Source organism: Typopeltis vanoorti, chromosome 16, assembly GCF_054136105.1.
Source record: "Typopeltis vanoorti isolate ZY-2024b chromosome 16, IOZ_Tvanoo_1.0, whole genome shotgun sequence".
Lineage (NCBI taxonomy): Eukaryota > Metazoa > Arthropoda > Arachnida > Uropygi > Thelyphonidae > Typopeltis > Typopeltis vanoorti.
The window spans coordinates 81,766,216-81,910,394 of NC_143564.1; the positions used below are offsets into that span (position 1 = coordinate 81,766,216).

The 144,179-nt window shown below is 34.8% G+C and overlaps 1 protein-coding gene and 1 non-coding gene across 2 annotated transcripts; both read right to left on the reverse strand.

Annotated features, from left to right (window-relative positions):
• Nucleotides 1-13,579: 13,579 nt before the first annotated feature.
• On the reverse strand, nucleotides 13,580-13,651 carry TRNAP-AGG (transfer RNA proline (anticodon AGG)). The gene has a single exon. It is a non-coding gene; the product is annotated as a tRNA-Pro (tRNA).
• Nucleotides 13,652-20,130: 6,479 nt separating this feature from the next.
• On the reverse strand, nucleotides 20,131-109,773 carry LOC150098164 (uncharacterized). The gene is made up of 3 exons (XM_090406562.1): nucleotides 109,591-109,773; nucleotides 45,076-45,243; nucleotides 20,131-20,631 (listed from the first exon to the last, which is right to left on the reverse strand). The coding sequence occupies exons 1-3, from the start codon at nucleotides 109,721-109,723 to the stop codon at nucleotides 20,501-20,503; spliced, it is 432 nt and encodes a 143-aa protein (XP_090262688.1). The 5' UTR covers nucleotides 109,724-109,773; the 3' UTR covers nucleotides 20,131-20,500.
• Between the last annotated feature and the right edge of the window lie 34,406 nt (nucleotides 109,774-144,179).

Sequence of the window (144,179 nt, forward strand, 5' to 3'; positions counted from 1 at the left end):
GGAAGAACAGTGTAATAACATAGATGAATTATTTAAAAAAGAAAACATAGAGAAAGCCTATAAAGAAATTAACAAACTAACTTTCAAATTTACTAAGAAGAGCAAAAACAATGCCATCAAAGATAAAAATGGAAAATTACTAATAGAATCTGACGGTATATTAATGGAATGGAAGATTTTCAAGATAATCAAATAATTATCTTGAAAATCTCTATAATGGCGACGAGCTTGATGCTGATATCAGCATAGAAAATCAAAATGAAGATAATCTAGGACCCCTAATAATGCGAGAAGAATTTGATAAAGCACTGTCCGCAATGAGTAAGGGAAAAAGTCCAGGTGTAGACAATATTCCTATAGAACTGCTACAAAATCTAGGTGATGAGACAAAAACCTTACTCTATCAATTAATAGCTCAAATCTATGATGGAGGAGAAATACCAACGGAGTTTATGAAATCAACCATAATACCAATACCAAAAAAGAATAATGCAAACAAATGCAGCCAATTTAGAACAATAGCTTTAATCCCACATATTAGCAAAATTCTGCTAAAACTTATTCAAAATAGAATTTATTCAAAAATAGATTGTCTATTGGATGAAGACCAATTTGGATTCAGAAAGAATAAAGGAACAAGAGAGGCAATACTCTGTTTAAGAACAATAATAGAGAGAAGATTAGACTTTAGTCAAAATACTTACATTTGCTTCCTTGATTTAGAGAAAGCGTTTGATAAAGTAAACCAGCAAATACTCCTAAGTTGTCTAACTAATATCGGCATAGATTTGAGGGGTAGGAAAATAATTTATCAAATTTACAAAAATCAAAATGGACGGATTAAAATCAGTGATAAGGAGAAAATAATAAATATAAGGAGTGGAGTAAGACAGGGATGTATACTTTCACCACTTTTATTTAATTTATATATTGAAAAGGCCATTCAGGAAACTAAAAATAAAATAAATAGTGGCATAAAGATAAATGGTGAGCCAGTCATGTGTATAAGATTTGCTGATGACATAGCCCTTGTAGCAGAAAACAGAAGAACGTTAAAAACAATGCTAGAATTACTAAATAATAACCTTGAAAAATATAAAATGAAACTCAACACAAATAAGACTAAAATCATTGTTACAGGCAAAATCCCTATTAATATAGAGCATATAAACATCAGCGGGAAACAAATAAAACAAGTGAAAAGCTTTAAATATTTAGGAAGCCTAATAACAGAAGATGGCAGAACAAGAGAAGACATAAGATCAAGCATAAACAACGCAAAAGCCCAATTCTCTAAGACGAAAAGCATTTTAACATTGAAAACTCAATCTACAATTGAAAAGAAAATTAGTAAAGACATTGATATGGAGCATTGCACTGTATGGATGTGAAACCTGGATTCTAGGCGGAGAAGATGTAAGAAGATTGGAGGCATTTGAAATGTGGTGCTAGCGCCGCATGAACAAAATAAAATGGACAGAAAAAAAAATCAAACCAAAAAGTCCTGAGAGAGATAAACGAAACAAGAAATCTAATTAAATCGATCAAAATTAGAAGATTTGGACATATACTTCGACATGATGGACTTGTGAAAAGAATAACTGAAGGCAAAATAGAAGGGAAAAGAAGAACAGGCAGACCAAGGAAAAGCTTCTTGACCAAGTCAAAGACAGCACGGGTTTGAGGAGTTACCAGGAGATTAAGAAGAAAGCCAATGACAGAGCGGAATGGAGGAAATTGCTGCTGAGCTACCAGTCCCAAGACTGATGCAACTGATGAATGAATCTTTAATATGTCTCTACTAGTTTGTATATTTACACCTGAAGAAAAGAAAAAATATTATATATATATGTGTGTGTGTGTAATTAATTTTTTAACTTGGGGATACTGTATATTAGGGTTACCAAGTAATTTTATAAGCTTGGTTATTTAACTCCTAATCCCAAGTATGCAAACAATTAAGTTTGTGCCTGAAACATAGTTCAAGTCTAAAGATGGTACATATATATATATATATATATATATATATATATATATATATATATATATATATATATATATATATATATATATATATATATATATATATATATATATATATATATATATATATATATGTATGCACTCTATGGCGCTTGACTGCACGAAGAAAGGATTTGGTGGTTCAAATCTAGTCGCCGATTAGAGGAAATTTTTCTAAGCCTTTTTTCGACCGGTTCCCGAGTTAGTCGGGCTAGCGGGTTTTTTCTCCCGGAAACTCGGGTTTTTCGTCCCGTAAACTCAAGAAAATCGACCGTCGAACCCACACTGTTTTCAGACATTAAAAATATTGTGTTAGGGTTAGGGACCACGAGATGGTAGCACTATCTTGCCGCCTTCTTCACTGCGTACCGATGAATCAGTGATAGCCTTGGGGAAGCTATCTCTCTGATTGTCTACCAGTGGAGATTGAAATGGCCACTCAGTCTCCAAACGTTAGATAGGGTAAACGGCCCCGCCTACTCCTTATGCGGGAACAAATAGGCGTTAGCTGATTTTTTTTATTCGTTTTTACTCGGTAGAAAAATATAAATTATTTTAAATGACTGATACCGAGAGATAAAGAGATGACATGGTTTATTTAAAAAGATACTACTAGTTTCGTTGAATGGATCAACTTCTTCAGGTATTACAATCAAAGACATATACAAAAAATAACAGAGACTTAAAAATTGCATTAACAGTACTAATCGAAAAAAACAGTAGTACATTTTGAAAATAGTAATGCGAGCTTGAGTTCCAAATAAAAGTTGACTACGTGCTGTCACGAGTACGCGAGTATTGAACAGAGGCAATATGTGCGTGAGATAGATTGAAACTTAGCGAGTTATTGATATGGGAAGTATCTAAGGCAATTTCTATGGTCTTGACAAATCTTTCTTTCAGGTTCATCATGGCACACATGGATATTATTAGAAGTTTGTGTCCAGTCCACAATGTGTTGGCGGCCTTCATCTGAGATAACGGAGAAAAGAACGTGACTAGAGGGAGCGCGCTCTAGTATCTAGTATCTTTATCTCTCGGTATCAGTCATTTAAAATAATTTATATATATATATATATATATATATATATATATATATATATATATATATATATATATATATATATATATATATATATATATATATATATATATATATATATATATATATATATATATAAGTAAAAAAAGAATTTAAATGAACTCTATACCGAGAAAGAAAAGTTTAATGTTAAGATACCACTAGTTTCGTTGAAAATTCAACTTCTTCAGGTATCACAGGCAAAGAATTAAATAAAAAATAACAGAGACATGATAAAATACATTAACAGATCTAGTATAAAACACACAAGTACATTTAAAAACAGGAATGCGTGCTTGAGTTCCAAATGAAGTTGATTACGTGCGTGAGCTGACACGAGTGCGCCAGTATTGGACAGTGGCAATGTGTGCATCAGAAATATTGTAGCTAAAGCTGTTATTAATATGAGATGAATCAAGCGATATTTCTCTAGATTCAACTATTCTTCTTTCAAGTTCATCATAGCACACATGGATATTAGAAGTTTGTGGCCAGTCTACGAGGTGTTGGCGTCCTTCATCCGAGTTGATAGAGAAGAGAACGTGACTAGAGAGAGAGAGAGCGCTGGCCCTGGTTCTGTTGTAGGAAATGTCTCTTTGGTGTTCTTCCATGCGTAAAAGGATAGATTTTGCTGTCTGGCCGTAGTATGGTTTGCCACAATCACACAAAATCTTATAGACTCCTGGATACCGAGTAGGAAGATGTTTCAAGCACGCATTCCTGTTTTTAAATGTACTTGTGTGTTTTATACTAGATCTGTTAATGTATTTTATCATGTCTCTGTTATTTTTTATTTAATTCTTTGCCTGTGATACCTGAAGAAGTTGAATTTTCAACGAAACTAGTCGTATCTTAACATTAAACTTTTCTTTCTGTATATATATATATATATATATATATATATATATATATATTATAATTCCTTCCCTTCTCTTTTATTACCTTGTTGTGTCGAGGATAAGGTGGTTACCCCCTATGCCTCCCGGTGTGTCATATGTCTGTAGATGCTTTTGTTCACGTGCCGGATTACCTGTTCTGGGGGACGAAAAACCTGAGTTTCCGGGTGAATCCCCCCCACTTCCGTATGAGACCGGCTAACTCACCTTTCGTCGAAAGAAACCAGATAAAGGTTCCTCACGTCATGCACGGGAATCGAACCCAGATCTTTCCCACCAAAAGGCTTTATATATAAATATGCTGACACCTATGATGCGGGTAACAGTTTTTCATTTAGCAGTGCGTTTGAAGCCATCTGGTGTGAGGTGGAATCTAATAAGATCAAATACATCGTGGGGTGTTGTGACAGACCTGGTGAATCAGTTACTGGCGATGAAGAAATGCATCACTAAACAGACGATGGGGGTGGGGAAGAGTAATCATCATGGAGACTTTAATTATCAAAACATTGATTGGGTAGCAGTAAAATAACATGAGAAGAATGAAACTGAATTTATTGAGCTGTTGCGATACAATATCCTCAAGCAATTGTTATAGAAGGAACTCGAGATCAAAGAGTGTTAGATTTTATTACAGTGTCAGAGGGTGTTTCTGTTTAAGACGCAACTATTCTGTCTCCTGTTGCTGACCGTGATTTTGCGGTACTCGCTTGGGAAGTGACTAAGTTTATGATTGTTCCATTCAGAAAAAGTTACACTCTGAACTAAAAAGCAGGAAATTGCGACCAACTGAGGAGTATACTTAGTTCAGCGCAATGATATTGGTTGCTGGATGGGAAGAATATTGACAGTGTATGGGAAGCATTTAAAAATATTTAAATGAAGCAATATCAGAATATGTCCCGCGAGTTCGAAGAATAAATAAGATAGGAATTAAATGGATGTGTAATCTTATTAAGCAAGAGATTTGTAAGAAAAAGATTATGTGGAAGGAATACCTTGTGCATAAGGATGACGTCCGTTATGAAAATTATAAGCAGCAGGCCAGAAGAGTCAAACTGTTGTACGGAAAGCTAAGTCTGAGTAAGAAATGAAATTGGCTCTGCAAGTTAAAGACAATCCACAAGAATTCTATCGATATGCTGCAAGTAAAATAAATAATGGATAAGAAAGAGTAACTCTTGCAGATGGCGTGAGGGTCTCAGATGCAGAAGAGGTTGTTCAACTGAGTGTCCAGTTTGATAAAAGCTATCAAACTGGTGTATGCAACATTGAGCTCACTGCTACCTCTTCACTGGTTGAAGAACCTCAGGTGTACGAGGAGGATGTATTCGAATTGTTGCACATACTGAATACGAATTCAGTAATAGGGACTGATGGGACATCAGCACAGGTGCTAAAAGAGTGTTCAGCTGAACTGGCTATTCCTTTAACCAGGCTATATAATTTGGGTCTCAGAACAGGGGAGGTAACGCAGGCGTGGAAAGAATGTATGGTAACCTCATTACAGAAGGGTAGTGCAAAGACCGATATATCCAACTATCTACCAATCAGTATCTCAGGAGTGGTGGTGAAGATTTTGGGAAAGTTGTTCAGGGCTCACATTCAGAAATGGGTTGACAGAACATCAGTACTATGCAATGAACAGCATGGGTTTACTAAGGGAAGGTCATGTTTTAGCAATTTGCTCACATTCTATAATAATGTTACCATTGAACTAGAAAAGGGAAATGAATACACCATGATATTTTTGAATTTTGCTAAAGCTTTTGACAGAATACAGCAAGGAAGACTGCTGCATTAATTAGAGAATATGGATTTAGATTACAAAATATTAACGTGAATAAGAGGATGGCTCACTGACAGATGCCAAAAAGTGGTATACTGGGGATATGTGTCTTCAATTTAAGATAAGCAGTGATACCACAAGGATCAGTCCTTGGTCCACTGTTATTCGATCTACATGAACTGACAAGATTTGAAAGGCGACATACAGCTATTTGCTGATGATGCAAAGATAGGTAGGGTAGTCAAGGAATGTGGCTGATGTGTAGTGCTTGCACAATGATTTGAATAGGCTGGAATTGTGGGCATAGGAAAATGAATCTCAGTTCAATGTCAGTAAATGTAAAGTCATTTACGAGTACTTCGGCGTGATTAGATCTCCAGTGTTGTATTATATTTGTAGAATTATGCTTGAAGAAACTGATGAGGCTAGGGATCTTGGAGTGTTAGTAGATAGGAAGTTGAAGTTCATGGGCCATATAGCAAAGATTGCAAATATAACTCAAAAGATAATTGCAATACTGAAACGAACGTTCACATTTAAAAATAAGGATGTCATTTTACCTCTTTACAAGGCCTTAATAATACCTCACTTGGACTGTTGTGCGCAGGTCTGGTCTCCTGGTTTCCGTTGTGATTCTGATATACTGAAGAGAGTGCAAACGAAAGTGTTAAAAATGATGTCAGGATTGTGGAATACTGATTATGAAGACAGATTGAGAATTTGTAGACTGCAGACACTAACAAACAGGATAAAGAGGGATGATATGATTGAGACTTAACAAACTTCTGAAAGGGTCATACAGGATTTCAGTTGATGGAATTTTCAATTTATGGAGGATGGGGAAAGGACAAGAGGGCATCCTTGGAAGCTGAGAATGAATGCTGTTAAGAAGGGATGAGATATAGATTTTTCTCTCATAAGATGGTGCATGATTGGAATGGATTGTCATTGGATGTCCTGTGTGCAAGCAGTGTGAATGAATTCAAGAACAAGTATGACAGCTGGTCTGTGTAGTATGCGGCCTCCCTCGACGAGTGGCTGACCCTTGAGATCTCTCAGTAATAATAATAATAATAATAATATAAAGAAATAAGCATGTTCAGGCCACACATAGCAGGTTTCTTACCGTTGATTCTTGATCCATTAGAAAGTTCTGAGGGAATTTCGATATAGATTTCGAAAAGATGTAGAAAGAAAACTGCTGAATATTAGGAGCATAAATATGATCATTTCTCATTGTTTACATTATTTATCAATTTTAATATATTTTCTTCTCTAAAGCAATGTTCATGGTGTCATGGGCTATTAAACAATAATCTTCAGAATTTTTTCCGGAGTAGATAATTCACGAGATTATGCGAGAATGTTTGTATGCATTAAAAATTAAAAAAAGAAAAAAAAGAAAAAAAAAAGATGAAGTAATGTCTGCAAACATCTAGTGGTGATCACTAGGTGTGCAATGCGATATATTGTAACTTATCATTTTAAATAGTTTATATCACCTTTAGCACATGTGCTGCCTAAGTTCTGAACAAGTGAAGTAATTGTAATTCAATCAGACAAAAAAATGTTCGCTTGAAGTTATTGTTGAGAAAGGAGTCCTTTTTTTCTGATAACTTTTAAATATATAAGTTTGCTTTCAAGAATTATCTTCATGACGTTTGTCTTATCCTCTTAATGAAAACTAACAATACGTTTAGAAGACAAACTAAAATTTCTCTATAAATTATATTTGTTTTGTGTCATTTAAAAGTATTCCGAAGAAAGCCTTACTTGAGTACTATGAGTTCTACTGCTATTTGGTATATCTCTCTCTCTCTCTCTCTCTCTGTATCTATCTATCTTTCTCTCTTTCTTTCTCTGTTCAATTATCTATATAATCAGTTCATTTATGTTGCTTTCTGGATACATGCCATTTTCGTTTTCATTTAAACCATTATTAGATTTGCACATCCCTGTGGGATGGTTCCGTGTTGTATAAATAAAAGAGGATAGGTATTAAAATAACCTCTTTTCACTCTTTCTGTACCACAACACGTTTTGAAGCTTGGTTTGTTGCGATTAACATTCCTAACTACTACTTTTACTGATACAACACCAGGGAGTTTAAATGATGGTGTCACTGTCGAGTGCCTGTGCAACATTGGCCATGCTAGCCTACACACACACACACACACACAGTGATGAGCTGAAAGCAAACAGGAAGAGAATCGGAGACCGAATCGGAGAAGGGAAAAAACAACAAGCCTTCAGAGTTGGAGAAAAAAAAAAGAGAAAGGTTGATGACATTGTCAGGAGGAAGGACGAGGTTTATGGCCTAAGGGTATTTGTTTTAGTGTTATGACTTTCTCGACTCCCCATATTAAAGGTCTGTAATAAAATAATATGACTTGTTGTTAACGTAATTACTAGTGAAATGTTGGCTTCTAATTTGAGACCTGTCATTAGACACACAGACATTTAATCCTACGCTTAATGAGATTTGTGTGATTCCGTTGGTGAGGATAATTTGCTGCTTTATTCTGTTTGCTCAGTTCTCTTGTTTGCAACACTGTGTGATGGTTAGCCTTGAAATGCTTTCCACTTTGTTTCGTGGTTTCAGGATGTAGCTATTAGATTTCCAGGAATAAGTGTACCAGGGTTAGTTTACATGTAGCAAGTATGTAAATTAATTCAATTTCCTTCCTAATAAACGTAGGTTGTAAATAAATTATACACCCTCTGTCCAAAAAGAAACCGAATTTCGAAAATAGAAGAAACTAGTGGTGCCGCCTGTTGTATCTTTTTGTTGTCGAAAGGGACAACCTTCATTAGTGTTGTGTCAACTGTTTATGATATTTGTTTCATTAGAAGCCGAGTTATAGTGCCAAGAGGGACAGTATATTTTGACGAACGGTTGGAAAATGAGTTTCAAACAGAGAGCTGCGATACTTTTGTGTTGGTAAAAGTTTTACCGAAACGAATCAAATGCTTCAAAAAGCATACGTTGATGAATGCTTATTCCGTACTCAAATTTATGAGTGATTTAAGCAATTTCAAAGTGGTCGTAAGACGCTCAAAGACGACGAAAAGCCTGGCCGTCCAAAAACTGGACCGAGCGAAGTTAACATCCAAAAAATGCCTGATTTCATCAAAGAAAACCCGAAATCGTCCGTGAGATTGCTTGAAGATGAATTGGTGATTCCAAAATCAACTGTGCACAACATTTTGACCGAGAGTTTGGGCCTTCGTAAATCGAATTCGCGATTTGTTCCCCACAAGTTGACCGACGACCAAAGAATGTGTCGAATTTAGTTCTACAAGAACCTCATTAAAACCGCTGGTAAGGATTCAAACTTCGTTGAAACGATCGTTACTGGTGTTTTGAGTATGAGCCCGAAACAAAGCGCCAGAGTACTGAGTGGAGACCACAAAAAGAGGGGCATCCGAAAAAAAAAAAATTGCTTGGAGAAGTCAAAAGTAAAGACAATGCTGATTTGTTTCTACGATTCCAAGGGTATTCATTATCCACAAAGAATTCGTTCCGCCTGGCCAATCGGTCAATGGCCAGTTTTATCTCGAAGATTTGAAGGGATTGATAGCGAGAATGCGTCGCGTACGGCATGAATATCGTGATGCAGGCAGCTGGTCACTTTTGCACAATAATGCACCATCTTATCGTTCAAACATTGTGAGACAGTTTTTGAGTAAAAACCAAGTTTGTGTGTTGGATCACTTGCCGTATTCACCTGATTTAGCACCCTGTGACTTCTTTCTCTTCCCCCCCCCCCTTCATTTGCCTATGAAAGGAAAGCAATACGACACAATTGAAACGTTCAAGCTGCTGTAACCACGACCCTCAACAGTATCCCAAAAACCGATATAAAAAACTCATTTAACGAATTAATTGACCGTGCCAAACGCTGCATCGAAGCTGAGGGAGAGTATATTGAGTGAAATAAATTATTTGAATAATTATAATTGGCCTGTTTTATTTGCTATCAAAAGTTCGGTTTTTGTTTTCAAAGTACCCAGGTTATATAATTTAAATTCTGCTAAGATAATATTTATTTACAGTTTTATCCCTGTTACAGGCTTCGTGCATGTAGGTATCGTGTCTTTGTTTTAAAATAATTTACACCATATGTAGAATAATAAATGATTTCACACCGTAAGTAGTTAATCTTGCTGAATGTAATAGCTATTTCAGATGATAACTTAAGAGAAGAAATTTAACCACATTCAGCGAGTGTCAGAAGAAAAGTAATGAAACATTAAATCACTACATGTAGTGAGTTTATGCCAAGATATGTTTGACATATTTTGACTTGTTTCAGAAATAGTTATGTTAATTGGATTAGCCTTCTGCTAGAAATTATTGTGAAATTATTTGCTGTATACCACATAATTATTTATTATTGTGAAGATGAGTGACCGTAATTTAGAACAAACAATTAGCGTTCATATAACCAGAAATAGAAAAGCCTGTCTTTCTCAGTGGAAGTGACACTTGCATCCTCTTCGCTAGGTAGCCCAAAGATTGACTTCCAGTGTTCAAGTCTAGTCACCAACGGAGGAACTTTTTCTAAGCCTTTTTTCTTCCGGTTCCCAAGTTAGTCGATCTCTGGCACGGGCAAGTGGGTTTTTTCTCCCGGAAACTCGGGTTTTTCGTTCCGTATTATTTCAGACAGTAACATATCCTGCTAGGGTTAGTACTAAGAGATGGCAGCACTTGTTTTTCGACCTTTTCATCGATGGCCAGCTATAATTAGTGATAGACATGAGCTAGCTATCTCTGATTGGCTACTGGTAGAGATTGAACTGCCCACGCAGTCTTCAAAAGCTAGATACGGTTTAAAGGCCTCACCTACTTCCTATAAGGGAATGAAAGGCGTTAGCTTATTATTATTATTATTATTATTATTATTATTATTATTATTATTATTATTATTATTATTATTATTATTATTATATCCTCCAATATTAAAATTAATATGATATGAGGATCAGGTAATGTAAAAATTATGGTTGTTTTTTCGGCTGGAAGAAAAATTTTAAATAATGACAAAAAATAGAATCATGCTATAAGAACTCTCCGCTAAATTTCGTGAAATCTCTCTCTGCTGAATCTACTGTATGTATATTGAATTCATATTACTTGACATGCGTTTAATAAATATAAATTGGTTCACCTACTTGTAATTTACTATAACGCAAATGTTAAAAAATAAATTATTCTTGTATGTATGAAATATTAACTTCCAAACAGCCGTTACCTGAGCGGTGGTACGCCGGTGTTACTAAAATTTTAAAGGGGATACGCAGGTCTGAAAGTTTGGGAAACACTGCGGTAGATAAACGATCTAACCGTATCTTCACAGATATCTCGTATAATCGAGGAGCAAACAGCACAATTTTGTTTTCCAATTGCATTTCAGAAAGGAAACCAAATGCTTCCTTTTTAACAAGAGAGAGAGAGAGAGAGAGAGAGAGAGAGAGAGTTAGGGAAAAAAGTGTCAGCGCGGTATGGCGAAATGTGTATAAATCAAAGAAAAGTGTAAAAATGAATGAAAAGGTTAATAAGAGGAATTGAGACTTTCTATAAGCAGTAAACACATGGAATTTTGTCAAGAGGTTTCTTTTTCATGGAAATTCCCTGCACTTCAACTGAAGTCATCTTGACCTCTCCTCAGGTGATTACACCATTTTTAATTCCCTAAGAAAAATGTTTTTGCCTGGTACCGAGGTCAAAGAAACAGTGCATAGTTGACTGCGGGAGTAACTGAAAACATTCTTTTCTAACAGTATTTAGAAGCTTGCAAACTGAATTTAAAGAAGCGCTCAGAAATGCAAGAGGACTGCTTTGAAAGATGGCCCTAAATTTTCATTACATCTTAGTTTATAAAAAATAGTATTTAATTATTTACTCTTGTAAAAAATATTGTATCGTCTACGCAAGAACGAAAATAACCGAATGTTATATCTAGAAATGAGGTATTCAATCACATCTGTTGGTAATAATTGCGAGGCGTAAGTGTGCTTATGAGAAGTGTTGTGTTTCCTTTAGGCTTTGATAGATTACTGCAAGGCAGCCAAAAAAGTAAACATCACAACCCCAATTGTAATGTTGTTTAGAGCAAAGTTTCTCAAACGTTTCTATTGTATGATTTACAGAGATGAAGCTATTATCAAGATTCATATTATCAAAATCCCGAAAACTTTTTTTGTTCGGGAACAAATACTCACTTATCTTTTTTTATGTTTTCATTTCATTTCGTATAGTGATTCAAGGGCCGTGAGTCCCTTTTACGGGAGGTAGAGCGCCACCTCAATTCCCCCATTTCTTAAGTATTCCTGACTGTATCCATGTGTGTGTGTTTACGGGACCGGTTTGCCTGCTTGCGGAATGAAAAACCCCAGATAAAGTGGGGAGAAAACCCTGTTGTCCACGCGCAAGACCGGCTAACTTGACTATGGCTGAGGAAGATCCTTAAGCATCTCGCCACAATTTTGTAAACAGCAGAGCTGACTGGTTTCTCAAAAGGCGAGATATCCCGGGTGTTTAATCAATGGTAAAATAACCCGCATTGCTTGTCTAAGAGGCGTAACTGTGGTCCTGAGACAGTCTGTCAGGAACGAGATCGTCATCGTCTCAGAAGGCTTGGATGGACAAATAGAACTTCCTGTGTGCAGCAATTCACCAAAGTATACAATGAAAGCTGTTCCCGATCCATATTTCACTAATTATGTGCAGGGAATTGAAGAGGATCGGCATTGGCAGTCGCTAAAGGAGGTCCAACACGGTATTAAATAAAAGTATCTAATTCAGTGGCCGGTATGTGTATCTTGAGAAAGGAAAGAGGATCTCTGCCATCTTCATATGAGATTGGCGAACTTTCATTTAACTGAAAAACCTTTATAAAGTTGCCTCAGTCCTCTCCCTCTTCTCAACGATCTTGAATGGATTATAAGGCAATCTTAGGGCATTTAACATTTAATTTTGCTGAAACAATATAAACATCAGGGATACTATATTAGTTCGAAGAGAAATAACTCAACAAACGATCAGAAAACCGATACAAAGAATTTTCATGTTCATGATCATAACTGATTTCAGTAAAAAAAAAAAAATACGAAAATAATAATGTTTTCTGAACTTAATATCTAGATATCCTAAGACTGTATTTTATAAAAATGCATAAATCGCACACATATAGAATTAGTTGGAATGGAATAAAATAGGAAACTTATGTTTCCTATTTTATTCCATTTTTACTGTTTATCATAAAAACACCGTGCGGTTAGCCTAGTGGCTATGCCCTTCGCAACCATATGCCTGAGAAAGGAGTGTCCTAGGTTCGATTCTCTTCGACGACGTGAGGAGCGTAAGGATTTTTCTCAGACATAGCCAAGTTAGCTGGTCTTGGGCGTGGACAGCAGGATTTTTCCCCAGTTTATCTGGGATTTTTCATCCCGCAAGCAAGCAAACCAGCCCCATGACTGGTTTGCCAGACATTACTATTACCATTCATTACTATTTTTACGTAACACCTCCAGGGAGTACAAAGACTGATCGAGGGAGGCCACCTACTCTGCAACTCTCTGTCTCCACCACTCAATCCACCAACTACAACGAACCGCAACTACTATCACCTACACCAACGCCATCTACCGCCCGTCATCACCACTAGTATTTTCCAGACAATCACAAACATCCATGCCCATGGCGGGATTCGAACCCGCAGCCTTTTGGCTGGAGAGCGGATACGCTGACCACTCGCTAACCAGGCCTTCAAAAATTGAAAATACATCGGGCTCGTCCGGGATTTGAACCCGGGACCTCTCGCATCCTAAGCGAGAATCATACCCCTAAACCACCGAGCCGTCATAGGATATATAGTACTTAATCCTTCATTAGGAGGGCTCAACCAGTCCTAAGGGGTGGTCGAGGAACGGGGGAATCCCACACGAATAAAATAAAAGTGTCACTATAGGGGAGCAAGGTAACGAGCACATATATTATGCCGGTTGTGTGTATTTTCTATTTTCCAGTTGTCTGTGTATTTTACAGAATTGGGAACCTTGTCATCTGCTTATGAGACCGATTAAGCCCTTTTAAGTTCAAAAGCCTTTATAAAGATGTCTTGTGTTTTAGCAGGGTTTCGAGCTGATCTCCATTCAAAGGGAAAGTGTCGTTCTGATTGCATCATAGATTAGTTGGATAATCGCAGTGTAGCAAATTGCTAACATAGCTGCAAACCAAACAATTACAGTGTACTTTAAAAACAGATTAGTCGTATTAGTTTTGCAGTACTTTTAAAATGTATGTTTTCTTTCCCGCCCTGAACACGCATTCAATACTACATTCCAATTTTTTGTTTGTTTCAGTTTCGTATTACATTTTAAATGACACAATAACTTTTTTTTTTCTGTGTGCACGTCCTTTTAAATGCGCTTTTCTAAAGACCGAGTTTACGTGTCATCTCACTTTATAGTAACTAATTTGTATTGTCTTCTTTCATCCGATCCGAATATCTATCTTCATATAATTTTCGGCTGAGTAACGTGATCTAAGTTTAAAACGAAGGATAATCCCTCATTTTCAAAACTTTCTTCTTTTTTTTTGTTGCGCTTTGACATTCAGGAAAGTGTTATTTTAAAACACATTTCAGCATTTGTGTTTATAATGGTGTCCGCAACTTAGACGTTCTTTTTAATCGGTTTATTCTCAATGTGTGCTATATATATATATATATATATATATATATATATATATATATATATTTTTTTTTTTTTTACTGATATTTTTTACTGATAAATGCCGTGATGTGATTCTATGTTGCTTGTTAACGTGGATTGGAATTCATGAATATATGTATTTTAGTTTGTGCTCGTTTCATCAAAACGTCACCATATATATATATATATATATATATATATATATATGTGTGTGTGTGTGTGTGTGTGTGTGTGTGTGTGTGTGTGTGTGTGTGTGTGTGTGTGTGTGTGTGTGCACCTGTTATTTCTCCATCCTGCGAAATTTTTTACTGATAAATGCCGTGATGTGATTCTATGTTGCTTGTTAACGTGGATTGGAATTCATGAATATATGTATTTTAGTTTGTGCTCGTTTCATCAAAACGTCACCATACATAGAAGAGGTTATATATATATATATATATATATATATAACCTCTTACTAGATGAAATCCAGATTACGTTCCCAACGAGCAGTGCTTCTCGCAAATACGATTATACTTGCAGATCAATTCTGACGATCAACGGTATATATTTCACTGTGATGTCAGCAGTGAAGAGTTTTGCGAACAAAAGTACTAGGTCATCGAATGCTTGTTAACTACACGTATTCATTCAGATCCTAAATCCTATCATTCACAGTAATAGAATTCCGAAATTCTAAAGTTGAAGAACCTGTTATTTCTCCATCCTGCGAAATTTTTAACTGATAAATGCCGTGATGTGATTCTATTTTGCTTGTTAACGTGGATTGGAATTCATGAATATATGTATTTTAGTTTGTGCTAGTTTCATCAAAACGTCACCATACATAGATAGTTTATCTAGCCACTGTGGATAATATTTTTTTTTTGTCTATTTGGCGTCGTTTTTCTTGTAAATGGTTTTACTAATTTTATTAATCCTACTACAAATAAAAAATTTCCTTTTTAATTTTGGGGAGGTTTAATTGCGTTTTTCGAAATGAAGAAAGTACATATTAAATTAATTTTGTCCTTCCGTAAGCAAGTTATTCCTGAACCGTGAGTAAACGGATTTTATTAAAATAAGAAAACAAATCATTGCGATTTATTTTCATGTTTTAAAATAAGAAAACATTTTTCTTATTTTAAAGAATTTTATTATCTTATTAAAGAAATTTGGATTAACCCGCAATTCAAAAATGGAATGTAGAACTACAGTCCGACCACAGAAGCGAGAGCCGTCGTTGGCAGGCTGCCAAGAATAGTCAATTCATGTTGAAGGGGAGAAAGAAATAAGGCGATGTACGAATTGGTCACCAACACGTGCTTTATACGTAAAATTTTCCAACTGTTATACAAGCAAAATAGTTACCACTTTAAAAACTACAATGATCATAAAAGACAAGTAATTTTCCGACGTGTAATAATAAACAACTAATACTTCAATACGGATTTATTACCCTGTAATCGGAGTGGATTCTCCTTCTTTTGACATGCACAGACGTGTCGAAGGGTCTCGCATCTGTGGGCATACTATATTTCAGTGACTAATACCAGCTATGGTTAAGAACATCAGATGGAGGCATTTATTTGCGTTAATCTCGTCATCCTTACGAATTGTTAAGTAGCTATCATGAACCGAACTACCGTTGATGACTAAGGGGTAGAGACAACTGCCTACTGATTTCTCGTCACACCTGCTTACGCTCGCCACCCTGTGTAAAATCATCGGCATCCCTGAACTGAAGTGAACTTTTGTTGATGACTAAAGGTGGAGACGGCTGCTTATGAATTTCCAAAGTTTCCAAAAAACTCCTCAAATCAGAAGCATTGGAGATGTTATTGATTTGACACACACACACACACACACACACACACACACACACACACACACACACACACACACACACACACACACACACACACACACACACACACACACACACACATACGGCACTGATTTGTTATAAGTTCTACAGCCTCTTGTGTGTGAGGTTGATATAAAAAGATAAAAGAAATTACAGGAGAACAAACAATGTTGAAATAATCCTCTAGATAGATGGAATTTAATAAAATCCACCATTTAGCATATATCCAAAATGATGTTCATCATAAGGTTCAATAAATACGATCATATTTATTGGTAAAATTTAACAACACCATTCGAAATGCCATTAATAATTTCAACTAGCCGGATGGACTTGAATAAAATTTGATATTAGAATCTGTATTATTTTTTTTTATTAATAAACGGCGTAGTAGATGCTTTTGTTTTCTTAGTATACCGTCTTACATCCTAGATTTTTCGAAGGTAGGTCTTTTACAATTCTGGGCAATAAGCATTTCAAGTGAAAGTGAGAAGCTCGCATGGATGGAGTTTCTCTTGGAAATTCTCTTTTTTTTTCCTAGCATAAAAACTGGGGATAATCAAGTAGATTTTGGTCTCATACGGAGCTGGCAGGGTTTTCCATCCCTCGAACACCAGACAAATCCATTTGAAGGATGAAAATCCCTCATACTCGTTTGAGACAATTAACTAACGTTATACTCTTGCTTCATATTCTTAGTTGCTTTGGCCAAACAACTAAAGACACAAAACAGTATTCCAAACAACTCAAGTAGCCCTTAACTTCGATGTAAGTGCTAAACTAACTTGCGGATACCTGTAGCAAATAACTAGAGCTAACACGCGATGTCAGTTTTAAAACATGAAAATAAATCACAATGATTTTGCATCTGAGCTTTCCATATGTAAAATATATGTAGAATCTAAGTCATAAGAAAATTTCGTCCTGCTTCAGGACTAAACTCATAAAACTGCTGTAATAATGACTGACACAACATGCATGATTCTACTAAATGTTCTATTGATTGAACCGTTGACCGGGTTAATCGGCTCTGAGCTTTTACGTCCAAGCGTATCAGTTAGCTATGACTCCAGTACCAAAGCTTGATAAGACATGAGACATTGTTGCAGTAGATGAAAGGAAAAAATCGTTAGTATTTTCATTAATGCCATTTACTTTGGAGCAATTATCATTTCAGCAGAGACAATAACAATTTTGCTGGTAATTATTTTTAATCGCATTTTTTTTTAATGTTGTGCACGGTAAAATTGTCGTTGTCCTTCAAGACTTGGCTCACACTGGCATTCATTGCTTGCTTAATTTGACGATAATTTTTGTTCCTTTAAGAGAATCAAATGGAAATTCTAAAAACAAAAAATCCTGGCAATTAGTATATTTTTTTTATCTCCATTGATTTATTAAGAGAATATTATATACATATTATTCTACTAAAAGTCATAAGATCTATCCGACTGCAAGAAAAGGGATGACTTAGCAATAGACAATTTTAACTGCTATAAAGGAGCTCAGTAGCTTTTTCGGAAAATCATTTCCGACGTTTATGCCGAATGATGGGTACATGGAAAGAGTTAACGGTGTTTCGGAGGATATTAAGCAAGCCCAGGTTGACAACGCTCTGAAGAAATACAAGAGGGTTAGAGCTGCGACTAAAGCAATAAGGCTATAAGGACTTCTTTCGTGTGCTCTGTCGCCGATTTATAGGCTTTTTTGGGGAGGAAAAGCAAGAGTCATGTCGTACCACTGAACAGGGAAAAAGGCTACACTAAGCGCATTGTGTTTGAAAGAAGCTTTTTTTCGTGAAGGAATAAAGTTGCAAACCTTGATGTCTTCTATCGTCTCAAAGACATCATCTAGATGATTTCACATGGGGGAAAAATTATTGGAAATCTTGAAGAAGGCCGCAGAAATACTGATATAGCCAGTGTTTCTGCGGCAATCTGTATTGCCAGAGAGTTTGGAATTTTACATAGCCTTGTATCCAGGCTCTGGGCAGCGTTTCAAACCAATGAAATATGTTCCATTGGTTTATTCATTATTTTATTCATTTTCTTCCAATTTTATTAATATTCTTTCAATTATTATTATTTTGTTATATTAATTTATTTTTTGAACAAAATTTAAATTTTTAATTAAGAAATCTGTATACATTTATTTACTTGAAATTAGTTAAAAATTGTTTGGCTGATTGCTAAATTTAAGTCTCTTGATTAAAGAACGTTCGCAACCCAACTTTGGGTCGCGAAGAAACATTGATCTGAGAGTATAATATTTAGGCTTACACTTCTAGCATCATTCCAGATTATACAATATATAATAGAAATTAAGTAGTTGATAATATGTCAAAATGTGATGTTCTAAATTAAATGAACAGCCAATGCCAGAGGAAGTGTAATGTAATTATGCATTTATTTGACGCATCGTCGAATTCCTGACTTCCTCTTAGGTGCAGTGCATTTGTGCTAATGCTTTCATACGTATTTCTCGTGTAAAAGAACCAATTATTTTTAATGAGCGTGCAATGCGCATCATAATGAAAAAATTCAATTCAGATTATTTTTCACGATAACACGCTATCAAAATAAGTCAACAAAATAAGTGTATATAAGCAATGCACATCTAATATTTTTTTTCTTTTTTTCCCAATTTGTAAAACTTGTGGCAGTATTTCTAATAAATTTAAAAATCTGTACGGTAGTATATTTCAGCATCAGATCCTAGCTTCGAAATATTTCAGCATCAACATCCTAGCTTCGAAAGAAGTAATTTAACTACGTCCTAACAGTCTTTTTCAATATTATTTTCGTTTATTTCAAAATATTCGTATTTCCTGCTTATATACTTCTCCTAAACTTTATTATTACTGTGACTGTTTTGGATTTTAAATAACAAAAATAATGTGATATATATATTTTTTCCCACTGATTCCAGTTTAGAGCTTCCAAAATAACGGTATTTCTAATGTTTGCATATTTAACAAGTACAGATTCAGACTGCGAGCTACTCTGTACCTTTTGAAACTTCCATCTAACCCACAGAGCAATTGAAAAAAACTCCCACAGAATGTCATTTTAAATAATATCTTTGTAGGTAGTAGATTAGATTAAGTAGATAATGTTACACTGTTAAATTGCATGAACATTTTAAGTATATCTGCTAGAAAAATATACTAAAAATGTTCATGTCTATTTAATGAAATAACGTTTCTAATCTCTCTATTCACCATAGTCAATCGCCTTACCTCGAATTCACAAATACAGGCAAAACTTTGATTTCAAATTTAATTTTATTTACTTTGTGTGATTTGCCTAAATTTCAATAAAATTTATTTGTTTCTTTTTTATTGTCTATCTTATATAAAAAGTAATTAGCTCGCAGATAAAATAGCTTTAAGAAGATGATCCCGAAAGAAACGCACATCTTTCCTCTGACCAGTCATATCTGATAACTGGTAAGAGGACAGACGACAGAATTTCGGATCTTCTAACAACAAAAAAAAAGGCTCGAATGCTTCATTTTTATTCCTCATTCACCGAATCGAGACAGTGAATGTTGTAAACTTAGGCAATTACAAGCAACAAAAAACCACTCAAATCTCTCTCTGGCTATCATTCCAGCTGCTGATATGAGAGAAAACAGCTGGAATACACAAGTAATCAGTCTTCTCATGTCTGATAGGTATCGAAACACAAGTTTTAATTATCTAAAACGAATTATTAATGTGCCATAAATAAACCAAATAGTGTCATTGCATATAGCAGTATAGAAAAGACATTTACAAGCATGGCCAGTACCAGTAGAAACATTAATACGTTTAATAACTGGTCGCGTGAATGACGTACATTTATTCTGGCACGGTTCAAAAGAAAAGAAATATCTATTCAGAAAAATTATGAGGCAAAATACGTAAGACAATCATGGTAAGGTCTGCTCACAACGAAGCAATACGAAAGATTAGCTATTGTTACAGCAAAGAGGATCCAGCAAACATATAAATCTTTGCTGCCGTAGGAGCACTTCCGATAGAGCAAACGCATGTCATCATTGCTATTGACTTGGCAATCGATTTTAGCCTTTTCCTTCCTTACAGAACCAAGTATCAGGAGCAGGCGGTTTTGACCACAGAGTCATTTCCGTATACAAGACGACTATTTCCGGCTGATTCCGAATCGTATTCCTTTATTAGCGATCCGAATTTGCCTATTACGTCTTGATTTGGCGAGTTGCTTCAGCATGCTCAACAGCTGACCAGCAGTGTACTCTCGTTTCCGAACACCATCTGTTGACAAAAAAGAAGAAAAGAAATTAGGGAAAAAATCCTAAATTCTATGTTATTCATTAAATTGATACTCAATTGTGTATATTAAAACATGTTTCTAATGCCTATTTTATTATGCGAAAAGATCTACGTTCTACGCATACATTATTTATTGGATTCACAAGGATAATTCCACTAACATATTTTGTGTCATTCTATCTACCTCTCTAATAACAAGCCTGGTTGAGCGAGTGGATAGCTTATCTGCTCTCCAACCAATAGGCTGTAGGTTCCAACTTCACCATGTGTAGAGGTGTTTAAATCTATCTTACTAACTTCTACTATCAAAGATTTTCCAAAATTTTACAAGGTACGATAGTAACCATACCGCATTCAATAAGAGAAAAATCAAATGTGAAAAAAATGTCTATAAGCGTCGATGTGGCATATTAAATGATTCAATGGTGAAATATTTTTACAATATACAAAGCTACATTATTGGCCCAAGCACAAAGCTTGTATCCTACTATTTGACTAATGGAAAGACTGCAAGTTAGCTGTGTTTGCACCCGAAATCCTTTCTTCATAGCAGTTTACCCATCACTAAATCTTCCCATTCTGTTCAATTTTTGGCTTATATCATGAAAACCAATTGTCGTACATCTACGAATGGTCATTCAAGAAACGACGTTATTGATACTGTTTCAGATAATAAAAAATTAGCAATAACATCGTTTCTTGAATGGAAAGAAAAAAAATCGGCTAAAGTCTTTTATTCTCTTATAGAGAGCAGGTGAGGCCGGTTTAGTCCTACCTAACTTTTGGAGAATGCGAGCGGTTCAATCTCGTCCGGTAGCCAATCACAGATAGCTGGCCGAAGACTTGTTAATTTTAGGCGGAATCTAGCGAAGAGACGGCACTCTAGAGCTGCCATCTCGTGCTCCCTAATGCTAACACAATATGTTAACATCTGGAATGACGTGAGTTCTACGGTCGATTTTCTTGATTTTTACCGGAGGGAAAATTCGAATTTCAGGGGAAAACACTGCTCGCCCGTGCTAAAGATAAACTAACTCGGAAAAGTTCGAAGGCTTAAAAAATTGTTGCAATCAGCTTCTAGAATTGAACTCCGTTCTTTCTTTGGGCAGTCAGTACTGTGGATGCAAACACTGCCTTTTACATTGAACTGCACAGTCCCTCTGAAGAGAGAATTATTTTCAAAATATTATTCTAAAAATACATATTTATCATTTTAGCTTATTTGAAAATCTAGGTAAAAAATCCGAAAACAGACCGAGATTGGCTGTCTGGAATGTTTTTTTCTGTTAAATTTTTTTGGTAATTTAGGTATGTTGTCTGTAATATGAAAAATAAAAAATAATTCTTCAATAATCTCAAACCACTGTGCATAAAATGTTAAGAAATTCATGATAACATGTGAATTATGTGCATTCTAATAATTAATAGTCGACTTTTACCAGATTAATTTTGCTTTCTTTAAAGGCATGTTTACACACCTCAATTGGTAACAAAGTGTGCGCGCCCTATCATTTGGAAAGATGTATTCAGTAATGAATGGGAGTAGTGTTTTTGTTTAGTATTTACTTTAAGTTAGTATTTTACTCCTTACTAAGTTTAGAAATCCAGTTCGAGTAGAAGTAGTGGGATTTTTCATAATTTTGTTTTCCAAAAAACATTTTAACTAGTCTTTAGAGTAAACAGTTAATGCGATTTTCTCTCTCTCTCTTTCTGTGTGTGTGTGTGTGTGTGTGTGTGTGTGTGTGTGTGTGTGTGTGTGTGTGTGTGTGTGTGTGTGTGTGTGTGTGTGTGTGTGTGTGTGTGTGTGTGTGTGTGTGTGTGTGTGTGTGTGTGTGTGTGTGTGTGTGTGTGTGTGTGTGTGTGTGTGTGTGTGTGTGTGTGTGTGTGTGTGTGTGTGTGTGTGTGTGTGTGTGTGTGTGTGTGTGTGTGTGTGTGTGTGTGTGTGTGTGTGTGTGTGTGTGTGTGTGTGTGTGTGTGTGTGTGTGTGTGTGTGTGTGTGTGTGTGTGTGTGTGTGTGTGTGTGTGTGTGTGTGTGTGTGTGTGTGTGTGTGTGTGTGTGTGTGTGTGTGTGTGTGTGTGTGTGTGTGTGTGTGTGTGTGTGTGTGTGTGTGTGTGTGTGTGTGTGTGTGTGTGTGTGTGTGTGTGTGTGTGTGTGTGTGTGTGTGTGTGTGTGTGTGTGTGTGTGTGTGTGTGTGTGTGTGTGTGTGTGTGTGTGTGTGTGTGTGTGTGTGTGTGTGTGTGTGTGTGTGTGTGTGTGTGTGTGTGTGTGTGTGTGTGTGTGTGTGTGTGTGTGTGTGTGTGTGTGTGTGTGTGTGTGTGTGTGTGTGTGTGTGTGTGTGTGTGTGTGTGTGTGTGTGTGTGTGTGTGTGTGTGTGTGTGTGTGTGTGTGTGTGTGTGTGTGTGTGTGTGTGTGTGTGTGTGTGTGTGTGTGTGTGTGTGTGTGTGTGTGTGTGTGTGTGTGTGTGTGTGTGTGTGTGTGTGTGTGTGTGTGTGTGTGTGTGTGTGTGTGTGTGTGTGTGTGTGTGTGTGTGTGTGTGTGTGTGTGTGTGTGTGTGTGTGTGTGTGTGTGTGTGTGTGTGTGTGTGTGTGTGTGTGTGTGTGTGTGTGTGTGTGTGTGTGTGTGTGTGTGTGTGTGTGTGTGTGTGTGTGTGTGTGTGTGTGTGTGTGTGTGTGTGTGTGTGTGTGTGTGTGTGTGTGTGTGTGTGTGTGTGTGTGTGTGTGTGTGTGTGTGTGTGTGTGTGTGTGTGTGTGTGTGTGTGTGTGTGTGTGTGTGTGTGTGTGTGTGTGTGTGTGTGTGTGTGTGTGTGTGTGTGTGTGTGTGTGTGTGTGTGTGTGTGTGTGTGTGTGTGTGTGTGTGTGTGTGTGTGTGTGTGTGTGTGTGTGTGTGTGTGTGTGTGTGTGTGTGTGTGTGTGTGTGTGTGTGTGTGTGTGTGTGTGTGTGTGTGTGTGTGTGTGTGTGTGTGTGTGTGTGTGTGTGTGTGTGTGTGTGTGTGTGTGTGTGTGTGTGTGTGTGTGTGTGTGTGTGTGTGTGTGTGTGTGTGTGTGTGTGTGTGTGTGTGTGTGTGTGTGTGTGTGTGTGTGTGTGTGTGTGTGTGTGTGTGTGTGTGTGTGTGTGTGTGTGTGTGTGTGTGTGTGTGTGTGTGTGTGTGTGTGTGTGTGTGTGTGTGTGTGTGTGTGTGTGTGTGTGTGTGTGTGTGTGTGTGTGTGTGTGTGTGTGTGCGTGCGTGCGTGCGTGCGTGTGCATAAATCTTTTGGTCTCCATTTATAAAGCCAGATTGTGTGTGAAAGAGAGAAATGTATTCTGAGTGACCAGTGGTGTGCCGTAAAGCTCTGTAGCTCTGTGCTTAGACCATTATTGTTTAATTTGTATATAAAATATAGGAAATGATCTGAAAGGAGATATTCAGTTGTTTGTTGGTGAGGCAAAGTTGGGTAGCGTAATAATTAATCAACCTTATGGAGAGAGCTTGCAGGGTGATTTAAATAAGATGCCAGTATGGACATTGCTAGATTGAGAGTTTGTGGGTTGCAGAAGTTGGTTGATAGGGGAAGAAGTGGGGATATGATAGAAATATTTAAGTTACGAAAAATAGTTTTATAGGATTGATGAAGGGGAAATATTTTGAGCAGTTATTGGATAGTGGTGAAAGAACAAGAGGCCATCCATGGAAATTAAGTAATAGTGCAGTTAACAAGGGTGTGAAGACTAGTTTTTTGGTTGGAAAGTGGTGAACGAGTGGAATGCGTTGACTGACTCAGATGTCAGTGCTTCGTCTGTCAATGAGTACAAGGAGAGGTATGATAAATATCGTGAGGATAGTTTGGGTCTCTTGGGTTGAGTTCCTCTGACTCCATGGAGATGTATAATAATAATAATAAATAACTGCTCAGATAATTCAAAGTGATCAGGTTCATATGCATCTAACAAGACTCTGGGTTACTGTCTTGATATACACTATATCATCCTATCACGCGATTTGCTCACAGCAAAGTGGCTTGATTTCATATAAACCTAAATCGTGTCACAATAAAGTATGGTAGTTAATCCTGTCTGCATAGTCTAATATACTGTATATGACAGATGCCTGTGTTCACCGACCAATTAGTCGTTTTTATTAGATGAAAAACGAGTTTCTGGTTGAGATAAAATAAGATAGCTTATTTTATCTCAACTCAGTTTTTTAGCTCCCAAATATGAAGTACATTGCTCAACACAGAGTATGATGTATGCTAAGCAATCCTTATATAGATATACACTACTCGTTATGCAGCATTATACAAGTCTTCTGAAAGGAAGTCCTTATGAGCCAACACTGCACAACTATGCTGAGGTATGCCCGTTCTCCAACGTTCAAGAACCGGAAATTGTTCACTCACTTATTACAAATAATAATAGAGTAACAGCTAAGTTGGATAAAGGAAACGGCTATACGATGATTTTTCTGGATTTTACAAAGGCATTTGACAAAATATCACATTGAACTCTGTTACGCAAATCAGAACAAATGGGAAGATATGACACTGATGAAGTGAATTAGAGGGTGGCTGCTGGACAGATATCAAAATGTGGTATATGGGGAAAATAGGTGACTAGTGGTGTGCCGCAAGGTTCAATGCTGGGACTATTGCTGTTTAATTTGTACATAAACGATATAGGAAATAACCTGAAAGGAAATATTCAGTTGTTTGCCGATGAAGCGAAATTAGGTAGAGTAATAGTTAATCAAGACGATGTGGGGAGCTTGCAGGACGATTTAAATAGACTGTCAGTATGAGCAAAAATGACACCAAAATGAGTGTCAGTTTGATGTCGAGAAATAAAGTTATGTTTTGGGATAAATAGATTACAAGCCGTGTATCACACTGGTGGCACTGTACTTACTCTAGTAAATATATGAAGCTGGATATTTAGGGGTAGTGGTAGATAGAGAGTTAAAGTTTAGAGGACATATTGCCAAGGTTGCTAAGGTAGCCCATAAGATTACAAGGCTAATGAAGAACATATTAACAATTAAAGATAAGGAAGTTGTTATTCCTCTTTATAAGGTCTTGATACTCCCACATCTGGATTACTGTGCTCAAGTCTGGTCCCCTGGATTTCTTGGGGATGAGAAAGCAGTGGAGAGAATTCAGAAGCAAGTGATCAAGATGATGAGTGGCATATGGAATGTTCCCTATGAGGATAGATTGAGGGTGTGTGCATTGCAGAAGTTGGTTGAGAGGAGAAAAAGAGGGGATATGATAGAGAAATTTAAGTTGCTTAAATGCTTTTATAGGATAGCTGCAGGGAAATATTTCAACACTTGGCTAGAGGGACCAGAACAAGGGGTCATCTCTGTAAGTTGAATAAAGGTTTGGTTAGTAGGGGTGTGAGGACTAGGTTTTTTGCTTGGAGAGTTGTGAATGAGTGAAATGGGTTGCCAGAGTCAGTTGTGAGTGTTTTGTCTGTTAGTGGGTTTAAGGAGAGATATGTTAGATTGCGTGGCTAGACTGGGTATCCCGAGATGAGTCTTCTGACTCCATGGAAGTGCCCTTAATAATAATAATAATAACTTGACAAAATTTATATCAGCCACAAAATAAAATAATAATAGCGATAAATAATAAATTATTTTTTTTATATTTCTTCCACGCGCGAAAGGCAGAAGGACATATAGCAAATAAATACCGTGTATGGCCGTGTTTGGTTTATGTTTTGTACCATTTTTCTCAGTAAAGTTGTATTTGATAATGAACTATAATGATAATGATAATGAAATTATTACTATATGTAATAATTTCTATTATGTGGAACAGAAGACGTCATCATTGAAGTGCGTATTGAAAACTTTGCTTAATTATCATAGAAATTTCCTATGGGATTATCTCTATTCATTTTCCATGCCTCTCCGTGCAATTCTTATTATTAAGCATAAGTCCCAAGCCCGTGTACTGTAATGTTAACGCCCTTGGGAGCAGAAATGGAACCAGAATAATGGCTACCTGTTTACATGGCTGAATTATTGGGAAGCTTAGCGTCTCGTTAAAAGTTTCATGACACTGAATGCTAGGGTGGTGGCGCCTAATTAAACCTCAAAGTCCTGTTAATGACAGTGTACAGGTGTCCTACTTACACACACAACTCAGTAATACAGAAGCTGTGTGATTATTATCCCCTGTTATATACGCAGAAAAATTCATAAAACAGCAGTCATTTAATGAATACTTCAGACAGAAAAAGGAAGTTGCATATTCATGTGTAAAGAGAACGAATCAAAATTGCAGGTGAATCGCTGTAAAATTTTCCTTCTTGAAAGATAAAATATTTCTATCTTATTATTATAGAAAATGAAAATATATTTGTAACATTGTTAAGGATTATTAATAAAACGAGAATTATATGGATAACTGTTTGCCACGGTTAGGAATATTTATAAATAATAAAAAGAAATGATTTCATATTAAAATATTCCCCTCATGTTAGCATGATTTTCTAATAAATAGTAATAATATAATAATAAACATAAAATCTGTTGTGTTAATATATAAAATTGTTCTGTATAAAATTTTGTTGAACAAATTAATGATGAATATTAATAATAACCACACACCAAAGGATGGTATAGTACATTTAGTATCGTTAATAAACTACGGGTTAAATAATTCGAGAATCCAAATTTAGAGACTAAATGTAGAACTTTACTAGCCACTTCAGGCCTCCAAGAAGCGGAATGATGGTTTCACTTCACAGAAGGTGATGAATGTGAAGTTATCATCATAGAAGACCAGTTTTCCAATTGCCGAGGGAAACAGTACATTGCTTGCTATGTCAATATTGAATCTGTTAGATCTTCAATTTATTTATTCGTATGGGGTTCCCCCTCTTATTCCCCCCCAGAGGTATGGGGGTTGAGCCCTCTTAATGAGGAATTAGGTATATATATATATATATATATATATATATATATATATATATTATGACTGTAAATTCATATGTGTTCAAGGAGTCGGTTTATCGGGTACACAACAACTGGGCGATTCACAATGGGCGATGGTCAACTGAGCGATAGCCAGGTGGGCGACCGTCATGTGGGCGACAGAAACTTACAATTTTTTTGCACGCTTAGCAGGCATACGATTTGGCGGTTTTTTTGTTTTTTTTACAAATATCGGTAAAATATATATAAATATACATATGGTTAAGACTTGTGAAGTATGAGTTATAAGTTATGAACTATGAGTTATTTCCACATAATTGAAAAAATAAATAAATAAAAATAATCCAGACCTAACTGACCTAAGCTTACCTGCGTGAATTTGCCTCTAATATTCGATAAATTAAAAATTTTATTTTTTTGAAGAATTTATCATTCGAAAAACTTACTTTCGAAGAATTCGTTTTCGAACGATTATATCATATATCAAAATTTGTAGGATCATTTAAGAAAGAGATGGTTAAAAAGAAAATGATTTAAAATTGAAAAGGTATAATTGCACAATATTAAAATTACGAAAAAATAGTTTTTTAATTCATTTATTAATATTATTTTGTAATTAACAAGCATATTTACACATGTTACATATATACATTAAAACAAAAAAGAAGTATATGAAATTCTAAACAAAATTTTTATTTTAAATTTATTAATTCATATTATAGTTATATGCAATACCACATAAATATTCTATTATATTTTCCCTATCGTAATTTATAACATACATACATACATACATCTTCAAGGCCCACCTTTCCTAATTGGGTTGTGGGGACAACAGCTGCAAGAGGAACTTCCAATGGTCACGATCCTCCGTCACCAAGCTTAGGTGTTCTGGTGGGATTCCCAAACGTGTCCACCCAAGGTTTTGGATATAATCTATCCAGCGAGTCCTTGGCCTTCCACGTGGCCTCCCACCCTCTGGCTTGGCAAAGAGGACCTGCTGAGGGAGTCTCTCTTGTGGCATTCTGACCAGGTGCCCGTACCAACGTAACTGTGATCTCTCAACACGGAGAAGCAGCGGTTGAGTATTAAGGGTTTCCCGAATTGCAGAGCTTCTGACTCTGTCGAGTCTTGTCAGCCCCGCAACCCCTTGAAGGAACCTCATTTCAGCCGCTTGGATTCATGTCCGCATGAATCCAAGCGGCTTCCTCACCTATGGTCATCTAAGCCCCATCCTCACCTATAGTCATTACCCAACTCTCATGACCATAGGTGAGGATGGGGACATAGACTGTATTGAAGACAGCCAGCTTTGCCTTCTGGCTTAACTCCCGCTTCAATACTACCGAACGGCCAAGCTCCCGCAATATTGAGCTTGCTAAGCCAATTCGAGTATCTAGCTCTACGTCCCATTTTCCATCATTCGTGAATATGGACCCAAGGTATTTAAACTTCTCCACCTGCCTCATTGGAACTCCACTTACATTTAGAGTGCACTGGGATGGTTGTCTTTTGACCACAAATGTTTCAGTTTTGGCCACACTGATCTTCATTCCGGCGTCTGCACAAACAGCTACAAACCTATCCAAGGTCCGCTGGAGGTCATCTGTGGAAGAGCTAAGCAGAACTAGGTCATCTGCAAAAAGCAGACGTCAATGCTACATCTGACACACTCACTGCCTCGGCTGTGCCTATCAATCCAGTCCATAAATATTATGAAAAGGAGGTGTGACAGAACACACCCTTGGCGGAGGCCGACGGAGACTGTGAAAGGTTCAGATTTTGTGCTGTTTACCCTGACACAAAACTCGGGGCATTCATACAGGGACTTGATGGCAGCTAAGTAATTTATAACTTTTTTCAAAATTATTTGGTCAGCTTCATCGTAACATCTACGTTTGTGTTGATGTTGATAACCTGCTACTGCTCTTTCATAATCAACATCATAAGGTTTTTTAATTTTTTGTAGTCCATTTATAAAAATCCATAAATTTGGATGACTTGTGCTGCTGCCAAAGCTCAATTGCAATTGCGACGATAGGCATCCGCAAAATGATTTGTCCTATCGCTTCCATTTATTATTGTTTGGTACACAGACCAAACGTTTGAGGGGAAAATTGGTGGAGCCTTGGTTCTATTATTCCTTAGACGACCTATGTATGTGTTCGTAAACCATTCTAAAATTGGTTCAAATTCATTGGATAAATGATTCTCAAGTTCAGAAATAGCGTAAATAATATCTTGTTCTGGAATGAAAGCAAATGAAGTGATCATTTTTGAATTTAAAGCGAATTGCGTATCAGAATTGTATCTAGTTAAAAGATTGCATGAAGCTAAATGCTTACGAAGATTTTGTATAACAGATGAAAAAAAGCAACCATTTATGTTAGCTTGCGGAAATACTATACGTGAAGCTTGATGAATGGCAATTTCTTAATCAACATTTATATTTTCGGGATCTAGTAATGGCCACATTTCATGTATTATATAAAATAATTTGGTGTATGTTTCAAGAGTCTTATTAGGTAGTAAACAATACAAAATAGGGAAAACAGGACCTCCATCCGTTCTAGCCAAAATAACAAAAATCTGAGCAAAAAGATGGGGAGAAAGTAAAAATGTGCCATTCACAAATAATTCATTCATGCTTTGGCTCCATATTACATGACTTTCACTACCAAAAATTAACATTCTCATTATGATATAAACTAAAATATTTATTAACTAGCTGATTCATTTTTTGCATGGGAAATTTCAATGTAACTTCTCTACAATTTCGTAATTCTACACAATAAAAATAAACTTAATTATAAACGAGATTTTTCAAATTTTATGTTTATATCTTTCTTTTAACTCGTTTCTCAAAAAATCATTATTTAAATTTACCGGGTAGTAGATCAATAGAATAGCATTGCATATTTGATCTATTATTTTGTCGCCCAGATGTCCGGCGCCCACTTGGCCATCGCCCAGTTGACCGTGTCCCGTCTATACCGACTGAGCTACGGAGACTCTTGATCTTCAATGATTGTGCATTTCTTTGGTAGTTGTAACTAGGGATTTAACATACGATTGCCAGCGATTTCGTCCTCCAGTGCAGTTAATATAATAGAAATGAACATCCATATTAGATAAATTCACAAATGCTTAAGTGATATTAGCTAAATTTGTTCATTAAACTAGCATCCTATTAGGCGAATAATTAGTACCTCATATTATGATTCCGTAATATCACCTGTGTTAATCGCAAGTGACAATGATATTTCATTGTGCAATTGCATATGCATTTACTTCTGAAAATTTGTTCCTTTGCATGCCTTATGACCCTAATCCTGAAAATTTAACTCACTCCCAAACTCAGTTTTATAGAAAAGTTATACTCAAATGTACATTTCATCGTTTTTGCACTTTATCCTTCTAACTAAAATATGAATAAAGAAAATTGAACATCGAGGAAAGGAAAGTATTAAATCTTCTCAACTTATTACCACATTCTGCAACGTTATTGGATTGAAAAATGACCAAGAAACAAATCTCCACTCTCCTTTTTTGCTGAGTAAATGCATTTTATATTACATTTCTCCTGGATCGTGGTAATGGGAATTTTGCCAAATCCAGACATGAGAAAGCTTTCTGAATTTCAGTGAAATGTTGAGTATCGTAACTGTATTACTTAAGTAAACACAGAATCGAACATATTGAATTTCTTTAATGGAAATCAAATAACTTAGTTTAATAAAAGCTGGTGTCAATTACCCTTTGTCAAGAAGCTTACTTCAGGTAGTGTTTATTTGAAATTATGGGAAGAAAAACTTCTTTGTTCCCAAAGGCAACCCTTTGGGAATTTTAACAGAAATTAAATGCAGTAGGCACTTTTAAGTGTTTAAACGCATCGGACGACTGAATTGATATTTACTTATTTTGCTGAGTTGTTTTCAGTACAATAGGGTTCTTATCAGTATTGTCCCTTTAGTGCCAACGGAACAGAGAAATCTTTTACTCAGACAATAAGTTCCAGTTTTAAGGAAAGTACAACAAAGAAGCGACTGAATTCTCTACGGCATTTATTCGTAAAACATTTCATGTTATCCGTCAGAAAGCCAGTTAATTAAGATACAATTCAGCAAAATCAATTCAATTGAGAAGATTGTCGATATTGTATTTAATGTCACATGCCTCACATGTGTAATAATTATCCACATCAACAACTATGGTGTATATTTGCATGTATCATAGGTCACTAAGAGAGTTAATGCAAGTCATTTAGGCTCTACCTGCCTGAGCTCAACTAGGTGGCTAATTAGTAATACAAAGGACTTCATCTAAGAGAGCCGTTTATTTTTGAAAGAGAATGAACTCAATTTATGACAAAAAAACCTGCCATGATTCACCTGGCATCAAAAGGTAAGGAAACACCATCAATTATTCAGGACGAAAACCCAAGCTCTTGATCAGAGATTGTCGAAATCTCCTCGTGAACGTCCACTAAAAGCGTGAACTACAAATTGGGAATTTGTAGTTCATTAATTGTTATAAAACAGATGAAATTATAATACATAATTTATGATGTGCGTAAAGATTAAAGACATGGGACCTCTGACAGTTGATACGATAAAACGTCTTATCATTGGACAATGAATACTGAGACGAAGGTGTGATAAATACAGGGCTGCCACAAAGCCCCATTCCCATATATGAAATTGATAAATACGAATCATTTGGCATGCGTTCTGATTCCTCGTAAAAGTGAGGGTTTTCCCAGAAATAATATTTTTTATTTTCTTTTATTTGACGTTTATTTCTATTTTCAAGTTTCACATTGGTTGATCAGAGTAATTACATTATAGATGAACATTATATTATTATTTGTTGGTTGCATAACAGGTAAAGCACAGAAAAGACAATGAAGAGCCGCAAGTCAATTTTCATCGGCGATTTCAACGAGATCCTCCACCAAAGTTACTCTTGTGTGAAGGGGAAGCATGATCTCGTCTTTGGCTACCACTTACCACTGGAAGTGTAATGAACAAACTGAAAAGTTGTATTCTTTAGCAAGAGGGGAATAATGCAGACACGCGGAAGGGTCTGTTGTGCGATCACCAATGTAATCGACTTATAAGAGTATAAGAACTTGGAATTGTCAGGCAGAAATATGAAAATTAACTTAAAACGGCCCTATCTCACTATGATGTTCAAGAATTATCTGACAGAGACTTGCTTCAGAGGAAGGTTTATTCTAAGCTACTTCAAACCTTTAATACAGTTTCAGAATCTGATAAAGTCATTTATAGCGATGAAGTTACCATATATCGAAGATGTCGATCACGAAATGTGGTATTTTTCTCGATAAAAATTCTCACTTGCAAATCAGATCACATGCCAAATGGTTTGTATTTCTAAATTTCACATGGAGGTAATGGGGCTTTGTGGTCACCCTGTAGAACTGTGGTACTTGTCTGTTTTACTTTGAATAAAAGCAATCAAATATGTAAATAAATTGAACTCATCTGTAAAACAGCATACCAAATGTGAGAAAGTCGTGATGGACTTCGGATTTCTACGAAGTTAGGAGCTGTGGAAATGAATAATGTTCAAAGCAGAAGAGAATGCAGTTTTTGCCCTTTTAGAGACCGAAGAAGTTATAAATGGTAATTGAAAATGCTAAAAAAAGTGTGAATTTGAGAAAGATAAATTTGATGATCTGATCTTGACTGGGGACCTGTGCATCATTAAAAGAACAAAGTGAGTACAGTGAGATAGTTTAAGAAGGAAATAAGAATGCTGTGTTTTGATAGTATTGAAATCGACTATTTGTGATCACGCCATTGAAAAATGACAAAGACCTATGTTTAAGGCATTTCTTGCAGATTATCAAGAATTCGGTATTTGCCGTGCTCAAATATTCCATACTCCATACTCAAATATTCCCTGAATGTTTCAGTATTTCAAAGCTTGCAAAATGAGAATACAGAAGTGTGGTATCGTTAGCAGAGCTATAGATAGAATTTGATGTAAGTGACCTTTTAAAAAATCACCTATATAAATGGAGGAAGGAAGGTGGATAAAACAACGGCGTTGTGAGCAAACCTCCTGCATCAATAGGAAAGTCAGTGGTAATGACACGCAAAAACCGTAGCCAGTGAATAAATTTTCCACTGAAATTCAAAGAGTAGATGAAAAACATAGGACATTAGTTTACTGAGAAGAACTTCTGTTCTTAACTCGATCAAATATTAAGAGCCTCTGCACAAGTTTATCCAGATCTTTTCCTTCCATGTTTCTAGGCGATAGATAGTGACGGAACCTATCTGTAGTCGTACTGATGCGCTTCCATGCAGCGGCATGTGAATCTTTGTGTATCTAGTGTTTCTAATTTTATAATGAAGTATAAATAATATTTCGCTGTTGTTATTTGGAACCATGGCCGAAGCAACTAAACTATGAGGCTAATGTATGATGTCTGTTAGTTGAGTGTGTTCTTCTAGCCGGTTTGCTTCGCGACACGAAAAGCCCGAGTTTAAGATATGTAAAAGGACAACCGCTTCCACACGAGACTGGGAACTCACGTTCATTTGAAAAGCTGTTATTCAAACAAGAGAAATAGTTCATCAGTTTATCTTTGGTGAACCAGTTTTGAATGGAAACTGCTTGAAGATGCGCAATACACATGTGAGCCATATTTACGCTGAAGTTTCTTGACCTCTCAAAAAATTCAAACCTGCTTTGAAATATTGGTCATGCTTCTTTATGTTTCACAGCATCTGATCGACATAGTGCTTTTCATAAGCATTAGGCCTTCTTAAACGACAAACTTTTGAATAGTTCAAAAATTTAAGGCGTGAAGGATACTTTCAATGAACATGATAAGTGTCGTCTTCCTTTCTTCATTTCTTCTGCGACCAACACGAAGTCTGAGTCTGAGCTTTAACTCGGTCTTGGTCATTAGCAAAATTTGCGCGGTCATTCACACTTCAAGGAAAGATCGCTGAAATTTACAAAGCTAATGATCCTCAGAAATTGAATTAATAATTGTACCTTAGCCGAGCAAAATGTCCAGCTGAGATATAATGAAGATAAAAGTAAAGCCAGTTTGACGCATACTAAATTTCATTCAAAAAGAATTTTTCAATTTGCGGATAGCGTTACTTCATATGCTAGCTCTGAGAATGTGTACTCAAAATCCCTTCTCTATCACTGCTTTGAAATAAAAGAGATCTGGCATTTTTCTCGCACTGTCTCCCCTCCCCCCATTTGTTAACTGAAGAGGTTTTTTTTTTTAATCCAAATATTTCTTAAATTTTCAGTATCAGAAGAATATGCAGTAATGTATTTTATAATAATAAATCATTTCAAATTTATTGTTATTAGTGTCGTAATGAGCCTCCACAGCTGAGTCAGTATAGACGAAGCCCTTTGGTTGGAAAGACTCGGGTTCGATTCCTGTCCATGACGTGGGGAACCTTTATCTGGTCTCTTTCGACGCAAGGTGAGTTATCCGGTCTCATACGGAGGTAGAGAGATTTTCATCCGGTAACTCGGGTTTTTCGTCCCCCCCCCCCAGAACAGGCAAACCGGCTCCGTGAACATATGCATCTACAGGCATAGGACACTCGTAGAATAGGATTGACACCGACCTATTCCGTGGGATTGCCGGTTTCGAATTAATAGGCCACGAAGCCTAATACGTAACTGTAACAGGCTACTAGGCCTAATACGTAAAGGAAGAAGAAGTTTTATTATTATTACGTACAGGCACCTCCATGGAGTCCTCGTGGGAAGTCTATTTCAAAAACATTAATGAACAAATCACTTGAATCACCGATAAAGCACACACAACTGACTGGCAATCTCTTTCACTCTCGAAGCACAAAATCTAGTCCTCACTCCTTATTAACCACACTCTTACTCAATTTGTATGGATGACCTCTAGTTTTCCTCACATTATTCCTCCACTGAAATATTTCGTCTACATCAATCCTATAAATCCCCTAAGCAATTTATTTGTCTTTATCTTATCCTCCCCTCCTTATTCGCCGATTATGAAACCCACAAATCCTCAATCTCTCCTCATATGGAGAATCACACAGTCCTGCCACCACCACCACCTTAGTTACTCGCCTTTGAATCTGCTCCATCTCATCCACATTTTCAAGAAACCCATGCGACCAGATCTGCGCTCAGTAATTCTGATGAGGGCTTATAAAGAGAAACAATAACTTTCTTATCTCTGCATGTTAGGGGGATTTTCAATAACCATGAAATCCTATGAGCTGTTTTGGCAATATGCCCTCTGAATTTTAACTCTCTACCCACCAAAACCCCCAGATCCCTAGCTTCATCAAATTCTAACTGTAAATGTTAACCGTAAAGTACAGCAATACCTTACATAGAGCGAAGCCCTTTGGTCGGAAAGACCTGGGTTCGATTTCAGTCCATGATGTGAGGAATCTTTATATGGTCTCTTTCGACTAAAGGTGAGTTAGCCAGTCTCATACGGAGTTGGGGGTTTTTTTTCACCCGGAAACTCGGATTTTTCGACCCTCTGTACAGGTAAACCGGCCATGAACACACACACACACACACACACACACAAAGGGATTCACAGGCAAAAATGCATACTTAAAATCCCTCATTCGGAGGGCTCAGCTGGTCGTAAGGAACGGATGAGGAAAATTGGGGGAATCCCACACGACAACAACTGCCTTACCGGCATTCCGACTCAGTTAAAACAGTACCACATACTGCAGTGACAGCTCTGTCGATGTATGTTTAGTGTTATTTCTGATTTTGTGCAGTAACGTTGTGGTTGTCCTAATCATGAAGGAATATCAGGTTCTAAAATAACATGTGACAAAGAAATGAACGAATCATCGGGTACAAATGTCAGTTAAGAAGAAAAAAGAAAAATCAAATAAAAAAACATGGAATAGTCATAGTATATTATATGACAAAAGTGATAGTTAAAATAGAAGTTCTTCCGTTAATAATGTAGAACATCTTTTAATTTTTTTTATGTTGCTCTCACATACAAAAGGTTATTTGCAAACTTACAGTACATTTTGTATCGTGGGGGGAGGGGGAGGCAAGGATTTTTTTTAATGTTTTTTTATCAATTATGTATTTATATTTTAATTAATTTTAAATAGTGCGGAAACCCTGCTCTAGAGACACCAAACATGGAAACTTCTCAAGCCACTTCAGGCCTCCAATAAGCGGGCGGTGGTCTCACACTGGGCGATGAAATTCATCTCCCACCTAAAGACAGTCATATACATCCATGCCCACAGCGGAATTCGAACCCGTAGCCTGTTGGTTGGAGAGCGGATACGCTAACCACTCGGCCAACCAAGCCGACAGGGAAAAAAATTCCAGATTAAATGATAATTCAAGATAAAGCAACAACAAATATCTATAAGACGGTAAAAGAAAACACTGAAGAAAGTGAAGATGAAGGGGAATTTTTTTTCTTTCTTTCTTATTCTTCAGATGACGAGTTGAGAGTCCCTTGTGAACAAATCTTTGCAATCTGGCCCCTATCTCTGACCATTTCTGTTATCTATCTGAAGCTCGAGAATTGCGACCTTTCATAAAACTGCAATCAAGGTATTTTTGGTCTTTTTTCTGTCGTTGGAGGAAAATGGTCGTTTTCCTCCAACGATTCCATTCAAGACTATTTGATAATCTCTGACAGGACATTCCTGAAGGTCTCCAAACCATCTTAATTGTTATTTAAACATTATAGCTATGATATCTTCTGTATAGTTTAATTCGTGCTTGACTTGCTCATTTGGTTTTTGACCAGTGAGTCTTATTTATTTTTCTTTTTTTCCTTTCATATTGAATGCTCTGATTTTTTCTGTATTTCTTTCTGACTGCGAGAATTTCATAGCCCTGCTTATTGGAGACCTTGAGTGGCTTGAAGAAGTTCCAGGTTTGAGTTTCCGCACTATGTAAAAATTATTTGAAATACATAATTGATTTTAAAAAATATATTCTTTGCTCACCCACGGTACAAAATGCACTATAGGTTTGCAAACAACCTTTCGTAGGTGGAGCAACATAAAAAAATAAAATATGTCTTTTAATATCCACTGCACAACTATATTTAGCGATCACTTTTATCAAGTAATATGCTGTGACTATTCCTTTTTTTTTCTAATCCTTAAATAAAAGTGCCTAATTGTTATAAATAACGTGTAGTGTGGCGTTCGTTTATGTTTTGTTTTAAATAATATTTCTCCTTTTTTGATTCTGATGTGAATCGTTGGTTTAAATATTCATGAAGCAGTCATATGTCAGGTAAGAATTACCAACTGTTGTCTTTAAATCATGTTATTTATTCTTGAAAGGGTTTATCATTTACTAATGGAAGTTTAATAATGGTTAAATGTATCTTAATTTTTAACGTTGTTACTGAAATTCATACTTTTAAGTTACTCAGTTGTTTGCATCTTGAATGCAACGATAAAGAATATATAAATAACATGATTTTACACAAGTGGAAAAATAAAACTATCCTTATGTGATGCAAATTTTTAATGAAAATAAATAAATCCTAAATGCATTTTCATTTAGTATGCTGATGTGCATACTAAGAAAAATATTGTATTCCGGTTAACTAGAATAAAATAGATGGTTGGCGTACATTCCATAACGGTAGATTCCCAGAGGAGGGGAGGTGGGAAACAAGCTATTCCGTAATTAATCCTTAAAACGAAATAATACAGCATTCAGATATTATTTTAAGTTAACCAAGCAACAGTATCCATGTTAGACATGGAAATACTGTTTTTGTTCTCTCCCCTTTTCTTCATTGCGCGAATACAGGATACCATTGCTAGTTGACGTTAACCTTGGCATTGGGTTTTCTCTATAGTAAGAAATTGCTTTCCAGCAACTTATCCAGTTTCTAGTTCCCTGTCCTGCACTTCCGAATGAACCAGAAGAAATAACTAAACATGCAAACCAACGTTGGTCAATTACCTCTTTTCGTGTATTGAATATTTTGTCCTTATTATTATAGCAGCAATTAAATACGCGACTAGAATGTTCACATATTTGCATGTGAGAAGAAAATACGATGAAAAGGCAATGATCGAGTAATATTGAGTATAGAAATAGCGAAATTACTTGTTACAGTAGAAGTATAATCGGACTGAAGAGAATTCAAAATATGGAGAATCGGAGGGGGAGGAGGAAGAGATATCCTTCAATATTCTAATCATTTGTATAAATCGGAATTTTCAATATATAATTCTTAAATATTACTACAAAGAAGCAACAAAAATTACTACTATATTCTGAAATATCCAGATACAAAATATGAATATACAACACTGAATTTCAAGGTGATAAATCAATCCATTCCATCCTAGAGGAGTGACGAATACTCCCGAATGATTGCAGTTGCCCGTGTTCTCCACAAGGTGGTGTTAGTATTACTGCGTTGATGTAAACGCCCATCTTCACATGCTCAGATTCTTATATCAATTTTCTTGGCCCACCATATCTGTTTAACTCATCATCCCTTGCATAATTTTCACTGCATTTCTTGCTTTATGATTTCGAAGAATAGTATTAATTCAGGAGCGCTACTTTACTACTACTAGAAGGCAGACGAACCAAAGCAATATAACATGCGTTTGCCGCAAGTGATACACTATGTGATGAAAATATCCAGACGCCTGCTCAACTCAACTGTTAATCTAATATGAAAGGTATTACTATGGAGAATTCCAATTCCTCGCTGTTGTAACAGACTTCAATCCTTTGAAAATCTAGTGATTTTGATACGTTGCTGCGATAACTCCTTATCATTCATTCAAAAGAGCGTTAATGAGGTCGATCACTGAAGTGGGTGATTCGGCTGGCTCGCAGCCTGATCTCAACCTCATCGAATAAGTATTCGATGAGGTTGAGATCAGGTCTTTGTGCACGCTAGTTAAGTTCTTCAACACCCACCTTATGAAATAATTCCTGCATAAACCTCTTTGTGGACAGGGCGCATTGTTGAGTTGATACAGAAAGGGCCTTCACTGAACTGTTTCCATAAAGTGAAAGCACAGATGAATGGTATTATAGGCTGCAGCGTTAAGATTGCTCTTCATTGGAACTTGGAGCACAAAGCCTGAACAATGAAAAACATCCCCAGACAATTATGCTTCCTCCATCCAACTTCACAGTTGGCATAACACATTCGAACAAGTAACGTTCTCCTAGCATCCGCCAAACGTAGACTCGTCTCGCTCTGTGATTTCATGTGGCTTACCACACGATTGTGCTACTGTTGTTCCTAGGTGTTTCCACTTCACAATTGATCGGGTAAGTTGCAGGCCAATTTTACTGTTGATGTTTGTCTATGAAAATTGCAAGACCCTGTGCTTCTTTGTATATCTGTATGAGCCATATCCACTACCACGAAGGGGTGTCCGGATATGTTTGATCAGATAGTGTACTACTGGTTCCTAGTCATTATTTATGTATATATTGTGTTGGTAATGGCTTGTTTTTGTGAATTTTGAGCATGAAAAAGTATTAATATTTCTGGTGCTGCGTTTGTGGTATAGTAGTTGCGTGTTTTTATGTTCGCAAGAACAATATGTTATCTTACTAACTTAAAAAGATTAGGTTAACTTTCGACGGCCGCAGCCCAGCGGAGTTTGGATGTGAATATTGGTGGCTATTGACACTGGCGTTTGTGGGATTGGCTTTTTAAAACTGTTGATGTTTTAGATTTCGAACTGGTGATATTGATTTCACTGACTTAAAGATCAAGTTAGCTTGCTATGATCTTTAAAAAGCCTCTGGCATGCAGCCAGAGGCTTTTGATAACGTATAACACTAAGCAATGAATTTTGATAATCACAAACAACTATCACCAAAGGCAAACGTTACCAGAAACGTGTGTCACAAACTGTACCAGAAATACTAATACATTCATGCTCAAAATTCACAAAACATTCGTATATATGTATGTTTTATTTTGTCTGTTTTGTAACTTAATTTATCGTTGAAAGTTACAACAGCGAAAGAATGTGTAATAGCAGTTCTAGAAACTTATTTTGATATCTATGCAACCGAAGGCTGCCATGTTTTATTCTGTACATTCTTCTTTTATTGCACTCGTCACATATGTATTGGTGGTGTTTCTTTGTTTGCTTGATGTTTGTGTTAAGATTCGTCTTTTCTGTCTATTGCTGACATTTCTTCACTTGGAAGTTTTCTTTTGTGTGTGTGTGTGTGTGTCAGTATACAACTGCAGATAATCCTCGTATAACGCGGTTTCGATATAAGGCAGTCTACAAACTGTAGTAACCCTTTATCTTCTCATACATTTTTCAACGCGCGACTTAAAAATCAAATTTTAACTTCGTTAAATTTGCGTCTGCCCGTGTTGAGCATGTAGTTATAAGTAGCGAATTTATATTAGGAGAAATACTCTTTAACACGCATTGTTTACCGTATGAAGTGTTTATTGTTGAAAATTGTATTCTTTTTCTGCTTGGAAAGCGTATTAAATTTCATAAGTGTGTTAATCTCAAGCTGAAAATAAAGGAAAATAAAGTGAGTTACATACAATATTTAATGTAAAAATTTTTAAGTAAAGAACATCTACGAAATGTTAGTTTTGAAGAGAGCGATGACACTTAAAATATGCACTTTATTTTATTTTGCCTAAAACATTTATGTATTATGCGCAATGAAGTTTACGTTCAATTCATTTTTTTATAATTTTATACTATGTATTTGTTTCATAGTTTATTTGTTTTCTCAACTTACATGAATTACCTGAATTAAATAAAAATATATTTTTGTCGGATATATCATTGTTTATATAATTTTTATTTAAAAAAATTGATTTCGGAACCTAACCCTACTTTTTCTATTGATCTGAGTCTTGCATAATGCGATTTATATAATGCGGCATTTTTGTGGAACCTAACATCCGCGTTATACGAGGGTTACCTGTACTTTTCTCTAATTACCAATAAATCAACAAAACCACATTAACTAGTGTCGCTAAATACTACGCACATAAGAATATCAACCTTTAAAAAATGGCATAACGAAACACTACACAACGAACGATATAAAAAACACAAAATATCAAATACAATAACAACCAAAAAATTAATAACTCTAGAAGCGTTTCAACATGAAGCTTTTTATTGCTTTCCTGTCCCCAAATATTAATATTTACTCATGATTGCATTCGTCTTGAATATTTTCAACCGCCGTTCTCTCACTCTCGTTTAACAATCTTTTAAAGCAGTGTTTCCTAAAAGTGTGGTACCGTACTTTAATGGGGTACGCGAAAGTTCTTTAGGGGATGCGAGGCACTGTTTTTTGTTTTGTTTTTTACTTTTATATTTTTGTCACCGTATTGTCGCAAATAAGTGCTGACCTAGTCGATAAGTAATTTTTCAATAACTGAAAAATCTGCATGAAATTTTAAAATCTCTCTCTCGGCATATATCGACCTGACCTCCTTCTGATTAACAGCGCGATCGCGTTCCAACGGCGTGGTTAGAACTGTTCGAAAAGTTTAAATTCAGATAGTTCAAACCACGCCGTCTGACCTCTAGACTAAATTTCGAAATCATTTGTATCTTAAATTGTAACGGTCCTCAGTGTTTAATCATGCTAGTCACAAGTTGTGAGGAATGATTAATATGCATGGATAATATTCTTTTAGCTGTTTTTTGGTTATCAAATCTTGAAGTTCACTAATAATAATTAATATTAATCATTATTAGTGTTCACTAGTTTGAACTGTGTGTTTGAAATGCACAATATAAAATAGTGAAGGAAATGAAAATTATAAATTATTGCGGTAACTGAAAGAGAACACGTTAGTGTATTAAATGGAGCGGAAAGACCTTGGTTCGATTCCCGTCCATGATGTATGGAACCTTTATCTAGTCTCTTTCTAAACGTGAGTTGGCCGGTCTCATACAGAGGGTTTTTCGTCCCTCAGTATGAGGTTTTCCATCCTTCAGTGTGGGGGGTAAACTCCCCCCCCCCACGGATTTACAGCCATAAATGCTTACGACAAAGGTGAAAAGAGAGGGGGGGGGGAGTCCTCACCCATTCTTCTTACACCTCTAGTCAACCTGCTGGACGGAGTCGACAAATGTTGATGATGCATTAAATGAAAGCATTGAGCTTGAGCCATTAATTTATTATAACACAGATGTTACAAACTAATTACTATTATTATTCTTGTTTGAATGAGTTATTATAACTACTCAAATTGTTTTTTTTTCTTGAGGAGGGATGTGTCGGTGTTACGAAATATTGAAGGACTACGCGGGTGCTGAAAGTTTGGAAAGATTGTTTTAAAATAATTACTCTATACATCCAGAATATCTTGATGCTTTTTATGTGGGTTTTATCACCTAATTCCTTTGACAGTATTCTTTCCTCTATTTCTAAGCTTTTTTCAATAACCACCAAAACATGACTTTCTTTTCTTACGATAACCATTTTCCTTTGTACTATGAGAGCACCTTCTGATTTATTTGCCAGGAACTTTATAGGATTTTTTCCCTTTTCTAGGACTGATTCTCTTCTTGAGTTAACTTCGTGAGTCGACTATAAAGATCAGATTTTTATTATCCTTGCAAACAACTGCACAACATACGTTCCCGGCTGAATCAGTCGAGGTTTTCTTAAGGTTTTGCCAGTCATCATGGTTTGGTTTATGCTTTCATTTTTCACCAATGGGATTTGCATTTCACCTCTGAAAATTTCTCTACTTTGATTAGTTCAAAATATTTCGTACGTTTTCTTTTTTTATTATGATATTCATTTTTATCCTATGATAACTTTTCATTTCAAATGCCTTGGGTATTTTTGTAACCTACACCATATAAACAATAAGTTTAGAACACTCAAGTCAATAATACTTGCGTGTTCTCTCCATTTGAATTTATAGACCTCTTTTATAAATGTTCGAATACGAATTGGTAATGACTAGTCCATGCCGTGAAAGGTGCCATTTATTATTAATTTCATCTTTTTAACTCAGATTTTTCCCAAAACATTTGTCTTAAATTCATTTCCTTCTCTACTATTTAGATTTTAACAAGAACCTTCTTTTGCTATGTCAGTTGACCTCTCTAATTACCATTAAAATGTCTGTAATTCTAACCTAGTAGACCATAATTATGCTTACACTTAACATCTAGAAATGAAAGATTAGGAAACAATTGACTGCGCGATTCTCCATGATAACCAATTAATTCAAGGATTCTTTAGTGTTAATGTAGTGCATTGCATGCGAATGGATCACAACTCATTGTGATCTTATATACTTTAGCAGATTAAAAATTCTTTCATTTATTTCATTTTCTGAGTTTAAATCATGTGTCACCGCTTTAAAAAAAATTTGCACTAGAATAATAACAAAACATTTTACTCTGCTTATGTCGAATAATGAAGAAATATTTTCCCTTATTTGTTCTAGCACAATAAAATAAGTTGAAAATATGAGGGAATGGACATTTCTTGGTATTCTTAACGATGGGATCGGAAAAATACTGTTCTAGACTTCCATATCCGAATTTAAATAAACATTTGTCACACACTTCTTCAGGCTCCGATTGCATTATCACATTCAGAAGTAGTGCATCTGGTAACAACTTTTCTGCATTAAATTCAATTGAAAAACACTAATTTTTTTGCATTTGCTTTGGCGATTGCATGAGTTTAGCATCTTATTAGTGGATATGTTACCGCTAAGGCTCGAAAGCCGTTAATGCGCACATTAACTCTAATCTGCAGATTAACTGATTTGCTCCATTAACGTGCGGAATCAAGAGTTTTCCGCATTTTACCTAGGTAATGTGCACATTAACGGCTTCCGTATCGTTAAAGTTCAAAAGTTTGTTTCTCTCATTTCCTTTCCCTACTCCTTCCCTCCACTTTTAGTTTGGTTTCGCCAGTGTCATATGTTTTGCAAATTCATTTCCTTAATTGTAATAATATTTTAAACCGTTTGATTCTTTGTATTATAGTTTAATTGATTGGTTGATTCTATCAACTAATTTGTTGACTGTTTGATTGTATTAACTTGATTCTTTAGATATCGAAAAATAAATAAATAACATTCTGTTAATTTAAGCGTACAGAAACGTTGCTGTTGTTCCAGCAAAGATCTTATTTTCACTTTAACGAGTGCCTAGTAGGTAATTTGCAGATTATCTAGGTAATTTGAGAAATGAAACAATTTTCGGCACTTTAACGGATCACCCTAGTTAATCTGCACAATACCTAGATAATCTGTAGAATAACTGATTTCTGCACTTTAGCGGTAACAGATACATAATTTCTTTGTGCAAATACTGTCACTCAAAGAACAAATATCATATAATGAAACGCTGTACTTGGTCTATCGCGTTGAAGCTGTTGTTAATAAGGGACTGTAAAAATAGACGCGCAGCTAATTTTGTGAGCCTTTCTCCCGACAATTTAAAATATAGAAAACTTGCAGAGATATAACGCTTACCTGTTCTATGTTTTCTTTCATTGCTTCCTCTTGCCATCGGTCCTCTTATAGACTTCTTTTCAGTGGGAATCGAAAACAATTGATTGTCTCGGGGATACCTCTTGACCCACCACCAAACCTCATCCGACGGGAGTGCCTCGTATGGAATGAAGCCTTTGTCGCCTGGATCTAGAGTAAGAATAAGAACAAAACGTACAGTACATATTTCTATAATACACTAAACATTTTTTTTAAATCATAGGACATTTTTCTGCTGATTCTGTTCTTCATGGCTTATAAAAGTACCTAAACTGAAACAGCATTTTTATCCGTATCTTCAGAAAACAAAATCAAATAAGGTTCAAGAAACTTTTCTTATAAAAAAAAAATAGTTAATTTAAAATTAAGCCAATTTTGCAAGGAAAAAAAAGTGTTTTCGAAAACAGAGTTAAACTTAAATTTCTTTTACTTTATATAAAACCCACGGTGAACGTCCCAGTTTGCGTTATCCCCCGCTCCCATTAAAGACTAATTTCTTCATTTACAAATGGGTAAGTTGTTCATTTTGATTCTTAATTAATTATTATCACTTTAAATATATTCCAAGTATTTTTTCATTAAATATAAATGTTAGTAGCATTTCTCTGTAATCTGTTGAACCACTTTTTTTTTCACTTGTTCAGTTTCCCATTGTCGCCGATTTTTATTTTTTTTATAAAAAATAGAAATCGGTGACAAGTTTAATCTCTAGCGTGTATGTTCCTAGTTTTACACTAAGAAAACAGTATATCGCCTCTTATTCTCCAAATGGAATAGCCGGAGCTCCTTTTGTCCTTTTTTTTGAAGACCAGTAGGCAGCCAGATTCCATCCTTCAAGCAATTATTCATAGTGAGCCCAAGTTATCAATAAATCAAAGCTTTTCAGGAAAGAGAGTACGGCAGACAGCTGCTATCATCTCGTAAGCCTAACTCCTAACATTCGTATTATGGTCTGTAATTGTGCAAGCTCTGCGACTGATTTTCTTGCAATGCCGAATTAAAAACCGGAGTATCCCGGTAGAGAAATTTGACCGTCCGAGAAATGAACTACCTCGTGAAGTCGAAGAAGAAAGGCTTAGGAAAAAAAAAGTTCCTCCAGTCAGTGACTAGAATCGAATTTAGAAGTCTCTTGAAACAGCCTGACGCTATGGATGCAAATACCATTTCCACAAGGTCACGCAGGCACCTTTTGTACAGAAAATTAAACTGCATATCTAACTGCATATTTAATTTATGTTAACAAACATAAATTAAATTTAAAAAAAAATAAACTTTGTTTCTGGATATTTAAAATTGTAAAATATAACACAAATTTCTAGAAAATACCTACGTGTTACATATGTTTTGAGAAATGAAGTTTTTTTTCTTAAATGAAGACATTAAATAACTTATGCTGCTCAAATCTGTGTGGATGTGAAAATAATACTGAACAGAATTTTTGTGCCGTATTTAATGTTACTCCCATCCACGAAAGAACGTTAAATAATAGGAAATTAGTCACTGAGATCCAAATATAAAATTTTTCCAGCCACTTCATATTCCAATAAGAGAAATGGTGACCTCACAGCGGGCTACGAAAAACGTCTGCCTTTTAAAGGCAGCTTTGCTGCAGCATACTGCATAGAGAGTAAAGATTTCATGCACTCAGCAGACCATATCGGCGAGAATCCATACTTTCTTTAATGTTATCAGAAAGAGGGCTACATGTGTACATTAAACCTCGGGTATACCTGCTTGGTATAAAGGAATTGTTTTTCTCATCCCGACCGTTTTGCCATACTATTAAACTTCAATTACCAGGGTTATATCAGCCTTCCTAATAACCTATTTCTGTGTTACTCTCCAACAGCTAATTTCCCTCTAGTATAACATTATTTTGAATGACTTATAGACATTTCACACCCTGCTGTGTGTTTTCAGAGTTTTAAAACAGGATGGCCCTTTGATGGATGTTTAGCGTGTTTTTTTTCCATTGCGCGTGACGTTTACTGCATAATCATCATAATCAAATTTTTGATGTATCCTCAAAGGTGTACGTAGTAGGTATTCATGTAGTACCGCAATGATAGTACGTGAGTTGTTGATTGCAGAGGAAGGTAGTAAGGTTTTTTTATCCCAGAGAAACACACTTCACGAAGATGTCGCAACATTTGTTCTTCCCTTGGTAAGACTTGAATTCAAAATCTCGTTCAGAGACCGAGAAACATCTATAAGAACTTTTCAACTGAAAGTAAGTTATAGCACAGGAAGGTGGCAAGGTTCAATGTTTATCATCCTCCAAACGTTTACCAGAAAACAGACAATTAATAGACAATCTACCTGCTTCAGAACCTTAGTTGCTTTGGATGTATTCGAGTAAAACCAAAACAGACATTAAACTGGTAAATGAATATTGCTGAAAGAATGTCTCCATAATAAATTTATTGGTATGCGAGAGTATTCTATCAAAGCCTAAAAGAAAATTTAATTAGAATTGTTATTTTTATTTATAATTGGACAAAAAGAAACTAAATAATACTTGGCTAGCATATCTAATCATGAAGATTTGTCGGTTGCATGTGTTCACCAATAGATTGGCATGCTTCAAACAGAGAACCCGAATTTCAGAGAACGAAAAACCTGTCACCTCTATATATGAAACCAGCTGAGGCCTTTAGTTGAAAGCCCTTATAAATTCCCATCCATTCTAACAGGGTTTAGAATTCTGTGTGAGAAACTAGAATTCATAAACCTAGAGGAAAGATCAGCAGGTAAGCCGATATTATCAGCACTGATCCGACGAAACCGATATAAACCTCAAGGTTCTGTCCCTTCTCCGTTCACATCAGTTTCTTTATGATCTTTCTCTCTCTCTCAAACGACTTTCTTCCTTTTCATTTGCTCTTTATATTTATTTTTTTTAGTTTGTATTTATTGATATTTTATATATTCACAAAACCAATATAGAAAATGTGCAAAGATGCTAATTCATGCTCACCACTGCTATTAATTAATCGTTAACTTAGTTGCCTCCTTTTAACAAATGTCATTAAACTGAAGAATAACATTTAAGAGCATCAAATTCAGAAACAATTTGTATATATCAATCACACATACAGAAATTATTAAATCTATAGCACATCAGTGCTGCAGGTGGACAAGTAGCGGAGATGAAAGATGGAACCTGTTATGTGTTTTGGAACAAATAAAATTTGTAGTCTTTAGGTAAAAGCTGTGTTGAGAAGACTGTTACAGATCACAGTGGTAGAACGCATTGAAAGACGATGACGAAGTTAATTATTAATATCAGAGGTTACTTAAAATTTAAAGTAATTAACGAAACCTATACGTTCAACAATATCATTTATTTAGATTAACCAATCTTAATCACTACATTTACGTAAGTATTAATATACTAAAGAGCTCTTATCATCTTGCATAATATTTCTTTTTGATATATTAATCCCACACGCGAGAGGTTGGTGAAACCTGTGTGCGGCAGGTGGCCAAGGAGAAACCTGAACAGTTTCTTGAGTAAATATTTGACGTTTTAGTCCTTGAAGAAATGAGTTTGAGGAACATTCTGAAATCCGATAGGAAGTTGGCTCGATAGAGTTGAAATTGAAAAATAAAAGGATGTTGACTAGCAGCTGCATGTTTTTATATCTTTATAAGAAAGAGGAGAAATGACGGGACTAATTAAACTGCAATTTTGGTTTTTAATTTTCATGTTTTTAATACCAAATTTTCCAAAATATTCATCCAGATCTTAGCATCTGCTAGATTGTAGTATTTAGTTTATATTATGAGAGTAAATAGATAAAAGAAGTGATGCTCTTAGATACTAAGCAGTCTGCGAAATGCACCTAAAAGTACATAATATTCAAGTAAAATTAAGATTTTTGCATTTATTAGTTTTTCTAATTGTTAGTATTTCGAGGAAAATATTCATCAAAATCTCTTGTGAAGCACTCTGGAGAAAAGTAGAAAAATTCGTAATTTGTACATCTTTATATATAGAACTACAATGGATGTTATTACAGATGTACAAATTCATCTTATGTCTAGATGAACAAATACATGAATTAATAACACCTTCGATTAACCCTCCCTCTGAAGCACAGTGTGTTATAAGATTTTATAACAAAAGACAGAGAAAAACTAGTTAATTTGCATAGAATATTTTCTTCACAGGAAAAAATAATTCCCTAGTTGCAAATGGTCTCTGAAGCTATGTGTTTTGTCACTTAAAATGTAGATAGTTAATTTTAAAAAGGGAGAACGTGTTAGAGAATATTTTGTTATTTATATTCGGTAAATCATTCTTAATGGTTTATGGTTGATTTCAGAAGCTCTAGAGACAAATAAATCCCCTTAAGCCGGAGTAATTTGAGACGAACTTAATCATAAATCTAACTTAAGGATGTCGCTCGTTTTCCGTAGCGGATTAAAATATTTGATTCAGTTAATGCATAAATGTTACCTGCCCAGTGCGCATTTATATAAGAAGAGGGGAGAATTATGTAAACTTCTTTACTATCGCTAAGAAGGAAATACAAACACATGATAATTTAGCTAATATCTGGAGTTCGCCAGACGACCTGAAATCCCATATATACCAATAACTTTTAAAATACTGTGGTATTAGTGGTTGTTTTTATTATGAGTACACTTTTATAGGGGAAATTACATGTGAAATTCGTGTAAAAAGATCAAATTTTAGTAATCATTCTTTATACCAATGTTTTAGAGCAGCTACTTAATATTAAACCGAAATGTTTTTAAATTAAATTTTAATAAGTTAAAAGCTTGCTTAAAATTAAGTTTTTCAGAAATGTTTTTAATAAACAATATGACAAATGTTTAATAAAATGTGTATTGTAAAAGGAAATAAAACCCAGCCGCTAACGTAAATATTAATGAGCTGTCCATCAACCGTCAATATGTTTTCCACTAATATATACGATATTCGCAGGTGTTATTTAACCAACAAGTTGAAATGACTGTGGACCATCCAAAAACTACTAGCCATTTCTCTTTAGCCGTATTTATTTTTTGTATTGATAGGTCGATCAGTTGTTGCTCTGAAGAATAAGTACGGTTAAAAACATGAGATGGACAAATGTCTGGAGTTTGACATTTGAGTCTCTGCAAAGTAATTATTAAGGAGATAAAGTAAATACTAAATGTCCTCTCTCTCTCTCTCTCTCTCTCTCTCTCTCTCTCTCTCTCTCTCTCTCTCTCTCTCTCTCTCGATAATGCAAATAAAAAAAATATTTTCTTTCCTTTACATCATTGAAACTAGTCGACGAGATAAGAGGAGTTTTCTTTCATGTAAATTATGAAACAATTCTACATTTCTAGAAAATTCCTTAGTGTAACAGAAAGATATTAAAAATGTATATTTCAGTTTTATACTATGTTAGTTAACCGTTATTTTAATGTCGCATTTTAATTCATTTCTTAAACTTCCCTAAAAAGTAAAAGAAATCTTTACCATTTATAATTCATCATCCTTGCTTAAACTTTTTTCTGAAATAATGGCGAAAAGTGTGAAGTCAAGATTTTCTGCGTTGAACCTTACGTTTTAATTTTGCGTTGAACCCACTTTAAGGAGAAAAAATAGCGAACACAGTTAGTCAGGTGTTTAGTTTTTGCAATAAAATTTGGGTTGAATGTGTTTCTTATGGCATTTCTGATGGTTTTTTTCCTCAGTTGTGAGCCAGTTTTCTTTTCTTATCCACATTTAATCATCTGGCAGGCCTTGCCTAAATAAATTTTTTCTACATGAAAAATATGCAAGTTTTCGGCCTACAATGATGAAAGGATTACGTGCACTTTATCACATAAATCTACATAAGCTAGAAATTTTCATTTATTCTCGCAAAAGAAAAAGATTTCTCAGCAGTGTTTACTTTCTGATAACCGAAGTTTTTGTTTAGAATAATGTGAACCTTTCTTGGCATATAAACATTTTTGGCTTCGTTGTCATGCGGTCAGTTGTTTAACCAGTTCATATTAGTTCTTACTCCGTGTTACACTGAGTAAGAACTGAGTGAGAGGCATGTTTTCATCTTACTGTCATTCTTTGTTTTGCAAATATTAATTAGCATGCTGTCTCAGTAAAATTTGCATCCTATTTTACGTTTATTTCTCATTTCAAACGCATTAGACTTAATAATCTGTTATGGCCAAGTAAGTTGGTTTATATAAATTTAATTTTTATTCGAATATGGTACTTTGTCCTTGTATTTCCCATCTTTCGACCCGTGACACTAGTTGTTAATGAATGAAGATTTTCTGTTTGGAATTACAAGAAACAAAAAGTTCCTTCTCTATAATTTATTTTGAATAACTATTCTAAACACTGTAAATAAGCGCAAAAGAGAAATGCAGTTATTCCGTCTAGTTTTCATTTAAAAAAATATGAGGTGATTGGCTGACTGAATTATTCTTCACCTAGTATAAATGGGAGTTAAAAGAACAACTGCGGTTAGAGGTTACATTTATTTATATATGTTGATAACACTGCATGCTTGTGTAAAGAAGTGAATTTTAAAAATATTAAATCAAAAAGACGTGTAGTTTAAAATCCCATAAACCTGCACTCATACGACAGTCTGTAACTCAGTTATTTAGCAAAATAAAATATAAAGAAATGAAATGTGTTACAAATCTAATTTCAAATGTTGTACTTTTTTTAAACTTAAAATAAGCTCTTATATGCTTGTGCTATATGACAAAGGGTACAATGTAAAAGTACATCAGTAATAAAATTCTTGTTGCCAAGAAGCACACTCACTAGTTTGAACACTTACCGTAGTGAATATTAAAACTTTGTGGTGTTTGTTACGCATGCGCCTTGCAACACTTCCACAGTTTAGTACGAATGTATTAAATCATGTTTTACAACATAATAATGAAAATTAGCAACAGAATGACACTCTTTTAAGTAATATACTGTATATATATTTACTTTCAGAATTTTCGGCTAGGAACTCACCATTGTCAATGCATACCGATGTAAGAAATAAACTAAATAAAATAACACACTGCAAGCACATGAACAATATATGCTATTAATTGCAGGAGGATAGCTACATCCACAACTATTAGAATTGTAATAATAAATAATTTATTAATTCAAGAAACACATGAATGAGGAGTGTTACTCATATGACGTCCTAAAATTGTGAAAGTTTGAAAAAGTCGCTCATGTTAAGGTTTGGTTTGTGCATATCGGCTTCGCAACTTTCTTTGTATAATCTTTCAAGTAAAAAATAACTTGTGCTGTGTAAGATTTAGTCTTATTATATGGATAAGGTGTGGCTTGCTAAATTAGACTTATCTGACTCAAAGAAGTAGAATCTAATCATGATTTTCTTGTATAATGAAACCTGTGGAGTATCCCATAACTAAAGACTCACACTTGTGCCACAGTAAAAATTAATTTATTATGCAGATATTTCGTCTTGCGTATCGTAAGACGAAATAAGCGAACAGCAATAAGGAATTTGAATAAAGAAACAGAGCGCATGCGCTAAATTGGATCCCTCTGTGTACAGTCGTGTATTCATGGATTAAAACTATTGGGCTGAAAATAAATTAAAATGGATTAATTAAAAATATGAGATATTACAAAAATTTATGTAATGCATGTGAGGATTACAATTTCCCACATTTGCAATAGTGAGGCAGTCATGACGATTTGAGGCTAGGTTGAAGTTTTTTTTAAGTTTATTCCAAGAAAGTGCTGAGGCCGTACATCATCGACATAACCTCAATCATAATGACTGCCTAACTATTACAAAAGTGTGGGGAAGTGTTATTCTCAACAGTATTAAATAAATTTATAGTCTCTATTTTATTTTAACTAATCTATTTTAATTTATTTTCGGCCCAGTAGTTTTAATCCATGTATACACGACTGTGTACATAGAGATTCCAATTTAATGCATGCGCTTTGATATTTATTTATCCAAATTCCTTATTGTTTGTACTGATGTCTTACGATAGGTATGAAGAAATATCCGCATAATAATAAATTTAATTTTAACACTGTAATTCTATAGTTATATAATCTTGATGTTGCTCCATATATGAACTGAGCTGAACGACCAGTCAGCCCGTAATAACAAATGCCGCGTGAGGAAGGCGTTTAATTTTTTTAACCGGACCGAAAGATACATACAAGTCAGTTTGGCGAAGAGTATTGCAGTATCCTCTATACTCCCTTTACATGTGGAACGAAAATTCTAGACAGTTCTAAAGGAGGATTTAGAGGGTCACAATTATTAATAAATTTATTAATTAATTTGGAATTATATCCCTTCTTTATTTAAAAGAGAATTAATGTAACACAACGTATGTACATGGTGAACTGCAGTTTTAATCGCACCATATTTCTGGCAGGGGTAATGAAAATCCTATACTGAATGTTTTTTTTTTCTCCTAGGCCATCAGTTTGATACAGATATTTTTGCTGTTTGGACCTCTTCTTCGTCAGAACTTCATGAATTTCTTGAGAAAATTAATTCAGTAAACCCAATAATTAAATTTTCTCTTCAAGGAAAACAAAACAATTGCCTACACTTTCTTAATTCTCTTTCTACGAAAACTTAATAGAAATTTACAGTTCTCTGTATATAGAAAAACAACACATACGAGAAAATACATTAATGCTGCATTTCATTATCGCATTGAAAGAAAACAAACTGGTAAGAAGCTTTAGTACTATTTACCAAGAATTTGATCACTGGAGAAATTGTATCCCATAAAAAATAATTTTTATAGGACGCAAATCCGAGGTAAACTTTTTCATTGATATTTTCCACTTCTAATTTTTGAAGTCCAGGCTGAAAGCATGAAAAAAAGCATCTGAAAGCATTAGCCTGTCTTCTATTCTTAAAGAAAAATAAATTCAAATGTAAATATTTTGTGATTAGATAGAATGAAAATTACCAGAAAATAATTATGGTAATTAAAATGGAGGATATTATGAATCCATTCATATTTTACTTTAGTAATTGAGATAAAAGTAATAAGAGATTTGAAGTTTACTAATATTGTGTTGGAAGGGCTATTGAAGATATGTGTAAAGAATATGTAATGAATTTAAAAAGTGATATTGTAATAATGGGTGCTGTTACTCAGTATAAACCGATAGCTATAGCATAGTTAGACAATGTGGGTGCATTGGTTTCTGAAAAGAACAGAAATCATATAAGTTACATATTTATAATTAAAAATAACAGTTTTGAACTTGGAGTGAAAATAATGAAACGTTTTTGTAATTCCAAATATTGCCATTACACGTAATTTGTTTTTCCAGACTGTTTACGTGATGTAGCTTTTAGGAGATAAAGTACAGCTTCTCTTAAGCATGCTATTCTTGGACTCCAACCTTTCTAGCTTTGGATTTAATGATTTTTCTTGTTCTTCCGTATCCTTTAGAGATAAGCTCACTTAAGAAAGGAAAAAGAAACCTAGAACGATTGTTTACTTTAAGTGGCTAGAGATAATTGAAAAATAGGAAAGTCTACAAATAGCATGAACTTAAGACATCGTTAAAATAGGGAAGTGGTAAATTTTTCCATTCTCTAAAACCTTCACCAGGAAGTTATAAAAATGATTTAAAAGAGGAATTTATAACAGTTGATAATATATTTATATTATTCGACTCTCTCTCTCCCTCTCCCTTCGAGGTATATCAAGTTACAGCCTGGAATCATTGGACCAAGAATATAACATATACTAGACTCCGATTTCGTGAATACACTATGCTGTCCAGGTTGGCCGAATGGATAGTACCTTCACTTTTTAACTTGCAGGCTGTTGCTTGGAAGATGTTTGTTTTCGAAGTCGTAGATGCTTTTCATTGCCCGCTGTAAGACCAACATCGTACTTATTGGAGGTCTGAACAGGGGCGGATTACTGGTAACTTTTGCGATGGAGTATCGTGCGAATTGGCTGAAATATCTGCTATAGCTTCTTAAAACTTCAAGCGTCTTTTTTATTCATAAGATACGATCATTAAAAAAATGCTTTTCAACTGTGAACGGCTATTGCGGCGAAATACACATGCATTTGTCATGTGACCGTTACTCTAAGGATTTTTTCTAAAGGTTGTGTTTTTTTTTTCTTTTTACTTAATCCAGAAACTCCAATGTCGACTAAACACGGAACTCTTTAGAGTCATTTCAGCCCTCTAGCTGGAATGACTAAACACAAACATCCATGCCCACTGCGGGATTCTAGTCCGTAGCCTGTCAGTGGGATGTTACCCGTGCGGTTCTGATTGACCGAGTGATTAGGAACCGCACGGGTAACATCCCACTGCAACGAAAGTCACGCCGTATCTTCAACTATTCAGACTTGTGTTGCGCACCATTGTACAATTGCATAGCAACAACACTTGTTATTTAATAATATATCCATAAATATGTCAAAAAGGAAAGTGCGAGGTGGCTGGGAGAGGTTGAAAAAAAAATGATATTATACGTACAAGCCGAATCACAAGAATCAAAGAAATGAGATATTTTCACCACCCACTTGGCAATCACATGATACTTCAATTGTGAATATGATCAACCAGTCGCCAGCCCTACTGAATGCAAATATTGATGCTGACACAAGCGGTTCCTCACAGTTTGAAGACAATAATTTGATTCTGTGTCAGTATAATCAGCATTAATATACGGGAACGTAGAACTTACTGCCGATGTTAATCAGGCTTTTCCATAAATTTCACGAATTGCTGATATTTCCGTGATTTCACATCAAAAATCACATTTGATGTCCGTAGACGCCGTAGTCACTCCCATACCTCACTGGGTTTTTTGGGAGTGAAGTCTTCTGCTAGAATAAAGGTAGGGTCGCAGATTCCTTCCCTTTTCACATAGAGTTAGGACAATCGCAAACATCCATGCCTATGGAAGGATTCGAACCCGCAACCTCTTGGCTGGAGAACGGACACGCTAACCACTCGGCCAACCAAAAGAGTTGTTAAATTCAAAATCTTTTGCTGGTAATGCGACAGTACAAGAGAAAGCGATTTTGTTTCTGTCGCATTGTCTTCCTCAGATGAACGAGACGATAAACAATTGCTTCTGCATTCGATATGACCAAAAGAAGATAATATATTTTCAATTTTGATATAAGAGAATCCAATTTTAATAAGCAATTATTTGCGAAAAAATTTACTTTCGACAAGATGGTGTATTCTTATGATGATGATGATCACTATGAATGTGTTGCCGCTATAGAATATTATAAATCCTACAAAAACCGCATTTCATTCTGTCGTCAAGTTTTAATTAAATTTAATTTGTATAAATTGATGCATTTTAGCCAATAAGTATGTTTAGTAACTTCAACCCAGGTATCCGGTGAGAGGTCTTTCTCAAAACTAAAATACATTATAAACTAAGAAATTATTTTACGGATACATCTTGAATCGTTCATGTTAATGTCAACTGAAAAAGTGTTTCTTCACATGACATCAATTGTGAATAAATAAAAAAAAAACATTAATGTTTTAATATGGTAATATCATCTGAAAAATAAGTAATGAGGATGCTCTTAATGAATTAGCGTAAGAAAGCAATTTTTAAAAAAATGTCATATAAAATAATGAATTTTGTAAGCTTTTCTCGAGTAATTTTCCGGAATCATTTTAGTCGCCAAAGCACCTACGTGTCTGAAGTAGCTTGGAGAAGTATTATATTTAGCCTCTGAGGGAGCTTTATCAGATTATCCAATCCATACCAGATCCGTATGAGAGTTTTTATGACAGTGCGTTGGCTGGATTGTTATAAAAAATAAATGTACACACATCATTTGAACAGCCACGTTTATTTATAGTTTAAAAAAATCTTGGATTTTGTGATGCGAATAATTTAAAAATGACTAAATAATTTGTTATTAAAGACTTATTTTTCAATTCTGTTATTCGAGTACATTACGGCATAATAGTGCCTGCAACATTTAACACTACTACACTACCTGTTTGTTATTTTACCTACGAGAATTGTTTTGTGTGTACTTTTAATTGTACATAAGCATTTTAATGAGCTAATTTCCATTTGGTTTTAATAGCGTGTCCCTTTTATATTCAATAATGAGGCTTTGCCAATTCTAGGTCCAATACCTCGCCTCACCCCTGACATTTATTTGTATGCTATTTGTTTGTTTTATAGATATGATTTAAACTCCAGTTTCTCACATTCCTGCAGTTCGAATTTTCATTAATATTATTTTGCCCATTAAGCGATTCTTAATAAAAAAAAAAATTACTACTTTCATATGTTCTTCGCTGTACTCTTTTACGGCCTGCAGTTTTATGCATATGGATAAACATGTTAACCACTTTGTTGTGCAATATCAACAAACGCTTTTAAATTCCTTTCCTCTATGAAATAAGTAAAAACACTATTGTTTAATTTTCTTAAACTGCAGTTGAGTTTCAGTCTCAAGTATGATGGAAATACTTTATAAGAGCTTTTCAAATGAAGTTGTTCTTTCACACTATTTTCGTAAACTGCGCACAGTTAATATTATAACTAGTGCAGTGTGCTTCATTCCGGGATTTTAAATTATGACTTATCAACCGAATTTCGTTTAGTTTATTGTTTACCTTTATACCAAATTATCTAAGGTTATGAAGTTAGTGTGTTATGTGAGTTCACTGGCTTGTTCGCACGTTTTCCGACGGGAAAACCTTCCTCACTTCCGTAATTCTATTGATCAGTCATTATAATTTCAAATTCCTGAATGAAAGATACTAAACTAGATATCACACATGAATAGTTTACGGAAATGGTGCAAGAATAGTTACTTTTTCTGAAATCCGTTATACCTTTTGATAATGCTAAGGACATGGTAACAAAAAAGGCAAGCCGGGAAAAAATGAAGTTTTAATTGTAAGCAGTAAATTTTAAATTTCCTTTTGAATTTTAATTTATATATATTGGATTTTAGACTGCTTATATTTCATTATTTTACTACGAATAATAATAAAATTCTGTTTCTAATAAATGAGAAAGGAATGCATGCTGAGCGTCTTATTTTCAGATTCACTCTTATCGAGTGAATTTTCACTTTTCAATCCTTTCCTGTCCCTTTCCTTCCTCCTCCTCAATACACCCGTACAGCTTTAGCAGTGTATGATGTAAACGCATATGCGGCTTCTTTTGTAGCCAAAAGAAAATCAGCCTTTTCCTTCGATTTGTTTGGCCTCAGTCACAGCATTTATTGCTTAATCAATCTGTTTATTAATATCAGACTAACCATCATAGAAAACCAAAAAATAAAAAGGTTCCAGAAATAGAGCTTTATATTTCAAGCCCATCTTTAAGTGCTTACTTTCTAAAGATGAACTTTTTTATGCGCATCACTCTTAAAATTATACTTTCTTCGAAGTATTTTCAAAACGGGTCTCAACGCTAACTCTAGAATGGGGGGAGAAGAAATGTAATTCCCCACCTATATTATTTAATGAAGAATGCACATTCATTCAAAAACGAGCACTTGTCGTTCGTTGATTAATGGTAATCTAGCATTCTGTAACATAACATTAATATAAAGCTATAACTCCTTTGGTATCTAAAATGTAGTTTCGAACGGCATTTTCTGCTTATTCGACAGCACTGGAAAGACCTAGGTTTGAATATTCATAATAAATATCTTAAAATAGGACTCGCATTGTTTTAAAACCGAATAAGAAACTCAAAGATTGGAATCAGAAAGTTTCATGCCGAATATAGTATAAAAAACTATAAAAGTATCCGCGAATACTAGCGTGAGCTGAATGCAAGTAGTCCTAGAACGTAGTACAAACACAGGCAACTCGTTGCAAAGGTGGGGGAAGTTCTGATCACTATTATTTGGTATTTACCATAATGTAAAAACACATTTCCTAGGAAATGTATCCTGTTATTGCATTATGGTAGGGGGGGTCACTACCCAGACCGGTTTCAGCCTTTATTGAGGCTTCATCAGTGAGTAGCTAGACGAAATTATTAATACCAAAGAGTATTACTAGGACTACTTGCATTCAGCTCACGCTAGTATTCGCCGATACTTTTATAGTTTTTTATACTATATTCGGCATGAAACTCTCTGATTCCAATCTTTTGAGTTTCTTATTCGGTTTTAAAACAATGTGGGATCTAATATCCCCTTAATTTAATTAATGTTTATATCGCCGAAATGAAGCCTGTTGGCTCTTTATATTTAAGTTAAAATATGACTTTTCAGCCAAGTCTAAGTTACCTTGATCATAATGAGGTGGAAGGGTTTCCCAAAAAGCAGTCTGAGAATATATGCAACTGACAGATGTAAAGCATTGACACTTTATGATTTTAGATTGCATCAACACTTACTCGAAACAAGTACTATGTACAAATCTTATACCGAGGAAGGCTTACCTAAACTTCTCTTAGAAAAGAAGTTAGGCTGGTTAATAATCATTCTCAGTGATTCATCGTGCGTTATAACTCAGTTTCCTAATGCTAGTTTGAAAATTAGACATGAATTGTTTGATAATTTTTCCATCTATTCCTCTCCTTAAGTAAATGTCGATATTTTGTTACCGAAGTTGTCTTGATTACATTTTAGTTGGAAATATCATTTTACATGGAGAGAAAGTTCAATGTATGTTCTGCATTAAATTACAAAACGGAATATTTAGCGTGCGTTTTGTATTTTTCATTACATTATCTCATAATGAAAATGTAAAATGACCTACGCATCACAAATAGGATCAGAAGATTGTTGCGAAGCTCGTTACAACAACATCACAATTCTATTTTTTTTATAAAGAGTTCCAAGTGATTGATTTACATACTTTCTGCAACAGTTACGCGCATAAAAATTGACAAGTGGCCTGTTATTCCGATAATTTCAAGTTTGATAATCCCAGTTTCACTATCAGCGCGTTAAGTGATTATTTATTTCATCATTCAATGGGAAACACCATTCTGCTTACGTCCAAAAATGGCTTGTCAGAGTACTATGTTAGGTCGTTAGAGGGAAAACTGGGCTGTCTAACCTTTAGCACCATGGGCGGGTTAACTCATTCGATATGCAAACTTTCGTGGATGAGATTCACATAAGAACAAAAGAATACAATAGCATCTCTCTCTCTCTCTCTGTAAATTATTATCATCTCGTATTTTCACTGTTTGTGATAAGGAACATCAACATTCTAAGCTTCCTCTGTCGATATTCTCTATTCTTTCACTTGATACAATGAAACCGTTAAGTTTTGTTAAGTATAACTTGACAGTATAATTATGCTTATATCTACAAGTATACTGATACTAGTAGATAAGTATAATTCAAGAATGCTTTGTGTAGTATTCAGCAACAAATGATTTAAGATTTTGATCATTTCTGAATGTTTTTACATAATTAATTTTATATATTGTATATAATTAATATTTTTAATTTTTTCAGTAATAAATATCAAGATTTAAGGCAATGAATTTTGAGTCAAGTAGAAAATCATTTACTACTTTTTTTGCTACAAGAATAACTAAACCCAAATTCGACTTTCTGTAACTTACTACCGAGTGTTTTTGATTCACCGAGTTATCTTCCAAGAGACACAGATGACAAAATTGGACGGTTCGAATGTAATTAATGAAAGAACTTAAACTACTTCGAATGTAGTTTGAGAAATGGGAGGCACGTATGCTATTTCAGTTGAACAATGACTATGGAAATATCTCTAAAAGAGGCAGGATGCAGAAACTGATTCTCTATGGGGAAAGTAGCTGATGACAGTCTGTAAGAGAAGCGTCATTAATCAACTGGACTGCCCTTTTCTGAACAGCATCAAGAATTTTTAGGGAGGTCTTAGGTGCGCGACTCCATACGTGAGAGCAGTATTCCAATGTTGGTCGGATTTGGGATTTATATAAAGAACTGTTCGGCATAGAAATACCTACCATCTTTAGCCGAAAGGATTCCAATTTTTATGGGAGCTGATGGTTCTATGGCATTGATATGATTGTGCCAGTAAAGGTTTGGGATAAGTCAGCCCCAGGAGAGACTATTGGTCTTGAATATTGAGTTGAGTATTATCAAAAGAAAGTAGATAAGATCTTTGGTCTGTTTTACGGGAAAACAAGCAAAACTTGCGTTTTAGAAGCGTTGAAGTTGACTAGGTTGCTTTCACCCCCAATCAAAGATACTGTAAAGATCAGTGTTAAAGGAGGTATAGCACATGATCTTGAAACTTGAAATGTTTGAGCACTGCAAGGATTGTCATATGAGTAGGACAAGTGAAGTGTGCTATAATCAGAAACACTATGAACAACGAGAGGAGGTCGTTTTATATAAAATCAGGAAGAGGGTGGGTGAAATGACCGAACCCTGAGGGATACAGCACTGACAAGAAAATCTGAGGACAGAACGCCATCCACTATTACCGGCCTTTAGCCATAACGTTTTTTTTGAGGACGGGACAACGGGGGCACCAGTCTTTAGCCTTCACTGATAGTAAGCACAAGCTATCAATGAACCAAGGCTTTCGGAAATAACGTACGACAGACGAATGCGGCCATCTCATGCACCTTAAACCCCAGCGCTTGTACTGTAATAGTCGATATTTTGAGATGGTTAAAAATCAAATTTATTAGGCGGGGGAGGGAAGTAACTACATACCACTGCCAAAATCGACTCATTTTCATTCTTCTCGACATATGATTCCAAGTAAATTTGTAGAAACCATCGCTTAACATTACAGAATGCTGATTTTATCTTATACAGAGTATCCACTTTCTTGCTTCTATAAAATATCACTGTCTGGTTGCAGTTCAAATCCTATTGATGTTATTTAAAAAAAACACGAAATGTCGGAATGCACAAGAAATATGAGTCTTGAAAAAAATTTAACAATTTTACATCCAGGATACCTAATCAAAATCTTAAATAAAATTGTTTTGCAAATGGCATTGGATATTATCAGCATGTGTGACAAGTGCTGCAGAATAAAAAAATACTCATTTTCCCGATATCTATCTTCAGGGGGGGGGGGGGTACAGATACTATGAGAGTACTACATGATTAAGTTTGCATTCTTACTAATCTTTTATCAACAATCTTCCTCCAAATTAGTTTGTTACCTGTCAGCACTCCAATACTGTCATATCTAATATTTCAGTCTCCTAGGACACCTCTGATTGAATCAATCCACCTTATCTTGAAAATTCTTCTGTATTTACTAGGTTTTGATGCTATCTTGGCATCAAATACCTGTATGTTAACCTTTCCTCTCCCATTCTGTTTAAGTGACCATATACCGTCTTAGATTAGTTGTTGACACATTCCTGAATGCTGCCAATGCCAAGTTCCTACCTAATAATATCTTTACTTTTAATGATTCTGCCATCTGCTCGCTCTGTTGTCTCTAGTCTTTGATGAAGTACTTTATCTCTAACACAGCTGTCAGATCTATAACTTAAAACTGGTTTAAACACTGTCTTTTATACTGGTACTGAGTGCCTTAGCTAATTTATCTCTTATTCCATATAAATGTATTCAACTGGTTACCCTCCATGCCAGGGAAACTTGCGGCTTTTCCGCTTATTTTGTCAAGTACGTATCTTCCTCGTTTGGAAATTATACATTCACAAACGGCTTTGTATTTTAATTAATTACATTTTAAAAATCGTTATTTTTAAGCACCATGTTAAAAAACAACCGCTATTATCGATCTATCCATTGTTCTATTGTTGGCGTTTTATCCTTAGTAAAGCAGTGTCTTTGATCGAAGAATACAACGACAGGTTTAAACATTTTGAGAAACATGTCACAATAAAACTCTTTCCAACCGCATTTAGTTGATGTCTATAGTGTACCTGAAAATATTCTGAAATTTCTGATAGGAAGAAAGATTTCATTTAAATATGGAAGACCTGTCTAGTATCCAAAAATGCGTCAATATGCTCGACGTTTGCTGTCCTGTTTCGGCACAACCCATTGTTGTGAATCAACATTTTCACACATAATTCAAATTAAAACTCCCTTAAGATCAAAAATGAACACTCACCTGGAAGACCAACTGAAGTTAAAGATAATAATGCTGAAACCCGGCAATCTCAAATAAGTTATTAAGTTATATACCACTTATTTAAATGAATTAACGTAAATCTTGTATTCCTAGAATACAATAAAAAATAGTTTAAAAACTATTTTTAAACTATTCATCCGCTTTAGTGAACTGTTGAGATCGTTATTTGTAGAACTTCATTCTTGAATTACGTTTTTGTAAATCATTAAAACTCAAAAGTAGTATATTTAATTTTTAATGTTGTGTTATCGATATTCATAATGTATGCATATGACCGCTTTATGATTTTAGTAAAATTTATTATATATGAAGTTTGCGACTTTGAGGAATCAGTGAAGTGATATGCGGCCTTCCAATGATGAAAGTTCCCTAACCCTGCTACATGCTACCAGCGTTTTGCTTATTCTCTTGTCTGTTTCCATATTTACTTTACCATCTTCACTAAAAACCATGCCTAAATAACTGAAATGTTTTACTTGTTCTGTAGGTCCTCCATTGAGAATTCTATTAAAGATTTCTATATTCCTGCCTATTTTCATAGTTTCTTTTTTATTGCTGATTGTCATGTTAAATTTATCACAGCTGTTATTCAGTTTAATTGGATAATTAGATAGACTTGCATTGGATTTCTTTAGGAGTACAACATCATCTGCATAAAGAAAAGCGTTATCTCCGATTCTAATGTCATGTTTAATGCCACTTTCTTTCATATACTTTTAAGCTCAGATTTACTAGTTAAAAGATGAGTTATTTCAACTTCATATATCCTGAACTTATAAAATGGTTGTAACGTACCTTTTGGAAATGGTTCTAAAAATATTTTTGGCGATGCCAAAGTCGTAATGCAAACGATGAACGCGTTATTTTAAGCGATCTTTAGAATAGTAAAGATTACTATAGAAATCTGTTATTAGAAAATGAAATATGTTCATCGCATTGATTCAATAGATAAAATTAGTTTTAGATCCAACTCAATTTATCTGCAAAAGTAAATAAGAGTTCTTACTTACAATGTTATCGCTGTGCGAATTTCTTGTAGAATTTTGTGCATTAAGTCTCATTTTTTTCAAACTATTCTTCCATTTAATAAATTGATTATGTATTTGTTTAGATTTAATTCATGCAAGAAAATCATCGAAAGAGATCGAAAAACAAAAACAGGTAAGCAAGTTTGTTTAGACTTTTTTTTGTTTATTTTTAGTTTCTCACTCTTCTTTCGAATCCCAAAAGAACAAAACTTTCACATGATGTTCTTCCCTCCTTAAAAATTAACGGACTGCTGCAAATATAACTTGGGTGTCTTTAAAGCTCTCGCTTATCTTGTATGTTACCTTAAACAACATAGGCTTTAAATATAAACTTCTTAAATATTTAACTATCCACTTTTCACTTGAGTGTGTCAATAAAATTCTATTCCAAAATTAGTCGTAACTTTACCAAATTTGTAATATGACGCATACAAAATTCCAGCTGTGCAGATCTGATGTGCTTGGTTTCATAATTTATATTAGGGACTGTGAATATGTTTTCGAGCTTCAATTCGCTCTCGTCTTGTCATTTATTATTATTATTATATATTAATCTTATGTCGCTGGAGGACCAGACAATACCTATCACACCTTTTTCTTGTAATTCGCCACTTTTCTCCTGCGGATTGTATCTTCGCTCAGCATTTCTCATGAGAAAATAGCGTTTACTTTACTGACTATCCTGCTTCGTTACAAGCAAGATATATATACAATACAGTACAGGTATAAGTTAGTTCTGTAAAAAAAATTGAAATTCGTTTGGATTTATTTTGACATCTTTAAATGTCAAATTTTGTTTATCTTCTGGTTCCCATCTGCCATACGACCGCGGGAGGGTAGCTAAATGCTACCATTCTAGGGAGAGATGATTATGAGCAAGGTGGTTTCCCGTTGCCTTCCTTGCCGTAAGTATTTATGACTGTAACCTGTGTGTTCACGGGGCCGGTTTGCCTGCTTGCGGGATGAAAAACCCCAGATAAACTGGCGGAAAAAACTCTGCTGCCCACGCCCAAGACCGGCTAACTTGGCTATGGCTGAGGAAGATCCTTAAGCTCCTCACGTCGTGGACGGGAATCGAACCTAGGACACTCCTTCCCCAGGCATATGGTTGCGAAGCGCAAAGCCACTAGGCTAACCGCGCGGAAATTTTTTTTGACTAATCTAATTAATGAAATTAAAGACGGACTATTTAACAAAAAGGTTAACAAAGATATAGTAATTACTAAAGAAAGAGCCATACGGCTTCATTTTGGCAATGTAAAATTACATAGGAAAAGTGGATAGTAAAGATCCAGCATTATTTCAAAGCCGAATGTTTGTAGAAACTTATGAAAGTTTCGTAAAATTTGATCTTAGAGCTTACAAGAATACAATCCTCGTCAGCGAAGTTGCCTTAGCTTCCACTACTTAAAAGAACACAACCGCTGCCCAAGCGCCCTTATCATCACCCATGCTTTCCGTGCCTCCTGGCACGTAAGGCTGCCAAGCGGCCTTATGTTCGCCTTTTATTAATGCATTTTTTAAGGTTTCAAAGTAGTGCAAGCTAAGGCAACTCCGCTGCCGAGGATTGTATTCTCGTAAGCTCTAAGATCAAATTTTACGAAACTTTCATACGTTTCTACATATATTCGTCCTTTGAAATAATGCTGGATCTTTAATATCCACTTTTCCTATGTAAACGTGTGGTGATTTTAATGCCATTGATGGGAATAAGACTGAGAAGGAACCTATTACTATCGACTTTAATTTATGATTTATAATGGTTATTGCAGTACAAAGCTAATTTATTTTGAAGTATTCTACAGAATGGATCAATGTGATATAAGAAAGAAAAAGTCTTGAGCTCCTTCGATGTCGACGATTTCTTTGGGTTGGAAACACCTAGGAAGTGAAGAAATTTATCAGACCTTTTTAGTTGAGGGTGAGTTAACGCGTCTAATATTGTGGTAGCAAGGTTTTTGGGTTTTTTCTCTCTCTCTCTCTCTCGAAAACTCGGGTTTTTGATCCCGCAAAACAGGTAACCAGCCAAACGAGCACCCGCCAGATTCGAATAACAAATGGTAATAACGTTATGGAAAAATGTATTATGCTGTGGGCGAAATTCATTGTTTTATTAATTTTGTTAAGATTCCCCCATTTCTGTAAAAATAGTACTTGAGTTTTAATGAAAATGCTGTTTCATTACTAATTCATTCACTGAATGCATCTTTTACATGTTATCAGTGACAAAACGGACGCCAAAAATATTTATAAATACAAAATTAACTCCTTTTCGATTTTATAGCAACAGTAAGTGGACTGCATTTTGAAAACAGAGAAGGAACTTATTAATATTCCATAACAGCTATAGCTTGGAATTATCATGCAATACTGAAAGTAAAAGGTTCAGAGAATTAATATAGAGAGAATGAAAGAAGAGGAAGTAAAGCGCGTTCGCTGCTCTTGAATTCGGATATCAGTATGGCTGAGCTTACTGCTCAGCCATACTGATCGAAGTACTCATCGAAATATCGAAGATAGTGCTTCCACGAGACTTCGTGTTACTTAGTGTTATACATTTTATTTCATGTTTCTTCCGCCGATCTGTCTAACGAAATTATCCTACGAAAAATTTGTCGTATTTTTCTTTTACTCTACTAAATTACCACTGTTGCTGATAAGATTTATCAGAAGTATTCAATGGAAGGAAACAAAAAAGGAGGGAATATATTTGTTCTTTGATTTACAATTTTGCTGAACAGAATGACAGCTGGATGCAATCTCCTTACACGAGATTAGCTGAGCCAGTGATACTAGCTATTGGTGCTTGTTTATTTTATTCATTTTCTTTCTAGTACTAAGATGACTAAATAGAATTAAAAGTAACATCCATCTTAAATAAATTAACTTCATTTAAGTAAAAGAATGTTTTCTTTAACTATTTCGTCTCTCTTGTTTGCGAATGATGTAAACCTTACTGATTAGTTAGCTTCATCATACTTAAAATAGTACCACCATAAGAAATATTTATCTTTCGATGTACTTTGACGAATAATAGTCGAAATAGTTGCTGGATAAGAATAGTAGCTTAATATATTATTTATACAGTGCATTAAGGATAATTAAGAGTGTTGCTGAAACTAAACTTCCGTCTTTCCGATATTATTAACTTGGTAAAAAAATAATTCATCTTATGAATACGGAATGAGACGGCTATTATATACACTTCACTACACTAGATTCCATCAATACCCAAATCAGATCTGTGTTATTAGATCAAATTTGAATTGTCGGTGGGATAAATTCAAACGGTTTAAAAATTTTAAAAACTGCTTAAATTAATGAAGTTTAAGGAATTTATAGGAGTAGGACTCTCTTAAAAATAAAGGCAACTTAATCTCTGAGATAGCTGTAAGTTCAGTTTTATATCAATAGGATTAGAAGACGGGCCATTTAAAGGTGCTCTTTACGTTTTTACACTGTAACTTCATATTTTTATTAAGCTTTCTCATTTCTATACAGAAACATCTTGAAATGGGAGTTGGTTTATGAAAATTAGGCACACATTAAATATTTACTAATATTTAATGTGTGCCTTATTTAATGTATAGGAACCGTATAAATACGAACATGAATTGACACTAAGTGGTTTAAAATAATAATGAAATACATCTAGAATTATGCAAAAGAGATCACAGAACGAATATTCCTTTCCAAATTCGTTTTGAAGCTAATTGAAATTATTTTCTCCCTCTTTAGAAGAAATTGTCCTAAGAAATAAGTAGAAAAATAAGAAATAGTTCGTATGCGGCTTAAACAAGTTTCGATGACTTAATGCAAGTGTTATAATCTAAAGTTTTATGTCTTTATTTCCTTAAACTAATACGGATGTTTGGGCAGCATTATTTTGCTTGCCTGTGCTTTTAGCAAGTTAATACGTATTACAAAAAAATAGAGAAATAATAATAATAATGTTTAGCGATAATCAGCGATTTTCGCTAAACATTTAGCGATTCAATAACTCGTATAACAGGTATTTGCTTACGATCAGCTACAGCTAAATATGAGTCTATAAAATTTGTTTATAGGCATTCTCATATGGTTTTGGTGAGTGATTCTCACATTATTCATAACATCTAAGAGCTCCAAGAAAACGCTAGTTTTGTCAACCTTGCAATATATAACTACAGTGAAACATGAATTGCTACAATTTCCATACGGGAGATCTCATTCATATGCCTTGCATTGAGCTTAGAGAAAAATCAACAGTTTCGTACTGAATCATAGCTTTAATTGATGAAACATATTACTCGCATCGTATAATGCCAAATAATCTGGTAGCTCATTGTTATAACTGCAATACAATAATGTATGTTTTTTATGTAAATCACACTCGAGAAAGGCTATATAAACTTAAGAGTACCGTTGGTAGTCTAAGAGTCGGATAATCCGGAAGCCTTTGATCACGCAGTGTTGAAGTGTTTGGAATTATAGCCAAAGAAATTAAAGCCATGATACCAATGTATTACGTCTATCAACTGCATTTTCTGATCGGTGTGCCTGTTTTGCGACTAAAAACCAGACTTCCTGCAGGAAAAAAATCCTCCCATCTCAGTGTGAGATATATCTGTTAATTTTGAACTAAATTCTCTTTCTATATCTGCCAAGTTCCATTTAATGGTTTGAGGAGCGTACATGCCAAATTTATCAACATAATTTATTTTAGTACTATCAGAAATGATAAATGGTTACATTGGAGCACGTTAGTGTTTTAAATAGTTTAAAATATTTTCTAGAATTAAATATAACATATATATATCTTTTAAACCAGACTGGTTGGCACATTGGACAGCGTCGCCACTCTCCAATCAAACAGTCCTATCCAATCCCTGCTCATGATGGGATAGGCTATAAACAGCCTATCCCATCATGAGAAGGGATGCAGTAAATGTTCCTAGTTGGTAAATGCCCGGTGTGAGAATACCGCCATTCTGTTTGCTGAATGCTTGAAACAGTTTCATGTTTGGTCACGAGCAGGGCTTCCGGATTATCCGACCCTTAGACTACCAACGGTACTCATATATATCGCAAGTCTGATTTACATAAAATTGAGCCGCCTGATCAGGTGATTGATGTAAAACACCACTATTAACTTTGCATGTACAAGTCTCTAAATTTTTCCTATCTGTGTCTTCGTTATTCTGTTACTGCTTATATATATAAAAGGAGTCATTCCATGGAGATCATTGTAATTTTATTCATTTTCTTTTATATAACAATTATATATTTTTAGGATATCATTGATATTTTTGTTCCGTTTATATGAAACAGGTATTTTTGGAGCAGCTGAATGAAGTGCCTCTGAGCGATCCCCCGTTGTTTTTGTTGCCTTCCTTGATTGCCATAAGAAACCAAAGTAATCGCGATACGCACAAAGCAAATTGTTCTAGCTAACTTCATAATATTGTTCACTTTATATGTTTCACAAATCATAATCATACTTTAAACATTTCGTACAGGAACTTTCACCTCTGAAAAGTCAAATACCAGCCAGAGCCTGTCGTGAGGAGGGTGCTTTCACAATGAAATTCTCGATTTTTACAAAAAAACACTAGTAACTGCTACCTGGAATGGAACGGTTTTCCGGCCGTAAATCTAGCTCCAAAGAGGATTCTCTGGTGCGTAATCACATGGTACTTCTTTCATTCTAGATCTGCAGCGGGAAAACTATTTTACATGTTTTATACCCAGTAATAAAACCCTGTGAAAATATATTTACTTTGGAAATAAAGAACATTACAAATAAAAACACAACGTGCATATGATAATTAAATTTCTCTTATTCACCAAAGTCATACAAAGGTAGTAGGATTTTTTTTTTTTTACTGGAAGCTCTAGTTTTTCATCTCAAAAAAGACAAACCGGCTATAAATGAGCACGCGCAAACGACCTCATAACCATAGTTGCTTCGGATATAATTCTAAATAAAAACCATCTTTCATTCGCATTGTTCTTGTTCGAATTCAATGAACGTCTTGGTATCGCATATTTCGAAAAGTAATGTTATAGCTCTTTACTATTTCTTAAAAGCAAACGATGGAAAGAAATGTCAGTATCTCTGGTAAGTTTGGTTGAATGATGTGCAATTCCTTTTAAGGCGCATTTATTCGATCCCACGACTGGCCAGAACTGCAAATCCTGTAAAAATGAACTTGAAAGTTCATCTACAGCTAAAGAATCCCAAAACAGATGTCTCATTGAGTGATCGACAATTTTTAAAATCGAACGTTTTTTTTTAAATCGATATTCGATTTAAATCGAGTTTTATATATAAAAACATAAACATAAACTCTTCCGTTATATTGAAGGATCACGTGTCAAAAATGGTTGAGAACCTTTGGTCTACACTTTCTGAAACGCGTGATTAACCATGATATCATGGAAGTTAAGATGGCACATTTAGTTTTGCATGCGGCTTATTGTTTTGAACAACTCGGTGCGCTTTAAAATAAGTAAGTTAAATAAAGTGGTACGTAAGTAAGTAAATTCACGTGTCCTGGAATATTAGTCAGTATCTGCAATCATAAAACCCAAATATCGTTTGATGTTGACACTATTATCGAATTTTGTGCTCTGATGTGACGTGTGAGAGAGAGGAGAGTTTGAAGCACTTTATATAAAAATGAAATGTGCGGAATTAAATTTTTAATTTCCAAATAATATATATTAATAATTGTGTCCTTTCACTGTTCATATAAACCGTCAACATTAATTTCATTAAAGTAATAATAGCACTTTTGAACTTAGTCATTCAATGCACATTTCAGTTTCTTCGTTGGGATGGAAGGAACGTATCTTCGTTTATCTTGACAGAAAAATTATGATAGATTGAGTGCCTTAAGGTGAATCTGTAAAAGCAGTATAAACAAAAATAGCGGAATGTCTTGCTCGAGATTCAAGTTTGGTTCTTCTTCAAAAACCAAATATCTGCGTTGATGTGCGAAAATGTAATAAGAACACGCACACACAGAGCAAGAAATGAAATCCGGAAAAGAAATTTCATTTTATCACAAATCAGTGCAAACTCTCTTCCTGTTCGAGATTGTATGTTTATCCACACAAGTGCAAGGGGGTGCTGACAAAAATTCGTTCTGTACACACCGTTCTATTCCGTGTGACTGCCGCTTTGTCACTTGTTTATTCTAACTCTACCACGAGGAATTGGACACAAAATTCTGGAAGTTTTTCCAAAGGTGTTTTTCCAACATATAAACGTTATGATGGGCGTTCTTTACAACGACTATAACAGAAATCTTTATGGCCGCATAGTATCTGTCTTATGTACAAAAAAGGAAAAAGTATCCAGAATGGTCTTTTTAATTCGATATAGGTAATCCTCCGTACTTAAATATAAAATTATTATACACGTTTGGTCTACCTTTATATGTATAATTGAATGAATCAATCACCGCATCTCACGGTCGATTGTTCATTATATGTATGTATATATTTTTTTCTTATTATATGCGGTGGTTGATTGTTAGCTAGATCTGATCCTTTTAACGTCTCGTGTCATGAACACATTGCTATGGTATATCTCGTGTGATGTTGTGTTGCTCTAATGAGAGGTTATGGAATTAATTCCATGTGATTTTACTATTAAATTAAATTTCCTCCATATGCATCGATTTGGGAAATTTATGTATGATGGTAAATAGCATCTACTTATGCGACTGAGTATTACTTGTTTCACTGATCAAAATGGACGAAGAGTTTTATACTGCAATGCCTTCTTTTTTTCATAAACGGTGAGTGACGTAACTGATATGATATTCTTCTGTCTTTTTGTCTCTTGAATCATAGCTATGAGTACTCTCATAATAGGAAAAGGAGGGTGCCTAATCTCAGTTACAGGGCGTCACATAAGTAACAGATTGATTTAGTTCTCATGTACGTGTATTCGTTCTTTGACAACATGAGAAATATTTATAAGGACTTTTTAAGTTCTTATAAAGATTTCTTGTGTCGTTGAAGAGATTCAAACTCAGGTATTCTCTACGAATGGTCACTTCCGCGACCGTTCTGCGGGGACACAACTGGTAATGATATTATAGTTCAGTATATTTTAGCTTGAAATTTATTGAAGATAATTAATCGTTTCTTATCAATTTTGCCTAGTGTCCGTCTTTAGACAGGTTGATTCCTCCCCCCCCCCCCCAAAAAAAATTATGGATTTTAGGTAATTTAATGCATCCTGCTTGCCATTCCTTTGCTGCATCCCTCTAAGGGTAAATATTTTATGTCTGTAGATGTATGTTCACGGATCCGGTTTGCTCGTCTTGAGGAATTAAAAACCCGAGTTTCCTGGAGGAAAAACTTCACCTTCGAATGAGACTTGCTAACTTATCTTCAATAGAAAGGTCTTAATAAAGTTCCTTGCTTCATAGACGGGATTCGAACTCGGGTCTTTCCCTCTTATAACAGATAACATTTATATCCACATTTCTTGATGTATCAATTTCTAAAAGTTTAATTTACCAGTTTGCAGTATTATCACTACCTGTATCTCAGAAAGCGGATAACGCTTTCTATGAGAAAGTGGTGGATAACATTTTAATTGAGTGAGTATTTTCAAATGTCTTGGAGCATGTTTGATGAGAATAACAGAATAATATGAAGACTCAATTAACCGTGCATTACATTCAAATGTTATTCTAGTGCAGCTCGTATTAATATAATGAACAACTGTTTATTTAGTAGTCTACGATATGTTTCCTAAGATCTGTTTTGACCTGGATTAAATAAGTGAATACCCTGAAGTTTTTAATAATATATTAAAATATTATTAAAAACTTCAGGGTATTCACTTATTTGAAAAAATGAGAAATTGAAAAAAAAACGAAATTCTATATTTTTTAAAATTATACAGTATATAGTGAACTGTCTACAACAAACTGATGGCTGCTAGTGATGAATTGAAAGCAAAATAATAAAAAGTAATGATATGTTTTGAAATACATTTGGAATAAAAACCATCAAAACTTTTAAATTAGGATCTCTCACAAATGACAGTGTTTTTCGTTAATAAATCTATCGCATATTAGCATCGTGAGTAGGTTAAGGGTTAGATAATCCAGAAACCCTGTTCTACGAACTAAACAGAGTGCGTCTTTTTGAACCACTTCAGACTTCCAATAACTAAGGGCGTAGATTTTCACCAAGTGATGAAAATCAATTGCCATGGCACATGACAGATCATGGCACAAACAATCATTCATTTTCGGCCTATCCCTGATGTGTTAAATCATGTCGTGAAGGTTTTCACTTCCCCTAATTCGAACATTATGCCTGTTCACATTTGGACAGCTAAGGTTCATGTTCATAAAGACTGTTCGTCATTTCAGGGAAACGTTATTCCTTAGAACATCATCTATTAGTGACTGTAGCAGGTGCGAGTCTCATACGGCTATGATAAAGTTTTTCCTCTTGCATAACATGTGGACCAGCCACAGAACATATAATTTATATTAATACAATCACGCATGGCATTAGTGTAATCTAAACAAAAATCAAGCAAACGGTGCAGATATCGTCTGGAAATTGTCCATACCGTTCTCGAATTGACCTTTGACCTCATACATTGGGGAACGGGTGCATTTACTGGACTTGTTCCGAAAACCCATATGAGACATGGTGAAACTGAACTTGAGCACGCAAAAACCTTTTTCGAGTTGAATCATTATTTTATTGCTCTACAAACAGTTCCTAACGGCCATCACTGAAAGTTACATTACTATCCTTATGCTTTGAAAATAACTTTTTGAAGTTTTCTTTGGGATGAAAGTATCATTTATCTTTGCTATTTATTACTTAAAATAAATACTGCATCCTCTCAGATTATGTGGGTTGTAATGTGATTCCACTTAGTCTTCCTTTTACTAATTTATTCCTAACGTTTTATTTTATGTGTTAAGTAGTTCTAGTAATTTGTAAGAAAGAAAATAGCTAATTCATAGAATGTCCAAAAAAATGATGAAAATCAAATATAAATGCTCATGAATGCAAAAAAAACGCCCTTGAGACCGACAATGCAGTTTTATTAGTAGCTAAATTTAAATGGCATGGAAATAATTCTTCGTATTCCATTAACCCTAAACACACCTTTGAGAGATGTTGGAAAACTATTATAAAAGAGTATATTGCTTGTACCTATTCCACAAATTGTTGTCATATCGACGGAAGAAGCAACTTTATTCATTGCCCAATCGTTCAGCAACCGATCTCTCGAGACCTGCACTCGGTCATCCTAATAGAGGCACTTAGCTCATGAGATTATATATGGTATCAGTATGTAAGGGGTGAGGCAAGAATAAAAACAGCATTAAGAATGCTGAGGCTAATAATTGCCAATAAAGTGTGATTATTGCGATTTTCACAGTGACCTATTATTCATGGCAAGTCCATTTGTAAGAAGCTAATAAGTGATCGTAAAAGCAGTAAAGACCAAAAGAGCGTTAAGCCCTGATTAGGGATGGAGAATATAACGCTGCTTGTCTATGAGGTCTTTTTTTTTTTCTTCGTTTAGTCATATGAGCGATTTTTGCACTTGAGGGAATCGCGTGAAAAAATTGTTCTAAATGTAAACAACGCAGTCAACCGAAATGATTTAGGATTTTCTGAAATCTTCATAACTTATGATATTAGATAATCAAGTGAAAATAGCAAGGGCTTTATGGCAGTGAAGCTATCCTCGTATGGCTAAAAAGTGATAGTTTATTTACTAATTAAAATTTATTATTTGAAAGTTTACTAATAATAGTTACCTGGATAACTGAGCCGAAAATAATATGAAATTGGATATAAGCACCCAATAAATGAGCATAGAAATATATAAAACATGGATAAAACCAATAACAAAGACGATGATTAAAAAAATGAATTTTAAAAGGCAGAAAATTAAAGAACTAAAAAACTATAATATACAACATAAGCCAGCAATGCAGGGGAAGCTTCTGTAAAGCCTTGAAAGTTTCAGTTGAACCATGCACATTGAATGAGCGAACAAAATACACAGTTTACATAATTCTGCAGTCTTAGTGAATCTAGGACCCAGTAAAAAGTGCAAATAAACATTTTGGCTAATTTCTGGCTTTACGATAACCAGCGTGTGGTATATATGATTGTTTTAAACATCAAAGACTTTCAGTCAGTTCATCAAAGCTCAAGTTTCCTCCACCCCACAATGTGGCATCCCATTTCATATATTGCTATATCGGTCTTCTACCAGATAACTTAAATTCATATAAAATGGCAATAGCATGAACTCTATAAATTAGCCAAATTCCACTTTTATACCTTTTTATAGGTTCATGTAACATCACTATTGAATGCGTTTATAAGTTGTGTGTGTATGTATATATATATATATATGTGTGTGTGTGTGTGTGTGTGTGTGTGTGTGTGTGTATATATATATATATATATATATATATATATATATATATATATATATATATATATATTTGTGTGAGGAAAACCAAAGCAGATGGAGAAAAAACAAACTCCACAGCTCGATACTAATCAGTCCAGGAAAAACAGAACAGCAGATGAATTATCTATTGAGTAATCACCTGGTTGGCCGAATGGATACCTCCTCTTCAATTCAAACCGTCAGGCTGCGGTTTGAATCTCGCTTTGGTTATGGATGTTTGCGGTCGGCGATTAAGTTCATCAACCTGTGGGAAACCACAGCTCTTCGTAATTGGAGGCCTGAAGTGGCTTGAAAAGTACCATGTTTTATCCAGAGCAAGGTTTTGGGAAATCGTAAATATATATAAACAAACCTTACGGTACGGGTACTAATGTTCTTTAGCTTTACAACATTTTGTGAGTATGACAGCAACTTAATTGGATAACTGTTTGTTGCTAATATGAATCATGGCAAATCAAATCGATTAACGAATAGCTCTTCACTTCAGTTTTTTTTCAATAAAAATGAGGTGTATTTGCGATTGACATGAAATATTTCACTTAAACAGTGATTTCAAAACTGAAAATTATTATTCGTATGCCATCACTGTAAAATATCTAGCTAAATGTTCATCAATGACGCGAGTAACTCATCTGATAACGAATTAACGTGTATAAATGATTTCTCTTTCATGTCGAGAACTGAATATCGTGTGATGGTTTTTGCAAGAAAAAAAAAACCTTTAAATGTTGTTATAGAAGTGTTCTGAGTTATGGACCTGTTTTCGTCATTGGTTATGATTCTTGCAGTCATACTAACAAAACAAAAGTCCCAGTGCAAGGTATACTAGAGATTTGACGATATTCTTAGCAAAGAAATTACAGAACTTTTCAGTCTTCTTGTTTCTAATTACGAAAAGCATCTGTTTGATTTTGCATCCCCATTTGGATTATAATTTATATTTTTAATCGAAATAAGGTTTTATAATATCCCGGTATTCCAATAAAAAACTAAGGTTACAATATTATCGTTATTATTATGTAAATAAGGTTGAAGTACGAGATTTAGAACGCTCACTTGTGGTCATTAATTTTTATTTATGATCAATCGGAATGAGATTCTGAAATCCCATGTTCATCCTGAATGAAATAAACTGATTTGTATTAATTTATTTATAGTTTTGATGAGAATAGAAAATATGGTCGATATGTGTTTTGATCCTATTCTCATACGTGTTCGATGAAGTGATACAAGTTTCGTCTCGTGTATACCTAATTGAAATCGACTGATACGCAAATGAGCAGTATTATGCGTCATAATTCATGGATAACAAAAAACTGAAGTCGTTATTTTAAAAAAAATCCTTTATCTGGATTTAAGTTAATTTTTAAATTCATCACAGAAGTTATTTTTGTTCATTTTTAATGAATTGCTATGCATTGTAAAAAGAAACTTTCGAAAATCAGATATGGACACTAGCTAAGGCTGAAATAGCAGTGAATTTACTTCTACCTAAAACTCAATTTGCTATGACAAACTTGGTGTTTCTTTTAACTTTTTGTTTACTTATTCTTTTTCACATAACGAGTTAACGTCTTCATGGTTAGATAGTTGTTAACTAGCCTGATTTTTTTCTGATGTTCACTAGTTTGTGCTATTCAACTTACTTGGATTATTAAGAAATGACAATTCAGGATTATTGTATAATAAACGACTGATGGTCATTTTAGTCGTCTATCTGTTATGAAATTTTCAGAGATTTGTCTGAATGACTTATTTCATTAATGATATCTCAGATATATATTCATTTGTTGTTTTTCTTTTCACCTGTTTTCCTCATAGTTCTGTTATTTCTTTTACCTGCACGGTCACTCTAACTTTTTTTTCTGATTTAGGTTTTGCATTTCACTTCCTATATCAACAGCTGCACTTCCGCTTTGCATTGTAATTTTCATATTTTTATTTTAATGTCGCTTATATTTTAAAATCGTAAATGGCTTAAGTTCTCTTGTTCAAAGACGACGAGTTTACATAGTTTAAATATCGTAATGAAATAGCTCACGTGATAAAATATGGAACATGACATTTTGTGCCAAGATTAAATACTTTTGCATTTATAACCAAATAAAGGCATGCTTTTTTTAAGCATGCCTTCCTTTATTTGATTGTAAAAACAAGGAAGTTTTGTGTAAAGCATATGATAGAAGTTCTTTAGATACTTTCTGTATTAGTGAATTTTATCAGATAACCACCATGATACATTCTTTCATAATAACCTAATTTACTTTTGGTATATCAAAAGAGAAATAAAAATTAATGAAATTTACTGGAATGAGCTAGTCGAGTTACATAATGCGTTATCAACGCATCCAACAATCTCACGTAGCTGGATGCATTTATAAGCACACTATGTATCCCATATCGTGTACTGTTTGAAATATTCATTATTATTATTTTGCAGCCTCTCCATGGAGTCCGGAGACTCATCGCGGGAGATCCAAATCAATCATCATACACACAAATACTATCATACCTCGCCTCGAATCCATTCACCGTAATGGAAATCAACCAATTCTGGCAAACCATTCCACTCATTCACCATTCTCCACGCAAAAATATCTCCGTAAATCCCTACTAACTATACTCGTACACTACTTCCACGGATGGTTCCTAGTTCTCTGTTTGTCACATATTGAAAAATTTCACTTGCATTCATTTTATAAAACCCCTTTAATATCTTAAGTTTCTATCATGTCCTCTCTTTTCCGCCTGTCAACTAAACTTTCTAACTCGCAAACCTTCAACCGATCCTCGTAGGGAGTATTCCACTGACCTGTCACCATCTTGGTCACTCGTCTCTGAATCCTCTCGACCATCTCCTGGTCCCCAAGAAACCCAAGTGACCAAATCTATGCGCAGTAGTCAAGATGTGGCCGAATCATAGCCTTATTAAGAGGGATAATAACTGCCTTATCTTGTTAGCGTGTTTTTCAACATCCAAGTAATTCTTTTAGCTAATTTATCAACTTATGCATTATTCCTTCTGAACTTCAACTCTTTGTCCACCATTATTCCCAAGTCCTTCGCCTCATCAATAACCTTAGATTTTGCAACATTAAACTGACAGTCATTATTCCTTGCCCACAATGCCAATTTATTTAAATCATCCTACAGGATATTTACATCACTTTTACAACTATTTCTCTCCACAGTTTTGGTGGAATGGAATCTAGGAGAGATTCCATTCTACCATATACCACTCTCTGGTGTCTGTCTGTCAGCAATCCCCTCCATCCATGCTACTAGTCTCTTATCCATTTCCATTTGTTTCAGTTTTTGTAATAGTTTTCCATATGGTATTCTGTCAAATGCCTTGGCATAGTCGAGCCCATTACCTTGATTGAATTCTGCTGTCACTTTATTATAAAATGTGAACAAGTTACTAAGACAGGACTTACCCTTTACAAAGCCACGCCGCCCATTATTGAGTATCACATATCTGTTATACCCGCTGTTATATTTTACCTTTCACCAACCTTTCCCAATACTTTAACACCCACTCCTGATATATTAATTGGTCTGTAGTTTGCTACCTCCGTACTGGAACCATCTTTATGCAATGGTACTGTCTTACCCTCTTTCTACTCCCTTGGAACTTAAATTGAACATCTTCGTCAGAAGCAATGCTAATTCTCTCGCACATTCGTAGTATACGGGATATGCATCCAGTCTCACTGCTGTGTTCAAAATCATATTTTTAATATGCTGAACACCTCCTGTTCATCTACCTCAATGTTGACATGCATCTCTGTAACATCAACTATAAAATCACCACCTGGATGATACACCTTTGCAAAATGATCATTCAGCAACTCAATTGTTACTTTTAGTTTAGTCACCTTCCTACCATGAACATTGTTTAAAGTTATTCTACCATAGTCATTTTTCCTCTTACTTGCTACATAACGAAAAAAACTTTTGAATTTTACTTTAGTCTGTTTGACTAATTCTCTCTCTCATAGTCTGATTTGGCCTTCCTTACCATACTAGTCATCCTTCTTGCTTGCACTTTGTATTGCTCATGAGTATGCTGATCACATTTTTCTTCATATTTCCTCTATAATGTTTATTTTTGCAGCTCTTGCTTTAGATCCTTACTCGTCTACTTAATTCCAACTTGGTTTATCCTCCTGCCTTGGGTATGCAGTCTGATACTGCTGCTCTCAAGCAATTTCTGACCACTTGCCATGAACTGCTGATATTCATTACCATTTCAAAGCTTGCAGTGAACTTGTTCAGATTTTTTTTCAATAATTAAGATTCTCCTTTCACATATCTCATGTCTTCACCGAACTTTAACACTAAGTAATTTAATATATTGTACACAATTAGCTTTTCCTCAGCTGAAGATATTAGCAAATCTATCATTCCAATTTCTTCCCTGGACTAGTTGGAAATTGAAGCAATTTATAGCATAGCATCGTAAAGTTTAAAAATCAGTTTTCAAGTGTCAACCAGTTTAAATTCGTTTCTTTAATGAAGGAGACATATCTGTTGCGTTCAAAATTTTTTCATTTTCTTTGACCGTCTTTCTCCACCTCTCCAAATCTTTTGGCTTACAGCCGTTTTTATATTTGCAGTTCTGTTAGTCATTCCTTGATGATGTGTGTGTTTTTTTCTATTCATACACTTCTTTACAGATTTCATATTACGTTGCTTCTTTATGCATAAAATATAAATCCTCTAACACATATTTCATTTAACAAAGTGAATAGGAGACGCTGTTTTGACCCTGTTTTTCGAAGATTAGCGTAATGTAAGCTACCGATGTTACACAGGTATCACTTTAGGATATTTTTATTCATTCTTTTTTTTTTTTGTTGTTTTCATGTAGTCTAGTTTTGTCAAATGTTTACCGTAAGGCTTCTATCTGATATCATCTATATTATAATCAGTCTGATTTATCTGATTTACATATTCGAACTTTAGTCTATCTACGTACGTTTCCGCTAGGCTGTACGATCTAGACTTGTCATCTATCTCTTTCTTTTGGTTTCTTGCCTATCATCTTTCAAAGATCTTCCCTCATTCATTTATTGACATATGCAAAACATTTATTGAATGAGTCATGTTAGCATATTTTCGATGTTTTTGTTGTCGGTCTTTCTTACGACTTTCCAATGCCCTATTTCGTGATTTTTCCGAACTAAAAAGACAGTTTTAATGGTTTGGATTTCTGCTCCAGTTCCTTCTTGTGAAATAAATATTTAAAAAATAATTTCTTTTAGCTTCTAGGAAGTTGACTAATTATTTCCTTTTTACGTTCTAATCAATGGTATATAATGTCTAGGTACTTGCACTTCATTACTTTATTTAATTATAATATTCATTGCACTGGTTATGAGTGTGTGTGGGGGGGGGGGGGATTTCGTACTTTTTGATTTGCCCCTGAAGTGCGTCTCTACTTCTAACGAAAATTAAAGTTGTTCTATATTAATCATTCTCGTGCGCTTGTAATAGAAAAAACATGTTAAGAATTATTTTTTTACTTGTTAATATTAAATAATTATTCGGAGTGTTAACCAGCATATATATGCAACAGTATATGGAAAATAAGGAAACTTTTTAATGTTGACGATATGCATTTATATACTCTACCAAATCTGCAATAGATTTCGGAGTGTAATATCAAGAAATACTGCGTATTTCTTGATATTACACTCAGATTTTATAAACGGCGGGGTTTATCGAATAATATTGTTTGGTTTGTTATCTTTCTCATGAATTTTGCTTGAGTAAAAAAAAAATCCGGTAAAGAAGGCAATCATGTGTTCTGTTTCTGTATTTATTTAGTGGTGAATGATGAAATTGTTTCTTATCTCCTTAATGTTTGTTAATTAATGAGTTTGTTAGTTCATGAGGCTAGGGCGTTTATTTTTGATATTCTGGATAAAACAAATTAGTTTTATGTATGGCTGTGTCAACCGAGAAGAATAACGCGTATTTGTGCTAGTACGTAATAGATAATAAGGCTAATTTGTATGGTTATATCGCAATACTTTATTGAATTTAACTTAATCCCGCCATATTTCACTTCTTAAACAATGGTAAATTGTTTTGCACAAGAATCTCGGATACTTCGACTGTCCAGAACTGTAAAGATGGATGTTTTTTAGATATTCTGAAGCTGAAATTTATTCTCATTACCTTCTTATTAAATTAAAAAGATGCAGAACCACCTGAGGCAAAGTTAAAGATTATTCTTGGTATTTTTACAGTAGGATGACATGCTGGTGTTTGCTAATTGATTCATTTAATTCGAGTTCATTTAGCCCGAATTTGCGTTCCTGCTTACTGATTTGAATCATTAGCATGCACGTGCAAATCATGCGAATTGGCTTAAACACTACAATACAAAAAAAAAATAATAATAATAATAATAAATAGTAGCTCACAAGTCCACAAGACGAAGCTGTGCTTATATAAACGACGTGTTGCATTATATATACGACTCGTTGTAGCGTATTCTATCCATTTTATAGTCGCCAGGTGGGTTAAATTCCTGATCCAACTGCCTTATACCAGTAAATACAAAGACTCAAATTTTGACTACTTCAGCCTTCAGTTGACACTTCTGCGTAACCCTCAAGGTCCACCTAGTTACCAGCGAGAACATGCGTATTTTCCTGAATGTAGTTTTAATATAATAGCCGTTGAAAGAGGGCTGTAACGTTTGCTTTTCGTTATATGTTACTGTATATAAAGCTGTCCACTATTAATGTACTTCACCCAACTCGTGTTGGGTGAAGTTAATAAAGTTACATGATGTAATTACCAGAAAGATAGAGGATGATTGAAATGATGATTCGGGGAAGCAAACTACAAGATGTGAGTTGATTACAGGGAATGTAGCTACAAGGGCAATAATGATTTCATGGCCGTGCCTTGAACCAGGAGATATCTGCTCACGAGGCCACTGTGAGAGGAGGAGGACAACTAATATAATTTAGCCGTTATACTCTACCAAATGACACCAGACAGTGAAAGATGCTGTACTGCTTTCAAATTTATCACTTTAGCGCAGGCATTTTCAGGAATTCACTTGATAATAATCTTTACAACTGATCTCTGAAACTTTACTCTCATTACCCTTTCTGATTTGATTGTAGTGTTTGACCATAAGACCATTGTATTATGTTCATTAACTGTGTGTGTGTGTTCTGGCCGGTTTGCTTATCTTCCTTGAAGGTAAAACTTTCTACCTACTTATGAGACCAGCTAACTTACATGCTGTTGAAAGTCCTAATAAAGGTTTTTCACTTCCTGGATGAGATTCGAACCTCAGTGTTTCCAACAGAATGATCTCCTTTCCCTTTTCTTAGTTACTAAACCATTCACCCTTCTGTTAGAAATGAGTTCCTTCTTTTCTTGTATTTGGATGACTTACTTTCGCGTTTCATGTGCAGTCACGTCTCGCACTGCATGATGTGGGGTCTGGATTGTATTCTTCTCTTATTTAAAATCTAATCTAAATAAAGTGACATCTAATTTAAAGTTCATTTTCTCCCCGGAAGCGAGCTTTCTTAGATCAATGGGTAACGGCGATACTATTCGGTTGGAAAGACCTGTTTCTGAATCCCATCTAGGAATGAACTTTTGGGGGATGTTTTCAGGTGAAGAAGAGCTAGCTGGTCGTTCATCTTTACAAGATGAAACCTAAGACACACTCAGCCAAAACAGCCACACTGCAAAATGTAGGAAAGATGTGGAGAGCATTTTAGTGGTATCTGTAATAATTCGTGAAGCTCATGTCGTTACTATCCCACTCAGCAACAATCGTGATACTTTGGCTGGTTGAATAACTTCAACACTGGTAGCATCAACCGCTTGCCTGCACTCTCTGACCAAGAAGCCTTGAGTTCGAATTTCACTGCGGACACCGATGATCATGAAAGTGTTTAAGTAGTAGATGATGATTTTTATCGTCCGGTTTAACACAGAATTTCCAAACTGTTTAACTCTTAACCCAACCATCGTACTGAATATTCAATACATTTCCAACCTTTCGTGGATGAGATTCACGTTTTAAGGGGGGGGGGAATTGGAGTATTAGATAAGATCATCGAAGATGATCCGGTCATAAAGCACTAAGACTACCTACCGAAATGATATTTCAAGGGAAAAGCGGTTCGACATAATTTTCATTAGCATATTACCAGATGGCTTTTAAAATGTTTGGAAAGAACTGATTACGAGAACCAGCTGATATCTATTGACAAATTTCTCCTCAGTTTTCGGATGAATATTTCAAATTAATTATATGTGATGAAAAAAGAGCGTGTATATTAACAGTCTCCGAGTGCACAAAACCATCGAATTAATCCATATGAAGCAACGCTTGCTATCCTGATAATCATTCAACTGGAGAGCGCTGCCTTGTTATGGGTTTAGAGGAACAACGCCAACCTTTATTCTTAGAAACTAGAGCTACCTGTAATCGATCGAAATTCTAACAAGAACACACCAAGATACTACAGTTCAAAAGCAATAAAAATCAACACGCTATATGAGTTTTGATTAGAACATGTTCCCATTTATGAAGGATTAGTTGGAATATAATAATAGTATACATTTTTGTCGAATACCTTTCCGGCTATCAACTTATGAGGTATTAAAATTCAGAATACATTTTGGACACCATTCTACAATATGTAATAGAAAGCGTTCTGCCTTCATCATATTTTTGAGCCGTTTCGTTTCGTTTTATATAGAATTGTCAGGAAAAATGAGGCAAAAAAAACTGAGGAACAAAGATATTTTAAAGGCTCAGACAGCTGGAGAAAATTAGAAGCAAGCATATGTGTACTTGTTACATTCAAGATACAAAACACGTGTGTCTTGAATGCATGACACAGAAGTTGGAACCACCTGACGTGTGCAATATATGCTCAAGTTTCAGAACTGGATGAATGAGAGGAAGTTTCAATCATAGTAACGATATTCACTTAAACTGTTTCCGGAAAAAGCTTTGAAGAAAAATACACACACAAGGCCGTCAGTTTATTAGAGATAAATAAATAAATTCCGTGTGATGATACAGCGTTCCCCCTTTTTACGGGAGTTCACGGTACCATCTAGTCCCCCCAAATTTTATCCGGGCTCCGGAACCGGCATAGGCTGACAAATCAGACCTATGGCTGGATCAACACTCCTGACTGTAATCCGTGTGTATCCTCGGACCGGTTTGCCTGCTTGCGGGATGAAAAACACCAGATAAACTGTCGGAAAAACCCTGCTGTCCACGCCCAAGACCGGCTAACTTGGCTATGGCTGAGTAAGATCCTCGAGCTCCTCACGTCGTTGACGGGAATCGAACCTAGAACACTCCTTCCCCAGGCATGGTTGCGAAGCGCAAAGCCACTAGACTAACCGCGCGGACAGTTTATTAGAGATGCCTACCTAATAGCGTGTTGGATAACAGTGAGCCTTCAGAGAAAAGTTGATACGGCATAGTATCCACTCCACAAAATTCAGAAGAGTACTTCACAGGTAACCTCTTCCAGGCAGGCAAGCATGAATTCGTGCTGTCCATCAGATTTTCTGGTGATGGGTGGGCAGCTCCCCGTCACTAAGATATCGTTTCACCACATTCTTAGGAATGTGGTGGAACCATATGCTAGTGACGGGTGCGCATCTATTTAGGTGGGAGATGAATTTCATCGCCGGTATGAGACCACCGCCCCTCATATTGGAGACATGAAGTGGCTTGAAAAAGTTCCATGTTTAGCCTCTAGAACAGTTTCTGGACTATATAAAAAAAAAATTACAAAAATATATATAATTGATTAATATGGGGGGAATCCTTAGCCCAACCACGATACAAACGTACAATGGCTCGCACTATCATCTCCGTTTGCAGTTACTCAAGTCACGATATTTTGTCAGTTTTTACACTCATGTGGTTGAACTTAGATTCCATCTCTCGGAGACAAATCTGTCGCCTATTTTTATCCTTTTCCTACAACATGTCGTTCCTCGCCTTTTAGTGGTGTAGCTATTGAACGTCGAGATGTTTTTGATATTTTGGATATTGTGTGAATGATCCAAGAAGAAGAACTTTCCATTGTTGCGCGTTATTGGATCTTTCTTCATATGAAAACTAAGATAACGATTTTGCAAGTGAATAACTTACGCTCCTTTTTTATGATTCAACAAAACCTAGAATATGTTTTTCATGGAAATTTCTGTATTCTGCTTCGGAGGGAAGTATAATAGCTTTTAAAAGTTATCATTACACTTTATCTTTTCCACCTTCCCATGTTATACTCAGCAGCTGTGACAAGCCAGGTAATTGGCTACATATAAACTGAATTATGCTTTGACAAGACGATTAAGGCTATCTTCGTAGTCTGTTTCTCGGATGTGTATATTTTCGATCACGTTTGCCTATTTTTGCAGAACGAAAACCTGAGTTTCCAAAAGAAACCCTACAGCTCCTTATGAGATGAACTAACTCAAATTGTTTTCTTGTTTTCCTATTTTTGTGATTATGCTTTAGCAGTACTTCAACAGTTTCAAAACCGTAGTCCTAATGTAACACGGGGTGAGGGTGGAAACGCCATAAACAGCAATGACTAAAATGATGCAGCAGTAGATTTTCCTCTCTAATGATATGAATCTTCAATAAATTCAAGCTACATTTCAGCTTCGGTAATTGAAGATAAGATTTGCTTTTCTTTCAGCTCATAACAGATATGGAAGCAGAAAAAAATCAACTTTGATATAAGAGATTAAAATGGCATTCTCTTTAACATTGCGCAATTACATAACTGAGACAAAGCATTCAGCAATACAAATACAAGTAACATCATTTATTATATTTATATTTTTTTCTAATTATATAACTCATTTCAGTTTTCGTTCCGAAAAACTCGGGTTTTTCTTCCTCTTAGATGTTCACAACTTTCATTTGCCTTCCTTATTACTTATTCAGAAGAAACAGAACTCTCATATACTCCTAATTCGTAATAGGAACCAGTATTGAAGCATTCACATTAACTTCTAATAAAGTGAAAAGTGAGCGATCCACAGAGCTCATAGCCGAAATATTTTGATTTACACTTGTTCCGAATACACTTCCTAAGCAAAATTTTAAGTCATCACTGCTTTTCTTGGTCCGAATAGCTTCTTGTGAAGTAGCAGATATTTGTTTTCCAACTACTCGAGGAGGGGAAATCGGCTGAGAATCATTTTTATGAACTCGCGTGTGACGGAATGAATGAATTATTTTCTGTAGTTTACTCACGGCAGTTCATAGTTAGGGATAAAAAATGTCACGAAGAGGTATTAGTTTTTCGTCTGGAAATGTTCTTTTTCCATTTCGTAAAACTAATACTTAGAACACACAATTTATGAACACAAGTCATAAAACAATTTATGTTATTATTATAATCGGTCGTCTTGCTGAATTATCGGCATGAACTTTCTCCACTGATAGCATGCACCACAGAAAGAACATAGAGTAATTTGATTTCTATGGATTGAAGGTAATGAACTGAAACTTACGGCGTAATACAAAGAGAGTATTTAACTCTCGCTAAGCATATATATACGGGACTCTCGTGTTCAAAAACATCGTAAATATCACTAATAAACAATCAGATGCCCATCCACATAATCGGCTGGTGAAAACTCAAGAAGTCAGCACAATTATCTGAGATTCACAAGCATCTGTCCTTGAAAATTTTTCAGAAACGATATGCCAGTAGGCAGTGCACATACAGTGAGATGCTTCGTCGAATCGCGGAGTAGGCGCCAAGTATTGCTGTCTTAGTGTTGTTGCATAACACCATCATTTCTCATGCTGCAGGCTGAAGTATAGAAATCACTCTAACGTTTTATGGTTTGAAGTTATAAAGCATTCCGTGCATCCCAGACCATGCTCTTTCGAACTATTACTTCACTATAAAATGTTTTTGAAAGGGGATGCATATAAGTGGTTCACCGTTCATCTACTTTTCAAGCATATGGAAGCCTTAACAAAACAAGAGAAGCGAGGATATTAGTATGCGTGATTAATGAGTTTGATTATATTTTATTATTTGTTAATACGACTTTCCAATATCCAACCTTCGATTCCAATGAAGTTCAATTTTCTTTGTTTAATGATCTCCGTCGGTATTGACATTTGTCCTTTGGTTTGGAAGGACTAGCTTCGGATCCCTTATAGATCACGAAGAATCTTTTATAATATCTTTTCAGTGGAAGGTTAGTTAGCCAGTGTTATGCAGAATAGAAGGGTTTCATCTTCCTGAAATTCAAGTTTTTTTTTTCATCCCACAAAACAATGCATAGTGCATTCATTAGCCTCATGGTCTTAGTATCAAAACAAAAAAAAATCAGTACGTGGGTTATAAATTTTGAAGCGCTAGATCGAATTAATAATTAGGATGTCTTGAAATTAGTAAAAAAAAAGAAATGTCAAATGCATTTTCCTTCTCCACCTAACACATCGCTGTAAGTCTCATGGTTCGACTGGATTTAACATCTACTCATATCTTACATCACGTGGAGAATTTTCAGTCCAGTGAGAACAAAATATGAAGATGGGGACGGGGGATGGAAGACTGTGAATCTTCCACACACTTGTCCCTACGAGTAACATATTTCATCCGATTTCAGTCAAACTATGGAATATAGTTGTTTCGGAAATTATTTGGGGGGGGGGGGGGGGGAATCTGTAACATAACTGAAGTTCAATATAAGGGAAATAGAGAGATGTTTTAGGTCCCCTTTCTCTGCAGATTTTTAAAATTCAACCGATTAGTTGATTTATCTATTTCATTTAAAAAAAAACACAACAGTTAAAATTTTTAATAGTTAAACTGTTTTAACTGTCGAAAATTTAAATGACCAAACATGGTACTTTTTCAAGCTTCAAGTTTTCAATAAGCAGGGTGCCAGTGGTGGTCTAACAGCATGTGATGAAATTCATCTCACTTTAAAGGCATCCATTCGAAAATGGGATTCAAATCGACAGCCCATAGGTTGGAGAGCAGAGATACCGATTAATTCTGGTTTAGAAGTAAATATCATTTTATCTAATGTTTTCCGTTATCCGGAAATAAAATATTCTTGTTAAAATTCTTGAATATTCTTCTTAATAAGAAGGTACTAAGATATATCCTGATCGCAAGGAATTACTTTTTCCTATGTGGACCATAAAGAAAATTGGACTCTTGCTGTGTGTTATAATACTGAAGATTTGGCTGACCACGATAATAGAAAAACGATGTCTACAAGCAAGGTCTCAAACATGTTGACTCTCAGAAAAGTCCTTTGGTCCGAGAGACTCGGGTTCGAATCCCATCTATACAATGAAGCTTGAAGGACTTCTTTCATCTAAAGACGAATTGGCCATTCTCCTTGGTTTAAGGGTCCTCCTCCTGGAGCGTGTTTGTTTTTTCATTTCGGCTCTAAACTGAAATCAAACCATGAAGTTATTGTCGGAGTGATATATTTAAATCCTCAAAAAAGTATTTGTTATCTAATACTGTACCAGTTCGCACTGAAAAGGGAACTGAAAAGAAGTGGCTGCCTGTACGATACTTACATAAAACATGACTATCAAAAATGTTATGGACTTTCGAGAATTTCGCCACACTAGCAGTAACATAATTATTCAGCAGTGTCGTGAAGAAAAACAATGCTTCTGAAAAAGTGGTAAATTCAGGTTATGAAGAAACTTCGGGTTGGATTGACTGTTAATTGTGTTCTCAGTTTGTTTTGCAGTATAGAAACCTCAAGTTTGTTATCTCTGTATTAATGTGCTTCTATAGTTTTCTTGCATCTAGACGGGATTCAAACCTATATTTTTGAAGTATATCTGTTCTCTGGACTGAGCTACGGAAGCTGAGGAAAGAAAGGTAACATCAATTGTAACATAGAGTTTCTAGGCAGGTCATTTGGCAGGGGCCTGTTTCTAGTACACACGTGATGTGAAAACTGTTTGATGTGGACATAATCTGTACCGTTAAGCTTTTCCAACAGTATGTTGGAAAGACCTCAGTTTGATGCGGTCTAGGAAGCTAAGACCCTATTTATATGGATGGATTTTCGACCCCGAAAAACAGAAAAACTGGTCAAAAAAAGCTCACAATTAAGAGACAAAATACGGGCGCCATATCCTTAGTTGCTCCACCTAAATTCAAAACAATCCAAGCCATCCAATACAGTTTCAAATATCATAATGGATGTCAATTTAAAGTGGCAAAATGTAAGGTTATGCATTTTGGGGTGAAAAGATTAGCAGCAGTATACCCCATTGGTGGAATTGTACTCCAGGAGATTGACGAAACCAGGGATTTGGGAGTGTTGGTGGATAATGAGTTGATTTTTAGGGGGCACATCGCAAAAGTGGCTAAATCAGCTCGTCAAATCATTTGGTTGCTGAAATATACTTTGACAAGCAGCGACAAACAGGTTATTGTTCCTCTGTATCGAACCTTGATAAGACCCCACCTAGACTACTGTGCCCAAATTTGGGCGCTAGGATTTCTTCTTGATGGGGGAGGAGGTGGAGAGGATCCAGAGACGAGTGACCAAGATGATAGCATGTCTATGGAATGAACCTTATGAGAACAGGTTGAAGATTTGTGGGTTGCAGAAATTAGTTGATAGGTGGAAAAGGGGTGATATGATTGAGACATTCATATTACTGAAGGAGTTCTATAAGATTAATTCAGAAGATATTTTTTGAGAATAGGACTGGTGGGAGGACTAGGGTCCAGGACAGGCTGAAGATTTGTGGGTTGCAGAAATTAGGCGGAAAAGGGGTGATATGATTGAGACATTCAAATTACTGGAGTTCTATAAGATTAATTCAGAAGATATTTTTTGAGAATAGGACTGGTGGGAGGACTAGGGGCCATCCATGGAAACTGGGCAAGAGTGTGGTTGGCAAGGGTGTTAGAGCTAGGTTTTTTACTTGGAGAGTGGTGAATGAGTGGAATAAGCTGCCATGACTGTAAATGAGTTCAAGGCGAAGTATGATAGATAATGTGTGAATGTTGAATAGTTGTTCTTGACATCATGTTAGGGCCTCCTTCTATCAGTCCACGAACTCCTTGGAGTTGCCCGTACTACTACTACTAATTCAAAGTTATACAATCTGAATTCGCTCACAAGTGAGATCGCTTTAATTTTCACGAAGATAGATTCGCTCATCTTCGTGAATTCTTTAGCTGGTAATCGTCTATTAAGTCTTTTGAAGTGCTAGTTTTATTGAAATAAATGATAAATGCAGTTATCATTTATTTCTATAAGCATTAGTAACCCATGTGGCACTTGACGATTATTGATCCGAACAAGCGATATTTGCCTTTAAAGCAATGAAGAATGTTTATTCTTCTTTAGGGCTGATTTTGTTTTCATTTACATCTCAGACCGGAAAAGGTTCTGACAAACTGAATTACTTCCACAATTCATGTTAAATGCAAACCTATGTGTCATAAGAAAAGCGAGGGCTAATTCGAGAAATACTTTGATCTGTGGATTCCGAAAAACAAATAAATCGGAGAGAAATAGTACTTGGAATTTACAAAGTACCGTAAGATACGGGATTTTCTTAATCAATAAAGCTTATTTTCGGACGACCTCATTTCGAATCTCATTTAGCAGTTCCTGTACATTTTAATCATTTATCATACGTCAACAAAAATTGTAAAAAGATATCCGATTTTAAAACCATTTTTTTCGAATTTATTGTCGCCATATAATTAAATAAAAATATACAGAAACTATTATTAGATGAATTGATTTTATAAACCATATACACTATTTGTTCGGTTGAGGAATATCTTTTTATTTTTTAAGAATATTCGAAAACTGTTATTTCCCTTATTTTAACTTTCTCTTTGAACTTTTTTTAAAGTAAAACAGGGTAAAGCAATTGCTTCATTTTTAAAGGGATCGCATTTCATTGCTAAAAAGGTATTATGAAAGAAAGAAAATCAGATTGAAGCAGAACGTTCAGCTGGTCGATATTGACGACCAACTTTCTCCAATTCATCTTGGAGATTTATCTCGGAGATGTAAAAAAAAAAAAATGCCTGGCTGGCTGGCTGTCTTTGTTAGAAACGTTTTCGTAAATCCTTTTGAACAGTATCTTACGATTGTATTAATTAGAATTTTTATATTATTAATCGACGTCATTTAGTTTTATATTCGCAATTAAGTACAATTAATTATAAATTGTAATTAAATATACAGAGTTATTTACTTCATCTTTCCCTTAAGGTAGTGAGTTCAATAGCCTGCCAGGAGCAAGTAACTTGACATCATAGAAACCTAATTAATGTCATGATAGGGCAGTTAATCCTAAACCCTATCTACATAATCTGCCGATCTGTGTATTCTCTAGTCGGTTTGTGTCTTTTCTTGCAGGATGAAATCCAATTATTTTTTTTTGGGGGGGGGGGGAAGCCCTCCGTATGAGATCGGCTAACATGCCTTCATTTGAAAAGCCCTTACAAAAGTTCTTATCTTAGATGGGATTCGAACTCTTTCCAGCATAAACATTGTAGTTACGGAGGTTTGCTGAGTTGTTTAAACCTAAGTAAACATTGACCTTCCTAATTTTAAGTTACTGTTAATTTAGAAGTTTTAATTCTAAATAGATTTCTGAATACATTATATTTTATCATCTATTATTAGCGGTGCATTGTATTCGATTATATTACCTAACATTGTATCATTTACCAAATCACTAACATAATACAGTATAAGAGTTTACCAAATTTACCTTAGTTGCAATTGGTTTCATATAACTAAAAGAAGAGGACTTTAATGATTAAAGTTTTGATATCGTAAACCTTAAACAATTCAGAGATTACTTCGAAGGGCAGTATTTGGATCACGTTGCTATTTAATTAAGACGTTTAATTCAGATTTCAAGATGTTCGATCTTCAAATCCGAATGTTTCGAAATTTCAAAATCCAAGTTTCTCATGCTTATGCTCCACCCAGATTTTAAACAGTAAATAGGAAGCCAGTAATAATTGACTAAAGAAACTCAAAATTAAAGATGTAACCTAAGAATTGCAAATTAAAATGCCTTTATATTGGAATATTCTGTCATTAAAATCTTAATTCTGACTTAAATTAATCAAACAAATCAAATTATTATAAATTTTATGATGTATCTACTTTTGTAAAGAATAACTCAGCTTCATATTTCCTTTTAAACAGATTATAACAAAGCTGAAAAAATACTTCAGAAAACAAACTTCATAAAAAATTTAATTATTTGAATTCGTTCTGACAAAGAACTTTGATGTTTCAATTAATGTGTGTACTTTAATAAAAAATAAATAAATAAAATAAAATAAACCGCTTCGGTACATAATGACAATTTACCATCTGAGTATAGGGTTCTGAAATAAGACTAAAAATGCCAAAGCCCTTTTCCGTTTATTAAATCCCCACATAAAGAACTTTCGTTGAAATTTTGTTGCATTCGGTACCCACTTCACGCGACTTCTGTTGCCCTATGGTGGCCACTGTGTACCTAGCCCTGCAGTAAAATTAATCTGCAGCCAGCTCTCTGAGCAAACAATCCCGACAGCAAACGCTCGCGCTCACATACGTACAGAGCAACTATTAGCAGGAAGTAGGCTATTACTAAATTTATTGTCAGCGTCTGCAAGTGGAGTGTGTCGATATAGGAAAGGCTTCCTTAACAAATGTTCAGATGACTTTCATGAGTTCCTGTAGCCCGGTATTGGAATAATGCCGGATGGCAGAGTCTTTCGTGACGAAATTACCTACAAAGATGTAGAAAAAATATTGTTCTTTAATAGAGACGCCCACTGCACTACTGATCTACGTGATTAATATTTCTTTGTTACTTGGGATAAATATAAATTACATTGCATTGTTAACCTTCACAAGAGAAAAATAAAATTTATTCTCCGCCTACTCACCCAGCCCTTTCTCTCTCTCTCTCTCTCTCGTATTTTGTTTTAAATGAACAAAGACGTCTACAAAAACACTACGTCTTTCTAGACTTCGTTGTGATTTCATCTTCATGTTAGCAATTATGAACTGAACAAGGCAATTAGGCGAACTTCGGAAGAAATGTTTAGCATCGTAAAATAAAAAACAAAAATACGTTCTGAATTAGAGGAAATAGGGGAAAAAATGAAAAAGAGAAAATGCCAGAGAAATGACAAGATGAAATCGTTAATGTTTTAAAACTACTGTGGAAATCTCGCCCAAAAAATTCACGATAAAAAAAATTCGGCGATCTTGGTTGTGATTAAAACAATTTTTAGTCTTTAAATTTGCTTTAGATAACTGTTAAAGGTTTTTAACTTTCCTCAGTCGAGACATGATTGCAAGTGAAGAAACACAATTAAGAATCGAGTACTTAATGGATAGCAATGGTTATTTTTCCTGACTTGGCCCTTTGCCATAAATACGATATGTATCACCACTTCGGAAGGAAAAAGTGTAATTCCATTGGACACTTTTGCGTGTCTTAAAATAAGAGATTTTTCTAAAGAAATTTATAATAGGACAGTTCCTAAGAGATCAACAGAAAACTCTTAATGACGTTTTAATTGTGTACCTTGCTTTCGACCATTCCATCCAAAATTAATTGGGCAATATTTTATTCGATTTTTTATAATGCTGTGTTGTTTTATTCCGAGTTCTTGTTAAAAGTTTTGAAGGACCTTCTAAAGCTAACTTGGAGAAATCTTCAAAAAAAAAAAAAAAAAAATCAATAATTTTTCTTCAGCAAGTAACGAAGAAAAGAAAGTAATTCCATATTCTAGAATCCATTTTTCAGCAAAAATGATTTCATTACCCTCCACCCCAAAAATGAAATTACAAATAAATGCATATGATAATGATTTATCATTTGTTGCAATTTTTGATGCCAAATATTTTTTCTTAATTTATAAATGAAGAATTTGCTTCAGTTCATAACATTTTGTTATGTAATAGTGTTACATCATAATCGAATACCAGTCAAAAGGGAATTGATCCACCCTTTAGTTTAATAGTTTATGAAGGGCTGGATAAATTTTTTTTGGTATTCGATTTTGATGATAGTAATAATAATATTACATAACAAAATTTCGTGATAAGTTGAAGCAGATCACAAATCGTGATAAGTTCACAAATCGAGGAAATATTTATTATTAAAATTTGTAAAATCGAATAATCTTTTTCGCATTTACTCATAATTTCATTTCCCTCTCCTTTGAAGACAGTGGTGGGGGGACTAAGAATATCGTTTTTAATGAATAATGTGTTTTATAGAACTGTTTTATAGTTATCTCTTTAACATGTTCATTGCCAATCAAGCGATATCGCGTGCTGCGATTTCTCACCAAACGGCCGATCACGCGTTATCGCGTGGACGTCGCTAACTAAATAAAAAAAATTTGGCCACCACACGAAATTCCAATTTTCAGCTTGGCAATGAAAGTTTTAAGTACCATTTATAATAAGGGATGAATTAGGTATCAAAAATATGATACCTAATCCTATTTTATATATATATATATATATATATATATATATTCATAACGGTTTTCTTCATATTTTTGAGAAACATTCACATTCATAGTTTGAGAATCCCATTATTATTGAGTTCGCATCTCTTGCCAAACACACGAAACACTAGAAATTGGTTAATTTTTGACTTTCATAGTAATCGAATACGGATCAGCCGGATTACACTGTCCTGACTTTTAATAGCCAATGATTAGAGGATGCAAAGTAAAGTATCATACAATAGGGGAACGGAATTAATTTTATTTTTAATAATATTAATAAATTCATTTATTACTAATACTTACTAAAGTCCGGCTGCCTGTTATATCATGATATTTGTTAGGATAAGAAGATTAATTCCATCTCTGTAGTCTGCACTGTTTATTTCAGACATTTGTTCTAAAGTTCACTATCGTTCAGACTCAAAAATAGCGAAATATCTAATTTTTTTCTTCCATTTTTAGCAGCAAACTAAGTCCTTTAACGAGCCATCACTACTACTTGTCCTTTAGAATCATACATGAAACCAGTAACAGTTTCAGGGGTGATTATCGTTTCTCTACATAACCTGCTGAACTTAAATGGTTTGTTGCGTTGCTAGTATAATGTTTATTGCGTTGCTGAACGGTTTTAAAACCTTATCAAGTCTGCAAGGTTATAAATAAACGAAAAATATATCTAGTGTTCACCTTTTATTTCTCTAAATAAAAAGTAGAACCAAGAAGCTTATTTTCAATGCTGTTAGGAAGCTTTGCTTTATACCGAAGAAAAATGTATTCATTCCTTTGCTATCAGTATTTTCTGTGGTAGTCAAATAATGTTGCATTTGGGAAATTGTTTATAAATTACATTCATCTATCATCTCAAGATAGTGCTCTTTATCAAGGGAAACAATTTCTTGTTCTGCGTAAAGCCAATAGATATGTCGTAATGTTTGCATCTGAGTTGTGTTCAAGTGAGAGCAATATTTGCATTCTGGGGAAATCTTCATTTCTACAACAAGAATCATTCATTATGATCCTTGATATTGGAAAACCTTAAGAATTCATTTAGCACATTCCTTGACATTTATATTTAAATGAAGGAGAAGCCGAATTGACCTCATTTATAAACAGTAAACATGTCATGGTACCGCAAAAATAAACCGAATGAAAATAGATTTAATACAGATGGGAGGAAATAACTCAGAGAATATTCGTATTATATCGGACAGAGTTCGTGACAATGTTTTCAGTAGGCAGCTTAAAATACCGGTGTTTTTATTATTGAAGAGGTCGGGTGTTTGATTATGTAAACTATACAAATACGTCGTCATAATTCAGTGACCAATTCATAGATAGATTTTTGTTTGTTTTTTTACATTTGTATATTCATATAGATAGAACACACACACCCAGAAACGTCAGTGACTCTATCAGCACAAGAAAGGCATACGTTCATTTCTACTCACCAACCGAAAAAACTTTTTCTTGGCCTTTTTAAATCAGATTCCAGAGTTAGTCGATCTTTGGTGCATGTAAAACGGAGTTATTAATAATTCGACTCAGGAGAATCTACTAGAAGATATACAAATAAAAATCATAATAAACAGTAATAGCAACATCGTTTCTTTCATCTAATATAACACACCTCAAAAATGCACCGAAATATATTTTAATATTAACAACTTTAGATTGTTTATTATACAGGGCGGCCATAAAATAACTTTCCCTCTTTGGAGGCATCTGTAGCTAAAACCAATAAAGGAAATGAGACCAAATTTTATATTCAGACTTTTGAAGGCACGGGGAGATGATTTCCACGAAAAAAATATTACGTCGCTGATAGTGGAAATTTTGGCGCTGGCGGAGCCGAATGCAAGTGGATAATTACATTAAAGGCAGATAAAATGGAATACAGGTAACCCTCATATAACGCGGATGTTAGGTTCCGCAGAAATGCCGCGTTATATAAATTGCGTTATGCGAGCCTCAGATCAAATAGAAAAAGTAGCGTTATGTTCCGAAATAGTTTTTTTTTTTAAATTATATAAACAATGACATATCCAACAAAAATATATTTTTTATTTAATTTAGGTAATTCATGTAAGTTAAGAAAACATAAACTATAAAAGAAATACTTAGCATAAAATTATAAAAATCACAAATTGTACTTAAACTTCATTGCACATAATGTTTTAGGCAAGATAAAATAAAGTGCCTATTTTAATCTTTCATAGCACGAGGATGTGAGGATCGGTTAATAAACATTAATCACCTTTTGCATTACTACAAAACAATAGAGTAATTCTATCTTTGAAAACTTTGAATCCAGCAGCTGATCTTTCATTTTTCGAAATATCGGTGCGTTTTTGTAATTTTTCCCCCAATATAACCCAGATTCATCCGTATTGAACACCTGGTCTGCACTATAAATGTTTATAAACTTTGAAAACTTTTTTTTGTTTAATAAGATTTCTTTTGAAATCTTATTAAACAAAGGAATCTTCTTTTGAGTGCAATCTTCTATCCAAATCATTAGAGATTTCTCCATTTTTTTTCCAATTAGAATATCGCGTACACGAGCAACGCGCTTTGCACTTACCGTTGACCCAGCAATAGCACTTTCTCGGATTTTATGTTCATTTTGTTTGATTGTTCGAATTGTTGATTCATTTAAATTCAAAGTCCTTGCAACAACCCCTGGTTTTTCTCCATTTTTCAACCGATCCATGATTTTAATTTTTTTCTTCGAGAGAAATGAATTTTCTTTTCAATCTTGGTTTTTCCCTTTCGTCAGTTTGTGGCCATTACTATAAAAATATTTTTTTACATAAAAAATGGATTACATATTAATTATACATGTAACTCACTAGAAAATAAAGTGCTCAGTTTGAAATTAACACACTTGTGATTTTTTTAATGCGCTTTCCTGGCAGAAAACGAACACAATTTTCAACAATAAACACTTTATACGGTAAACAATTGACATACATGCGTGATAAAGGGTATTTCCCTTTTATATAAATGCGTGATATACATGGGCGATACGGGCAGACTTAAATATAACGAAGATAAAATTTGATTTTCAAGTCGCACGGTGAAAAAACATATGAAAAGATAAAGAGTTACTACAATTTGTAGCCCCTGTTTTTATTGAAACTGCATTGTATAAGTACCACGTTGAACAAGGGTTACTACAATTTGTAGACCGCGTTGTACAAGTACCGCGTTATACGATGGTTACCTGTAATAACATTTCGATGGTGTGAGCGACAGCCGCGTCACTCATTCCAGCTGGATATGTGGCACGTTACAATGATAATAATATAATAATAATTAAAATAAAACAACAATTTGCGAGAGACACAGAAATTTATTTCCTGTGAGTTCAATCACTACATTATGTTTTATTCATCAGAATCAGTGTGAATCAGAAACAAATTGCATCCGATGTGCGACATGCTCTACAGCTGAGCGTGAGGAGTGAGTCAGATTGGATGTTCATAACAGCCCGTTTTATGTTCTCTTTCAAGACATTCAAGTTGGAAACGCCACCAACATACACAACGGACTTCAGATACCCCCCCCCCCCAAGACAAAAGTCACATGGAGTGATGTCCAGGGATCGAGGCGGCCATTCCGTCGGAAAGAACTGACAGATAATCCTCTCATTACTGAAATGCTGGCATAAAAGGCGCCGTAGTGAACGGTTAATGTGTGGCCATGCTCCATCCTGCATAAAAATTATGGAGTTCAAACATTGTCTTTGCTGCAATGCAGGAATGACAAAATTTTCCAGCATTCGTTAATAAATCTCTAGGTAAAAGAACTTAACAAGTAAAGCACGCTGAGGCAAAGTAGGATGCAAGGATGCATATTGAGCACAATTCGTCAGTCATTCGAATAACTGCCTGAACGTTCCCAATCCCTTTTTAAGTGGAATTGGTGGCGCTGCTGTCACGTACGCACAGTAAAATTTGCATAATCATTTTTACCTGCGTTTACTGCAAATATTTAACTGCTTTCGGCTCCGCCAGCGCCAAAATTTCTCCTATCGGCGACTTTTGGTACTAAATCGTTTTTTTCGCGGAAATCATCTCCCCATGCCTTCAAAAGTCTCATTTGAACTTTCCCTTTTTGGAGGTATTTCCAATGAGGGAAAGTTATTTTATGGCCATCCTGTATTTATATAGTTCGACACATGGCCAAAAGATGGAGCTAGGTTTCTCACTTATTTTTCTTTTGTGTTATAAGAGAACCTTTCCAAAAATACGACGAGTTAAAAAATAAAAAATCTCTCTGAAGCATTACCTTTTATCCTGTTATATCTAATTTAAATATTTTTAATGTAATGATCGACATCGTACATTACTAAACTTCACTGGTGGTGAAGTTCAGTAATGTACAAAACTCATTGGGCATCATGGTAGCTTACTAGAAGTTTTACACAAATTGTCTTCCGTTCGTCGCCTTAGCGGAAATTGAGAAGCTGAAATTTTATTCTCGCTTATTTATTCGGAGTATTGCTCAAGTAACACTAATTATGTGAATCCCACCCACAAAAAAATTATAAACGTACCGTACATTTTAGTACTGTGGATGTTACAAGTATTTCATGCACGACAAAATGCATACAGTTAATTTATAAGAAGTAAACGTAAAATCATTTTAATGCATTTAGCGAAAAAAGAGCATAATCAATATGAGTAAAGTGAAATTATTATTTCGATTTCGTCAAAAAATATAATAGCTCACTTAACTATAACTTCTTTTTTTTTTACTGCTAAATGGCCTTTCATATCCCATAAAAATTACTTACTTAAATTAATTTTTTTCATTGCACAACAAATCAATCAGAATTCCCCATTGTATAGTGGTTGTTTTTTGTATAGTCTTTTGATTTTCAATAAACAGTAAAAGCTCTCTTTTCAATTGTAAAAAATTATAAAAATTCGTGCGTAAACCGATCCACAGAGTGCTTATTATATAATATAAAAGGATGCAACGCAGAAGTTTCACCATTCGCGAGCGTGGTCAGGGAAAAATCATTCCAGCAATAGCTATAGTAAACTTGCTGTTCATGAATAATTTAATCAGAATGTTCTGTAGCCCATTAAATGTTCAAAAGAAAATTAGCAGATATTATCAAACGTGTATGACAAACGCATAATTTTATCAGATCTGCAAGTATTCGAGCTCATGCTGCTGCTACTATATTTGTCGATCATTTCAGAACAAAAAGAATTGAGATTAATTTAAAGATAATTAAAACCTTAGGGATTAAGACACTGGAAAATGAATATAATAATTCGAACAAAATAAGGTGGCATGAAGGTTAAGCAACAAAACACGAGCTACGTTTGTTAACTTTTAAGCCGAGGTAAGAAAAACGGGTATGCTCACTCTGCAGGTAATTTATTAATATAAACTGGAGAGCAGAAACTTCCAAACGAGGATTACCTGGAGATTTTCTTCAACAATTAAAACAGGTCATGGCCAAAAAACTGAAAATAAATAAGAAGCAGCTCTTTTGGTTTATTCATTACGAATTAATAGGTAAATATGTTTTTATTGAAGGCAGTGCATTTCTACGTCAAAAATGTAATATGAAATAATACCGGGATGCAACATAAGTTATACTTTTGTGCAACTGTGCATTGTGAAAATGAGGAATCTTACTGATATAAAAAAATGCAGTATCTCGGAAGGAATATTTAAACACTTAAATCATCCAGTGGGGAATGAATAATGTGTAACAATAAGTTGTAGCTCGTCTGTAAATGTATATTACTATAAAATCCGACCACCGCAATAAAGAATTGCATGTACTTGCCTCCTAACCTTAGTTACTTACTTTCCATAAGTTCAACCAATCGGTCAAAGGAGTGATCTATTTTCTCACATAACGTCAAGTTTGTCCTTCTTCAAAAGAAACGAATTACATCTAGTTTATCTTGTGCCAAGTATGGACTAGCAAAAGCTATATTTAATCCGATTCATTCTGCATTAAATTTCTGAAAATTAGTGTTAATTTACATTTTTAATATGGAACAAAGATGAAAATAGAAGAAGCGATAGTTAGAGATGTGACGATCATATCGTATTATAAAGGAAATTGATCCTTTTGAAAGTTCCATGAATGTGATTGCAACATGCTTTTTCGACTTGTTATAAAGCACACACAGTTTTTTTTGTAAAGTAAAGCAATATTAACTGATGACTCATTAGTTGAAATTTTCAAAAAGCCTCCGTTAGCATTCTCGTTTAATAAAGAATACAAACTTTTTACTATTGTGCATGGTGTATCTTATTTCTATAAAACAGACAACTAGAATTACCAGTAAATCATTAAAAGCTATTCTTCATATAATTTTTCTTGTCTTACACTCTCTTTTAACAGAATTTAATAGAGAAAGGTTGACAAAACTTTATTCTTGCTTGAAATTTCCTAAATATAATATCTCATTATTCCATATACGAGCATATTCCATAAGTTAAAATGTATTCTTTCTGCAGAGTAATGAAATCTAAAAAAACTAATTAGATTTCATTACTTCAGAAATTAGTGCCTTTTCCATTGTTTTGATGTCCTAATCTTTCGACATACACATACATACACAGAGAGAGAGGGGGGGGGTTTACCTTCCCCTCTATAGAGAAGATGCAAACCCATGGATCCCAAATCCCTCTGCATGAACCATAGATACAGAAGGTACCTCAGTAGCTTTGAAAACTACTATTATAATATAATAAATTTAGTTTAATTCTTTATACAAGTGTAAGCAAACAAAGTTTGCGCCTGAAGTATCTTAAAGACTGAGGCAACTCGTGGTAAAGGTGGACCAAGATCTCATCACTACTTGTCTTAGTATCTCCCATAATGCAAACACATCTCCTTGCGGAAATGTATAAAATTATAGTAAAACTACTATTATAGTAGTTTTACTATAATCTGTAATGAACTACTATAATGGTTGATTATAGTAGTTCTTTTCAAGCAGTGCATAATGCTATCCAGGATTAGGTGTACAAATTCGCTGCAGTGTTTTCATATCACTGGATAGAAGAACTATTTTTGGAGCACATAAATAGTCTTTTTTTCCCTCTACAAGAAACTCAGGTTGTAACGTAAGAACTCGGAAAAATTGATTCAAATATATGTGACTGCGTACGTATACTGCTTGGAAAGAAGTTAACGGACATCACACTGTGAGAAACAAACAGCCATGGTGCCCGCGTTAATAAGATGTAGGATGTCCTTTCACTGCGATGACTGTAGCAATCCCATGGGACATACTTTCCACAGACATGCGATAGCGATCAATGGAAATTTTGGACCATTCTTCCTGTATGCATGTAATGAGGTCCTGGACTGTTGTGGGGCGGACATCCCTTGAATTCATCCGACGCTCCAGTTCCTCTCACAGATGTTCAATAAGGTTAAGATCAGGGCTCTGTGGATGCCAGTCAAGTGTGATAACGTCCATGTCTACAAACCATCCAGTTACACAGCAGCCATTTGATACGATGTATTGTTTTGCTGAAAGAGACAATGGCTAGTTCCATAGAAACGCCACAAAGTAGGAAGCATTGCATTGTCCAGAATGTTCAGATACCTCTCGGAGTTCAATGTTCGCGGCACAACAAAAGGACCAATGAGGAAAAAACGGGACCACACTATCACACCACCTCTGAAGTTAATAGTTGTGGTTATGCACTCTAGTAAGAGACACTCACTGGGCATCCGCCACCCCTTTCCATCCTCTCGATAGAGGATGGAGCGTGATTCGTCGCTCCATAACGCATCTTTCCAAGCTTCCACGTCCCACCGTACGCTCTCTTTGCACCACTAAAGACGACGCTGCATGTTGGTTCGGGTAATGTGGAACTTGCATATTGAAGTCATACCGTGGAAACCAATGTTGTGAACTTCGGTTCTGAATGTTTTGTGCATATTCGTGATCCCGTTGATACCCAGAACTCCGTATTCAGCGTGTCGGCCGACGAATGGTAGTTTTTACATATCATTAGTAGCACTCTACCGTCACGTTCGGTGAGTGTCGTGGGTCGTCCACTGTGGGTAGCACTTGCAGCTGACTCCCTTCGCTTCCATCTCAGTATGCTATCACGGATTGTTGACCAGGGGTGGCCCAATTTGTCAACAATTTGCCGAACAGATAGGCCTGCAATATAGCATCCTGTCACAACGCCTCTTTCATGCTCCGTCAGTTCCCTTCTTGCAGCCATTTCACCCGGACACAGTGCAGAGGTGAACGTCTTTTCAGCTCAAGGTGAATTGGTCGATTTTATGCAGAGGTGAAAGCGCTTTTCCTATGATATATTTCGACTAGGAAATCTCTAAGAAAAAAATATCCGCAGTTAACTGTCATGGTATATTGATTTCGACTTCAGCTGTAATCTAACAGACTGAAACTCTCCTGATGACGTCATACTTCATTTATCACATATGCTGTAATTTAGTATGTCATGTCATCCTCTATTACGAATTTGAAAATGCAGTTCATTTACAAATGCACAGAAGAAGCGATTGGTTGATAACGATTTGACAGTACAACTCTGCTTTTACGAATAGTATTAATACAGATCTAAATATTCAAAAATGACGTACTTTGATCTTTATGAGCAGATTATCGAGCTGAAGTATAAAGACATCAGTGACTCGGTGTTTTCTGCACTGATCAGGTTTCAAAGGAAACTTTCCCTTTTTGCTAGATCCTCTTGGAAGCACTATATTCCTCCAATTTATAATGCTACAAACGCGTGACTCGTTACATGGAACGATGTACATTGCCTATCGGGGTCACCGTTGACTTCTTTCCGAGCAGTATATAATGTTAAGCAGGATAAGATGTACAAATTGGCTGCAGTGTTTTCATATATTCTCCTTGCCTTTCGCTTAGGACACCTTTATAAATTGCGCTCAGTTGTCGCGATGGCGAAAGATAGAGAACGGATAGCCTACCGATTTCCAGAAAGGAGCACAAAAAATTGCTGCGTATGCCTTCTAGGGAATGCATTAAAGAATTCATTTACATGTAAAAAAGAAGATTTAAGTTATTTAGGGGTGTTTTTTCACTATTTCACTTTACTTCTGATAGTTGTTCATTTTTTTGCTGCATGTTTCTTAAAACTTTTATTATTCATCCGCTCCATCATCTGTATGTATTGAAAAACTGACAGTAAATCCTATGAAGAATTTGTATTTTGCCCTCAATCAACAATTGTAGTCAACGCAGATTTATTTATAGATTTTTGAAAAATCTATAAATAAATTATAAATAGGAAATGGAAAAGTACTGTTTGGGTTTCTTAACCCCAAAGAGTATCAGCCCGACTGTCGTGCAGTTACTTAAGGTGGCCAGCTTTGAAGGCTATCTTGAAGGAAAGAAAACATTCATCACCTATTTTGAAAACACTTCTGACAGAAATAAAATGATATTACCGCTACGGTGTGTGAATAAATGTATATCTGCTATTTTATCCAGCAGATCAGACGAAGTAAACTTTTAACTCAATCTCACAAACATTCACGGATGATGCATAGTCGGAACGCGCGCAGTATGATTTATAAGTAACTGGAGGAAAAGTGGAATTTTGTCCGACCACCTACTCCCTAAACACACACACATTACTCTAGCACATTGTTAATCGCCTGTTTACAAACCAGCGGCTGTTCAGCTGATGGATCTGAATTGAATACAGATAAGACGATTTGTAAACCTAATTTTATATAAATCCCACTCACACTGTAAAAGTATAGTACATAAATATTAGTACCGCGGGTCGGCTAAGGATTAGATAATCTTAAACATTCTGCTGATACAAACCGATGTTGTATAACTGAATAATAAAAAATGTGGTGTAATCACCGAAATATATTATCCTATATATTCTTTAATCGGTTTAAAAATCATCACTTTCGGAGCAGAATGTTCATGACAAAGCTATGAAAAGGACAGAAAAATATCTTTTCTACAGCAACACCGGGTTAAATATTAGACACTAGTCCTTCATTTTTTTGGATGTTTCACGTTGATATCGGCATCAGGTAAAGCTGGTTTATATGTATAACTTCGTCATTGTTAGTTTTATCCTGCAAACAACTGCTTGTGTAATTTTTTTACATAAAACCAGAATAATATACTTTTTTTAAACAAAATACCAAAGTTTATCATTGTGGTTTTAAGATAATGCGATTATTTGTAAACTCTACTCGAGGAGTCCATAGCGTGTAGACGGTAGCGACGACACTCTTTGGGAGAAAGAATTAGGGTTAAAATTTCTTCTTCGCGAACACTTCTATAACGTCTTTTCAGCTCAAGGTGAATTGGTCGATTTTATGCAAAGCACTTTTCCTATTATATATTTCGACTAGGAAATTCTCTAAGAAAAAAATATCCTCGGTTAACTGTCATGGTATATTGATTTTGACTTCAGCTGTAATCTAACTAGACTGAAACTCTCCTGATGACGTCATACTTCATTTATCACATATGCTGTAATTTAGTATGTCATGTCATCCTCTATTACGAATTTGAAAATGTAGTTCATTTACAAATGCACAGAAGAAGCGATTGATCGATAACGATTTGACAGTACAACTCTGCTTTTACGAATAGTATAATTAATACAGATCGAAATATTCAAAAATGACCGTACTTTGATCTTTATGAGCAAATTATCGAGCTGAAGTATAAAGACATCAGTGACTTGGCGTTTTCTGCACTGATCAGGTTCCAAAGGAAACTTTCCCTTTTTGCTAGATCCTCTTCGATCTGATTTGATTTCCTCAAATGACGATACGGCGAGAGAAAGAAACAAAAGAGAGCCCCTTCTGGTGTGAGCAAATTATCGTGAACTCTGTATATTGTAGTCGCTATAAAGTCACGTAAAAGATTCTGATATAATTATCTTAATATAATGTCGACAACAGTCCTAAACTTCAGAACTTAGTGTAGTTGTTTGTGAGTTTTTTATTTCAATACCCCTGCTTGAAGTTATGCGAATTCGTGTTCTATCTTGGCAGTCGAGAAGCATATCCAGTTTTAAAAATTAGCAATAAAATAATTTTCATAGATCACTGATTCTCTCTATTTAACACAGTAATTTCCCCATAATTTTATCGATGCCTTAACCTAATTGCGAACTTTAATTCCAGTTGTTTTCACCTAATCATGGTGTGTGAACTACAAAAAATAAATTATTTGATAGATGTGCGAAAAGGTCAGATGTGCGTTTGGATAGATAACATGTTGTTACAACAGGCAAAACATATCTAGAATAACATCCGCTATTTGTTTCGATTCGATGGCTAAAGAATTTTGTAAACATCTTGTTCTATAATCGATTTTCTACAATCGTTCTATAAACGATTTTGAAAACCGATGTGTAAATTAAATTCTTTTATAAAAAGCAGTGAAAGGACTTCTCGGTAGCTAAGCCTCAATTGTTAAAAGTCCGTCATTTCTTTAAATAGACTACTGATGCGAATCCCACTTAAATCATCTTTCTAAAAGACTCTTCGGCTACTTGAGTTTATGACGTATTTTTGAAAAAAAAATTTAATTGGATATTTCCATCATATAAAACACTGATATATATATATATATATATATACTTAGAGAAATGCTTCCACCTTTCTACTTCGGCCACTTTGCATCCCGCTAAACTGCACTTGCTGTTTGTTATATGTGCAAAAATTACTGAAATGTTCTTAAAAGTCGGTCAAGCGAGATATAAAAAGAAATGCATGTGGAAAAATGAAACAGCGTGTTGATGAAAACATGAAAAAGCAGGTATAAAAAAGGAAAAGTGAAGAAAATGAAAGAAAATATTTTGCTATTCAACATAATGTCAATTAAACCAGGTCAGAAAAGAAACATATCATATAACGTAATTAAAATCGTAAATTACATTACAACTGCCGTTTTCGCCGGTTTGCTTGGCTTATTGTACATAATGGAAAGTAGGTATCTGGGAATAACAATTCATCGATGCAGGTATTTGCGAGATAATTGTCAAAGAAATTTCTTCATCATCATTAGAAGAAATTAAATATTTAAGAAATTAAATACTAACAGTATTATAATCAAGTTAGCGTCACCTGTGTGTGTACGCATTCAAGTCATCATATATATATATATATATATATATTTTAACATTTTAAAAATTGGTTTCCAAAACGTACTCAACACAGGAAAAAAAATATTCAATTTAAGATGAGCGGTGTTTTACTTCAAGTAGCGTTACTAACTTGAGCGTAACTTCCAACTTACCAAAAGATAAATTATCGTTTTTAGGCTACGATCTCCGCAATAAGAATCATCACATTGTTTCCAAAGTAGATATATTCTTTGTTATAGAAATGAGAGGTGATTTATTAGGACAAATGCCTGGATAAATTTCTAAATTAAATTTAGAAACATATATAAAAAAAATTGTTATTTATTTTCGAAGGTGAAATTAAAATCATTTTATGTTTTTAATTAAAAACGTAAAATGTAATTAAAGGCATTAATTCAGCAATTTCGCTGGTTTGCTAATTGATAGATAATCCGTAAATGCTGCTCCAGAGACCAAACGTAGTAACCAAGACCCTGTAAATCTTAAATATTCTGAGTGAAGACCTTACGCCAAACTGCGGAAATGGCTTCTACCTAAAAATTAACGAAATGTCAGTTAAATATGAGTGATATAGTCCGTTAACTAATTGAAGTGTTATATCTGTAAATGAACGCCTTCAAGAATGCAGTGTCCTTTGGATGGAAATACCTTACGTTAATCCTGCTTAAGACGCAAGTTCAACATTTATAAGTATTTAGCTGATCTCATATGGAGACGAGGATTTTATCCCCGAAAATGATTCTTTCTCTTCCTCCGCAAAACTAAACAAACTTGTTTCATTCATTAAAAAACCCCGTAACTGTTCAAAACAGCTTTATAGTTTTAGTAAAAATATCAGAATCTAGAAGATATTTTCCTGGATTTTTTTTCATTGTGTGAAAATATCAGTAGGTAATGAATCCTTTAAATCATTCTTCTAGATTTACAGTGAGCATCACAACTGTAGCACTGTTGAAGGAACATTTTTGGCACCCTCGGCAGTTGCCTCAGTTACTAATTATCAAAACGGTTACACTATAAAAGCCGCTTAGCTACGAATTTACCAACGTTATGCTACTGCTGTATAATCCTCGACAGTACTCATTAATGCTTTAACCTTCTGAGGAAAATTAAAAGTACTCTAGTGGTGACTGTGCATGTGTATGTATGATCCAACATATGAGTGAATATAAATAATTCACTCTTAGTGAAATAAGACATAACAGGTGTTTTTTTTTTTTTGTCATAGTGGATTAACGTAATTATTCTAATGTGATAACATCTCCTAGTCACGTAAAAATATCTTACAGTTAGTATATTGGATTTGGATGCCTTTTGAGTTTGAACTTACTTTTTAGTCAGTAGATGTAGATTATTTATTTAGATTAGTATAAAAATGATACAAAGTTGAGTGATATACATTTCCTGTTGAGTAGGATGATAAAATATCAAACTTCGAGGAAATCGATGCGATGATTATTGTTTGCAGATTGGTCTCAGTCAAAGTTGTGAAAGCAGAATAGAAAATACATCTTGAAGTTTAAGCCTAAGAATGATGATCGCTAACCATATATCCCTTCATCAGTACTAAATATTCGATATTTTATTGAATTCTCGTAAGTGAAGCGTTTTTATATTTGAGTTTTTATTCGTTGGTGGATTATTTTGATTACTACTGATTGCAAATATAGCCAGTATTAACAGCATCCTTATGAAATAGTCTGTTGGTGAAAAATTTATCCACTGCATTAAAAAGTATGTTTTTTTTTCTTTTAAGTAACAAATATGTAGACCGTAGTTCTTCTGTAATTTTATTCGTTGTAAATGAAACTGCCAAACTTATATTTTGGAATTCCTACTTTTATTAAAAAAATCATATTTATAAACCTGTTTAAAATGCCATAATATTTTCATTTAACTGATTTATTCCTATTTTATAAGTCAGCTACCAGAAGAAGGATAAAAAATCGATTTTATATCGCTAAAATGTCAATGAAACAACGAGAGATCTTTCTATGCACCCTCCCTAATAGCAATTTTAAACGCCAGTGGAGTTTTTCGCAGTTTCAAAAATGAATCACTGACTGCATTAAACATTTTATATATTTTTTACTTAGAAAAGAGGTTATCGAAAAAAAGGTTCCGTAGATTGCTGCGACAAATATAGTACGTAAAAACTTCCTATGACTATTCAGGAAACGATTCAAAAACAACAACAAAAAATTTACCACTGCAGACAATTAATTAATTAAAAGGATATAAACAGAACGGCGATAACACAAATTGCTGTCGTCCTACCTGCAAACCAGGGGGAAAGCTGGGCCATCTCCGCGTCTGCTGAAACTAATACCAGCATCAGTAGAAAAGGGATTAAGCACATCACCGTTGTTGTTGTTGTCATCATAACCTTACGGGTCATACACCTTGTCATAGCTGGCGCCGTTGCAGGTACGTGACACCGCTGAGTATCAGAAGACAGCGTTCTAGCGAGCTGCAGGAAGGACTGACACGAACGTGACCGATCCACATTAAATAACCGAGTGAGTATAGGAATCGGAGGCGGGAAGGGGGAAAGAATCACGCGCATCTCGGGATCGACATTCTTAGTAGGAGGAGGACCGAACTGTGTGTGTGTGTGTATGTGTGGAGGTGGTGGAAGAGGTTTGCGCGCCTGCGTAACTGCACTTTCTTCGAAAGCGCACTAGTTTTACTAGAAGATTAATTATAGCGTTTTGTGGGATAACGTTCTAGGAGAACGAGAGAGAGAGAGAGATGTTTGGTCATTGATGTCATCAGTCGGGGTAAGGGGGGGAGATCACGCCAAATTACGTGTGCTTTGTACAGTTGTGTTATAAGATGCAGAAAAAGTCTAGAACGAATTTGATAAATGACTTTGATATGGGCTTTTTTTCCTTCTTTTCCTAAGAAATATTGACGAAAGCTAAGTAATAGATTGCTTAAGTTTTACTTATCTGTTGCTTCATCCTAATTTCTTTGGTGTGCGTGTGATAAGGGTATTCCTCGAAGTTAGAAGATTATCATTTGGAATTTTAACTTATTTGAAGTGTAAAGATTCCGCTGTACAACTCTGCATTATGTGAATCGATTTTAGTTAAAACTTGTGCCGTAATACTTGCTTTTAACAATTTCTTCCTTAATTACCTCGTTCTGAATTTACAGGAACACATTTATTAGGGCTTCAGTTATTTTCAGCTCTGGAGTCTTTAGTGTATTAATCTTTTGAAATTCGACTTATTTCCAATACATAATTGCTTTTTTTTTTTTTGTCCTTTGCATCTTCATTTTTTGATAACAACATGAAGAAAAAATCCACTAAAATGATAAAACGTTCTTACCATTTTATTCATTAAATATTGAATATAAAAACATACTTTAAGTCATGGTTCTGAAGATTTTATCGACTTAGTGATCGTGCCTTTGACAATGACTAAATTTTGTTTCTTTGTAACTTCGTAAATATATCAGTAGCATACTGGATAAAATGTTTTCGCTTTAGAAATCTCGAGATCTCTTTGCACAAATACGTATTTGCTATTTATAAAAAAAATATCTAAGCTTATTATGCATACCACATGCCACTACCAAGAACTTACAGAAACTTAGGAGGATTACCTTAAATTCTATAAGGAAGCCTTTAACTTCCATCACCGAAATGAAGCTCTCTCTCTCTGCTTCTTCTCCCCCCCCCTCTTCCTCCAACTTGCTTCATGGTTCGTTGGCCAGTCGTCTTATTTTCAAATAATAGATATGACTGGCTGTTTTTCTTTTTTTTTTTTTTTTGTCTGCGATCTCTTTCTTACTTCAGTCACGGGTGTTTGTGTGTGTTTTGTATGCCCAAAAATTGCTGGATATTGGCACAAAAAAAAAAAACTTGGATTTCTAAATTCTGAAAATATCATGAGTATATTTTAGTATTAGTCTCCTTTTCAAAACATAAACTATGGAGATGTACGAAATTAATTGTCTTTATTATTTAAACTGTTTCTTTATTAAACTGAAATAATTAGTTTATTGAAAACTTACTTGAACACTTTTTTTTCATATTGATCAATGGCATACTTGAACACTTCTCTCATTTCTATAAAAAAAAAAAGTACTCATTGAATACTTTTGTTGCATCGTATTATTTCTCTTTCTTTTATTTATTTTTTTTTTTCTGATCGAAATCTGTGCTCTGGACAAAAATTTAAGGTATTTGTGATTGCTAAAAATTCAAAAAAACACAAAGATTGTGATGACGCTGAACTTTTAGAGAACGTCACATTTCCTGTCCTCACGGAGCTTTCCAAGCACCGCTTACATGCCATCAGAAAAGTACTCCATGAGACACACATACATACGCATCTTTATTGCTCGCATAGCCACTCGGCACCTTCAACTGGGAAAAGTTTTATTTTCTTGTAAAAAGAGCTTCTCTGCATGAAAGATTTGTAATGCAGTTTAGCAAACTTTTGCAGGCATGACCCCTACGGAATTCTTGTATTTTATGAGCTAGGTAATACTTGAATTTGAAACCATCATGTATTTATTGTTTCCTAGAAGGAATATAAATCAATTTCATTGGCTTGTTATTATGTGTGCAGGCTCGACAAAGAAACCTGACTCCCTTCTCATACTCAAGTTTTTTTTTTTTTCAGTTCAGGAAAGCAGTGTAAAATGCCAAGTTAAAAACCAGTGTTTTTGATGCGTTTTTAACAGTATTAAAATCCAATAACATGTTGTTTCTGTTGTTATCTAAATGAATTCAATAAATTTAATAAGAATTACTTCTGGTAGAGGTAATTAACAAAACACCTTCTAAGCAATATTTTTTTTTCAGTTAACAAATCATGAAATAATTTTCCAGTTTATCGTTTATATATCTTTCTAATAGTATGTTTTAGATACTACGATTTTTAATTATTTATAATTCCTGCAGTTCAGTAAAAAATGTATAAAACAACTATCACGCCATTCTTCCATAATAACACGATTCTGAATACGTATTGTAGGAGAAGCAATTTGTTTTCATGTCAGCAGACTGACAGATTTGACTTTTTCTTCCATGTTTTCATGTATAACGACAATCTCGGCTTGAATATACTATGTGGAAAAAATGTATGATATATATAGTCGATAAATTATGCTAACTAGGAGCACTGTATCAGCACGTAACTAGTTTAAAAACATGTCCGTAATGGAATAATGAAAAACACGCAGCCACTTTCCTAGACTCAGTATTTATTATTTTCATTTTCAGTCAATCTCTGGCATTCAATGATGATGAATCCCGCCTTATTTATTGTACCATGTAAATTATATACTAAAACGAATGACGCATAAGTGATAACTAATGTAAATATATATATTTTAAAGAGGACTTTCAGAAAAAAAAATCGCTACTCATCTTATTTCATTCGTTCCGTAATGGCTAAGTCAGTCACTTGTGATGTCCCACTAACGAAAGTCCCCACCTTAAACGTAATTACCATAAGTGGCTGTTGAAAGCTATGTATTAATTAATTTTTGGTAAACAGCTGGAGGAAACGCCTTCAGCACGCACCTGTTGAAATACGTAATAAAGGTGTCATCTCTCTCTCTCTCTTTCCTTGTTCTTCTTTTGTATCCATTTAATAATAAAGAATATTTTTCCTGTTTTCGTGTAGTCTATTTATTGGCGCTTTCCGCTTTTTTTCCCTCTGTAAATCTAATCTCGCAATGTATTTTGATGAAACAGAACAGTTAATAAATATACTCCACGATATTTGGTCCGCATTTGTGAAATTAAAATATATTGTGCTCGTTTAATACAATTTTCAGATCGCATTTTAATACGTGGCTCATGTTTTTTAACTCTTTCGTAATGTAATTGAATGAATCACATAATGGAATAAATATTTAATGGATGTAAAATGTTAGTCAATGGTTTGTCTTTCATGCGCTTATTTTTAGAAACATTAAAAATACAAACAAAAAAATTAACACTGCGCAAACTAAGAATGAGAACAAGCACTAGGCGGAAAAAAATTACGTGGACACACTGGTTAGCATTTACGTTTATGATGCATACAACCTAAACGTAAATCCCATCTCATGTGCGCTTTTTTATGTGCAAGTTCCCGTGCGAAGATTCGTCATAGTTGAACGAGAGAATTCGTTGAGTGTAAGCAACATGTATCTGTCGATGCACGTTTTGCGGTCGATTCATTGATAAGCACCGCAGAGATTAGTAACCTGTATCAGGAAATATTTCGAAGGTGACGTCTTACACGTAAAAAACGATGTCGGAAGAGCACCATCATGAAAACGCACGTGCGCTCAACAAGTGTGTAATGTTTCGGGCAATTAAGACTACTACTACCTGGACTTCACTGTGAATCGCAAACATATTGTATTGTCTGAAACGATCCGAAGGGAATTTTAAAGGGAGTTATGTTAACATCCGTTTGGGATACATGTGCATAAACACTGAAGCTGCTGAGCAGTGGAAGAACATCTCATGACGTTGTTAACAGAGCGTATCACAAGCCCTACCTCAAATTTAGAGCAGAGTGAAAGAAATTAGGACGAAGTATATTCTTCAGCGAGTTAGAATATTAAATTCCTCTTGCTGTTAAGTCACGTGATTCGCCCACTCAAATTAACCACCTTTTTTTGTTTGTTATCTCTTGTACAATTTACGTATATGAAAGAAGTCCCGTCAGCGAACACGGAGAAGTTGAGTTAATTGCGATGACAGTCATATTCAAAACTCTCTTACAAAACCAATTACATCCAAAGTTGCTTCTAGCTGATGCCTCCGTAGCATTACTTCCTACAGAGGATACTGCGATTAAAAGTTCTCCTTGTAAATAAGAAATGTGTCGAACTTGCTTATTAAAGATGCTTTGAAGAAGACTGCAAATCAATGAACGTAGTTTCACAAAAAACGAAATGTAGATGAGTGCACTCGAGTTGATGTTGATGTAATTGTGAAAGAGCAGAAGCAATCTGTTCTTTCACAATTACGAGTACGCCAACTTTCCGTAATTGCATCAACCATTGTTCAGTGTAATGCGGAGTTAACCGCGTATAGTCTTTTTTTTTTTTTGGTAATTTTATTCTTTATGACTTTAATTTTTTTTTAAATGAAGAATAATATTTGATGAAGAAAGAGGTTATATATATTGAAAATTCGGCTTAAAATTTCAGAAACTGCCAACATCATGATTTAATTCTAACACAAAAAAAAAGTGTTAAAGGAATTTGTTATTCATACAAAGAAGTTAGGGAGACCATTGAGCAAATCCTGTATTAGATATCTTCCTTAATTGATTGCCAACGTAGTTCATATAAATTAATGCTCATATTATCAAAACATAATGCATATTATGAAATAACGTAAACTAAGCTTGGTAAACTAAAATACGCTTGCGAAATAAGGTAAACATTCGATGAGACGCTTTTGTTTTCATGTCGACTCAAAAATATGGAATTTTTTTCTCTTTACTTATATCTTTAATTTATGTGTAATTTTCTAAATTAAACAATTTAAGTCCAGCCATAAATTAAAAACATTAATTTAAATAATTAATTCGTTAAATTGAATTACAAAAATTGATTACAAATGTGTGAGGAAAGGGCACGCGCTTGTCAAGATTCTGTTATTTTGTAAGTTTGTCACAGTAGCTTGAAATGTTTCATCACTGTTACAGAATAATATGTGGGTAAAGATTATTATTACTATTACTATTATTACGGGCAACTCCAGGGAGTCATTGGACTCATCGAGGGAGGCCCCAAATCATATTCATCACAACTATTTGACATTCATACAGTATCTATCATACCTCGCCTTAAACTCATTCACTGTCACAGCATCCACCACAGACTCAGGGAGCGCATTCCACTCATTCACTACTCTAAAAGTAAAGAACCCAGCTCTAACACCTTTACTAACCACACTTTTGCCCAGTTTCCATGGATGTCCCCTAGTCCTCCCACAACCAGCCCTGTACTCAAAAATATCTTCTGAATTAATTTTATAGAAACCCTTCAGTAATTTGAATGTCTCAATCATATCTCCCCTCCTCCGCCTATCAACCGATTTTTGCAACCCACAAGTCCTCAACCTGTTCTCATACGGTTCATTCCACAGACCTGCTATCATCTTGGTCACTCGCCTCTGGATCCTCTCCACCTCCTCCCCATCAAGAAGAAACCTAGGTGACCAAATCTGAGCACAGTAGTCTAGATGGGGTCTTATCAAGGCTCGATACAGAGGAACAATAACCTGCTTGTCTCTGCTTGTCATCGTATTCTTCAGCAACCAAGTGATTTGATGAGCTGTTTTGGTCACTTTTGCAATGTGTCCCCTAAATTTCAATTCCTTATCTACCAACACTCCTAAATCTCGTGCCTCATCAATTTCCTGGAGCACGGTTCCACCAATGCAGTAAACTGCCGCCAATCTTTTCACCCCAAAATGCATAGCCTTACATTTTGCCACATTAAACTGACATCCATTCTCCTTAGCCCAGACCTCCAATCTATCCAAATCATCCTGCAAAATTTTGACGTCATCTGCATTCACTATTGCCCTACCCAACTTCGCATCATCCGCAAACAAATGAACTGTTCCTCTCAGATCATTTCCTATATCATTTATGAACAAATTAAACAGCAGTGGTCCAGGAACAGATCCTTGTGGCACACCACTAGTCACAGGCCATCTTGTGGACTCTACTCCCGAGTAAACCACTCTCTGATATCTCTCCGTCAACCACCCTCCTATCCATCTCACCAACCCTATGTCCATTCCCATATGCTGCAATTTACTGATTAGAATTCCATGTGGAATCCTGTCAAAGGCCTTGGCAAGGTCCAGTAGAATCACCGTAAACCCATTACCCTTATCCAGTTCAGCTGTCACTGTGTTATAATACGTGAGCAAGTTACTGAGGCATGACCTACCCTTCACAAAACCATGCTGTCCCCGATACAGTATCCCATTTTCTTCTATCCAATCTTGTATTTTCCTCTTGACTATTTTCTCTAAGACCTTGACAATGATTCCTGATATGCTAATAGGTCGGTAATTTACTACAGCAGTCTTGGAACCACCTTTATGCAGTGGAACTATTTTCCCCTCTTTCCACCCGCTCGGGACTAACCCAGACCCGAGACTCAAATTAAACAAAATGGTCAAGGGTACTGACAATTCTTTAGCTGCTTCTCGTACAACACGAGATGGTATACCATCCAATCCCACAGATGTATTGACATTGAGGTTATGCAATAGACTACTCACCTCCACTTCATTAACCACAATTCCCGTATAATCTACTGGTTTATTCGTTTCTGCAATGTCACCACCTGGATGATATACTTTTGCAAAGTGCTCACTCAGTAACTCAACTATCTCAACTGATTCAGTTACCTCCCTACCATCGGCATTCTTTAAAATCAATCTGCCATGTACATTTTTCCTTTTACTTGCTACATATCTAAAAAACTGTTTAGGATTCTCTTTAGCCTGCATGGCCAATGTTCTTTCATAATCCTTTTTTGCTTTTCTTACCACACTCGTCACCCTTCTGGCCTGTGCTTTATACCGTTCATGTGCCTGCCGGTCACCCTTCTCCTTAAATTCCCTCCATAGTTGTTTCTTTTTTTGCAACTCAAGCTTAATGGTGTTATTCATCCATTTAACCCCTACTTGATTTATTATTCGGACTCTAGGTATACAGTCAGCCATTGCTTCATGCAAGCACTTCTTAACTACCTCCCATGCACTATCAACTTCTAGTCCTTGCAGTTGTACATGCCATGACACTGAACCAATCAAACTCCTAAGCTTGTCATACTTTCCAGCCCGATAATTCCACATGTACCCTGTCTTAATTGAAAATTCTACACCTTTAGCCACCTCCCAAGTTAAGACCCTATGATCACTCTCACCGATTGGTGGCAATGTGGTCATATTTGTTACAGCCAAATCCTCAGATGTAATTACTAGGTCAAGCACTCTCTGACCCCTAGTATTTTCCATTACATGCTGTCGCTGATAGTTATCCCTTAATAACCGCATAAAATCCAGTTCCTTCCTTCCGTGTGTCCTCTCCTCACTCCAATCAATGCGACCATAGTTGAAATCTCCCATAATAATCACCCTCCTTCCACCCATTTCTTCTATTTGCTTGTGCATACTGTCACCACCATCTTTTCCATCACCTGGTCTATAGCAGCACCCAATTGTATATTTAGTTCTGCTAGCCACAATCTCACACCAAATGGCCTCAAATGTGCTCTTTTCTCTATCCTGCAATTCAACTTCTATTCTCCTTGGCTGGAGCTCATCAGCTATCATCAACAATACTCCTCCCCCCATTTTATTCTCTCTGTCATTCCTGAACACACTATACCCATCACATTCAATCCCACTAGTTATATCATCTACAGTCAGCCATGTTTCACTAATACCTATAACCTGTGGTCTGGAAGTGCCAACCATGGCCAAAAACCCTTCCTTCTTGTTCCTAATACTCCTAGCATTAGTGTACATGAATTTAAGACCCCCATTAGCCCCAACCCTACCTTGATGCCTTATATTAACTATCCCACTCAGATTTGTTGTCCTTATTTTCTCTGGCATATTATATTCATTCTTACATTCAACTGCCTCCATAAGGACTGTATCTCTACTCCCCCCCCCTAACAAATCTAGTTTCCCTGAGTTTGCACATCCACTACATTCAGCAACACTTTCTCAAGTCTTCTTACACCGTAACCATTCAAATGCAAGCCATCCATCTTATATAGATCCTTTCGCCCATCAAACTCACTCCACACATCCACAAATTCCACACCACTCGTCATACATAACCCACGCATAAAGTCATTTGCAATTATAGCCCTCCTTTTAAACATTTCACTGTCATACCGTGGCAAAAGACTAATCATTCTAACTCTCTCACTCTTTTCTTTTGCTACCTCAAACAATTCATTCAGGTCTTCTATCATTTCCATTTTATCTCCTTTCAAATCATTCGTACCTGCCACAACAATCATTTCTTTCACCCTTTCCTTTTGCTCTCTAATAGACGCAGTTACGTCCTTTATGGTGGCAATGTGGTCATATTTGTTATGATTATATAGATTATTGTTATATAGTTATATAGATTATTGTTATATTGTTATATAGATTATGCTTTAATAAATAAGCAGCTACGGTTGGCTGAGTGGATAGTACCTTCGCTTTCCAACCAGCATGTCATGGATGTCTGGGAATGTCTTTGGGTGGCAGAATAAGTAAGGTAACTGTACTGCCACACCATCTCTTGGTGTCACACTACCACCACCACCACCACCACCTTGTTTATTGGATGCATGGAGTGTCTTAAAAAAGTTCCTCATCTGGTGTTTAGAGAAGTTTTTCGGTTTATGTGACTCTTAACCCGTCCACGTTAGTAATGTTATAGATTTCTAACCTTTGTGGACTAGGATGTACATTTAACACTTAGTGTTCTATAGGAATTTTTACGTGGGAGTTTTAAGGAGTTTGTTTGTTATTATAGCCTACCAAGTCCAAAAATAATACATCTCAGGCTTTTTTTTTCGCATGTATATGGCTGCTTTTATTTGACTAGTTGAAATTGAGACGATTCGGCATATTTTTACATGCGGTACTTTGTAAACAAATATCATCTTATAAATTTCCTTAAGTCTCGTTGATATTACAGAAAAGAAAATGTGTTGAAGGATCGTAGGCGTAGATAACTGAAATGTTATCAGAAAAATATGGCGTAAAAACTATGTTCAAAGACTTGCAAAATTTCTCTCAGTTTATCAAGGAAAAATAAACGTGAGCTGATTCTTTGCTCTTCAGAAGTATAAAATTCCCTGCATTTGTAGGATCCCCTTTATCAGTCAAATGTAACCAGTTTCATCTTAGAATGAGGGAGGTACAGCTATATCAAGGATATCCATCCTTACATTTCAGGTTTTACAGTTCTTTTTAAGCTTCTCTAAATAACAATTATTTCAAAATTTTAATATATTTTCAATTCAGATGGATTATAGATAGGTTTTGCTTTGTTCATCTAAAAATTCGTAATGTTTGTTCATCTAATTTGGGGCAGTGATCCATCAACCTCAATCTGGATCTACCTTGCATACAAAAAGCATGCTAATTTAGCATATGCTAGCAGTTCACTGAATCATTATTCCCTGAAATATAGAGCATACGCAATATAGCTGTATATAATTAATTCTCTAACCTCATCGTAGATCAGTCCACAAAAATTGATTACAAAACGGGGGGAAAAAGGACAGAACAACTTCGTCATTCTTCCTTGAGTAGTCCAGCAGAAATAAATTGTACATATATGAGTGCGCTAAAACCCTTTTAATGAAATAGCATAGTCTTTATAATTCATAACTTCAATTATATTCATAGAAGACGCATTTTCTTCTCCATTCAAGATGCATTAAATATTATATTCAAGACTATTTCTCTTAATTATTTCTGTGGCTTTATCCCTTTGGTAGTGAATTGGGCAGAGCGTGGGATGGAGCTACACTTGCATTCATTAATGAATCACTGTTAATTGCAATATTTTATCTGATATTTTGCTATAATTAACATTTCGAAGTGGAGAGAAAAAAGCATGTTGTAGCCTGTTCAGTTATTGAGCAGTTCTAGAACAATAAACCAACCTTCTCTACCTTGGTGAGACCGTTCTGTTGCTTAAGGTTACTAAATGGGTGCAAACTATCTAATACAAACTATGTTCTTACCATCTGCTGACTTGGTCTCTTTACAGGAAATGATAACGAATTTGTTTTAGGAAAATCGATAGGGTAATGTGGGTATGAAGTTGCGTGTTTGGTTCCTTCATAGGGCTGCACGTAAATAATACTGAAACCTGTTCTTGGAATCACCACGTCATAACCAGTTCCCTTTCTCGTTAATCTGAAAACTTGTGAAGGATAAAAATATAAAATCAACATTAAAGTTATTTCGGATATCTCATTCGTTGTGTGTATATATAATAATACTTTAGAATATCTCGTCTCATTTATTATCCTTTCTTATGGATGGATCAATAGATATTTTTGAGAATGTCGTGAACCATCTTTCATAAGAATGGAAAGGTGGAAGACGTCAGCAATTTTGATTACATTCTCCACTGTTAGGACGATATATACACACATTATGTTATATTGCTGCTGTAAAAATATTCATTTACTAATGTGTTTCATTTATTTAGCCGGAAGTGTTAATTTTTAAATACTCTCACGTATCACTTGATTTATGGTACGCATTCTATTTTACGAATTCAAAAGTGCTAAATTTGTACTTCTGTTTGTTTCATTTTTATCATGCAAGATGAATGAATACACTCTTCGTAGCTCGTGCCGCAATACGTTTTTTATTGCTACAAATCCTACGTGTTTTCTTTCCTTGTTTTGTTTTTGTCTGCTTTATCTCGCAAGTGCATTTACAAATACTGCACTTTTCCGAACTGTACTGAACACGGATGCTTTCATCTTTTTTTATTATTTTAAAACGTTCTCTAGAACTACATCCACCTCGCAATGCTGTCTACCATATACGTTATCGATATGTTTGTTATACCAGCTAGCAAAGCCTTGAACTGAGTAGTGTAATTTTTTTGATAGGGGGCCGAATGTTGTCCAAATATTACCAATTATTTTTTTTTATTGTGATGAGCTCAGATGCAAATAATCTCGGCCCGCTCTTTGCATTTCAACTCAGAATTATCGATGACACATATAGGATATTGGTGACTTGCCAGATCTAGTCTCTTCCAACTAAAGATATAAATTAGGTAAGTAGATCCTCTGATCGACGTATCATTTTTGTTCTGTAGCTAGTTGTAGCTCAAGATTTGATAGCAAACTGGAAGACCAAAATCATCTTTTTTTTTTCCGAAACAAAACCCTTAATGATTGATAGTGGGCTTAACTTCTGTTATGAAATCTCCTTTAACTAATAACTGGTAAATCATTTAACATGTACTTCGTTTTATCAAATGTTAGAACTGGATTTTGTTACCCACACCTAATATTAAAATTCGTGTATGCGTCTCTCTTATTTAGGATTTAAACCATATACTGGGCTGTTTACTGTAGAATAGCTGTATGCATGTTCAGTTCTTCATATCCTGTAAGAACAAAATGAAGAAAGAAAAAGATTATTCTCCGTAATATTTGCATTTTTCCTGAATCTAACTTTTTATTATCTGGCGTTTTTTTATTGCTAGGCTTTTAGTTGTGTGTTAAAATGGTAGTTATTTTTTATTGTTAATCAGTTTTATGTTTATATTGAACTTTGTTCACTTCATAGGTGGAGCTATTCTTCATAGATGGACAGCATTTGATGTTTACAAATATGATAGGATTCGGTTTACACTAATCCCAAAGTATCGTAAAGTGTGTATTTCTATATTAGTGATAAAAATAAATGACAGGGTTAGATTATCATACTGTCATCACACATTTAGAAATAACAGTCAGCTTGATTGCAGAAAACGAACACTGTCTAAACTTGTAATCTAAAAATTAACCAATATTTATCCGTAGTTGAACGTAAACCCACTCTAAATCGAGACTCACACTTTGTGAAATGTGCTAATTTCATTAATCCTTTTAACAAAGGAAAAATTTCTTGAAGCGTGATTATTACTCTCTTCAAGGTTTTAAGGTTGATCCGAGTAATGAAAACGATCACAGGAGATTATTTCTGTTGTTTTTAACCCACGCCACGCTGATCACGAACATAAATTGCCAACTATCTTGTAGAAGAAATGGTCACTCAAGAAAGTACTTCATGTTGTTTTGACTGGAACTCATGAGGTTTCTCTCTTTTTCCAATAAGATAAATCTTTTTAAGCTTTACTCGTCTCTCGTTTATTCTGTAGTGTTTAAACAAGATTCTTTTCAAAACAGCTATCTTTTTGCTGTAGTGGCAATAGTCTTACCAATTTTGATAGATTTCTTATAGATCTTCATGGTTTTTTACTGAATCTGAAACATAGAATGATTTTTTAGTTTCAGCCATTTTCGCCAGAGAAACTGTGAAGCAAGCAAGTTTTTATAAAGTGTACTACAAAATTTATATAAAAATTATACCGGAATACAACACTTCAAAAATTACAGCCGAAACACTATCAGGGAAAACGTGTATAATATAGTTTTATTGGTGGAGTTTGAAATCACATAAAACAACCAGCAAAACTTAACTGAAAAGTTTAGCAGCAAATATCTCTTCCTACCTTACATTGGGTTTCCAAAATTCCATTTTTTTTGTCTATAGAGTAGGGTTCTGAATTATCTAACTCTTAGTCCACATGCAGTACTAAAGGTTTACAAGCTTTCTTGAGTGGGATTCACCATAACAATGTAGAAAAAAAAGTTTTGCAACATTCACTTTGCATGCTTAAGCACTATAAAAAGTTTCATTCTTTGGGAATAGCAGTGTAACTTACATTTGCCTTATAACTTAATTAAGTGGTAGATGAATTTTATTAACTGTGCGATTACCATCGTGATTTATTGGAGACCTGACTTAGCTTGGAAAAAAAGACTGCTCTTTTTTTTTCTCCTTTTAGGTTTCTAAAATAGGGTTTCCGGATTATCTTGCTCTTGTCCTATCTATAGTATTTAACGAAATATAAGTTTACAACCGATTTCGAAAATATTCACATTTAAAAATTCTAAATTTTAAATAATTTTATTAAAATAAATTAATTTGAATATTAAATGTTTAAAAAAAACGCCATATTTTTTCTTATGTGCCAATGGGTTTAATTTTAAATATTAAAAAAAATTAGTGGCTAAGATTTTTATTTAAATTCATATAAGAGTAACTTTACAGGATATTTTTATAGTATCTTTGCGAGAGGAATGTAATGAAAAAAATAAAAAAATAATAAATATTAGAATGCTTCAAATGATTAATAACCCCCACGATTTACTGGAATCAAGGTTACTGATTTTAGGGCTTGCACTATGCATCTTAAATTTTCTTTTAGAAACGTGATAGGTTCATAACGTTTCATTATTTTTATTTTAAATTAAAGTTTTGTTTGTATGACTTTACTTAATGAAGGCCAGTTATTTTTCAAATATATTCCAATTTTAAATATATATCAAGAAATGCATTGCGTAATCCAAGAGTAACAACTGACACTCTTTAGTTTAACAGATTTAGTAATGAATAACTTTTCATAGAAGAGATTAAAAGGCGATAATAAAATGTAACTTTAAAAACTTATTCATTCCACACCAGTGAATTTGTGCGATCGCCTCTGCAGCGCAGCTAAGGCACTGTGAAGGTTCCTTCTGTCTAAGACAGGGATAACACTTATAAGGACCTTTCAGTGGAAGGTAAGTTGATGGGTTCTCATAGAAAGCATGATTTTCCACCCTTCATACACCAGCCTCAGTGGCTTCAAACCACCATATTTGATTATTTTAAATTCATCTTATCTTCCTTAGGTGTTAGACTCATGGCCTGTCATCGCCAAGTAACAACTTAGCTTTGTATAAATCTAATTAACGCCACGATTTGAACAGTTATTCTTATATGTGTAGTCTGTGCTTATCAATTACTCGTGCGTATTCTTTGGGTTTGTATGTCTTGAAGAATAAAAAAAAATGGTTTCCGGTTCGGAAAAATCGTCGCTGAGGTATGAATGAAGTTTTATGATTTTTAGAGACAAATGGAATTCTAACAATGCCCTACGGTTGAAAGTGTCTTTCCAACCGTAGGGCACTGTTGTTACCGGCTGAGCTATGGAGAGGCTGAGGTTTTATATTCGGATATTCTTTGGTTATTTTCTTATTAAAGTGAGTAAATTGAAGATTTTTGACTAAATAGATGTATTTATTCCTTGTGTGTGTTTAAAAAAGTACACTATTGAAATAAGCATCTTGTTTAATGACCGGCTATCCATTATCAATTTGTACAAAAGAGGTAACCTAAAGATAAGATAAATCTATAAGAGAAACATTGATTGCTCATTGGAATTGATCAGTACCTACAGAGTTTGAGTGCATAGTTATCTACTCCATAGAGACTAGATGTTTCAATGTGTTGGAGGCAGACTTTACCATACTGTAGAATATTTTGTATCCTTATATAGTATAATTATATTTCAGAAATTTTTTAAACTTAAAATCCACTTCGCGTAAACCATAAGTTACATGAAATCGCAATTCCATGGTGTGAGTTAACTGTTATGGTGCATGATTCGTGGTTTAGACTGGAATATGCCATATATTAGCTACATTATTGATATGCTGTTAAAACATTGCAGTTTTATTAATCTTTATGGAGTTGCATTTTGAATTCTAAAATTCGAATCTTTCAAGAGCGTAAAAGATGCGTTGTGGAATTTAAAAATCCGATTCTGTTACATGAAGTGCAAGTTAATCAATGTGAAATATGTCACTACCTTTTTAAAATCGCATTTTTCATAGTTTGGCCTTCATTAGATAGATGATCGTCAATGTAGTCGTCTGCGAAGCCCCCCCCCCCCAATATAATTTACTTGCTATTTGAGTCACAAAATTTACTGATATAGGCTATGAAACATGATTCATCGGATTAAACGCCAGGTTCCGAAGATTCCATGCAGTTTTCAAAAGGGGTTCTGATAAAGATTGTCGATAGCAGTCTAAATCAGGAACGACGAGTCTATGGCAGGTGTGCACAATCTTTTTTAAAAAACTTTTTTAAAAAACTTTGTTAGAAGCTTGCACTTCTAACAAAGTTTTTTCAAAACAAATAAATGCAACTGTGATATAAAATTTCATCCTTGGTGTAACTGCCAATCTTACACTGATAAGTTTCATTTACCTTCTCATTTCTTTTTTTATAATATGAACCCAAACTTTTCTGTGTTTCTTTGTGACAGTTACTATGTTTTCTGTTACATTTCATGTTTTTATAAGCTACTTTCTGTACATTATATTTTTATTACATGTTTTAAAGTGTCACTTATTAATTTTTTAAACATTTTCATAAAACACATTTATTTCAGTTGCTGTTATAGTGTTGTATTAGCATTTACGTAAAAAATACATATAACGTAAAACAGTAAAATAAAACTGACATTTTATTCTCTCTTATTAATACTTTGTATTATATATCATTTATAATCTGAAAATATAGAATAAAATAAGTTTTAAGAATAATAATTTGTTGTTCAGATCCAGGAGCACGCAAACTTTTTTTTTCATAAACCTATCGGCAATATTGGCACACTTTCTCAAAAACGATTCGCCAGTCTAGATGAGTCGGAGAGGATTGCAACCTTTTTCATGTTTGTCTAAATAACACTAACTTGTGATATATATCACAAAATGAAGTAGAAATTTCCGTTAGAAAATAATCATGATATTTGAAGTTTTTTTAATATCTTATGTTACATTTTATAATAAACCTTAATTTCTGATTAATTTTGTTAATTGTGAAGAATAATTCCCTTCTGTACATATGTTGAAAATACAGTCATTTTTCCAAACTTCCAATGCCTAAGAAAGTCTACTACTTAACGGGACTTACAGTAACGAATTTCGCTTTAATGAAAATTAGTGGAGAAACTTTCGAAGGAAAAAAAAGCTTCCACGCCAAACGTATAACAAAAAATATTCGATACTTCGGTTTTTGAAGAAAATCTGATTTTTACTTTTCTAATCTAATTATTATTATTATCATCATCATATGAGACCTCCAGGGAGTCAAGGACTCATCGAGGGAGACTATAAATCACCCTAAAACTAGCTGTCATACCTCCCCTTAAATTCATTCACACTAGATGCACTCACTACCCCCTAAAGGCAAACTATTCCACTGTGAGAGAAAAACGTAGCTCTTACATCTTTCTTGACTGCAAATAAATTTAACTTCCATGGATTCCCCGTGTTCTCTCCTCACCTTCCACATAACGAAAAATTTCATCAGGTGATATCCTATAACATCCATTCAAACGTTTATAGACCTCTATCATATCACCCCTCTTACTCCTGTTAACAAGAGTCTGCAGTCCACATACTCCAATCTGTGCTCATAATCTAAATCCCGTAATCTGGATATAATCTTTGTAACTCTTCTTTGCACTCTTTCTACAGCTTCTTTATCCCCTTGGAACCCGGGAGACCAAATCTGCGCACAATAATCCAGGTGTGGTCTTATCAAAGCCTTATAAAGAAGAAAAATGACTGCCTTATCCTTACATGTCAACATTCGCTTCAACATCGCAATTATCCTCTGAGTTGTAGTTGAAACGTTTGCTATGTGACTTTCGAACTTCAAATTCCTATCCACCAATACGCCAAGATCTCTTACCTCCTCAGTTTCTTGTAGCATAACCCCGCTAATATAATATGCCGCTGGAACTCTAATCTGACATCCATTTTCGTTTGCCCAAATTTCCAGCCCATTTAAATCATTTTGTAAGTGCTAAATATCAGTAGCATGCCTGTTTGCCCTACCTCTCTGCGCATCATCAGAAAACCATTGCACATCTGATGTTAGATCCTTCCTGATGTCATTGATGTACAGATTGAACAATAATGGCATAAGGACTAAACCCTGAGGTATGCCACTGGTCACCTTAAATCTGGCAGATTCACAACCACCGTATGTCACTTTTTGATGTCTGTCAACCATCCCCTGATCTGGGTCAAGAGTTTATATTCCAATCCCATATTCTCCAGTTTTTGCAACAGCCTTCCGTGTGGCATCCTATCAAATGCCTTTAGAAAAATCCAACATTATCATTGTGTATTCATTCTCTTTATCCAACTCGACCGTAATATTGTTATTAAATATGAGCAAATTGCTAAAACACGACCTTCCTTTAGTAATCCCATGCTCCTGTTTGCAGAGTATAGCATGTTTGTCTACCCATTTCTGTATGCAAGTTCTTACCAACTTCTCTAAAATCTTCACTACCACACCAGAGATACTGACCGGTCGGTAGTTAGACACATCAGTTTTTGCACCACCCTTGTACAATGGGACTATCATACATTCTTGTGGTATCATTCCTGAGCTGAGACTCAAGTCATACAAACAAATGAAGGCCTAGCCAATTCTACTGAACGCTCCTTTAGCAAACAGGTTGATATTCCATCTGTCTCTATAGATAAATTCTTATCCAGATTATGCAACAGCTTTTCAACCTCATTTTCATGAACCTCGAACTCTTCGTTCAATGTCGCAGTAGCACTGTGCACCATGTTACATACACCTGGTTGATATATCCTTAGCAAAGTGAGCGCTCATTAGCTGAACAATTTCATTAGCTTCCGACATTCGAATATCATCTGCATTCAATAAAGTTATTCTTTCACATTCTTTCTTTCTTTTGCTTGCAGCATAACGATAAAAATTTTGGAATTGCCTTTAGCTTGCATGGCCAATTTCTTTTCATACTTCAATTTTGCTTTCTGCACAATACTCGTGACTTTTATGGCTTGTGCTTTATATGTTTCATAACTCTTCTCACTCTTATGTTTACAATATTCTTTCCACATTTTTTTCTTGTGGATCTCTCTTTTAATAAGATTGCACATCCATTTCACTCCCAAACTATTTATTCTTCGAATACTAGGGATATACTCAGATACATTTAGGCACTTTTACCAAGATTCCCATGCATTGCAGACATTTTTCCCATTCAGTAACTGATACCATGGGACCAAAGATAGTATTCTCCTAAGTTGATCATAATTTCCAGCTTTGTAATTTAGCTTTGTAATTACTGTTTTAATTGGAGCATCAATACAATTAGGTACTTCCCAAGAAGGCACAGCATGATCACTGTCACCAAAATATCCATTAACAGAGATCCCTTCTGACGCTTTGAGCAAATCCAACACTCTTTGACCTCGAGTTCCTTCTTTCACATACTGCTTGAGAAAATTGTCTCGCAACAATTCAATAATTTCTTCTTCTTTCTTATCATGATATTTCTCTTCTACCCAATCAATGTTTGGAAAATTAAAGTCGCCCATAACGATCACTCGTTTGGTACCCATAAGGCTAAATTAGCGATGCATTTCTTCGTCCCCTGCAACTGAGCCGCCAGGTCTGTAGCAACACCCCATCATATATTTCATTCTGTTAACCTCCACTTCACACCTGATAGACTCAAATCTACCGCTACATAGGACATTCTTTTCTTGTGTTTCTACCCTAACTGGACTTAAGTCATCTAATATCATTATAATAGTATCATTGGTATAATTTGTGAGAAAAGTTAAAGAAGAGAAACGAATTTGCGATTACTTTTGATGAATAGGTATTACTATGTTCTTTAATTCTATTGGGAACGCGGCACTTATCAAGTCTAAATTATTAAGTTTTAAAATGTATATATATATTTTTTAAGTAAATATATCTTTCGCAATACCCAAATTAATACCACTATCTGCTTGTTTGGCGTTTTACGTGGAACTATTGATTTTTAGTGGTAAATCTGCTGCCGCTACACTCCATCCGTGAGAGGTTTAAAGCACTGACGTTCTGACGTGCTTCTTTGCAGAACTTTTGTAATACTCCGCGGCTTCTCTCGTCAACATAAGCTGTTTTTCGGCCACAGACCTGCTGTTAGCTAGAACATTTCTGGTTGTGCAGCCGTTGACTGCTGCGGACTGACACCGGTCTGTAGCAAATTTTTAATATTACACAAAAATTTTGAGGAACGTCACTTTTACGGACACAACTTGCATTGAATAATTAGTCGCTTAGGTCGGTGTTTCCCAGACTTTCTGGCGGCGGCCCACTTAGACAAATTATATAACTCAACTATCCCTCGTACCCCACCCTTTATCGATAGATCCTATTTTACCACCAGAGGTGAGCCTTCATATGCTAATCCAAAGTGAAAAACTGTGGAGTAGTTGGCATAATATACACAACTTGAGTATTTTTCAGAGAACAATTAAGTCTAAGGAAAATTAGGATGGAAGATCTCGGTGCATTTCTCACTATAGCATGGAGATACTAGCTGATTATGTACTATTATACACTCTCGTGTTGAGATATACAGCATGTGCGAAAAAATATTATGCATATTATTATACTGAAATTAAACGAATTACATAAACTCTTTAATTAATATGATTTTAATATATCGTATTCTAAACCTTACCTATTTACAAACAACGATAAAAATTATTATTATTACAAGAGACCTACAGGAGTTAAGGACTCGTTGAGGAAGGCTACATATCACTCGCACCGCGTCATACATTCATTTGAATTCATTCACACTATCTCACTCACAACTTCCTAATGCGAGCCATTCCAAACACCGCTCTATGAGAGAGAAATCTAGCTCTCATCCCTTTCTTGACAGCCTTCATTCTTAATTTTCATAAATGTCCTCTTCCCGCCCTCCACAAAATGAATAATTCCACGTACTAGTATCCTGTATAAACCTTTCAGAAATTTGTAGGTCTCTAGGATATCGCCCTCCTTTTTTTTCCCTTTTTGCTAGCGTCTTCAATCCACAAATTCTCTCTCTCTCTCCTCATAATCTACATTCCACAATCCCGATATCTTCTTTAATATTCCTTTGAACCTCTGCACTGCATTTGCATCACCTCGGGAACTAGGAGACCAGACCTGTGCACAGTGGTCCAGATATTATCGTGTATCGAAGTCTATCAAAGAGGCAAAATGACTTAATCTTGCATGTCAGTGTTGTTTCAGTATTGTAATTGTCCTCTGAATTGTATTTGCGGTCTTTGTTATATGGTCTCAGAACTTCAACTTCCTGTCTTTTAAAACTCCAAGATCCCTATCCTGGTCAGTTTCTTCTAGCATAATCGCATTTATATAATACGACACTGGTTATCTCATTACACCAAAGTGCATAATTTATTGAAAGCTTATTTCAATAGTCCAGCTTATTGAGATCACTCTGCAAGTACTGCGTGTCAGTTGCGTTCCTGATTACCCTGCTTATCTTTACATGATCATGTTCCATCAGTCCTTATTGCCGAATTCATATTCAGTTTATGTAGCAGCTCTAGTATCTTTCCTCATGCACTTGAGTTTCTTCCTCCAGTGTAGATAGCACTGGACAGCTCTATGTTACATACGGCAGGTTGATAACTTTTAGCAAAACAGGAACTCATTTACTAATAAAATTTTATTTACCACTAAAATTCCCTCGCAGACCTTACTTCGAGAAACGCTGACCCAGGTTAGTCATGTTATTATCTCACTGTCGCACTGTATTTCATTCGCACAGCATTCTGGTAACTTGCGTGCGTGAAAGGTTTCTGATAACGCCTTGCATTCTAGGCATGATGGGAGCGTGCCTAATAAAATGGTAACTCAGTATAAATTCTAATAACTGCTAACTAAGAAGTAAATTAATGAATCAGTGTAACAACCCAGTTTTATTAGGTTATTTATTTCACAAATATGTGCATTGTAAAATGTAATTCCCAAATTCTTACCTAGAAAATTAAACTGCTATTGTTTTTATTTATATCTATTAACCATCATTTTATGATTTTCCGGATATATATATATCCCGTTTCATATTAGTTTTATTCGCGCAATTTCCCCCTTTTCGAGTATTTTTAGCGCATTGCAGTTTACTTTAGTAGTCATTTCCCGAAGTTGAGGGGGTGGGAATGCATGAAACGGCACTTTCTGTAAATTATTTAGCTAAAAATGAAATTTAACAAAAAAAGAGAATAAATTTACACTTCTCACAAATTACATAAATAAGCACTCCCTATGTTTTTTTTTTTTTTTCATATTAAAGACCTCCACGTTTTGAAATAGATATTTACTGCTTAACAGAAATAAAGGCAAGATAAAGATGATTATTACTCGAATGCAGGATAATGTTTCTATCTTCTGCTTATATATGACGACATTAAATTAAAATCGCTTGACGTCCCTGACAGTTAAGTGTCTTATTGCGATGTAACTTGCACACTCCCGGTCTGCTTGCGCCATTAACTAGAAACTGTATTACTTGAGACATCAATACTTTTCAAAATCGTTTTTGTATCAAATTGATATAATTTCGTCCCACGAATATCCTTCATCCATTCTGTATAAAAGTTCCCTGTGTACTGAATGAGTCATCCTTAATAAGTCGCGCCTTCTCTTCTAGGATTTGGTTTAATAGCTTACTAACAAACCGAGCTACTAGGCTTAACATTCTTCAGAAGAGTTTATTCCTGCTGTTGATTAGGTTTAAATAGGACAATTAATTTTTACTGCCTGCATTTTTAACTACAAATTCATTAGAACGAGTATTCCCAAAGAAACTCTTACACAACAACAAAATAATTGATAAAATGTGCTTGTGAAATTATTCAGTGAATCCTAATCTGAGGGTTAAATGTCCGAGTGCGACGTAACGACGGATACAGTTGAGAAAACTCTCCTAGAGTGTGAGAACGGAATATTCTGCTATATAATCTTGAACTAAAAAAAAATAATAAATAAATAAAAAATTACTAAGGAATAAACTCCCTCCGTTTGCTACATCCTTCCCCCTCCCCGCGATTGCTCAGGAAAAGGGCTTGACTGCTTTTCCTTTCGTAGTTTGATTCCGTATCGCTCTGGTTCTAATTCTTGATCACGTATGTTTATATAATATAGAAAGATAATATCAGTTAAAATTTTGGATTTTAAAGTGAAAATAACTGAACGAGTTAATAAACTGAAAAAGAAGTATTTATCCATCTCCTCCTCTACCACAAAAAAAAAAGTCTTGGTTAACAACCTCTGTTATACGGTTTTCTCGATTGTGTGGCAATTATTCGTTATTTTTATGTGTTTCGTGAATGTTTTCTGTGAGCGCAGTTTTAGTTGGTGCAAGGTACTCCATATTCTTAACATCACATTTTCTCACTCAGTTATCATAATAAAGAGCAGGGGAAACGAAATGCGTCTCAGTCACCTTTTAACTCAAAGATTTGTCACAACATACGTAACTGTCTTTAATGAGTATAATGTGAAAGTGATAAACCCGTCAGACTATTGCTCCATCTGTTCTAATCTGTTTCGCACTTATCAGACAATAGGAAATAACCATCCATATCTGACTGTACGCAGTCAGTAGAAACCGCACTTTCTGAAGTCGATATTGCTCCATTCAGTGAGCAAATACTCGCTTTCCCGGAAATGACGTAAAGGTGAATGTCCGTTTAACTGTTCGATTCGGTTGGGCATCGACTCGTCACCAGGAGGGACTGAATGGGGAAGGAAAACTTTTGATAGCGGAGTCCGGATCATTTATCCGAGAAATGTGACACACGCATACACGGAAAAGTAATCGAGAGAGACGGGAGAAAGTTTTAGCAGATGAGAGGTAATCAGAACGAATGGCGTGTCAGATAATCTTACAGCGAAAAATGTTTATGCATAGAAGTATTCTTCCATCTTTCTGTCTGATTGTTCAACGTACAGTTTGGGGAATTTTGCACATACAAGACTTCCATTTATATAATACAAATTTATTAGTAGATATTAATACTTGCTATAAATTATAACCTTTCCTACTGAAAAGGTCTTTTATTGTATTCTAATAACACAAGACTTGTTCTTGTGTTATTGAGATATATATTATTGTATTAAAAGTACAGTTCGTGTCAGATTAACGCTTCATTTGCTTCATAATAAATTTTTCTCCGCAATCTTCATTTGAAGCGACATATAACAATCCTCAACGTGTTTTCAAAGAACTAGATATAAAAAAATAAATCTTGAAACTCCTTTCCAGTACTCAAAAGAAGTAAGGGGCTCTCTCCTAACTTTTTTTTTGGAAATCAGTAGGTAATCGGCTTTCTCCTTCTCACTGATGTTGAGTATATTCTTATGGCGTGCGAGATAAGAGGTGAAAATCAGCCGAATAAAAGAAAAAAACTAAAAATGTTCCTCTAGTTTTTGACTAGAGAAGAATGTTTATCTTCCTTCTGTAAATTTTCAGAAAAGCAAAGTTACCACTACCACGAGAATACGGTACGCAGACTTTCATACCCTTGAAAACTGAAAATATGTTTAAATAGACGGAGTAAATTTAGTACTGGATAAACCATTCCAAATTTAAATTTCATTAAGATTTTGCATTTTGTATATATACGGAACGTATTTGTGTGTGCGTGCGAGAGAAAGATTATCTTCTAAACGGAAAGAAAGATCAACACATCAGACTATCATAATAATATGCGGATATGTACTTTGTGCTTATGAAATATATCTTGCATTTTTAAGCAGTTAAGGACACAGTGTATTTGGACAGTCCACTTACTCTTCATCTGTTGAATCCTCATACTATAATTCAAATGCGTGCAAAAATTGTTTTGCTACTCAAATAACTCTTCATTGTCCTTTCCAGCGCCATCAGCATCGCGCACATCAGCTACCTTAAGTTCTAATATGATTGCTTTGGATTCAAATGAGCCTCGTTTGTGAAATGCAGTAACGATTATCCTGGGCATCAATGCATATATGTATAATTAAAACAAATACCTGTAATTGTAATAGCTAATAGGAAGAAAGCCTACGCGATAGTAAAATATACGAAGCAAGAATAAAACGAAATAAAACCAAATCATACATGTACAAACAAAACGGTTTGTAATTATTGAAGAAAAAGTTTTTGGTTTTCTTTAGTAAAAACTGCTGTTTCAGATCGAAATTTCATAAGGATATTTCAGCTAAAGATCTCCCACGAAAGGCATAACGTAATTAAAGTGGAGGGGTGCTGAAATACTTTCTGATTTTTTTACTATGAAAAATAATATAATTAAGTGTATGAGGTATAATTTGATGGTGAGCTAGACCCTAAGCACCCGCCCATTGCGGATTTCTATTTAAAATAGAAATTGCAACGGGAGGTTACTTCCATTTGAAAAGTTCCTACTATCCAATTAGTTTATCTTTTTGGTTTATTATTAACCATGATAGTTTTCCTTCCCTCCCTCCTACCTTTCTCCTCTCGTAAAATAAAATTTTCTTATTGTTTGGAAAGAGAGCCAAAGCAAGTAAGAAATATCTCATCTGTTTTTGTCTTTGTCTTAAAAGTCAGTATGGTATTTATGAACTCTCTCCCTAACCTAGCTCTACCTTTTTCCCATTTCATAAGGATAATTTCTTTTAGTTCGATTACAATTACGATAGAAGCAACTAAGGCTATGAAGCTACATATTTTGTCTCAACTGCGTACGTTCTCCAGCCAGTTTTCATGTTTTGCAGGACAAGAAACATTTTTGGTGGGAAAAAAAACCTTAGTACTTGTATATGACTCATATTTAGTTGAAAAGCCCTTAAAAAGCTGTTTGTATCGTAGATGGAATCCTCACGTCTGCACCACAGAGACACTTCTACGAGCCAAACTTCATTTCTTTTGGGGTTGTTCCGGTCATAATCTGTTATCAAATATTAATACATTTTTGCAGCTTGAAACTGGGACAATATCAAGTTCCAAACCATCGATCACTCTCCTTTAAGGGATGGATTGAAAGTGTGGTCAGTATCGTAGTAATGCAGTGGAAAGGTACGCGAACCTCGTAATTATTAGCAAGATTCGCGGCGAGAAGGTGAAAATAAGACATTGAGTGGTGCAACATAAGTTATGGCCTATCGGAAGATCGCTAGCTACTATATTTAAGATTCATACATAAACATATCCATACAAAACTTATTCTAATTATTTTTAGACATTAGGGAAATACTTGTCGAGAGAATGCTGGAAATAGTTGTTGATAACCATTGAGCATAGTTCAAATTGATCAATAATTGTAGAACATTCTCGAAATATTTGTAGAAAATGCCTAATTGATCTCGTCTTTCCAGAACATGCGACAATTTTCTAGAATAAAATTGTGGCAGAGTTCAATCCATCTCATTGCTCCAGCGTTTCGGTATATGGTTGTTTTCAGTATCCGTGTTGGGGAGGAAGGGGAGTTTCATTTTAAAAAATGAAATGTACACACATTCACATGCAAACTCATTTCAAAAAATATCCGAAGGGGTGTGTATTTGGATGTTAACTGCGTGCTCGTTATGAGTGCGCATCTGATTGCACAGAATGCGCTGTGCAGTAAAGCTATAAGCTGCTGGTCTGAAAATTATAATTGGCTTACTCAGGAAACCAAGGAAACCATCAGTATGGTGATATTCAAATTTTCTGGAGGCCGTCGTTACTTGATGGTGTTTCTACTGTTAACTATTGATGTAGTACCTAATAAAAATTCAAATTAAGTGGATATTGAATCCAACGTTATTTCAACACCGAATAGAGAAACTACAAGAGTTTCGTGCCGAGTATATAAAAACTATAAAAGTTTCGACGTTTCAACCTAATAAAAATATTTAATTAAACAGGATGAATTGATAGCAGGTTAAATTGATATTATTTAAATACATCAATAAACATACGTATGTGAATACTGGTACACACAAATTCAGATGAGCTGAGTTAAAAAAACTCCTCTCATACTCAGAATAGTTTACTTTCTATCACGAATGTTGTCTGCTATACTGTGGTTAATGTCTTTTTGCTACGGTTCTGAATGCAGTTGTAAAAGAAGTCAGTTTACCCGGAATTCGTGTCTATATTCACTGAAATGATTTGATCCTAACTGCACGTTAGTGCGTACTATTGAAAATGTTACTTTTCATCTTAAGCCTTCCATTTTATAGGGCGTGTTGCTTTTAAAACTGCGTTTTTCCATGACCATAGGTAACAACACTAAAGACTTTGCAGCGATTACTTGTGTTTTGTGTCGGTTTGATATTTCTGATTATAACTGTTTTAAATGTCAGATTGTCTGCTATTTTTTACATTTATTTTGCATGGTAACAAAATTTTGCATATGGCGAAGCGATCAAAGGCTCTAAAAGAAATCGTCTCCAAAGTTGCAGAGGTTTCTTTCCATCACATGACTGAAACGAAAAATTGGCTGTAAGCTCTCGCCTTCTTCTGCTTGCATGTATTTTTTAAAATCTCCAAGCTGTAATGCACTCGTATTGTTAGGATAGTGCAGGATATTTCACCACTTAAATCAATGTGTGAATTTATCGTAGTGTCGTATATGAAAACAAATTCATGAGAGATTTAGCAAACTTTGGTACGCACGAAAACATTTCACTTTATTCCTTCTTTCTTTCCACTCTTGTCATGCCATCTCTTTCCTTCCTTTGCTATCGCGTTCAATGGCCTAAAATAATGTTGTTTTCAAATGCCCCCACGGTTCGTGAAAGCCCTTACATTACGAACAGAAGTATCGGAGTAAATCTTACTTTTGATGTGCTGCTATTCTCTGAGGATAACAAAAAACATTGCAACCAGCCATTTAATTCCTTGACACTAGTTGGTTTTAATAATCAATGATAAATTTTCATCGAGGTCAACATTTTTGCAGATTAGCAATCTACTCTTACCAATTCTCAGCGAACTGTAATAACTCTTTGCTGGCACATTCCCACTAAGCTGTTCATAAAGAACCTAGAAATCGAAAGACGATGCCAGTTAAACTTAGTTACTAAATCTCTCATTATTGTTTTAAAACAAACGGAGAATTGGACAATGCTATCTGTGAGTCAAATAGCAAATTATCCATATATTTTTTCCTCTGGTTTAAAAGAAATAAAAATAACTCATCATTTGCTGAGGATAGGAAAATATTAGCGAGAAGAGTTTGTGTTATCTATTTATTAATCTCAGGGTTAAGTTAGAATTGCGTACGTTTCTTGATGTGCATCTTTCAAATGGAGCAATGGAGCACCATGATTTTAAGTCAAGAATCAACAACCAGCCCATCCCCGATCGACTTGGTTTTCTTTATCTGTGGATTGCAGGAAAATATAGAAACTAAAGCTGTATCTTTTTAGATACGACTTTCGTGTTGTTGTTTTTAATTTTCTTTTCTTTTCTTCTTCCATTTTCTTTTCAGGATAAATGTATTACTGCAGTACTATTTCATTTTTTGTTCTCTTACTATACGCGTTGGGTTAGAATAGTGTGTTAATTTATGTTTACACTAGAGCCATTCAAATATAATCTTTCCATCAAAATAAGGCCAAAGCAGTTGGACAAATACAATTGAAAATAAAAACTGCCTTTTTTATTTTCAGAGTCGATAATAGAATGACGTTCTGCATATTTTTTTTTATAAAATACTTCATTTTATAAAGGGAGATAAGCTTAGCCCTAAAGCTATATAAGCTACAAGTTCAGTTTCTTGAGCAAATCATTCAGTTACACAAAGTCCTTTTATAAAGGTGGAAAGCCGGCGAAACATTTTTGACAGAAGAATTAGAACCAACTCAGAAAACAAGCGACCAAGAATAACCAGGTAGGCGGTATATTTCAAAATTAATGTAGCATTTATCTTTAATTTCGCATTAAAAATTAACTGAGGTACACATTTTAATCATATCATTAATAATTAGTAACATGCGGAAGGCAAGCTGGACAGTAATGGTAAAATAGGGAAAGTTGTATGAAAAAGACTGCATTACCAACCTCCCCTCCCCCAGTCTTAATGATTAGTTCCTGGCGAATGTGTGAATGATTCTGGAAGCTCAAAAAATTGTATTTGTGATATATTGAAATGTTTTTTCTTCAACATGTGTTGTATTCATAGGCGATAATGCTGAAGCTTAATTTCGACCCATTAATAAAAAAGCAAATATATATATTTGCATTTTGAAGGAAACTTTGAGGAGTAATATAGTTGGTATAAGTTATCCTGTCTATAAGCTTCATAGCAAAATGGGTAAGATGTGAGGAAAATAGAAATTGAAGCTTATTACTTCGAAAATGTTTAATTAGTTTTCAATTTATGGTGTAAGAACGGAAGCTTTAAAATAATTTTGTGAATATGTAGACAAATTATAATTCATGACTAAATAAAAAAAATATAAAAAATGGATTAGCTTATTTCCACGTGGAGAGAAAATTTTTAAAATTTCCGCTGATCTTCAAGAAGCAATTTTTTTATCGAAAAATCGTCCTTCAAATATGCTGAAGAAAATTTGGAAATATTTTTTCTAAAATATATATTTGGTTTCATTTTTTCATGTCAATATTTCATTCCAAAACAATGACCTTGGAAAAGTAAGAAAATTCGATACTAAAAACAATGATATTATCTAATATGTCAAAGTTTCACTGAAAACTCAGTTCACTGAAAAATGAAAAAAAAAAAATTTTCCTTTAAACATGACATAAATGATACGTCAAATTAATGGTACGGATGAAGAATTAAAAATATTTTAATAAACTGTAGACTGCATAAATTACTTGAAGAGGAGATCCAACTTTTGAATGTAATGTTTTTAATCGATTAGTTTATTTTAGTTCACGAATTCGAAACATATCGTCCATTTCAGTTTTTTTTTTAATTCTCCTTTTCGAATCTTTGCTGTCTAGCAATCCTAATTAAGGAGGAAAGGGTTTAGATTATCTTTGAATGCCAAGTTCGTCGTCAGTCATGTTTTCTAGTGTGATAAGGTTTGAGATGTATATGATTAGCATTATTTAATTCTATTACACATGAATTGCCATGGTCTGAGAAATGTTCACAGATTATCCTCTCTGGCCTTTAAAAAAAAAAAAGTAGTCAATTTTAGTTAGTAGTAATAATTAGCTGCGCCCATCTGTGCGCAAAGGCGACAGGCGATCCTCGCGCTTGAAAATGATGATATAGCATCCAATACCCAAACGATATAAATAATCACTTAATTTACTTCCAGTTAGCAAATTTTCAGTGACAAACAATTATAGTATGTATAATTCAGACGATAACGGAAAACTGTGCTGCTTAGTATCCGCATTCATAATCTATTGTTGCTACAGCAACATTTCACACCCATCTTAGGTGACGAATGAAACTATTTTATTCTGCATAATAGAGGGAGATACTCTGTATAGAGTGATAAACAGATAAACATAACCTGAAACTATATACGTTCTGATTTCAATTACTCCAGTACTTTATTTAATTAAACAGTGGCTTAAATATGGTTTAATAACATTTAATAATTTTTCCTGTGTTTGTGCTTAAAATAGCATATTGTAAGTGACAAATGTGTTGTTTTTCATATTAAAACATGCATGAAAGGATACGATTAGGAAGGAGATTTCTTTTGTCTTTTACTGCATTTAGTAGGTCTGTTTTAAAATGATAAGAGAATTTATGCCTTTCATATTAAACGGCTTGTCTCACTTTGTACCTTAGTGAATTTTGCATCTTTTATCTTCCTAATATCTTCGCCAGAAATTCGTTCGTTCGCGTAACGAATCCTTTCGCTTTTTTTAAACTGCATTCGTCTGATGGCAATTTTCCTTATTGCTGGTTGCTATGGTAGTAAGTATATTTTTCTGTTATTTGACAAGGAGAAACGGTTTGATCGAGGTTTAACATGGAATTAAGAGATCTTACCTTTTTGGTTGCTTGTCCCTAAGCTCACTACGTGACTGCTTTGATGTTTCGCTGATCAAGAGATAATTTATGAAATTCGTCGTGAAAAATGTTAAATGACTTTCTTGATAAAATGAAGAACTGAAGAGTTTTACTTCAGCTATTTTTCTTATTAGTGATTACTTCACCTGCTTTAGGAAACAGTTTACAGAGCAAAAAAAAAAAGTCCTGGGCTATCATAAAATTTTACTTTAGGATATTCATGTTTTATCAAATGGAATAATCTGCATTTCACTTTGATTGACGACATAGAAATCTCAAGAAATGTTAGATTTCAGGATTTCTTTTAAACAGTCGTATTGTTAGTATTGAAATGTGTTACGAACACCATGTTGCCAATTATTTTGCAAGATCGTGAACCTTTGTATACTATCCCACTCTGAAGACTTCATTCGCAAGGATAAAACTATATTTTAGGGATAAATATTTTACCTAATACTAGTTAACATCCAGTTTGTAACAGAGAATAACATCAGAATAAAAGTACATGACATACTTATTTCTTAGTTTTATATTGGGATGTCATATGACCGGTGGTACTAAACAGTTTCTAACTTGCCGGATTTCAAATACACATATTCTGATAGTTTTATTTGGTCCCGTGGAAGATGTTTACAGAATTGCTCTACAGAAGCTCGAATGTTCTCTGCTCTGAAATTTAAAGTTGCCTTTGATAGTAGTCTCAAATTTACGCCTTTTAATAGGTCTAAAAAGAAAAGATTCATCAACAAAGAATGGAGCAAAGTAGTACTCTGTACCCTTGAGTGCGTGGAAACTTCGACGTGTTAGAGCTTCAGTTAAAACAAATAAGGATTCTGTAGATAGAATGCGCCTCTTGCTACACTCAAAAAAAAAGGGGGATGATACAGTTCCCCCATAAATCACAAAGCATATTTATCCGCCTTTAAAATACCTCATAACTTTAAGGATATAATTAAGTTTAGTCATACATTTAGAAAGGATTACGTATAACATCCTTTCCGAATGGAAATTTGAATCAAATTGCCTGAATTGAAAATTCTTTACTTAGGGACGAGCATTCTTGGTGGCAAGATAGGAATAGAGCAGTAGTGTCACTTATCTGTGTACAGGATGATGTTTCTCCAAAGCAGTTTAGCTGTACTGATATTGGATATACACCAGTACAAGATTTAGTCGGGGAAAAAAAAGAATAGTGAAATAAAATGAAGTGAAAGAAATAAAAGTTGCAAAAGTGGAATGTCAGTAAGATTTCCAAATAAACGGAACAAATAAAAGAACTGTAATATAAGAAACTACTCAGTTGTGACAGAGACTAATATTAAAGGCGACGACTCTGCGATCATATAGCGAGAAAATCAGAAAGAGCAACTAAAGTTATATTAAGAAATGAAGTCTTCAAGAGAAATGAAAATAAGACAAGAGTTAAATATTGATTATTATACTGCATATTCCAACACTTTCAACATGCGCTAAATCCGCTCTGCAAAAGCATTAGCAGAAATTACGAGGTAATATAATTTTAATTATTTTAATTTTAAATAATTAAAATTAAGTATCTTAATAAAATTAAGACCAACTACGATCTTGGATGTTATATAATAGCATACAGTTATGATAAAAATTGGAAGTACATTTCAAAATGTGGAACAATCTCAAAAATGTTGAACGAAAAAAAATATAATATAAACCATTTTAAAAATTATACAAATTATGATAGTGCCACCATGCCTGTATGGCACTGTAACTTTGAACACAGCACACAAAATGGACAAAACAAGCAGCCGAATTATGCGAAGAATATTTCATCATCAAATTCCTGCCATGTATACCCTCAAAGGGTGTACAGGATATGATAGTACTACATGAAAAAATTACATCATTACTAACTTCCTATCTACAATTTTCCTCCAAATCAGTCTGTTACTTGTCAAGACTCCAACATTATCAAATCTTATATTTCTATCGTCTAAGGCACTTTGTACCGTATCAATCCAACTATATCTTGGTCTTCCTTCGGGTCGTTTTCCTGCCAACATCGCAGAGAACACTTGTTTTGCTAATCTTTTCTCTCACATTCTATTTAAGTGACCATACCACCTGAGATTAGCTCTGCTAATGCATTCCTGGATGCTGACAATGTCAGGTTCTTTCCTAATATCCTCATTTTTAATATGATATTGCCATTGATGCCATCTGTTCACGCCTCGAATCTTTCTCAGGACTCTCATATCTGCAGTCTCTAGTCTTTGGTCAAGTGTTTTACTTCTGACCCAGCTCTCAGATCCATAAGTTAAAACTGGTTTGAACACTGTCTTGTATACAGCTAATTTAGTGTTCCAACTAATTTCTCTCTTATTCCATATGAATTTATTCAATTGACTTCCCGCCATACCAGCTTTGCTGATTCTGTTGTCTATTTCTATATTTAATTTACCATCTTCAGTAAAAATCGTGCCTAAGTAGCTGAAATGTTTTACTTGTTCCACAGGTTCTCCATTCACAACACAGTTGACATTTTCGATGATTCTGCCTATTTTCATTGTCTTTTTATTGCTGACCTTCATATCATATCTATTACAACAGCTATTCAATTTAGTCAGAGAATCTTGCAGACTTGTAGCGGATTTATTTAGAATTATAACATCATCCGCATAAAGCAAAGAGCTGATAATATTTAGAATTGGATATCTTTGCATTGCGTCAAAGAATCATTGAAGTCTACAACAAGAAATGAAGGATTGTATCCAGAGGTCGATTTCCGAAACAAGCAATGAATTATAACAATATGGAAAGCTATAGTAGAAATTGGAATGATCGTAAAATCAGGTCGTCAGGAATTTGTCCGTTACAGGCCCAAACCATGGAATGAAGAAAAAGAAGTGAAAGTAGACAAGACTGCAAATGGATGATGATTCCGTATGGGGCGTGTCTAACTTCCGCTCCCGAATGGGCGAGTCAAAATATCGATTTTCGGTATTGTAAATTGGCAGTTAAAGTGACCTTTTCTGCCCAAAAAAGACCGTTCAGGCTTGTTTTTTAGATAGTTTCCAATTTTGACTGGGTTAAGTTTTATTTTCATCTATACTTGCGAAAATTTGTCGAGATATTCTACAAATTCATTACACCTTGAAAGACAGGAAGAGCGAAAAAAAAGTGTTTCGATTCTCATGACTACATTGATGGAGTTGGGAATATCGAAAACTGATAACTTTGTTTTCCGCCTTTTCAATATATCTCAGCGAGGCAATGTTTTGACAGCGAGAAAATATAAATATATACTATAATGTTCTTGAGAACGAACGTTTACCTTAGTACATATTAACAGCTTTTAAAGTTGTTTAACACATTTCATTTAGAGGATTTTCTTCCATATTGACAGGAAAACGAAATCATGAGACGAATCAAATATTTACCTAAAAATTGTAATAACCGACGGCTTTAAAATCAAACACCACAAGCTCTAACAAAGAAATAAAGTTTTGAGCAACGCCCCCAAGTGCACTAATTTCCGTCGCGAACAACTTTTTTTTAGTATATTACATAAACGCTCATCTGCACAATAGCTTCACACTTAACCACATTTCGCCCGAACCTAATGAAGTAAGCTCTAAATTTACAGCTTCCTTCATTAAGTCAAGGACAGGTGTCTTTTTAATTAAAGTGTTGGATACAAACTTCTATAAATTTTAATGTTAGCATCATTATTCTGGACTAACGTGCTAGTTTCTCACAAAAAGTGCACTAGATTCACTATAAGAAGCACTTTAAACGCAAAGCATAACTTGCGAGTAAATGCCACACCTTAATAACATCTAATCCACTCTCAAGTGTATTAATATCAGCAGAGGCCTGTATCTAAAGAAAGACCTTGTTAGAAAGTCTCAAGCGCAATACAAGTAGTAAGTGACGTTTCTAATGATCCTCTCAGCTGCGAGATATTATTTTGCCCAAGTATTGGGGCATAAGGCATCAAAAACATTAACTTAGCTTTTTCTCTTTCTTCTTAAAGGTTATATAACAGTTAAGGTACAGACTTAAAATATTAGCTTTATTTTCTATTATAAATGATTAATTTTGTCAAGTAAATGGGACAGCGTTGTCATATCTCTTTACTAAAAAGAACTTAAATGAAAATTTAAGCTTTTAAGTAGCATCAGAGGACAAACTACTAGAAGAACAAAATGGTTTCCGAAAAGGCCGATCCTGCATAGATCCAATTTTTACTTTAAAATTATTAATAGAAAAGAGAAGAGAATTTCAAAAAGAAACACACATGGCCTTTATTGATTATGAGAAAGCCTTTGACAAAATCAGTAGACAAAAATTGTTTAAAATATTAACCGACTTAAATATACCAAACCAACTTTTACAATCCATTCAAGAAATATATACAGGAAATAAAATAGCAGTTAAATTAGAAC

Bases quoted from the DNA above. Each gene is read 5' to 3' on its own strand.
- LOC150098164 (XM_090406562.1), bottom strand. From the start codon at position 109,723: ATGACAAGGTGTATGACCCGTAAGGTTATGATGACAACAACAACAACG. The intron at 45,244-109,590 runs GTAGGACGACAG...TTCTTACTCTAG, and splicing joins GCTTTCCCCCTGGTTTGCAG to ATCCAGGCGACAAAGGCTTC. The intron at 20,632-45,075 runs GTAAGCGTTATA...TTTTGTCAACAG, and splicing joins TGAAAGAAAACATAGAACAG to ATGGTGTTCGGAAACGAGAG.